The following is a 144,179-nucleotide window of genomic DNA, read 5'->3' on the forward strand; positions in this document are numbered from 1 at the left end:
TGACCACGACTCCGGGGACGCATGTCTAGAATCTTGCGGACCCTGTAGATGGGCGCCCCTTCAACGCGAACGGGGGGGGAAGAGGGGCGAGTGGGAGCGCGAACAGCGGGCTTGACACAAGAGATGTGGAAAACCGGGTGAACACTGCGAAGATAGCGGGGAAGAAGTCGTCGCACCGCAACGGGACTAACGACCTGAGAAATACGGAACGGACCGATGAAGCGCGGGGTCAATTTACGAGAGGCGGTCTTAAGGGGGAGGTTGAGGGTGGAGAGACATACCCTTTGGCCGTGACAATATCTGGGACGCTTGGTACTACGTTTGTTAGCAGCCTTAACAGTCTGGGCCCTAAAATGGCACAGGGCTGATCTGACACCCCTCCAGGTGCGTTCACAGCGTTGGACGAAAGCTTGGGCGGAGGGAACGTTGGAGTGGGCGAGCTGTGACGTGAACAGTGGGGGGTTGGTATCGAAGGCTACACTGAAAGGGGGACAGACCGGTGGCGGACAACGGAAGGGAGTTATGGGCATATTCGGCCCAGGGAAGGTGCTCAGCCCAGGACGCGGGGTTACGGAAGGAGAGACTGCGCAAGATGCGACCAACAGTCTGATTGGCCCGTTCGGCTTGACCGTTAGACTGAGGGTGGAAGCCGGACGAGAGACTGACGGAAGCCCCGATCAAACGACAAAATTCCCTCCAAAATTGAGACGTGAACTGCGGACCCCTGTCCGAAACGATGTCGGAGGGAAGGCCATGAATTCTGAAAACATTTTCGATGATAATTTGCGCCGTCTCCTTGGCGGAGGGGAGCTTAGCGAGGGGAATAAAATGTGCCGCCTTGGAGAAACGATCGATAACCGTGAGAATTACTGTTTTACCTGCCGACGAAGGAAGACCGGTGATGAAGTCTAGGGCAATATGGGACCACGGTCGTGAAGGGATAGGAAGTGGTCTGAGGAGGCCGGCAGGGGGGGAGTTACCGGACTTAGTCTGTGCGCAGACGGAACAAGTCGCCACGAAACGACGCATATCATGTTCTCGAGTGGGCCACCAAAAGCGCTGGCGAATGGAAGCGAGCGTGCCCCGAACACCGGGGTGGCCTGCCAACTTGGCCGAGTGGGCCCACTGAAGGACGGCCAGGCGGGTGGGGGTGGGAACGAAAAGGAGATGTCTGGGACAGTTGCACGGTGAAGGAGTGCTAACGAGCGCTTGTTTAACTTGTCTCTCGATTCCCCAGACCGTCGCCCCGACGACACAACCCTTCGGGAGGATTCCCTCAGAGTCTGCGGGGACCACAGAAGAAAAGAGGCGCGATAGGGCATCAGGCTTGATGTTTTTAGAGCCCGGGCGATAGGAGATCACAAACTCGAATCGAGTAAAAAACAGAGCCCAGCGAGCCTGGCGCGCATTAAGTCGTTTGGCGGAGCGAATGTACTCTAAGATTCTATGGTCCGTCCAAACGATAAACGGAACGGACGCCCCCTCCAACCACTGTCGCCATTCGCCTAGAGCTAGGCGGATGGCGAGCAACTCTCGGTTCCCCACATCGTAATTACGCTCGGACGGTGACAGACGATGAGAGAAGAAAGCGCAAGTGTGGACCTTGTTTTCAGAGGGAGAGCGCTGGGAAAGAATGGCTCCTACGCCTACTTCGGACGCGTCAACCTCGACGATGAACTGTCTAGACAAATCAGGGGTGACAAGGATGGGCGCGGCCGTAAAGCGGCTCTTGAGGAGGTCAAAAGCCCTCTGGGCGGAAGCGGACCATCTAAAGCGCGTCTTGACGGACGTGAGGGCGGTCAGGGGAGAAGCCACCTGACTGAAATTGCGGATAAAGCGTCGATAAAAATTAGCGAAGCCGAGAAAACGCTGCAGCTCGACGCGTGACTTAGGTGCGGGTCAGTCTATAATGGCTTGGACCTTGGCGGAATCCATCCTAATACCCTCAGCAGAAATGACAGAACCAAGAAAAACTACGGAAGGGGCATGGAAGGTGCACTTCTCTGCCTTAACGTAGAGACGATTCTCTAATAAACGTTGAAGGACACGGCAAACATGCAAGACATGAATCTGGAGTGACGGCGAAAAAATCAAAATATCGTCGAGATAAACGAAAACAAAAATGTTCAGCATGTCTCTTAGGACGTCGTTGATGAGCGCCTGAAAGACAGCTGGGGTGTTAACAAGGCCGAATGGAAGGACCCGATATTCAAAGTGCTCTAACGGGGTGTTAAACGCCGTCTTCCACTCGTCCCCCTCCCTAATGTGTACGAGATGGTAAGCGTTACGCAGATTCAACTTGGTAAAAAACTTGGCCCCCTGCAAGATCTCGAAAGCTGAAGACATAAGAGGAAGCGGGTAACGATTCTTAACTGTAATGTCATTCAGCCCTCGATAATCAATGCATGGGCGCAGAGAACCATCCTTCTTCTTAACAAAAAAGAATCCCACCCCGGCGGGATAAGAGGAGGGAACAATGGTACCGGCGTCGAGCGCAGTAGATAAGTAATCTTCAAGAGCTTGACGCTCGGGGACTGACAGCGAGTAAAGTCTTCCGCGGGGAGGAGTGGCTCCCGGAAGAAGCTCGATCTTACAATCATATGAGCGATGCGGAGGGAGAAAAGCGGCCCGGGACCGACAGAAAACCGTCCGCAGATCGTGATAATCCTCCGGCACACCTGTTAAATCACCAGGCTCCTCCTGAGAGAGAGAGACAGAGGAAATGGGGGGAATAGCAGACATTAAACATTTCACATGACAAGAGACATTCCAAGACAGGATGGTATTCTTAGACCAATTAATAGAGGGATTATGTTGAACTAACCAGGTATGGCCTAACACAATAGGAGCAAACGGTGACTGAAAAATAAAAAAAGAAATGGTCTCGCTGTGATTACCAGAGACAGTGAGGGTCAAGGGTAACATCTCACGCAGAATCCCGGGGAGAGAACTACCGTCCAAGGCTAACAGGGCCGTGGGCTCCTTTAAATTAGAAAGGGGGATACAATGCTCTCGAGCCCAAGTCTTGTCCATGAAGCAGCCCTCTGCCCCAGAGTCAATCAAAGCTTTGCAGGTGGCAGAAAAGCCGGTCCAGCAGAGATGGACGGGGAATGTGGAACAGGACCTTGAAGGAGAGGCCAGGGTTGTTGCGCTCACCAGTCACTCTCCCTTCACTGGTGAGCTCTGGCCTTTTACCGGGCAGGATGTGACGAGATGAGTAGCAGCGCCGCAGTAGAGACAGAGGCGGTGGTTGATTCTTCATCCTTGGGAGAATCTCATCCTTGACCTCCGCGCAGAGACCCTCCAGAAAGCGGGCGAGTAACGCCGGCTCGTTCCAGTCGCAGGAGGCAGCAAGAGTCCGAAATTCAATGGAGTAATCCGTGATGGACCGCTTACCCTGACATAGCGAGGACAGGACTCGGGAGGCCTCTTCGCCAAACACGGAGCGGTCAAAAACCCGTATCATCTCCTCCTTAAAGTCCTGATATCGGTTAATACAGTCAGCCTCCGCCTCCCAGATGGTCGTACCCCATTCACGAGCCCGTCCAGAGAGGAGGGATAACACGTATGCGACGCGAGCCCTGCTCAGGGAGTAAGTGGTGGGCTGGAGAGAGAAAACAACATCGCATTGGGTGAGAAACGCACGGCACTCCGTGGGCTCACCAGCATAGCAAGGCGGGTTGTTGATCCTGGGTTCAGGAGGCCCGGAAGCCCTGGAGGCAGCCGGAGGATCGAGGCGAAGAGCATGAATCTGTCCGGTGAGATCGGAGACTTGAGCAGCCAGGGCCTTGATGGCATGTCACGCAGCAGATAACTCCCCCTCGTGTCTGCCTAACATTGCCCCTTGGGGCTCGACAGCTGGCTGAAGAGGATTCAGGATCGCTGGGTCCATTCTGGTCTGAGTCTTCTGTTGTGGAGGTAAGTGAGGACCCAAGAGCGATGTAACAGAAATGTTGTTCTTTAATGAAAAGTTCTTAGCAACACAAAAATGAACACAAAATCTTCTCCTTGAGAGGCAAAGGTTAACACAAACAACCCGCAGAGTGGGCTATGAATAAAGGAAGCTTCTTCTGAGCTCTTAGCGAGTGTCCCTTAGGCAGCAGCCGAGGGTTGCAGTGTTGCGCCGTCAGGCTGTAGACTCCCCTGGGGTAGACAGGGATCGAGGCGAGACCGCGGGGACCAGACTTCTGGCAGCACGGGGCGAACTGAACAGAACACAAATATATCCAGGTAATTAATGGAGAAAAGAACGTAGAGAGGCGGATGCCAATAGGACAGGACTGGACAGCGACAGGTAGACAACGGTTTGTTTCAACGTGTGAAACTCAAGTGAGACTCAGACAATGAAAGCAGCGAAAGCAGGGAAAGAAGTAGAGATCTAATCAGCGGGAAAACGGGAACAGGTGGGAAGGGAATTGACGGAGAATTAAGGGGAGATGAGAAGCAGCTGGAGAACGCGAGGAAGGGGGAGAAGTAACCAGAGAGGGCCAGCAGATGGCGAAAGAGTAGCAGGAAAGAACAAGAACAAAACATATAATGACTGGACAGGACGAGACATGACAGTTCCAGACAAGATCTGCAACGTAAATGTATTAAATCTGAAAATGATCAGTAAAGTCTAGATTAGGTGTCAGGGGGGTGGTGATTTTGCTTTGCCATAGTGCTGATGTGCCATGTCTCCTCAGGACACTCTTTCTTCAGGGAGTGTGATAAGCAGTATGCAGACAGACAAAAGTCAGTTGGAGACATTTTCAAACATGCTATCCCTGCTCCTTGAACAACTGGGTACATTTGCTACTATTCTATTCCTGCTTGAAAATCCATCTTAAGCTGGTAGCTGTTATTTAGAACATGGTAGGAGGTTTCTAGCTGGTCATCAGCTGTTTGGCTAACCACCATGTTCCAAAAACCAGCTTGACCAATTTAAGCTGGTATGGCCGTCTGGGTTTTAGCTGGTCCATGATGGTCTACCAGTTTGGACCAGCTAATTACCAACATAGACCTGAAAAAGTCAGCTACCATGTATCAAAACACAACCACCAGCTTAAGCTGAATTTTCTATTCTATTTTATTCTATTCTATGTTCCAATAGCTTTCTGTTTATGTCAAAAATCATTCCTAGATTTTTTTTTCTCCAATAAATGAATAATCTCACAACTATACTCTTGTTTCCTCCTATACATATGAACATAAGCAAACGTGGTAGTAGAGAACTATGACCGCATCCTGGATGAAACTGCAGCCCGTCTTCATGTTCTCAGAGGTGCTGTGGAGAGCTCATCACTCACCGGAAAAATCCAGAAGCTTCGCAGTGCTGCACACAATCAAGAGAAACAGCTGGAAAATCTTGAACAGAACCTAGAGGAGATTCAAGAGGAAAGAGACAGTCTGAACGACATCATCCAGAACTTGCCCAAAACATGCCCGCAAAGCGGTTACTGAACCAGTAGTGTGACAAGATGAAAAGGAAGTACGTAGTGAGACAATCTGATTAGCTCTGCTTAATTCTATTCAGTGTCTATTCAGAGACATTGAATAAGCTTTAAGGAGTCAGTTACTTCAGAAAATCAAAGTCAATGGAAGCTTGGAATGAGGAATAAAGCTCCTCTACACACCATTGCCAACTCTGTCTGTACACACAAAATTGCACATATAAATGACACATTTTGTGTTTAAATCATTTGCTTTATTTTATTCATTTTGAGATGACTGAATTGGTTTATTTATCAATTTAGGATTTGTCATTATTGGTAAAGTCAAAATGCAGGTGAGGAAATTATCCACTTAATATTCCTTTATTGGAAATCATCAATATTCAAGCATAATGTCACAATGATCATCAGTGGATTTCCATAGATGATCACACTGACATTATACTTGAATATTGATGATTTGTAGACTCTATGGAATTCTATTATTAAGTTTGCATGCATTTGTAATTATATGTAATTTTCCAGTACATTAATGCTAACTAATGGGAGTTCCTGAAAAATGCGGTCCCTTTTGTGGCCACATGGGAGTGCCATTTACACAAATTAATCTTGGTTGTTGTACACAATATCTTGCACATAATATTTGTGTGTGTGCTATGCATGCTGATTTTAAGACTTTGGTCATGCGTGTGTGTTTACATGTGTGTGCATGTTGACATACAACTTACTACTTATTTAGTATCTAACATCTAAAGAATTAAATATTTATTTCTGTGCTTAAAATCAATCTGTTTATAAATTCTAGACACAAAAGGATAAGGCTCTATACTCTAGAAACTCTATACTTTTCATTATTTGGAATAATCATGGATACTTGTTTAACCATTCTAGCTCTTGTTTTCATTCAATGTGTCATAGTTTTCTGTATTGGCTGCTTTGTATGAAGGCTGAGCTTTTGGTTTGTTTACTGTGGTAATTTACCAAGTTCTTATCATATTCAAATATATTATTATTGTCTTCAAAGAATTCCCTAATGAACAGAGGAACGTACACTTCAAATTTGATCTTTTTTTGTATTTTAACACAAAGCGAGCTACGTCAGAAATAGAAAATCATAATTACTAGTTCACACTTCTCACAAATCAAACACATAACTGTCATGCAGTATTTGCATAGACAATGGTCAGTGAGTAGGCTACAGAGCTAAAGATGAGCCAATGATTCTGAATAGAGACTAGACATTTAACACAATATATAGTACTTTCAAATTATTACAAAATGACCACTAAACTAATAAAGGTATCAGAGGGAACAGTGACATTAAACTTGTATGCCTGATGAACCCCACAAAACACAATTATAAATAAACAAACAAGGAGGAGGAAAATAATAATAAATAGCTTATGGACCACTCGATTAAAAACGTTTAGGTTGGCTTGAAAAAGCCTGGTCTGAAAGCATGATAGATAGATAGAGAGAGAGAGAGAGAGAGAGAGAGAGAGAGAGAGAGAGAGAGAGAGAGAGGAATACAGATTAATAGAGACAAAGAAAGATAAATTAGATAGAGAGCCAAATCAAATCTTTTATTGTCACTCAACCATATACAAGTGTAACAGTGGGTGAAAGTCTTGGGTGCAGTTCCAAGCAACATAGCAGTACGACAATTACAATAAACATATTATTTACACATAACATAGTTTACACATCTTGTTACACAACACAAAATACACCTAATAATATACAATATACAGAATAAGCAAAGGCATAAAAGGTGTTGTGTGGCTCATTTGAATTTTTTAGGAGTTTGAACAGTCTTGGCCCATATCTGAACATTCGTCAATGTATGTGAATGTCATCCGCTGTTGGAAAACTGTGAGCAATATTAGAAAAATATAGCACACTTCTGAGGATCAGTCTGAAGGTCTGCGCAAAGTTTGGTGCATGTGTCGATAATTTAGTATATTTAATAAATAGGCTATAGCTGAAAGCAGTAATTGCCGGGGTTCAATCCTTTTAAGAACTTTCAAAGTATGCAAAAAAAGGTATGTATTTATATATGTATATGTCCTTTGTTGCTGAACATGACTTTGATGTCTTGTGTTCAACGATCCTGAAATAGGATTGTGGAGTGGAGGGGGGCGGGGCCGGGTAGGAATATTGCGCGTCTGGTCCCCAATAGGGGGGGATAAAGGCGGCCGGTGACGATGGTTCGGGAGAGAGAGAATTACGGGCATGTCCATCATGTGTGTATTTATGTTTGTGTGTTTTGGTTTTGAGTTTCATTAAATATTATTTATTGACAAGCCGGTTCTCGCCTCCTCCTTGCCCATCCTTTAACTGTGTTACAAGGATAATTGTTATGGTGGTCATTTTTGTTTTACTTTTTAACTGTAGTAAAGCCACAAAGTTTCCAATTTCCAAAAAGGTTTTTGAAATTTGAATATTTATTTTAGGAATTATAGGCTTTTGGATACACTTGGTCAAAACCACATGATAAATGCAACCCCTAAATAACTAAAGTTCAACTTTTCTTTGATAATTTTTTTCCAAGGGAGTCCTAAATGTAGTTCACCAGAGCAGGTAACATTGGATAATACACAATAATTTATACACCATTTATACAGCCATTTTGCTGAAATTGTTTTGGCTGCTGGTGGCCATATTTTTTTAATTGTTCCGAGTCAAATTGTAGAAAATGTTAGCATTTGGCCCCTACAAGAAGCATACCAATTTTCAACTTCATTGATAATACAGTTGCGGAGTTATAAGCCTTTTTAGTTGCAACGCCCCCTATAGGCAAAAATTCCCAATTCGCAATTTTGCATGGAGATTCAAAATGTTTTGTTGTATAAGTGTATCAAGTTTTGTAATATTTGACCTTTTCGTTTGGTGGATAAGCTATTGGTAAAAAATGGATGGCGCATGTCAGGAGGTTTCATTGTAGACACGCAAAAAAATATTTTGAGAATCGGCTTATATATATCGGCTAGGAGGAGTTCGAAAAAGTTGCTTTTTTTTAAAAAATTTGAACAACGGAAACATTTTATAAAATATAATAAAACTAAGATATCAATTTTGTAGGTCTTGGTGCAAGGAATTAGATGAAAAATTAATTTTGAGATTATTCAACTCTGAGTTGTTGGCAAAAACGTAAATGTCCTTGTTATAGAGCCACCTGTGGCCTATTTTCATAAATATTGAGACACCTCATTCTGACACTGTCTACAAATATCTCAAGTTTCATTAAGATTTATGTTATTAGCTGCTGAAATTTTATTAGCTGCTGGCGGCCATGTTTTTTTTTATTTGTCTGACTGATGTTCTAGCCTTTGGCACCAACAAGATGCATAGGGTTACGGAGCGTTATGAGCGTTTTTTTATTGTTGTAGCGCCCCCTATAGGTTTAGGAGTTATGGGCAAAAACGTAAACATGAGCAATATAGCGCCAACTTGAGGCTGATAAGGTCGAAACATTGATACACTGTATGCTGGACTACCTCCCATCAAAATATCAGCTCTCTGCGATTTATGGTTTGGTCTGCACGATCAGTTTTATGGCAGAATGATAATACAAATCCTTACCATTTAAATAGGGTTTCGGCTCTTCGGGCTTGAACCCCTAAAAAGTTTAAACAGTAGATCAGTAGGATAGGCTTTTTCAAGACAACCTAATACATTTGCTGTGCTGCCCTAATCAGGAAATGCAGCCCGCATTACCCCTCTTCACCACACAGTAGCGTTTCGAGCTGCATTCCAGGCGGGCAATGAACGCATCATAGAGAGACCTGCGCCTCTGAAAGCAGCGTGATTCCCTCCTTCCCGCATAACAGACAAGAGCGCGGTCATTCAACGCTGGTGTCTCTCTTCCGTCATTACCACCTCTCAGCCATCCCAACATGCCTTCACATGTCAATATGCAAGGTAAATATCCAACGGAATATCTGTTTCTTCTTCATTTCTGCATTATATGAGTGATGTCCGTTTGTTTTGTGTCTGTGTTCCGTTAGCGTCCGACAGTCCTTCTCTCGTGCTTGTAAGTGCACAAGACTACCTGGATAAAACATCCAAACGGGTGTATAACGGTCGCTATGTCTCATTTTCAGGCGGAAAAGCACTCGGGTTGCTTAAAGCACAGCAGAGGGAGAAGCTGGAGGAAATCAATAAGGTAAAAATAGCAGATTATTATTGTCTCAATCAGGACACGCTGTTTTATACGCGAGGCACAATTATTTCAATGGCCTTGAACAGCCTCCTCAAACCTTCAATGGCAGTTCCTAACACCGTTTCTGTTCATTTTGATTCACTTCAGTTCATCACAAAGACCTCTTAGCTGTTAAAAATAATCTTAGACAGCAGCCGGATTGTTTAGCTCGATTTTACAGCAGCATGACCTAATTTAATTGGACAGCTCGAGCATATTCAGCCGCAGATCATCACAATGCAGACCAGTGCTGTGTCTTTAAAGCTAGTGACCTGCTTAACTTAAAAGCATTATTCCCACATTGTTATGCTACAGACACGCATATAGCTTTTGAGACACAGACCGGTTCAACCCGCAGGTGAAGTGCATTGTGCTTAAATACAGGCGGTGACCTGCTCCATCGGGGTCTTAAATGTTACAAACAAACGCAGACTTTATAGGAAAAACCCATGAGGCTTATTTTCTTGATCGGCGTTATTTCAAAGCAATTATTTAACATCCGCTCTTTTAAACGATAAGAGCTATGTTTCCGCTGTGAGTGTTTTATTAATAAAATACTGGGGGTTTAGAGCACGCAGACAAAACACTGGAAAGAACTATGTCGATAGCGCGTCACACACTCCTGGGAGAGAGATTGTTGTGATGGGTCGTTCATGAACGGTTCCTTCATCTTGAATAAATCCTTTTATATGACTCGGATTGCGAGTAGTCTCAGAGAGTGACTAATTTTGTCACAGCCACGCATGTGCAAAATCTGTGCTCGTGTTTCTTCCATTTGGCGCGGGGACAGCTCTGTACAGGAAACAGAACTGATTAGTTCACCCCTTGAGTCGTTCACAGCCACAAAGTCTCTGTATTGCAAACATAAGTTAATTAATACTTCTTAATGTTCCCAACAAGCAGTTTGAGATGCTTTAGATTAGACCTTAGTCACACTGTGTTTATAGTCACTAATTTTATCTTCTTTATTTCTTGCAATTCATAACTTTGTGAATATTTCTGTCGTGATGTTTTTCCCATCCCATTGAATCTGGTAATAAAGAGTAATGTTTTAAACTTTATATTTTCTGATGAGAAGATAAAATTCATACAGGCTACAAGGAAACCATCTCCATGATGCATCCCTTATTGTATTTATTTATTTCTTCTTATTTTCTTGTTGGGAATAGACCCAAATCAAGCATGCATTATTTATTAACTGAATTTACACTTGGGATAAAATATTGTCAACACATCCTGCATTAAATACATGAAAATAATGAATCATGACAATTTATATGATTTTAAAGAGTCAGTTATTGCCATACTGACATGACATGACTGATCACGATACAAACAACTGCCACACAGTGACTGTGAGCTGTAATGAAAAAATAATGAAAAAAAAAAATACCAGTCATTGTCACTCATGAGCAAGTGCTGAGCCCGGAAGTCAATTGTCAAATGAACGAAAGACTCGTACCAAAAGACCGTCTCGGAAGGTGAACTAATCAATTCCGTTTCAAGATGAACAATATGACTTGAAAAAAGGTTTGTTCATTTTGCTGAATGAGTCTCAATGATCCAAGTCAGTAAAATGATCCGTTCTTTCCATCACTAATGTAACGTATGTGCGTTCATCCAACCTTATGACTACGTTTTTCAAATGTATCAATGAACCTTCTCTTCTGTACAGTTAAATTTTGTTTTCGGCTTATTTGCTGCTCAAACTCCTTGTAGGCTTTGGATTTTCTAGACACCTTTATTTCAGAATGGCCAGAGCAACATTTCAGATGCGATGATTGGCCCTCTGGTTAGTCCAGTTAAGAACGAGTTATTCAGTCACATGAACTTTTTGATGCGCATCTTTTATTCGTAATAAATTCAATAGGAGTTTATTCGATAAATGTGCTTCAATTGTAAGGTGGGTTTCCATCCAAGTATTTTAATGTGCATTTTGAAATTGTGCATAAGAAATCCTGAATGGAAACGCTTGATATGTGAAAAGATGTAAGCTTAAAAAGTAAGCTTAAAATGTTATGTGCTAGGAGGAGGTGGATTTTCTAGAGTTTCACGTTAGTTAAAATGCGCATTAAAGTCACCATGAAATAAAAATTAAAGTTTTCAGAAGGTATAAGCATTTAAAATCAGCAGTCTCTCTCTTCTGGCTCGACAGACCGAGACACAGTCATGAAGACACAGATGGCGTGTGAAACTTTGTCCAATCAAATGCTTTCTAGAACGAGAACACTCCCTCCCCTAGCGTGTCTGGCTGTGTTATAACTGACGCTGGTCATGCCTTTGCAGGGTTCTTCGAAAAGAGCATACAATCCATGTTGTATGAACATACAATCCATGTTGTAGGGCCAATTCCAAACAGATTTTATAATAAGAATCGCTTAAATTAGTTTCAACTTAACATTATCACCTTTCAGCCTTCTGAAGATCTCTAAGGTAATTGTCTGAAATAGGGCATAGGAATGATGACTTCTAAAAAAGACACACTGACGCCAAAGCTGGAGGAAAGGAAACTCGCTGGAGTTTATTTATATTTACAGAGGTTTCTTGGATATATTCCGCTTATGTACGTGTCCTTCATTCTGTATGCTTGGTGTTTTGTGATTTCAAAACGAGGACAAATTAGCTTCTCACTTGTTCAGCTGCTTCATCATGACGAGGCGGCTCCCTCGTGAAGTCCAATTTTTAGAAATTTACTGAGATTTATTCACATCTTGGTGTTTCCATCAAGCAGTTTTTATGTGATATCACAAAATACGCAGACAAGAAAAATTTATGGAAACTAGTGCTGCAACTAACAATTATTTTGATAATCATCTAATCCAACGATTATTTGACTATTGAGTGATTATTGCAACGATTAGGCTAATCATTAGCCCTTAACCCACTATTCAGCTTGTGCCCCGACTTAAAAGGTTGTATTAAACGTGCTTACTAACAATAAAGAGGACAAAATTATCTTTTAAATATACCTCTTAATGACATTCACTGAATTAAAGGGAAAAAATACTTGTTTAATTTAGTAAAAAAAATCACTGCAAAAAATCCTCTTGTCATCAATTGTTTTGTCTTGTTTTCAATTTAAATCTATTTAAAAATACTTTAAACAAGATATGCAATATTTAGACTTGCTTTCAAAGAATATAATTACCGTAATTTCCGGACTATAAGCCGCAACTTTTTTCCCACGCTTTGAACCTCGCGGCTTATACAATGACGCGGCTAATATATGGATTTTGCCCGCTTTCAAATTTTATAAAAAAAAATTTAAATAAACATTCTGTGACGTGCTCAGTTTTTTGGCAGCGTGAAGCTTTCATTAGACCAATGAAATTGCCGAACGGGTTAAGGTCAAAACAACTTTTTTTGTTTACTGTTTAGATTAAATCGAAGGCTCAAACTTCCCATCATTCTGATTACGGTAGTAATTTTGTCACCCTCACCATGGCAAAGACATGGAGAAACGCATATGATGCAGCTTTCAAGTTGAAGGTGATTGATCTGGCTGTTGGAAAAGTAAATAGAGCTGCTGAACGGGAGCTTGGTCTTAACGAGTCGATGATAAGACGTTGGAAACAGCAGCGTGAGGAATTGACTCAGTGCAAAAAGACAACTAAATCTGAGGCTATTCAACTCCGACACCGAAGGAGATGACTTCAGTGGTTTCAGTGCACAGGACGAGGAAGATAGTGACCAATGACTTTATTGGTAGGCTACTGTTTACTGCAAATGTTTTATTACAAGCCGTGTGTGGCAGCGGGGGCGTGGTCAAGCGCCCGTAGGGGAGAGAAAAGCTGTAGGCCTAAGGGCGCTTACATCTGCGCTAAATTAAGTCTAACACCGGTGTCTAATTTCAAGTGCCCTGCTTCACGTGTCCTTCTTGGGAAAACTGTCACACGGGCACCAGTGTGACAGTTTCCAGCAGGGCACTTGACGTTCCAGGTAAGGCTTTTAATGGCCACAACAATGTTTACAATCAATTTTATAAAGTTTCTCAATTCTTCTATGCGCCAACACTAGACTGACGTGTGTCACTTTCTCAGCTCTGTGGCTGCTGCCTTTTTATGCCGCTCTCCCCATGCTTACTGAAATTAGACACCGGTGTTAGACATAATTTAGCTCAGGTGTAAGCGCCCTTACCGCTTTTCTCTCCCGGACGGGCGCTTGACCACGCCCCCGCTGCCACACCGTGTTTCGTTAAAGCCTGAGTAAAGTTCATTTGTTTCAATTTACCGGTAGGCACCTGCGGCTTATAGACAGGTGCGGCTTATTTATGTTCAAAATAATATTTTATTTAAAAATCAGTGGGTGCGGCTTATATTCAGGTGCGCTCAATAGTCCGGAAATTACGGTAACTGAAAGCAAGTCTAAAAGCAAGTCTAAATATCTTCTGTTGCTTCAAGGATTTTTAGATATTTTAAAATATTTAAAATTATACTCAACATTCTCAGATAACACATTTTTCTTTTGCAGTATAGCTCCTAAAGTAAATGTATGATGTTTTAAAGGAGTTTTATATATTTATATTGGAAAACAAGCCAAAACAACAAATCAATGTATTCGATCAAATGTATTTTGTTGCACTATATTATGGGCAAAGACTACCCTCTCTTGTTCGATCCTAGATTTTCTTAATGTTAAAATGCACTCCGCCACACAAATATTATGATTCAGTAAGTCGTGACCAATTTCCTTCATGTTTAGATACACATACAATATATATTTTGATTCAATATGTCGTGAGTCGCACACACGAGGGACAAGCATCCCCGTGCCAGAGTGTGCATCAGGCAGGTTTCGTTTCAATCTCTCCCCCTTAGATCGTGTCACTTCACGCGACTCATAGTAGAGGTGCTGACCACACAGAGAAAAGCCAATTTTGGAATTTGTACTTGTTTACATGACCTGCTTCCTTATTATTAGGAACTTTAATTAAGGATGCATTAAAGATATAATGCCAAGGTGTTTCCTTTAAAGATGTTCTGAAATGCAAGTTTTGCTTAAGAGGAACAGAAGCTCTGGCTCCACATTATTTTGCAACGAGAGTGGTGGTGGTGTTGTGGGCTAAAGCACATAACTGTTATCCCCACGGCCACCACCATTGGACTCCAGGTTGCTCCGGGGGGGATTGTCCCTTTAATAAGTGCACTGTAAGTCGCTTTGGATAAAAGCGTCTGCCAAATACATGTATTTGTAAATGCTTCTATATGCACTTATTTTTTATTTTTGTATAATTCCTTATACTTTGCAATCAATATCACCTTAAGCTGTTTGGAGTGCGTCTGTGAGCTGAATTCTTCCTCTCCTCAGTCAGGCACAAGCTGCGGCGCTCCTCTTATGCACTATCATTATCTGATCTCATGTTACATTAAATAAAATCAAACGTCTATTCGACAACGAACAGTTTTGTAGCCAATCTTTGTATTGTCGACGTTGTTGATGACGTCGACTAATCGTTTCAGCCCTAATGGAAACTCCCTGGTGCCGGTTGTCCGTAATCTCAGACGTGAAACAGGTGTCTGTGATCCGGCATGTATAGCGCTATTATGTGGGGGATAGATGGGGGAGTGGAAATCAGTGGCGGTTCTCTGTCTCTCTCTTTCCCTCCATCATCATCTCCTGTCTCTCTCTGTATGCCGCTCATTTGGATTGATTCACTAGGCTGACAGATTGCTCTGGTCATATCAACACCTAGAAATTAAAACATCAGGTATGGTGTATAATGATATCAGGAGCACTGTCCTGCAATCAATGTAGAGGTGAATCTCATGAAACCTCATCCCATCATCATTTTTGGTTCTTTAAAATCAGCATATAATATAGGAACTATAACATATGCCATGGTGCATTAATTACATTCGAATTTAAATTATTGTATTATATTATCTATCTATCTATCTATCTAGCTATCTATCTATACAGTACTGTGCAAAGGTTTTAGGCACTTGGGAAAATTGTTGCATAGTGAGTCTTCAAAAATAATCACATAAATGGTTTTCATTTATCAATTAAGGTCAAACAAAGTCCAGTAAACCTAAAAAAAAAAAAAAAAAAAGCTAAATCAATATTTGGTGTGACCACCTTTGCCTTCAAAACAGCACCAATCCTCCTAGGTACACCAGTTTTTCTTGGTTGTCGGCAGATAGGACGTTCCAAGCTTTTTGGAGAATTTGCCACAGTTCTTCTATTTCATTTGTCTCAATTGCTTCTGTCTCCTTGTAATCCCAGACTGACTCAATATTCAGTGAGGGGCTCTGTGGGGACCATGCCATCTATTGCAGGGCTCCCTGTTCTTCCATTCTATTTGCAAAATAAATATTTGGGAGTCTAAAATTTATATTTCCTATTGACACTAAATGTTTTTATGAAGCATCTTATTGCACAGTAGTTAGTGTGTGTGTGTGTGTGTATATATATATATATATATATATATATATATATATATATATATATATATATATATATATATAAAAATATTATTAGTGTACTCGAACCCGCAAGGGGGCAGGCACGGCCTGGGTCTGGTAGGCCAATGCGATGGCGTCCACGATCCAGTGGGCAAGCCTCTGTTTGGAGACAGTGTTCCCTTTCCACTGTCCACCAAAGCAGAAAAAGAGCGTCTAAAGCTCTGCGTGCGATCCAAGTAGATGTGCAAAGTACGCACCGGACAAAGCAACGATAAGGCTGGGTCTGCCACCTCCTGGGACAGCGCTTGCAGGCTCACCACCTGATCCCTAAAAGGAGTTGTGGAAACTTGGGCACATAGCCCGGTCGGAGTCTCGGGATCACATCAGAGTCTTCCAGACCGAACTCCAGGCACGTTTCGCTGACAGAACGCTTGCAGGTCCCCGACCCTCTTGATGGAAGTGAGTGCAGTCAGGAGGGCAGTCTTTAATGAGGCAGCCTTTAACTCGACTGACTTTAGAGACTTGAACGGGGTTCTCTGAAGGCCCAGCAGGACCACGGATGGGTCCCATGAGGAAAAGAGGCACGGCCTAGGAGGTTTCAGCCTCCTGGCGCCTCTCATGAATGGGACTTGCACAGTTTTCGAAGACGGGGGAAAAAATCCTACAAAACTGTCAGCAGAATTAAAGACCTCAGAAAACAAGACTCTTTAGAGAAGAACAATAGCCAGAAGGTTATCTAATGCAGGTTTTGTGTCTAGAAGATGTGTTAAAAAGCTATTGCTATCTCAACATTAAAGACAGAATAAAGTGTTAGGTATAGAAAGTTTGATTCAGAGTGGCTCAGCAGAGTTGTCTGGAGTGATGAATCACGATTTGAGTTGCATGGTGATGCTCCAGAGAGGTGTCTTCAAAGATCTGGTGAGAAATGCAAGAGTGAATGCATCTCTACCACAGTGAAGCATGGAGGAAGAGGTGTCCTGGTGTGGGGAGCCTTTTCAGCTGCTGGTACTGGTGAGCTGCTTCACTGTGAAAAGTCAATTAATGCTTTGAGTACCGGAGACTATTGCAGAAAGGGGCAGTTATCCAAATATTTCCACATTTCAAAAGTTGTTTTCTAAGGAGGAACGATCAGATGTTATTTTTCATCAAGACAATGCTCCTGCCCATACTGCAAAGACAACCAAGAAGTGGCTTGAGAACAAGTCCACCAAGTCAAAGTCCACGATTTGAACCCTATAGAGAACATTTGGTCCCATCAACTGTTTGAAGCCATCATTATTGTGTAGAACAACTTTGACTCTTCTTTCTGTAAAAAGTTGTCCCCAAGTTTACCCACAAAGCTTACACATTTAAAGAAATAAAAGGGAAAAACAATCCCATACTAAGTTACTTTATATATTTGTTCAATTCTTGCTAATTTCCTGACCAATTATTTGTGGTTAAGACCATTAAAAGCTTAATGTTTTGTCATTTTGGGCTTGGCCCCTTTTTGCCCATGAGTGTAGTTTATTTTATGCCTTTCACTACATGAAAATATCTCAAACAAATATGTCAACAAAAATAGTGAGCTACATTTCAGGCTGATCAGGAACAGAACAAGCAATAAAACGGAATAGAACCTGTTCTGAACATGTATGTGTAAATGTTTATCTTTTTGTTTGTCTTGGTAATTATCACATTTTAACTTTTTTAAAATATAAAAATTGAAATGTAAAAAAATCTATTCATATTTCTTGAAATGTAATGTATAATAATGATATGAGCTGTCAGTGTTTGAAATAATTTGTACAATTTATAAGTAATAAAATTACATTTACTTTTATTTGTATAACAAGCGCTGGTATTGTCACTTTTAACATTTGACTCTCACAGCTGTACCGGTTAATTTATTAACGAGAGAGGTCTCTGGTTTTTTCTGCACATCTGTGCTATTTTCTTGTTAAAATGTATATTTATTTTTACTTTAACTGACTGTAAAGAACAGATAGTTTTTCAATGGAAGTGGAGTGCAGGATCTCATCTTTGATGGATGCATATTGCACGAAAGGAATGGTCCATTTTAATCAAGCATTTTTCAACTAAAGAAGGTGATTTTTCCAGGTTTTCCAATACTTAAATTTCTAAAAGCTAAATTCTGTATTTCTGGAGTGTGGACTCTGTAAAGTGTAGAAAAAAATTGCAGTAGGGGCAAAATCAAGCAATAGAGAGATTCTGATGTTTGAGGAGTCATTTTGTTTATGATCACATGGACGGAAAATAATTTTTCAAATGATGAAATATCAAGTTTTGCCTCTATATGGTTTGTCAATTTTTTTTTTGTTTGCGATATATCTAAATACGATATATCGTCATATCCCTAGTATATGTGCAAGTTATAATTTTAATTTCATTAAATGTAACGTTTTCTTAAAAAAAAAAAAAGAACTAGTGGTGCACAGATCAGCAAATTTGAGGCAGATCACTGATATTTTAACACTGGTCATCAAATACTGATACAATCAGCAATATCTATTTTAAAAGTGCCCTTTGCCACACTTTTGCAAGTCATACTCTAAGCTGCAGTTATACGTTAATGCCCCACACTGTAAAATGACATTCGATTTACGTTAATTGTGAAATATTAAAATGTATTTGAATTGAAAACAGTTATGAATAGTTCTGTTGTCACTATTAAAGATCATTTTGACACTATGCGAGCATAGATTTTAAGATGAGGATCAGCTGATCTAGATCGGTGGCCGATCGATCAGTGCATCCTAACAAAACAAAAAAACAGTTTTGCTGAAAAACAATGACACACAAAGCAAAACATAAATGATTGGTTTATAATAATTATCATTCCATTCTAATTAACAATAAGACTACTACACATCATTCTTAAATTTTTGACAACCTTATCTATGTTTACCAGCTTGATAAAGTTGGTGATCAGTCTAAATCCACAGAATTTATTCAGTTATCATAACATCACTGAAATCCATGTTTTCTTTTTTTTTTTGGTGAGGTTGGGTGTCATATGACCTGGGCTGCATTAGCCATAAGGATCGTAAGCCAAAGTACAGTAGATCATAGAGACCATTGGCGCTAAAGGGAAGCTTGTGATGCTTATGGAAAACGCAGCCCATGACATGTTTTTGACAAATTTTGTAAGATTAACATGTATATTAAAACACAACCTCATGAATTAGCTTTGATAAAATACAAAATTTGCCCAAAGCATTGAAAAAAATTCTCAGACTAATTTTGCATGTTTGGGGTCTGTCAAGTTCTTGATGCTTAGAAGTTCGGCAGTTATAAATTAACCGATAAGAGCACTGGACGTAAATGTTAGACATTACAGAAAAGAAAATGGTGTGCTTGCAAATAAAGCAAACTCACAGTTTTGACAACCAAAGGAATGTGGACCTGCAGTCGTGATTTAACAGTGGTGGATGAAGGCATTAATGGTCCTTGTTATACAGCATAAATCATTAGGATGATTCAGTCCTTTCTGCGTAGTAATCTTTTATTTTTTTATTTGTGTTGAGCTGTATCATTGCTAAATGACAGCTTATTTTTATTTAAGTCCCTCTTTTAGTGTGTGGGTGTGTGTGTGTGTGTTAAAGAGAGAGGCAGAAACAGGAAGGAGTGCAGCTAACCTGTGAGTTATATTGACATCATGAGTCATAAAATGTTCAAGGTTGCTTGATGTTCCTCAGGCACACATAGAACACACACTGTTTGCTGTACAGCACATTTCTTCACTTAGTCAGCATCCTCACTCAAACCATTATTAACATCCACTCACATACGCACCCACACACACTTTTAAGACCTCAACTGATCTCATATCATATCTCAGAAGGGTCAAGTCAAGTCAATTGTATTTGTATAGCGCCTTTCACAACACACATCGTTTCAAAGCAGCTTTACAGAATATCAGCATTAACAGACGATAAAACTGTAATGTCTATAAAGTCGATTAATCATCATTGTGTAATTTAGATAAAATACGATTTTTAATAGTGTTTAAAAATAATTAAATGATATTTGTATTAATAACCCCAGTGAGCAAGCTGTAGGCGACTGTGGCAAGGAACACAAAACTCCATAAGATGTAGATTAATGGAGAAAAATAACCTTGGGAGAAACCAGACTCACTGTGGGGGCCAGTTCCCCTCTGGCTAACATTATGAATGTAATGTAAATATTAATTATGTATAGGTAAAATCATGGTTTAAAATTATTAAACTAAGTGTTAAGGTGTCAGTGATTAAACATCGATTGTGTTTGAACTGTAAGATTAATGACCAAAGTCTTTGTAGTCCATCTTGATTAATTGCAGAAGTTCACATAGATGCAATTGTCCTTGTTAAGTGGCTGATGAAGGCTTTTGTTGGCAATAGTTAGTCTAAGTATTTCATTTCAAGATCGTAGTCCATAAATAGACAGAGGTGATGCAGGTTGGAGTTGGCATCATTTCATCCTCTGAAGTCCGTCATAATAGATTGAAGTGATGTTTGGCTGGCACCGGCTGCATTTAGTCATCATCATTCTGCGACATGTAGCAGTGGAGTCCAACATTAAGCAGGAATGGTGCTGGATCCAGCCGGTTCTGGTGACCTCAGGATAGGAGTCCCGAGGTTGAGACAGGGAAACAAATAAAAAGATGTAAGTGTAGATGCCATTTAATTTATTGCAGAGTTAGAGATCATGCTCAATGTTTCTGGTTCCGGCAGACCCAACTAAAGCAGCCTAATTGTGGGTTGGAGGATAAATTAGGTGTATGCCTGGCTAAATAGATGAGTCTTTAGTCTGGACTTAAACTGAGAGAGTGTGTCTGCATCTCGAACAGTGTTTGTGAGACTATTCCATAGTTTAGGAGCCAAATATGAAAAGGATCTTCCTCCTTTAGTGGATTTTGATATTCTAGGAACTATTAATAGGCCAGAATTTTGCGATCTTAATGAACGTGTTGGAATATAGCGTGGTAGAAGATCACTTAAGTACTGCGGAGCTAGACCATTCAAAGCTTTGTATGTAGTTAACAGAATTTTAAAATCAATACGGAATTTAACAGGTAGCCAGTGTAACGATGATAAAATGGGGCTAATATGATCATATTTCTTGGTTCTAGTCAGCACTCTGGCTGCTGCATTTTGAACCAATTGAAGTTTATTTATTGATCTTGCTGGACATCCTCCCAGTAATGCATTACAATAATCTAGTCTTGAGGTCATGAACGCATGATTTAGTTTTTCGGCATCAGCAACCGAGAGCATATGCCTTAATTTAGCAATATTTCTTAGGTGGAAGAATGCTGTTCTACAAACATTTGTAATTTGATTTTCAAAGGACAGATTGGTATCAAATATAACACCTAAGTTCTTTGCTGTTGAAGATGATGTAACAGTACATCCATCTAGAGTCAAATTATATTTTAGTGGCTTATTTTTAGAGTTTTTGGTCCAATAATTAGAACCTCTGTTTTGTCAGAATTGAGTAGAAGGAAATTTCTGGCCATCCAATCTTTTATTTCATTGATACACTCTGCTAATTTGGAGAATTGTGAAATCTCATCAGGTTTTGAAGAAATATAAAGTTGTGTATCGTCAGCATAGCAGTGGAAACTTATTCCACGATTCCTGATAATATCTCCCAGGGGAAGCATATACATGGAGAAAAGCAGAGGCCCTAAAACTGATCCCTGTGGCACTCCATATTTTACTTTTGTTTGGTTTGACAATTCCTCATTTACATAGACAAAGTGGTAGCGGTCTGCTAAATATGACCTAAACCATGCTAATGCCACTCCACAAATTCCAACATAATTCTCCAGCCTATTCAAGAGAATGTCGTGATCTATCGTGTCGAATGCAGCACTAAGATCTAAAAGCACTAGAAGAGAAATGCAGCCGCAATCAGATGATAAGAGCAAGTCATTTGTAACTCTGATAAGTGCAGTCTCTGTACTGTGATGAGGCCTAAATCCTGATTGAAATTCTTCATATATACTATTTCTCTGTAGAAATGAACATATTTGGGAGGATACTACCTTTTCTAGTATTTTTGACAAACGGGAGATTTGAAATCGGTCTATAATTAGCAAGTTCTCCAGGATTAAGTTGTGGCTTCTTAATTAGCGGTTTGATAATTGCCATTTTAAAGTTTCTTGGGACATGTCCTAAGCATAGCGAGGAGTTAATGATATTAAGAAGAGGTTCTGATATTACAGGAGATACCTCTTTTAAGAGCTTAGTTGGTATAGGATCTAACAAACAAGTTGTGGCTTTTGATGTTTCGATAAGTTTTGTTAGTTCTTCATGACCTACGATAGCGAAGGATTGAAGTTGCACATGAGGGAAATTATTCGACACTGTTTTCTGAGGTGCTATGACAGATGATTGTATAATTCCAATTTTATTTCTGATTATTTCAATTTTATCTGTAAAGACATTCATGAAGTCATTACTCTTGAGCTGTGACGGAATATCTGGTTCGGTTGAGGCTTTATTCCTAACCAATTTAGCCACAGTACTGAATAAACATCTAGGATTGTTGTGGTTATTTTCTATGAGTTTACTAAAATATGCTGACCTGGCAGCTTTGAGTGCGTGTTTGTAGCTACAGACACTATCCTTCCATGCACCCTGAAATACTTCTAATTTTGTATTTTTCCACATGCGCTCCATTTTCCGAGCTGCTCTCTTGAGAGCATGAGTGTGATCATTGTACCATGGTGCAGGGCTTATTTCTTTAATTTTCTTTAATCGAAGTGGGGCGACAACATCAAGGGTGCTAGAGAAGACTGCATTTAAATGTTTTGTTATTTCATCAAGTTCTTCTGGGCTTTGGGGTTTATTGAGTATATGAGATAGATCTGGAACAGTATTAGTGAAGCTATCTTTAGTGGTCGAAAGAATAGTTCTACCTGAACGATAGCGTGGTGTAGATTGAGTAACATTAGCTGATTGCAGCATGCAAGAGACGAGGTAATGATCCGAGATGTCATCGCTCTGCTGCAGAATTTCTATATTATCAACATCAACTCCATATGAAAGAATTAAATCTAGCGTATTTTCATTATCTATGTGAATGTTGAAGTCACCAACAATTAAGGCTCTATCTACAGTAACTACAAGATCTGATGAAAAATTTGCAAATTCACTAAGGAAATCTGAATAAGGCCCGGGTGATCTATACACTGTAGCAAGGGTAAAGGACGACAGAGATTTTTTATTTATATTTTTATTTGAAGGTGTCACATTAAGCATTATTAGTTCAAAAGACTTGCATTTATATCCTTTCCTCTGAGTAACACCAAAAACTTCACTGTAAATTGTAGCAACACCTCCTCCTCGACCCTTCAGACGAGGCTCATGTTTATAACAATAACCTGGGGGAGTAGATTCATTTAAACTAATATATTCATCCGGTTTAAGCCAGGTTTCAGTCAAACAGAGCGCATCCAATCTATGATCTGTAATCATTTCATTGACAATTAGTGCTTTGGTGGAAAGAGATCTAATGTTTAGTAGCCCTATTTTTATGTGTATTTTTAATTTGTTTGTTTTGTTCAAGTTTGACCTTAATAAAAGTTTTTCTAAATGATATAGTGAGGGTATTGTGTTTCGTAGTTCGTGGAACAGACACGGTCTCTATGAGATATCTAGGTGATACAGTCTCTATGTGTTGTAGTTTATGTGACCTGTGTGATGTCTCAAGACAACTAGCAGACATTTGGATTAACCAGTTTGTCTGCTTCCTGACCTGGGCCCCATTTAGTCAATTAATATCATTATTAAGTCTATGAGCCAAATTACTAGAGAGGAGAGCGGCACCTTCCCTGGAGGGATGGAGTCCGTCTCTCTTTAGCAGGTCAGGTCTACCCCAAAAACTTTTCCAATTGTCTATAAATCCTATTTTATTCTGCAGACACCACTCAGACATCCAGCCATTCAGTGACACTAATCTACTATAAACCTCGTCACCACGACGAGCAGGGAGGGGACCAGAGCATATTACAGTGACATCGTTTTTGCAAATTTGCACACCTCTTTAACATTATCTTTAGTGATCTCCGACTGGCGAAGCCGGACATCGTTAGTGCCGACATGGATAACAATTTTAGAAAATCTACGTTTAGCATTAGCCAGCACTTGTAAATTTGATTTGATGTCAGACGCTCTGGCCCCCGAAATCCAATTAACAATAGTGGCTGGAGTCTCTATTTCCACATTCCTTACAATAGAATCACTGATAACAAGGGCTCTTTCAATATGATTCTCAGTGGGTGTATCACTGAGTGGGGAGAATTTATTGGAAACCCTAACAGGAGCGGGAGATTGGTGTCTCTTTGCTGAACGAGTATGCCGCCGAGACGTCACCCAAATGCCCTGCTGCACGGGCTCTATAGCCGGAACCAAAGTGTGTGTGTTGCTCTCTGTACTGCCCGCATCCGAAACAGTATCTACCGGCTTCTCTTTCTCACTGACCTCTACTAGCGTTCGGATGCGAGTCTCTAACTCATTAACCTTCTCCGTCATCCTGACTAATTCCTTACATTTATCACAAGTGAATCCCTCACTGCTGACGGAGGAGGCTATTTTAAACATGTGACATGCAATGCGTGAACAAATAACATGAGCCGATGCCATGACTTAACGCAAATTGTTCGTTGTTCCTGAGCGGTAAGGGTTTTGAGGTTGATTTGAATCCCTCACAAAATTGTTTGTTGTTTGTGGTGGTTGTTCTTGGTAAGCGGTGCTTTGAGATCAATGCAATAATCTGTGTACCGCAGAGGAGAAAATAAACGGGTGCGCGCTGAAAAAATACACGCAGTTTAATCGCGATAAAATAGAACGCGGATACAGGTGGAATATGCGTGCAGTTGAATCCCGATAAGAGAATAATACGGGAAGACCTGATGCGTGCTTAAAAATGGCAGATGTTTAAGGATAAAAGGCTACAAACACAGACTGTCAGCAGCAACCGGTAAAATACACGCAGATGAAACGGGAGAAAAAGCGGAAGAATCTGAAACGCGGTAAAATGACAAAGGATATAACTATGAACGACGCGGTAAAATGACAAAGGATATAACTATGAACGATGACTATAACGTTGAACGTATGAGAATAAGCAGTGCGAAGCAGGCCACAAACAAACTCTCGTGCAGCGTGCGTGCGTGCTGTGCCGTCAGCAACAGGAAGTCCAATGACGTCAGCCATTGGGTCTCTATAGAGATTGCTAAGACATGTGACCAACTGGGCGGCAACGTCATCAGAACACAAAGAATTATGGGTATGTTTGGCCCGTTTACATGGGCTGGCATCGCATAGCAGGCTAGTGGCATGAAAATAATAAAAAACTTAGCTTGAAAAACAGAATATAATCCTACAAAATGCAGCGGGCTAAAGAAAACATTGTCGAGACGAGAAAATAAAGGGAATCAAAGGACTGGATTCTTACGAGCATAGTGACTGGTCAGGGGAGGTCAACCTGAAAAGGCTGTGTTGTGGTGCTTTTGCAGACAGCCTGAATGTTTGCTTGCGATAATCAGAACTGTCCTATACAGTGGTTCCATTTAGGTTGCGTGGGATTCAGCAGCGCACCAGCCAGAGAAGAGTTATGGCAATGCGATGCTTGCACATGTCTGTGACTTATCACCCACAACCTACCTCATACATTTCCAGTTATCTTTTCTATGGTCTCTTTATAAATGTCTTCATCTAAATGTATTTACATGTTAAATATGTAAAGAAACTGAAATTAAGTTGCTTGTTACTACCATTTAAGTTATGTAATTGTGTATTGCAATACAAACTGATTTTTCACAATTCTTCCTTAATACAGATAAAGGAGGCAGAATTTAATTCAGTCTTTGTGTATTTTATTTACAGAGATGGCTAAAAATCATTACATGTGAGAAGTGACATTACAAAATCTTTTGAGGGGGGAAAAAAAAAACAAAAAACATATTTACATATTAGATGTGAGCATGGTGTATAATTCTAACACGACGGCTTCACAACAATACTTGGACACATATTGGTCAAAGCACAGCACACAACCACAATTTTATCCAGCAAAGTCTTATCCTCCCCCTTACAAGGCACCACATATCCCAGGCCCAGTCAGGATCACACTCCAACATTTCATAGGCAGGTTTGCCTGCAAACACAGTCACCAAATAAATTGCTATGTAGCCTAGATGTACAACATTTAAAACTGATTAACGTTACGCTTTAGTACATTGGTAACTTAAGCTCATTTTCTAGCCATTTCATGCTAGTTAACAGTTAACATTGGCCTAGCGTCAAATCTAATGGTCTGGTTAAATCAAACAAAACACGCTGGTTATTTGCCCACAACATAACATTTACAATTACTCTCTGTAATTTAACTTTGTGAAAATGCTTTGAACACACCATCATGTGTGGTGGAGTGTTATCGAAGGTAATCTTGGGCCTCCTTACTGCTGCTATCCATGCCATTCGTCGCCTTTTTGTCACCTCTGAAACATGGATTGTACTATTATTTTTCCTTGTTGGAAAACGATAAAAGGATTTTCCATTCTTAAGCTTTATGCCACTTCTATCGTGAGAACGACTATTGCAGTTTATAACACAGCAGGTAGACGGCATCTTGAACACTGCGTTCTTCCCTCCATGCAATCAAGTCTGGCGCCTTCTGTTTGTGCCGCGGATTCCCAAAATGCTTTGCGTTCACCACTGGTAATACGTAACGATGACGTCACATTAGCAATCTCTATTAGATAAATCAGAAGTGTTAGCCTGTGAACCTATCCTGTCCATGTTCTAGATAATAGAGCTACACAGAGAGGAGGATTTTGGTTACACATGCTCTCCCTCTCACTGGGTTTCTGCCATGAGGATGAACAACACACCAGAGATAATAGTTAATCTACATCTGTTCCACTTTGAGATCATGCTAACATTTCTTTCTTTCGCTCCCTGTTTTGCAGGAGTTTATGGAAGATCAGAAGTATCAAGATGAGGAGGATTTGGCAGAGAAGCTAGATTCTTTTAAAAGTAAGAAATACAAACAACAAGTGATCGTGATTTAATACAGGATGCTTCCTTTTACTGCAGTGGTGATTGGACACCAACAGACTGCACAGTCTTTATATAAACATGTTTGTGAATTAATAACTCTTATACTGTGAATGCTAAGAGAGCTTTTGTGGGTGTTTGCAAATGTGTAATTTTGTTTGTTTTCCGTATGGGCTTGCAAGAATGTGCTTGACTTACCTCGCCTCGTTGTTGTTGTTGTTTTAGCGCTAAGGGAATTTGGATAATTGCTTCTTGTGGGAGAGGGAAATAACGGTCTGTGTGTGTGGGAACGGATAACTGGAATGTAAACTAACAGTCCTCTGAGCATTTTGGTCACTGTTAAGTATTGTGGTTTTGCTTTTCTCTGAAAAACCTCATGCAAATTTCAGTCACCTGAATCCTTAAGTCATCTATCTACCCCTCTTTCTAATGTTAATATCTTGGTCTGTAGCATTCTATCCTCTAAAGCTAACCCTGTGAAGTTTAAAATCAGCATGAAATCATTAATGGACCTATTCAATTAAAGGGGCAATTCAAATAAAAATTCTGTCATTTATTTACCCTCATTTTGTTCCATATTAGAGGCAGACAGATATACCTGTTTTACTAATTAATTGGTGACAACTTTGCTTTTTTTTTTTTAGCTATTGTTTATCTTTTTTTATTAATATTCCTCCATGTTCCTCTGTAGCCAGCACAAGAATATTTAAAATGGCTTAGTTCTATAGTATAACAGTGGTATACTATGGTATCAATACCACATTATTGATGCTCGATAGATTAAAGCCACATGAGGAAACTGGAAGAACCCTCACGCTCGTTTCAATCCTCTGGGGTCTGAGGGTGTTTTGGGCCCTGGAGAAGTTTTGACATCCTTTGACATTTGTGCTTTTTTCAGTTGCTTAAAAATATATTAATGGCTAAAGTCTGATAACTCTGTATTCAGCACAAACTGGGCTAAAATAATATGCGAGCGACATGTGTGTACATGTTTGTATTTTTGATAAAATAACATTTATGCGTGGTTTTTAAAAAAAAAACTAAATGTATAAGTCATTGAAATAAGGCCATATAACACATACTAAACATTTGTCCACAATACTTTTTAGAACTGGATCTTGTAGCCTAGAGTTTTTGCTACAAAATTATGTGAAAACCATCCTGATCATTCATACAATATAGTAATTTAACTTTTGTTAGACTCTTTTAGTGTTAGAAAGGTCATATGCGAGGAGGCATGAATTATAATGAATATTGATTGTAATTCACACCTGAGGACACAAAAGACCCCTCCTCTGGGCCTATCAATGAGGAATGTGACAGAAAGAGAATGAATGTAAGGAGACTTAATTATCAAAATCAGTTTTAAGTTAAAAGTAATCGAACTATACATTTTCTTTACATAAAGGCTTTACTTAATTTTAGACCTACACTACCGTTTAAAAGAAGTCTCTTCTGCTTACCAAGGCTGCATTTATTTGATCCAAAAAACAGAAAAACATTGTGCGAACTAATTTTACAATTTAAAAGAACAGTTTTCATTTGGAATATATTGTAAAATGCAATTTGTGATCAAAGCTGTATTTGCTGCGTCATTACTGCAGTCTTCAGTGTCACATGATCCTTTATATCCATTATAATATGCTGATTTTCTAATATTTGCATATTTACATCTGAACAGATAGCACAAGCTTTGTAGATGATAATGAGGCAGCATAAACATTATATTTTAACTTATCTAAACATTCATACATAATGTTTTATTAGCAAACAAGTCAAAACAATGACAAATAAAAAAATTTTTTGTTGCAGTATAATGGGGCAAAGACAGCCCTCTAATTTTGCTCATTTCGATCCATCTTTAACTAAAAAAAAACAAACTCTCTCTTCTTAAAGGTGCAGTATGTAAGATTCAGAAACCCTTGTTATTAATGACACCTGTGGCCGTGAAGTGAATTGCAGCCAGCTACCTGCTGCTCGTGCACACACTCCATAGGGACTCGAGCGAATATCTACCAAAACAATGACGTAACGTACAAAGAGACTGAACGTGATCCACTGCCATCATGCTGACAGATGAGATAGCATAGTTATTTTATTACAAACTTTGAGACTAAACTAAACTACTTATCAACTAACATAGCATACTTATACACGCATACAACTACATACTTCTGAACTATACCAGACCGTTGCACTGTTATGTTGCACTATTGTATGTTTTGTATGTCATATGTTGTACTACGATCAAGAAACCAGTGTATTTGCTTAAATTTGTCCTGTATACCTGACTTGTTGAAATTATTTGAGTTACCAAGCAAGGTAGCTTGCAATTCGTTAACGTTAGCAGGCAAGATTAAGTTAGCTAAAATTACAAAGATCAATCCTTATGGCACTATATTTCATATGATTTGCAGTTATGAAACTTACCTGTCCAATAAGAAGAATGCCAATTCAGGGTCTGTTTTGATCCCCAAAACTGAACTACGGTCCCTCCAGGAATCAAATGCCCTGCCTCTTGTTTTCGCTCGACCACAATCACGTTCCCGCTTAGCCAGACAGGATTCAGTAGAAGGCTCTCGGGAGTGCGCATAAACGTCACATCCTTTTGGATTTTAACCGCAAAACCAACCCACTCCCTTAGCATGAAAATCAGTCTACAGGCTTTAATAGGCAACTTAGGAAGTCTGGGAAAGGCTCATTTTCTAAGTTGCATTACAAGCCGTTCACACATTGGCAAAAATAGGTGACTATTACATGAAAATTGTTACATACTGCATAAACATCTAGGATTGCTAAAACACACACTCCCACTTTATATTAGGTATCTTTAACTGCTATGTACTTAAGCATTTGATACGATGTACTTCTGGACATACATGTTGTTGCATTGTACTTACATTTAAAGTACCTGCATGTAATTACATTTGTGTTTAACCTTAAACCCTAACCCAACCTTAAAACCTAACTCTAACCCCTTACCTTACCCCTAATCCTAAACCTACCCGTACCTCAATCTCCGTATCAGCAAAAAATTTTCTTGTGAGAATTTTGCAGAAAAACATGTAATTATACAGTAAAAACATTGTACTGTATGTATTTCAATGTTAGTACATAATAGTCCTGAAACACAAAGTGACCGATATAATATAATTCAATATGTCACAAGTAGGGTTGCAACGGTATGAGATTTTCACGGTATGATAACCATCTCAGAAAATATCACTGTATCACGGTATATGGTATTACACAATTACTATTATTAGTGAAAACAGAAGGGTTATTTAATTTATTTATTTATTTTTGAGCAAACAATTTATTATAATTGAAACTTGAAACTATTTGTTATTGAAGTATGTGTTTCACTTTTAAGAATGATGCGGTGTCCACTCTTGGTACATATGTGTAAAAAAATAAAAGTCTCCCTTTTGAAAATAAATAAATAGAAAAAAAAGAAAACTAACAATTATAATAAATATAATTATAAACATGATAAAAAATATAATGTAACTATAACATGTTATATAACTAAAGCAACTACTAAATGAAAAATAACATCAGCTGTGTGAGCTTTTGAAGTAATGTCGTTAAAATGCTTTAAATCAGGGTTCCTCTCTAGTCAGCCCACAGGCCACATCTGGCCCATGAGAGACAAATCTTTGGCCTGCGCTAAAGTTCTTTTCACACCAAATCTTTGACGATTTTGCAAAATTAGAAAGATCTATACACACAGTGCAGAAAAAATACAAATGTAAAATAATTTCACAATGTTTTTTACAATGTAAAATAATTTCACCCCGAACACTGTTTCTGTTCTACAAACATTTATATCCGTCTCATGCCCGCACCTTCAGCTGTTAGAGATGAATATATTGAATGCTGTTAAAGCATTCATTTACCTAATTTGACATAACTTTCATTATGTTCTTTCCATGGTGTTAATGCATTCTGAGGAGTAGACCTGTACAATCAGTTTTTTTATGCAAGGGAGACTAGTAAAGAGCGCTGTTGCATAAATATAGGTTCAAGGTGAACGTGTCTTGTGTTATTTTATGATTTAATCACTTTCGTCTTTGTTTCTTTAATACAAAGATATATATTAATGAACTGAGATGATCAGAGATAATTTGCAGCATTCTCATAGACGACATTATTCTTGCAAATAGTTTTCAGACAAATGAATCTGAGACAAATAAGAGTGATAATTCTTTCATATGCCTGTTCTATGAGACGGGCTCATGCTGCACGCTCTGAACAAACAGGGAATCAGACACGGGCATTGACAGCTTTTTTTGGCTGTTCTTAAAAATATAGTTTTCAGGCGTGTCTTTATGTCTAACAGCATTTCTTGTCATGTGTCACTGCGAGACATCTTACAGGTTGCCCGCCTGAAATTAACACGCATGAAATACCTGCATTTTGACGAGGAGCTTGCAAACTGGAATCAGCCTCGTCGCATTTGGCAGGTGATAGTTTCACACATACGGCTACTGTTAAATATATTTGGGGACTTCCCAGATCCATGGTTTCTTCATTGGCAATCATCGTCTGTCAATGTGTCACAATCGGCATTGGGATATTTGTGAGATATCTGATTGCATCATCCTATCGCCCAGCCCTATTCTGAAATGACTTTACTTTTTGGCTGATGTCACATTTCACTCACTTTTTCAACCCCCACAAGCCAACCTTTGAGAAAAAACAGAGAATGTGAGCAGAAAGGAAAACAATTTGATTATGGAGCAGTAAAGATAGTGATCCAGTGCCTTGTTTTCTTTGTGTGTGTGTGTGTGTGTGTGTGTGTGTGTGTGTGTGTGTGTGTGTGTGTGTGTGTGTGTGTGTGTGTGTGTGTGTGTGTGTGTGTGTGTGTGTGTGTGTGTGTGTGTGTGTGTGTGTGTGTGTTGCATTTGATGGTTACAGAAATAAATAGGGAAAGTTTGTTCAGAGAGGCTGTGTTAGTGCATTTAGACTGTTGACCTCTCTCACTAACTCAACCCCCTCTCTCTCTCACACACACACACACAGAGAGAGAGAGCTTGGTTGTGAGCAGGCTGTGCTTGTGTTCATAGGGGGCCATTGTAACCCTCTCCTTTCTATCAACCTGCTCTCACGGTGACTCTGTTACACTCTCAATGCGTCCACTCCAATAGAACCCTCATTGTGAGCCACACAAAATGAGAACGGGAGGAAATACTCCAGCCAAAGTAGAAGAATCCAGCCAAATCAAATAGGACAGGGATTCAAATCGGGTAATAGCTGTCCTCATTTACAGATATAGCTAGCAATCCTTTGTGAAGTAGGTTACAGGGATAGTTCACCCAAAAAAGAGAATTCAGTCATTTTACTCAACATCATGTTGTTCCAAATAGGGATGTGCAGAATGACTAATTTCACTGACATTTAAACTGAAATGTTGGCGTCATTTAATCTAAAAAGAAACTTTCAGAAAACAGTAAAAATAAAAATGGTTTGTTACCCATTTAAAATACTTAATCTATTCCAAATCTTACACTAAATTCTGTGGAAAAAGGGGCATTTATCTGTGATGTGCATGTCTGCATTATGATCATTTTACATTAAATATAGAACATGACAAGCATTCATTGAATCAATGTTGGCAAATATAGCCATATTTATAAAAAAGAATTGTATTAACAGGGCAGGACCATCTTTATCAGCAGATGTATGCAAATTAAATTGAGTACATATGCTTAAGATATATTTTTTAATAGCATTTGTATTATTAATTATATTTAAAATGTACAGTGCATCCGGAAAGAATTCACAGCGCTTCACTTTTTCCACATTTTGTTATGTTACAGCCTTATTCCAAAATTGATTAAATTCATTATTTTCCTCAAAATAATAGCCCAAAAATAGGTGTGCCAAGCTTGTAGCATCATACACAAAAATACAGAAATTCTGTAATTGGTGCCAAAGGTGCTTCAACAAAGTATTGAGCATAGGCTGTGAATACTTATGTACATGTGATGTTCTTTAGTTTTTTATTTTTAATAAATTTGTAATGATTTCCAACAAATTACTTTCAAGTTGTCATTATGGTTTGTAGAATTTTTAGGAAAATAATGAATTTAATAAATTTTGTAATAAGGCTGTAACATAACAAAATGTGGAAAAAGTGAAGCGTTGTGAATACTTTCCGGATGCACTGTACAACATTAACATGACACTAATTTAAGCACAGCTTTGTAAAAATATAAATCCAAATGTAAATGTATAAAATCTAACTGTAAATGTATAAAAATATTTAACCATTTAATGGGATAAAATATTAACTAGTAGTTCCAGTGTAGACTAAAGTTGGGATAAGTACTGTTTAGTCGACTAGTCTCGGACATCACTAGTTCCAAATCCATTTGGCTTTCTTCTGTAGAGCACAAGAAGTTAAGCCCCATTCTCTCATACATACACACACACACACACACACACACACACACACACACACACACACACACACAGCGACTTCTAGCCACAAAGCGACATGATCTTATTCTTTTTTCAATTAAATCTGATGACTTCGGGCGTAACGAGCGACAGCGACCTCTGGTGACTAGATTTGGGCATGTCCAGAAACTTGAGTATTCAAACTTTATGCTAAAGAGGAGGGACTTTTTGAAGCGACAACAAATAGGAGTGAAGACAGTGTCAGTGGAGCTCACGTCATCAGTCTCAAGGCAAGGAAGAATTTTCTGTGAGCGATTTCAGAGATTTTTGGTTTTAAATTATTTGTCTGTGATCACATACAGTACATGGATATAATAATAACTTATGCATGGAAAAGGCTATAATAAAAATGTATGCATGGAGAAGTTATTCTTTAGAAATTATTATTATTATAGAAATAATAATATAAAACACTCTTCTGAAGGATGTAAAATTTTATGGGCCTGTATTCTCAAAGAATTTTTCTTACCATTAGGAGTTCTCCAAAAAGTTTCTAGCGAGGAGTTTTTGCTTAAAAGCTAATCATAATAAGAGCTATTTTTACTAAGGAAATCTTAGAGTAAGGCAGCCTTGACCTCATTGCCATGGATTCATTAATGCAATCACAAAAATCACATTTAATGCACACTTTTTTTTTTTTTTTAATCGAACCAAAGCAATTTGTCAGCAAATTCCTCAGACCGATAGCGGGTTATATATATGGATGAATGGATAGATTAAAAAAAATTAGGGCTGGGATAAACTATTATTTTTTAAACGATTAATCTAACGATTCATTTTTTCCAGTTCGATTTCGATTAATCGACTTGTGACAACACCGGTAATACTGGTTTTATCGGGGGTGGGGGTGTATAAAATGTTAAAAAAAAACATTTGCCTGGAGTTTGATTGACTGGCGATCTGATCAATCAATCAATCATAATACGCCATTTTTGTCCGACAAAGTAGTCGAGAGAGAAGATTAACGTCGGTGGATTTGAACTTGAATAATGGATTGTAGGCTACTGTACTGACATCTTTCCGCGGTTAAAACAACAGTCCTTCTGATGAAGGCTACATTCATGTTTAGCCTATTTGATGCTATAAATTAACCAAGGAAAAGATGATCTATTCACGAGCAGCTTTAACTGAGGCAATCTGTCACGACACATTAAAGAGCCACAAAATAGTAGGCCTATTTATGGTTTAATTTTCTTTGAATGACCAAATTTGAAAGTTGAGACTTTATTAAATGTTACCTGCTTGGTCCTGTCTGTCAGCGCGTTGTCAGTGTCCTCTATGTGTTTTTCACGACATTCATAGCTATAAGCACATTATTAATAGCTATAAGCGAAAACTTTAGGTGTCGACAACGTATTATAGCCTACTCCAACATTGAGTGCAAAGTGGGGAGTTGAAAAAAAACTTACGGTGCTCCGTCATCTGCAGCTGCTCCCGGGTGGCACCTCTTCAGGTGCTGGTGAATTGCCGTGGTGCTAGAATGGAAGGCCATCTCCATTTTGCAAAGACGACATGTCACGGAATTGTTTCCTTTTAAATTAAAGAATTCCCATACTTTAGAGGAACGAGTGCATGCCGCCTTGCACTTCTGATAGTCTGAGGAGCCACTTTTTTTTTTTTTTTCCCCAACAAAAAAAATATACAAAGATTTGTACATGTATATACACTTCTCAATCAATAGAAGTTAACAAACATAAGAAAATGAAAAAAATTAAAAATAAAAAATAAAAATAGCCAGGGGTAAAATTACAATAATTTATAGTAACACAAAGCTTCATAGGTCTTTCTTGCTTTTTTGTTCTTAATTTGATCTAATGTATTACCATACTGTTTAATCTCTTTTATAAAGTGTTCAAAGCTTGGCTTATCTGAGGAGCCACTCGTGTTGCTACTAGTCGCCGGCGCCGCCATCTTTGTTTTGGGTCCGACAAATCGACGGGCATATTTTGCGTCGACGTATTTTTTTTGCGTCGACGTCATCGTTGTCCCAGCCCTAAAAAAAATATATATTTATTTTTGGTTGACACAACATCCTGTGTTTGTGCAATGAAACAAGTGTGTCCCCCGTCTAATGTATTAAGCGAGCCCCACGATGGTCATTATTGACCAATGCTTTCTTTTCTCTGTAATGAATGCGCATCCACAGAAAAACAAACAATGTGTGTTCTAGAGAGGGCATATATAGTTTGATAGATTATTCTGCTGACAGATGACAGAAATTCCCAGTTCATCTGCACTACACAGTTTCATTTTACCTATGGCCAGGGACAACTATTAAGTACTTTTTTTCCTTTTTATTTTTTTTTTCCATAATTTCAAGTTTAATTTAATTTTATCAACAAAATAGTGTCTAATCAAATGAATTCTTAAAACTTTTAACAAGTAACAAATTGAATTACTTTTCAACATACCATTGCATTTTTATTTTATTTAGAACAGCACTCTTGCTTGTGATAAATTGCTTTATAATTTATAAATATAATTTATTATTAATAGTATTACTATAGCGAATAATACATTTTATTAAACCATTGTAATATACTGTGTTTCTGTTGCAATTTCTTCAGTTACAGGCACGTTTAACTTTTATTTTGAATCGCGCTATTATTTTGACGTAAGCTTTTATTTTGGCATAGTTTTGACGGAAGCCTCACTTCATCAGATGGATGAACAGTTCGCTACATGGCCCAGTGTGATTGTTATTGAGGAAATACTGTGATTTTAATTGCATAAATATAGTCTACATAAACTACATGCTTCACAGTGTGTTAGTGCCCTATTCTATCATCTGTCATACAACACAAATGATTCTCAATGTTTCTAGTGTATGAGCGGTCTTCTATTTTAAAGCATGCGGCTCGAATGCAGACTAAGATTGCAGCCTTTCGCAGTTTAATAATCACACAAGGATATATTAAATTTTTAATTTGATTAATTATGCATTTCAGTGTAAAAGGAATAAACAAGGAGCTCTCAAATAAGCACGAGCATTTGAAAGCAGTCGTGTGTCAGTCAAGACAGCGTACGGGTACCGAATTAAGTCTGTGCTCGGTGCTGCATAAACACTGGTATCGTTGCATCTTTTTTCATTTTAGTACCGAAGTACCAGTGCTTTTGACAAGACTAATTCAGATGATAAATTTGTCAATGTCAATATCACAATATTTAAAATATTATAAAGTTTTATTTTTTAAATCGTTTCAATTGTGATTCAGCGATTTATTTTTTTATAATTTTTTTAGGTCATAATATTCTCAAACATTGTTTTTAATGTGTATTGATGAGAGCAGGCATGCTTTGGATCATTTGTGAGTTACTCTAAGGATTTAGAAGTCCTCAGTTGTTGTGGTTTTAGGTGCTACTTTGTATTAAAATGCTTCATGAATTACTATTAGATTAAAATTTTACAAGCCCTAAACTTAGGAGTGACACGCCAGTAATTTTAGCAGTTGCTAAATTTCCGGGTTAGTAGCTACTTTTAGCTTTGGGCCCTGATTCCTTGTCAAATTTCTGTAGAATTGTATCTTAGTAGTACCGGAAATATGTCTCCGCTTTAATCCGATTTTCTAAAGATATGGCCAGATGTGCAGTCCACCAGTAACATTAGAGCAACAGCAGTTGGATTGCCCACTAGTGACTTGACAGTACAGAGACCAGTGTTGCCGTGTGTGTGAACGGGGCATTCTTTAGGCAGAATGACAATCTGTCACCATTTTCTTTTATGTTTCATGAAAGGAAGTCCGTTACACAGGTTTGGAACAACATGGTGAACCATCCTTTTAAAACAGAGAAGTGTATAATTAAGTTTCCTCTCTTTTGTTGTTTTCCTTAGAACCGCAGCTGTCATGTAACTGACCTCTACATTCTGCCACTGTCAGAGAGTGTGTGTGTGCACGTGTGTGCGCGTGCGCACTGTTTGTGCATGCTATCAGAGGAAGTCTTTCTAAATGTTTGTCATCATTGTTCTTGTTTGACTATTAAAACCATGTTGCTTATTTTTCCCTCCACAGATAAGTATGCTGAATTTGACCTTAACGATCAGGGAGATATTGGTAAGTGTGAGTGCATGTGTATTAACACTGCGATGCGAGTGTTTTTATGGGGAGACTCAAATTAAATATTTGCATTTTTGCACACTTTTAATTGTTAAAGACATTGAATTTGAAATCCACCCTATATCTTTTCTCATTAAATGTTACTGGTCTTACGTTGCATGATTCACCAGTGCATGTTGTTCTAAAGAAAACACTTTTCAGGACCTTTTTAACAAAATGTAATAACTTTCTTTTCCTCTGATATGAAACTTTTATTGTATGCTGACAAAACCAAGGCCTGCAAGTAGAGAAAATAATGTTAACAAATAAAAAAAGTTTCCACGTTCCGATCAAATCCTCATAGACATTTTCACCCTACATTTATATCCTGTTATTTAAGTACAGTTATTTGTCATGCCAAAAAAGCATATTAAAAAGTGAAACCTCACATTATGGGACGTTAATGCATTGTGAATGCCATTTCATGTTTTCTTTTTAATTCTAGCTGCAGTTCATCTCAGGTGGGATGCTCATTTCACATTTAAAAGCTTGTCCATATTAAATGGTGGAAAATAGTGATATAGGCCCTCATTGCTGATTGTAAATCCAAACATTTGAGATTAGTGTTCCACAGATATGATGGGGTACTTGTAAAAAATGTGTGGGGTGGTGTATGATGGCTGTAGTATATGATTGTACTGTGTCGCAGACAAATACACACTGAGGGTAAAATGTTTCAGTAATGTCTTTGTAAAGTAATATGTTGACTAATGAAAATTATGTGGGACAGTAAACAGTGAAAGTTCTATGTAGCTCTACATGTTTTTTCCTAAACAATGTAGTCATATGAACAACATGAAGGTGAGTAAATACTGACTGAATTTAAATTTCCTTTTAAAGGAAAAAAAAATTGTTACGGCTGTATGTGCACTTCCTTTCTAGACATGATGGGTTTGAAGAGAATGATGGAGAAGCTTGGTGTTCCAAAGACTCATTTGGAGATGAAGAAAATGATCTCAGAGGTGACTGGGGGCTGTAGCGACACCATCAACTACAGGGACTTTGTCAAAATGATGCTTGGCAAGAGATCAGCTGTCCTCAAACTGTAAGTGTGTGTGCACGCGTGCGCATGTTTGAACATATTTCTGTGACGCGTTTAAACACGTTTCTGTGATACTGCATGGAAGTTCTCTTTCCTACTTGTTTTTAATGTTGGCGAATTCTCTGGCTGATTCGTGCTTTGGCTCAGTCTGGCTATTTTTAGAGGTGTGTGTGTGTGTGTGTGTGTGTGTGTGTGTGTGTGTGTGTGTGTGTGTGTGTGTGTGTGTGTGTGTGTTGATGTTATGTAATAAGATTTTCCAGTGATGTTGGGTGCTTCCATCCCCTAATTATGGCTGTCAATGACACAAAAAATTATCTTTTCCAAGTTGGCATGGGTACCACTGAACTCCTCCCTAGTGTTTGTGGAGAGGATAAACAAACCCAAATATATTCAGTTCATGTCAAATTTTATGATTCTTTGAAACCATTTTAAGCACAAGGTTTTCACAATTTTTCATATAAGGCTTTTGAGGAGACTCACAGTTAGGTATTCTCTAGTATGATTTGAAAATGACAGTTCACCGCTTAGTGGTTGGCCAGCCATTGTAGTTATACTGCGTGTATACGGAGTACATGCTGTAAATACCCAGAGTACCTCTTGTGGTGGGGGGCAAAGGCAGAAAATTGGTGAATGTGGGAAGTTTTTCATAGTTTACTGTAAATGGTACAGTTTGAAAAACACAGAGGAAGCATGTCTGTCTCTGCAATGTGCTGAACTTGCCCATACCCCAACCTGGACTATAACCCTTCTGTGGTTTCTAGGGCCCCATTTACACCTTGCATTAACATGCGTTTCATATCCGGATAGTTTCTGGATATTCTTTAACTGCATTGCATTTACAGCTAGCAGTCAAATGTGTCTCTACTGTGATTGGATAGAGATCTGATCTAAAATTTCCTGCACAAAATGGAAAACACTACGGTCATATTACATCATCATGTGGTACTGAAATGAAAATTCTTCTAGTGAATTTTTTTAATTCAAATGATTTCTAACACTTTAAAAGTTGGGGATTTTCCTTCATTTGATATTTTTTGGTGGCTGCCAAAGCTAAATTTCTGATCACCAAAAACAAATTTAATGATTTTTGTCTCTCATTCAGTGCTTGGGTAAATGTGCTTCATCTGAAGTGCACTAGTGAAAACTGGTTTCATATGTAAAAAAAAAAAGAAAAAAAAAAAGGCAAGAACACACAATGCAGCACTTCAACAACATATGACTGTAGCGCAGCCTCATTACATTATTCACTTCTGCTGTAGTTGTGTCCAGATAACGAAACCGCATGTGCATTTATACCTTTGATTGTGGTCAGAATCCATTCCTGACCACCTCCAAATGTTGATTCAGTGATCCGATCACGATCTGTTCACAATGCGTTTTGAGTGCATTTACACCTGTCAATTTATGTGGTCTAGTTTTATATTAGAAAACCGAAAGAATGGGATGTCTTGTGGGGATATAGCAGCTGCATTGGGTTCACAGTTTGGAACGATACGGGGGTTTTCTGAGAGGAGTGTGCGGAGGTGGTGTGCTGAGCAGGGACTTGTCAGGATCAACTTCTGTCCTGCCGGCCAACTTGAAATCAAAAAGAAAAAGGAAGTAGTTAAAACAGATTAACTGATGTTATGTTCTTTATTGTGATCTGCTGAGCTAGATTTTAGACAAAAGCTCAACTTCTTTACATGAAAATTACATTTAAAACAAAGACTTTATAAAGAAATAAAGATTGTAAGTGCTGTGTATTCATTGTAAACAATCAGAGTTACTGCATTGTTAGTGCAATTTATCTTGTTATGAGCTGAAACCACTTTTACAGTTTCCGCTGTAATAAATGTTATTTTTGTTAGTATACTGCTTCTTTATTGACCACTGCAGGTCACACACACCTTCTGGTGAAATCAATAAGAGACCTAACTGCATCTTTAAAAGGGCTGTAGTTATGGTGAACCACATTTTCGTACAGTGATAACATGTCAAAGTGAGAACCAAACTCAGTTTCAGTCCATTGTTGGGCCTCTTCAGAGGGGAAAGGATCACATCCAAAAATGGATTCCCTTTTCAACGCGGATCCCATTTCCTAACCGTCTATGGTCTCATTGATGTTCAAATGACTTCCGCTCATAGGTGTATCTATGACAACCGCTTACTACTTACTATTTATTTATTTATTTTATTTCTTCACAGCAATTGCAGTTACAAACACATACAAATACATACATAAATAAACTATACATAAAGTACATACATAAATAAACTATACAAAAATAAAGTACATACATAAATAAATCATATCCAGTGGGGTCTGCAAAGTCCAGGAAGGCTAATCAACAAGCAGTCCAATGGGCTATATGCATGGAACGTTAATGACAACTTCCGGAATAATATAAGCCAGCTCAAAAACTTCCGGTGAAACGTCACTTGCTGTAGCGGCATATTAAATTTTATGATAGACAGTGTAAATATAGCCTGTAAGGCGATATCAATCTTTTTTTTTTTTTGCACACAGTTATTCACTTGTTTAAATCGATTACAAAAATAAGTGAACGAAATGAAAAAGACGTTTAAATTTCAGCATTTTGAGTGGACTTCAGCTGGGCACTGTTGCGTCCCTCATTGTTCATCCTCAGCTAAATTCAATTCGGCTATTAGTTTTCAAACTTACCCTCCGGCGACCAACAACGTCCCCCATGGTGCTATAACCTTTGTTTCTCCCCTCTTTGCTGGCTCAGTAAGTGACAAGCAGATCTTTGAAGAGTCAGGAATACTTACATCACTAAAATATCATTAAAATATGTGTATTGAAAATAATATGATATATTTTTAAAATAATTGTTTAAGAAATAAAATAATACAAATGCAAACGTGGCAACAACAAAAAATCCCTTGGTGTCCCCTTCAAAAATTGCTCTTGAGAATCGTTATGTTTATTGTCCCCCCAACATTTTGATGAAATTTTCGCCCCTGGGCTTTCTTAAGGATGGATGACTGTGTGCCCTGTAAAGTGTACAGGCCTGCATTTCTTTCTGGGAGATTTCAGATGCCTGCACACGAGGTCAGGGAGACCCAGACTATTGCATATCTGAGAGTGCATGATGAGCGCCTTATTCAGCCGTTTAAAGGAACACAAATTCTTTGACATGGTTATCCCCTAAATATGTTTGGTAACATTAACCAGCTCTATGTAGTTGCATGCCTTCTGTTAAATTACCAGAGCTTTTTGCTTTAAATTGCTGGGTCTAAATGTATGCATCAAGACCAGTGCGCAGTTCTGTTTAGTATTGATACTATTTTACTGTTGTTAGCTACTGCTTTTGTTCAATGATAAAGAATGGATTTACATCTCTACATCATCATACAGGGATCTGTATTTTCCCTCATTTTCAGTTTCATGCTTTCAGTGAATAAACCTACATTTGTTTGTAACTGCCTTTTTAAAGGGCTCCCCAAAGCATTGTGTATTTTATTGTGGCCATTACAAACAGCATTTAAACAATACTATTTTAGGTACTAATGAGATATAACCTCAAACACTCACATAAATAACATTTATAGGAAAATATGTAATTTAATAAATTAATGATGACATGTTCAACTACATAACATAATTTGTATACATTGTATACTAGAATTCTGTTCTATTAGAATATATTTGTGGCAGATGACAATAGTGAGCACATGAAAACTGTTTGAACTTTTTAAAAAAAACTGATTGAAAGTTAACCATGGAAACAGACAAACCAAAAGCATAGGTAGGTAAAAAAGTAATCAACCTTTTGTTTGATTGTTTTTATGACTCTCCCATCTCTGAATATTCTTTGAATAAACCGTTTAATAAATGCTATTCCCATTGTTGTTGTGGGTGGAGCAGTTTCCCTTGGCATTCCTCGGTAAATCTCATTCACACACAGAACTGACATGTCTGGAAGGTCACAGGTCCGGTCACAGGCCCCGTTGTACAAGTTACTCCTGAAAATATACACAACTGAACAGTTAGACAAGCATGTATGTACTGTTTGTTATTATCATAAATTAATGCTTTTCATGTCAAATTCTACTTCAGTGTTGTGTAGCTCTATGCTACAGAGATGTTGTGTGTGTGTGTGTGTGTGTGTGTGTGTGTGTGTGTGTGTGTGTGTGTGTGCTCTCTCTCTGTATGGACATTCAGTTCAATTAGAGGTTCATCTTAAGTCTAATCAAGACTAGTCTAAAAATACAAAGTACAATTTTACATATCCAGTACATATTTTAATTCATGTAGCAGACATACTGCCCGTTACTACAGATTACCTGATCACTTCAGCCAATCTTCTCTCTTTGGCCTAGCTGACAACACCACCATCTCATTTGTTGGACCAGGCTTAAAGCCCGGTCAAGAAATTTGTACAAGAACTTATTTACTTTGTGTAAAAAATGTTTAGCTCATATGGTCATATTTTCAGAAGGAAGGATGCTGCATGGAGCCTTGAAAGTTGATGCGATTTATGTGACATAACCAGGAAGAAGTGAGACAGATAATGTTGAAAACATCACCTGGGTTCTAGGTTTGTGCCACTGTAGCTCAGACCCTGTGCAGCTGTGAGTAGGGGGACAGCTGTTACTCCCTGCTGGCTGTAATGTGAGGTCTGGTAGAGCAAATCTGCAACATGATTGCATAGTGCAAGCCCTGCCACACATGAGCAATGACAGGTCAACAGCTCAATGGGTTTAGAGTCTTTGAGAACAACCTGTAAAAAAAATAAAAATAAATAATTATCAATTGATACTGTATCTCATGTGTTTTGAGATTCAGGTAAATAATTGGATTGAGAGTGGCTGAGATTACTGAAATACATATTTAATAACAGAACTACATGGAGTCACGGTGTAGCTAATTATGCGTTTTAAACATGCTCACGGTGTACAATGTCAAATGCTGGCAACCTACCTGCCTCTACTCTCTGGGAATTTCTACCTGTGTCCACGATGTCTACTACACAATAAACAGAGTGTACTATGTACTGTTGAGTAAAATACTTTTTGAAACACAGTGTAGGCCCTAGTTGGTGCACGGTTCTGTTGGTGCAACAGTAGGCTGTAGGTCCAAATAGCATTACAGTCACTATCTATTTTTCAGCCTATTTTATACTGGCACATGGAATTCCCAGAAAGCAGAACGTATTAACATTATTGAACCTGCTCTCATTCCCCTACACTCAAGTTGTGTGGTCTCTCTTTTTTCCTCATCGACCTGAAGCAGCTTGCCCTCACAGACACCTCTCCTGCCTTATTCTTGTCAGAAACTGAGGCAACGAATTAAGCAAGGACCACATAGCAAGACAAAATGTTATGCTAGTGCCAAGCCAGGTTATGTCAAGGAGAGTAGCGGGAGACAGATCTATATATCTAAATGCTGCCAACTTAGGTTATATTCTGTTTACCAATGCTAACATTAAGCTATCGTTGGTCTTTCATCTTAACAGTAGCTAACTTACGTTCGATAACGTTCGCTAAGTTAGCTGTCCATAGCTAGCTTAAAGAACGAAATAATTTTAGTGTACTTTTGCTAACTTACCTTCGTAGTCATGGATATAGCTGGATATAATACATCCCTTTTCACGTTTGCTTGATGAAGTCTTTGAATTTGAATGAATCAGGCGGTGTAAATCATCATTTGTGTTGACTCGAGGTAGATCCTGCAGAACATCTTCAGGAATGACAGTTGACCGGAAATGCCTGAGCTGGCTTATCTAAACCAGGAAGTAAACGTGCATATAGCCCATTCATAGCACCACTTACAGTTATAAGTTCCAATTTCATTCAGTCACGTGATGTCACAAGATTTGAATATGTCTGCACAGTCTTCAGAGCTTTACAGTTCTTTGAATATCTTATGGAGTCCAAGTATTCATTGACTTCACTCTCAAACAAAGGAAAGAAGGGTGTAGAGCCCCTGAACTTACATTTATGGATGTGATATTTAGCGAGTAGAAATAAAAGATTAATAATGAAATACTTTCCTTCCTTGTCCGTCTTGAGGTCGAACACACCAAAGAAAACATCTTTAAAGCAAAATGAGAAATCCGTAACGAAAAAGGTTTGGATAAATTCAAGGACATCTGACCAGAATTTTTCTGTGTACGAACATTTCCAAAATAAATGGCAAATATCTTCATCTGACCTTTTACAGAAAGAGCATTCAGATTCAATATCTGGTTTATACCGCTTAAGCACACACTTTACTGGGTAGAATCTGTGAATAAATTTAACTTCTCTCACTTTCCGGGTCACGAAAAAATACCAACGCAGAATTAAGGATTACGACGTATTTTGATTTCCGATTTCCATCTATAAACACATCAAGGACAATCGGATAACGAGATTGTTTTTCGTTTTCCGTTTTTTAATATCAAAACAAAAAACGAATAATGGGTTGTTTTCCGTTTTTTGTTTTCCTATTTACTAATGGTAATTGGGAAACGGGCCGTTTTTCGTTTTTGTTTTTTCCTTTCAAAACGAAAATCCGTTGGCCGCCAAGTACACGGACCGACTAGCCACACCAGAACCGTTTAGTCGATTAAGCTTGCACATTCCTACATGGAGGATCCTTGCACATCCAGATTACATGGAGTTACACATTGTCATTGTTATTAAGTATATTTGGTAAGATTGTGAATGTAAACTTATGGTTGCCTTAGACAGTGACAGTTTTTATAAATTGGTGAGTTTTTTTGCTCTGATTCATTCTTTTAAAATGGGGCTGGATGACTTCAAAGGTTAATGATGGTGTCAGAATGAAGATTATTATTAATCTTATCTCGATAATTATGTATTTGCTCTGAAAAGGCTCAAAAGTTAAATAGATTTAAGAACTATCAATCCATCCAAACAGCCATTGCAGCCAAATTGATTAAATATTTTACAGGTATTCAAAAATCTATAAAAAAAATTAAAAAGGCATGTTAACCCAGTTTTTCACTTAATGAACACAAGGGAGAATGAGATTTAATAATTTTCATTGATATGCACTTTTGTGTTTATCATTTATATATACAATGATATGTAGTAGCTTAATAAAAAAATAAAATAAAAAAAATATACCTTTTATTTTTACTCAAACATTTTTGTGAATGTACAAGGCGTGCAAAAACAGGGTTTCCGCGGGGCATTAAAAAGCATTAAATGTTATTCCTACAGGCATTAAACATTTTGAAAAAATTATATTACCAATGTATTTTGAATATAGCCTTCACAATTAATAACTTTGATTTGCTATCGCAAAATATTTACATTGGTGTGATAAACACGCGGATCCAGTTTGGTAATTTCCTCCGGCCGGTGCAAAACTGACGTAGCGCTGGATGTTTGGACCGCGGCGGGATGGGACCTGGAAGAGTTAGAACAGAGAACGTAAATTTAGTAAAGTTGCAAAGAAATGGGTAAGTGCAAATTCCAGCAAAAGTGGCTAGAATACAAAGAATTTAGGACATGGTTGACTACATGGTTTGTCAACATGGAGCCGTATGCAGTCCGACCACAAATCGGCTGTAAAAGGCAATTAACTATCTCAAGTTACTTCGCCGTGTAAAGTAACATCTTCAGCAACTAGTACTACCACCACAACTGCTGCTGAAGTGACTACTGCTTCCTGCGGAGCCACTATCGAAGGAAAATCGATCGAACTTTGACCAGCGTTTGGTTCGAATGCGACGCTGCGTGCAGAGGTGCAGCACCACTCATACGCATCAAATGAAGGCGTTTCTGAGTTGTTCCAGGGAATGTTTCCTGATTCGCAAATAGCCAAAGCATTCACATGTGGAAAGGACAAAACCAGCTACATTTTAAAATGTGGACTTGCCCCATACTTCAAAAATAAACTGAGATCTGCGATTAACAATGCAGGACAATTGTGAACTACTGGCTTCTGTAGCCTCAGCCAGAACCATATACAGGATCTACCTTGATGAAGAGAGGAGGAAGAAAGAGGGTGCCATGCGTGGACTTAAGAGAAAAGCTTTGGAAGATGAGCTGGAAGAACTGAAAAAGAAAAGGGAGGTGTTGATGTAGATGTGCGCCAGCCTTCAGAATGATGTCGCTCAACTAGCTGAGCAGGCCAAAAACAAATCTAACACACTCTTGGCTCAAATGATTACAAAATCTAATACTATGGGGAGATACAAGGACAAATGCAATGAACTGAAAAATGTTGAGTCAGAGTTGGAACTAAAAGTGAGCGAACTAATGCAATGGATTAATTCTCTTATTTACACAAAATTAAAACAGTAATTTATATAGCACTTGAATTTTGCATACATTAATTTCCAGCCTTAAAGTTCAGAGTTTTTCCTTCACTGTCCAGACTGATAGAATTTGGGGTTATAGTTGAAGGAGGTTACATGGATTCGATGGCGGTACAATTTACACAAACCAAAACACGATGGCTTTTTTTCCAGTCATGGACTGATTTTTCAGTATGCCTATAGCATTCAATATCTAGTTGATTGGTACTGTTAAATTAAATTTGACATCTCTGCAAATACATTTTTATATTTTAAGCTGTCTCTTGAGCCATTTCTAATTCAGTTCAGAGTGATACAGTTTATTTCAATTATGTAGATTGTCTCAAATATCCAAGATTATCATCATTGCATCATTGTCTGATTGAATGGTTATAATTGGGACAACAAAAAATGTGTGTGTGTATGTACGTGGTTATTCATGGGTCATGTACAAAAAAAGGCATTCAAAAGCATTAAATTAGATTTGATGATACACTCAAAAAAATGATTCATTGGATGAACTCAATTAAGTTGTGGGCAGGATTTCCATCCAATAAATATATGTAGTCCCAACTCAAACTGAGTACATCCATTCAACAGAATGTAAATCAGTTAGCCTAACTCATTTGTATCAAATAGATGCAAAAGAATATAAACGAGTGAGGCTAACTTATTTTTATCAAATACTTACAACAGTATGTAATTGAGTTAGCCTAACTAACTTTTACCAAATACAGCTGAAATAAAATAATTACATTAACTAAATGAAATTGATTTACATTTGTCCAACTCAAACTTGCATAATTATTGGAAAGGAAATAATTATCATCAATTAAATATATAAATCATTTTTCATTTGATCCATTAACATACACATGAGACAAACCTGTTTTTTAAAAAAAAAATTTATTGAAATACATTTACATTTGAACTTCATTTACTTAGAGTCCCTCCACTCAATGTTTTTCTTCCTGTTGGATGTTTGAGTTTCACCGTGCTGAATGATGTAAAATAGAATGAACTTGACTGATCCCCAGGTGAAATTCAAGTATTATCACAGCTCACGAAACAGAGCTGCGATAATGTGTGAACTTCCCCCGTGGGGATCACTGAAGTGCCATCTGTTCTACATTATTCTACACAGTGAAAATCAAACATGTATGTGCAGAGTTGGAAACATGAAATGCTGTTTTCACACATCAGCTGAAAGTGGGAATTGTCTCCGAACTCAGTGAAAATCCAGTTTTAACGGGCATGCTTACTGGCATGATTTGTGATATCACAACTAATTTGTAATTTAAGTCTGATCCAATATTCAATTAATATTAATGCGATGTAGAAAGTTGAAGCTGTAAAGTGCACATACACTGAACATGGGGGTGTAGGAGACATCTTGTGTCCAGCAGGAAACTTTAGAAGTGTTCATATTCATAAATTCTGGAAATTCTAATGAGGTAGGAATAAATTCCCCTTTTAAGGATTTACATGTGAAAAGTATACTTTTTCTGCGTAAAAAACAAACAAACAACATAAGTGAGAAAATATTGTTCCAAGCAAATTTGCATGCATCCTAATACATGTCTGGAGAGCATATTTCAATAAAAATATCAAGACATTAACTTTTTTACTAGATAAAACACAAGTATATTAACTTGAATGAACAGTATACTGGTAAACAATGAATGCCCAGCTATCCTAAACATCAACAATAAAGACACTATAGCTGGATAGAATGCACTGCAAAAACCAATAGGCTATGGCAAATTCCACACTACTGTACGTTTACAGTAAAAAGAGCCTTGGTGGTTGGTGTGTTGTTGTAGGTGGTAACAAAAACAAGTATTGTGGACCACGGTTAAGACTAGCAAAATAAAAAAATAAACAGCAAGGAAGACATTTTAAAATAACTTAACGTAAATGTCACTTGGAACATAAAAAAATAAAAAAGACTTCTGGCTATTTGCAATCAAAGAAATATACAGTGCCTTGATCTGTTTTTAGATCAATTTCAATCCATCTCGAGTCATGAAGTCAAATAAGTATAAGTGGCACTGAGGTAGAGTCAAGAAATTATGATTGTGAGGTGAAATGGGCAAACTTTATGGGTGTAAACACTTGTCCACTCCCAAGTAATCTCAGTCTTAAACCCTCCATCAAAGGAGATTGTCACATGGTTTTGTCCTATTATGCAAACAGCTTGATTTTCAGCTGTTGTAATTTGGCCACTAACAATCCAAGAAAAATACAGCGCATTGAGCTGTTTTTAGATCAATTTTAATACCTCTCGACAGTCATGAAGTCAAATAAGTAGAGAGGAATGGTACGGAGGAGGTAGAGTCAAGAAATTATGATGGAGGTGAAATGGGCAAATTTTCTGGATGTAAACACTTGTCCAATCCCAAGTAATCTCAGTCTTAAACCCTCCATCAACGGTTTTGTCCTCTTATGCAAACAGCTTGGTTTTCAACTGTTGTATCTTTGCATTCAGCTTGTGCCCATCCAAATTCATTATGATCTTCTGGAAAAACTCGAAGGTGTATTTGAGGTTGTCTGGAAAACTCAGATCAAGGGCATAAATGAGCCCAAAAAGCATTACGAAGCCCATGATGACACTGCCCAAGTTGCTCAGGACTTTGATGCCTTCAATCACAACTCAAACGTCCTCAGGCTCCTGATCCCCATCACTTCGGATCACATAAATCCCCATGACTGTGGTTGCTAGGTCCCTTTCTGCATCCTCGGTCGCCGGTGCCTGAACACCACAAACACAGAAAACACAGCAAGTGTTTAATAAAGATGGACAGAGAAATAAGGGGACATAAAGTGATGCAGGGCTCCACAGGTGATGGCGACAGACACAAAAATACATCTAGAAAAGCATTTGTCCATTATCAACAGCACAACTTCATCCCCCAGGCCAACAGAACTCTAAACAACCTCCCCACTCATAAAAGCGCAGACACACTCACACACCCCCCTAAACTCAAAAACATGTATGATCACTTGTCTACACCAGTACATAAGAACACCTCTGTGGGGCTCTGTCAATATAAATAGTGTGTAATGGGAGAAGAGGGAGTAACAGTTCAACACTACATGACAAACATATTGTGATGAATTTACCAGATATTCTTTGAAGAAGGTGTCTGGATCTTCATTGAGGTAGATGATGAGGCATCTCAGGATACACTCCCTCTTGGTGTTGATGTTGTCACGCTGAAGCAGGGGTGAAAAATGAGACACGATTTAGCCAAATGTGGTTGTTATGGTGACACAGGAAAGGAGCAGGTTGTCTAATTAAGATCAGAGGGTAATTTCAGTCTGAACAGGATGCCTAACCCCTAAATGCCCCCAACAAGCAAGTTGGTAGTTTTCTTGCATGTTTTACATTGGTGTGTGAGTGGATGAACCAAATAAAAAAAAAACATAATATTTGGATGAAAGCACTATACTAGTAGGCCATTTATAAAGTGTTTAAATAAGCAACTATGGACAATAAAACCTTACAATAACCACCCCAATACATGCAAAGGGATGTTAGATGCATTTCGACTAACCGAATCTGTGATAGACAGGACTTCCTTAATCCTCTGCCCCTTCACTCCTCCTTTGCTCTTAAATATCTGCATCAGCTTGTTTGAGAAGTGGTCCAGCTGTGACATGAAGTTTGACTGCAGTGGCTTGGTGGTGATCCTCATAAACTCTGCATTTACCTGAAAAATAAACAAAATGCAGCCATTAAAATGTGTTAATTACCACCATTGTGGCTCTATGGGGAGCTTAGTGTTTGATTTTACATAGTACAGTCTGCATGTGCGGGTGTGATAGAAGAAGAAAACAAAACGAGCACCAGCAGCGTGTTGTGCCGAGTTGTGCATGGCTGTGTGCACCTTGCAGGATGTTCCAATCATTTATCACCATTGATGAACCACAAAGATTATTAAATCATTTTTAAACAGAAGCCTAGTTAGAATAGACCCGTGAGGAACCGTGACATGCACATAATTGTCAGCAGACATGCACAACTCGGCACAAGACTGGTGAATGGCAGGTGAGCAGAGAGAAAATGGTTAAAAATAATCCTCAGTTCAGCTGTAAATGTATAGTGTACAGTGACAAGTGAATAGAGACTGCAGCTCTGCAGCTTCTCAAGATTATACACACACGATTCGATGATCAATCGAGTATAGGCCAGATTTGACAATTCTGATTCGACTATGTAAACCTTTTGCACTAGTAAATACAATTGTGCAGAAAATTTCAACTCATACATACATACATGTACACATTTACTTACTTCACTCTGCTGGAATAAGGCAGGCCATCTGTTTACGAAATCTTCTATCAGGGGCCTCTGCTCCACAATCTCTAGTCGTCTGTGGGAGAAGGTTTTTCCCATTTTTTTCTTTTATCACCACTTCATTGTCACGCTTTTTCAGCTCTGACAATAAAGCAATTCTCTCATTCTCCAAGCTTTCTGTGGTCTCGCCTTTTGGGTGCAGAGGAATATAGTTAACTTCAGCCTTTCTAGGCTTCTTGATGTTGGCTGCAGCTTTGCCTTGACCCTCTCGTTTGTGTTTCAAAGAGTTCAAACGGATTTCGGGATGTCCAAGTCGGCCAAGTTTCGTACGAAAGTTTTGCATTTTATACTTAAGCGACTGTTTCCATCCCCAAAATCCTGTCTTGGATCCCAGCTGCCCCAGACATGGATGGGCCCTTGTCAAAGCTGCTGCTACCTCTTCACACTGGTAGTCTTTTGGATACTTAGTGTATTTCATCATTTCTTGCGCAAGGCCATCAAGGATGACCCCTTTTAGCTTTGGGCCAGGGTTGAAGTATGTTCCATTGGTCTCAAACTCTGTGTTTTTCTGTTGTAGTTCAAATTCAGCTTCATAGGTGAATTTAGGGACTAGCAAAACATTTGGCCAGGAGGCCAATCGTGAGGGCCGAGTTTCTGGGGATGAATGTGGTGTTGATGTGTACAGCGTATCATCACTGCAGGATGAGGCTATTGACGAAACAGGGGTTTCAGGCTCTGAGCAAGTGGTAGCCGAGGTCTCACCAAAAGAGTCTATTGTGTACAAAGTGATGCAGGGCTCCACAGGTGACAAGATAGGATTACAGATTATTTTCAGTGTGCTTTTGTTTTGAATGTCAGACACTGAAGTTAGATTCATGAACTCATTAAAATCAGAATCCATGAATTGAATCCGGAAATCCTCTTTCAATTGAAAGAATGTCTTTATTAGCACATGTAGTTCTTCCACTGATGCCGGAATTCCATAAGGTAGGTGCAGTTTTCTAGAGTCAGACGCGTCACCAAAAATGATCCGAAGGACAGCTGGATTTGCCATTTTGGAACACCTTTAATCTAGAGCAGAAAAAAGGGAAGAGGACAAGAAACAATAAATTAGTTATATTTGTGATTTAAAAAAAAAAAAAACAGAGATTATAAGTCTGGCATCAAGAGCTCATACTATTTTTGTTTAACAATGACACTTACCTTTAACGATGATGAATCTTTTCAACATTACCATACGCAAACCCTGAACCATATATTCCACAAGGGGATAAGGGTCCACCAAGTCATCAAGTTCAATTAGGGCAACCTCTCTAGTGGGTGAGTCAGACAGCTCAAAACCCCCATAATGCTCCCTATACCAAGCGCATACATCTTTCACTAGAAAACACAACTTCTCCTTCAGAACGCACAGCTGAATGATCTTATTAAATTTAGGCAGTCCATCTACAGATTCATGTACAATAAGCATCCCCTCACTGTAATGTATACCACTGCAAGACACATTTTTTGCTATATGAACTTCAGTCACATCTGGGTATCTCTGGTTCAGAGTAGACACTACTCCTTGACTAAGGACATCAACAGGCATGATTGAGACATCTGTGACCTCTAACAGTGATTTCTTGAGACTAGAGGAATGTGTGTGGTAGGCAAGCATAAACTGGTGTTTAATAGCTAGTGAACGAGTTATATTCTTAAAGCAATTCGTATGACGTGCGACCTGCTTGAAGCTATGTTTAGCCTCAAATCTCATAGTCCACAAAGCAAGTAGAGGTCCAAAGCAACAAATCATTTGTGGATAATGCTCTAAATAGTGATGTTTTGGTAGGAGCTTGATGTCTGGAAAGAGTTCAATATAGCGGAGTCTGTGATCATAGATTCTGGCATCAAGATATGCAAGAGTTTTCTCTGTATGAACAGGAGTCACAACCAACTCAACTATGTCCTTAAGATCTATAATTACCTGCCATGCTGGCTCACCTTCTGGCAAAATGTGTCCAATCAATAAGGGAAGAAATCTGAGCAAGGCCCAATTTTCATGTGCATTGCCACCTATAATGTTGCTAGCTTTGAATAAGCGTGGTATTGGATGGGGGCGATTTGGTTTTGTCCCCCCCATTTGTACGGAAATGTCTGGATCAATTTGTTAAGACCATCAAGAGTAAAGTATTTTTTGGAAATCAACAAACTGATACAGCGTGCTAGTTCAACGGGAACAACACCCTCAAAGAGGTCGTGCACAATATCAGGAGGATAGCCAGTGCTTGCATGAAAATGAGAAAGGTGGTCTGTTAAAACGCACTGTTTTTTGACACCACAGCAAATAGTTGTGCAGACTGGACATGAACATCATGGAGGTCTCTGGTTCTGAGTGTGAATGCACCTGATTTGACATCTTTAGTCTGAAAACCTGCATATGGACCCACCAGAAAAACTCTCAACAAATCCACCTATTCCGTGGGCTCCAAGATTGTCAGCGCTTACACACTGAACAGTACCTTTAACAAACTGACCAAGCTGAGAAACAAAGACACCATGCTGTTCTAACGTAACCAAATCTTGCAAGAGAGGCTCTAAAACTTTTTTATAGCCATAGGCCTTCACATCATCCGATTTGCATAAAACAGCCAAATAGATTGAGTTTAGTTTTGAATGGGAACCTGGTGGCAAATTACCTAAAACCCAGTAGACACCACAGAGTTTGTGTTTCTTTCGAGATGTCCCAAGAGGGTTACAAATCTCAAAATCATCCACATAAAGATTTACTGCTATTCTCAAACCTTCATCAGACAGAAAAGGATTTTGTTTATAGTACTCACCATCTCTTATGGTTCTGTACTCTTTTGACCAGATAATAGCTGGTTTTGTTGAGTTTTAAGGTGTTCAAGGACAGCTTGATGAGAGAGCAAATTTTGCAAAGATTGTAATATAGGGATGTATTGAAATGTCCTATTCCTCTGGGCATCTAATATATACTCAATTGGCTCTAAAACCCCAAAATGAGAGATATAGTACTGTGCACGTTTATACGCAGTAGCAAGAGGGCCATCCTTTGCAATAGCTATTCCCAAAGGATTGGATTTGCATAGAGCAGTTGAAACCTCATCCACTACTGATGGAATTTGTAATTTTCAACTTCAACTTGTAATTTATGACTCTGGAATACATCCGAAACAACAGATTTTATGACAGGCAAAGATGCTGTACTTAAAATGTAGTGCAGTTCAGAAAGGACCTCATCAATAACCACCTTTGGAATGTGAACAATATTTTCTAATTTTAATAAAATGCAACCAATTTTCTCATCAATAAAATTTGGCTGGAACAATTCTGCAGCATCATCACAACTTAATGTTTCATTTTCAATATCTGCATCCACAGACTCTGTAGGCTCATCTGCACAATTGATTGATTGACGAAACTGACTTGTACTGATGACATTGGCTTTAAAATCTTTCAGTGAATGTTGGTTATGTTTCCTGTTTTTGTGTGTGTTGAATGTACTATAAACATTACTTTTAAATGTGCATCCTACAAACATACAAGGAACCGTTTCATCATGCCTGAGATGTCCATTTATGTGTTGGAAAAAAGCTCTTTCAGTTGCTAGTTCTCTGCATGAGCACACGTGACACTGGAATGTAGACCCTTCTACTGGGTTTGGACCTTGATGTTTTCCATGACTTTTGTATGTGTGATTTAATAGCTTACTCCATGTATTAAAGGTACAGGGGCAATCGGTGTATGTACATGGATAGCGATAACTGCCCCTTAAGTGCCCATGAACCTGCCTAAAATGTTGCAACAACAAATACCTGCTAGCTAATTGCAAACTGCATTCTTTGCACTGCCACATTCATAATCATAAAAAGGAGAATAAAGACAATTAGCACATATCACATGACAATGATGCAAATCAGTTTGTGCTAGAATTGAGCAAGTAATGTTAGTCTTATACCTACCATTAATAGGAGGTTGCCGCAAACTGCTTTTCAACTTAAACTGCAAAAGATGAGATGCATATATTAGAGGTGTGAGCAATGGAGGAAATACTCAGGCAATGTAACCAAATAAAAGTAATTATTAATTATAGTCAAACATGTTAATACATTGGTTAATATTGTAGGTTGAAGTAGAGCACCTATTAATGTGAATGATTAAGTTTTAACATGCAATACAGATACAGATTTAAATACCGTGACTTTAAAAAAATCTTAAAATTAAATAATTAAATAAATTAACCAAAGCAGTCAACGTGACTAACGTTGAAGTACAAAAGTAGCACTAGCTAACCACCATAAGGTAACGTTAGCCAGCAACTCCCTTCAACTTTGAAGAGTGAAATTAGGCTCGCTTAACTGTTGCACACATTTTGGTCAATATTACTGTATTAACGATAATTGACAGTAAGATACTTTCTAATCAACTAAAACAAATGAATACTTACCAAGTAGTGGATATTCGCCTTTTATGTAGTCTCGTCCACCAAACGTTGCCTTGGCGTTGCACTAAGAGGATGGAGAGATGGGCGAAAAGAGCGCGCTGTCCCGCACATGCGCAAAGGGTGGTCCCGTCTGACACTTTTTTTTGGCGATCCAACGTAAATCAATCTCATAGGTGGAGCTATTAATTTTCAGTTAAACCACTTAAATATATATACATATGATCTTAAATAGATATATTTAAATAAAGCAAATTATATTTAAATGTGTCACCTCTAAGAAGGGCTTGAATCATTTTTTTGAGTGTACCTGCAGAAACCCTGAAAAAAAAATTGGGAATCCAATTGAATATTGCACAATACTGAATTATTACTGTGGACCCAGTCAATTATATGTCATTATTATAGAATACTGAATTATCATAATTCATTTGAGGATTAGAATGTGTTTTATAAAAAAAATTGATATTTCTGTCCCATTCACCTGGAGCTTTTACTTTGAAACTGAAAGTGCTGAGTGAGTGTTGTTTACAATGTTCTGTATCTGGTGAAACACTGTCATCTCCTTCTGTGTTGCCTTTGTAGATTTTTATAATAACTTGTAGCAGTTAATGTTTGGAATGGCGTGAATTCTAGAACATGTAGTTCTTTCCTCTCACAAAGCATGTTAAACGCTATAAAATGCTAAAAACAAGAGCCCATAAGCCCTGCACAGAACAGCGCATCAACTGATTATGCTGCAGTGCACACGTACCATGTTTATCTGTCTTTAATCAAAATTTTTGCAGTTTAATAATCACATATGACAATATCGCCATTTTGGTGGTTATTTTGATTAATTGTGAAGTCCTAAAAGATCATGAAATTAGTCTAATGGAATTTGCCCTTTATGAAACTCAATGACACCCCAAAAAAACACATTGAAATTTGTACAATATTGCTTCATTTTATATCATATCATCAGCAATATCGTCTATAGAGAACTTAAGATAGACGAGCCATTTAAAAAAAAATGACCCTCATATTCTCTTATAGTGGTGGTGAGATTAAACTTGCAAAAAAAATACTATTTATATTTATTTATTGATATATTTTTAAATAAACTTTCTTTTTTTCAGTACTTGTTTTGTTTGTTTTTGGTTTATTGTAGATGCACCGATTGCAATTTTCTTGGCCGATTCCGATTATTTTGCAAGCGTGACCTGCCGATACCGATTTTCTTTCTAAGAGCTATTATTGACCGCATATACAAACAAAATCTACCTTCTTCAATGCAACATTTTATTTTCATAATAAAATAAATTATTAAACATTACAATTTACAGGATCTTCTCTCACTTAAACAACTCTCAAAATAAAGTGCTCTGTGACTGGAAAGAGGTAGAAATAACAATTAACTGCAAATGAGTTGCTTTATAAAACAAATGTCATTTTCCGCTATTTTTATAAATGGACCTTTTTCTCTTTATTACTCGTCTAACAAAACGATTCCAAAGATCTGAAAAACTGAAGTGTCCAATACGCTCAACTTACGTTAGATGTCCAAATATCAGTTGTAAAACGGAGCACTGCTTCGGGATGGCTTGTAACCATACCTGTCAACACTCCCGTTTTTCCCGGGAGTCTCCCGTTTTGTTATTTCTCCCCAAAAAACTCCCGTAATTTGTATGCCCAAACCACGTTATATGAATAATCACATCAATATATTTTTCCAAGGTGGTCCAGTTGCCAGATCTTGAATGAAACGCATCCGACTCACACAATCGACACATCATACACATTAAAAATCATTTATGACCTCAACCTGGCAACCTACAACCCAGTTGTGCTGTTAATATCTGCAGGCAGTAGACGCGAGATGTTAAATCAAGCATCACTGATAGAGGGGAGGAGAAGACTCAGCCGGTGCTCGGTGAAAAAAACAAAATATACATGTACATTTAACAACAGCTGGATGGAAGAATTTAATTTCATATCCCGAAGCCATATCGACAATGCCCACGCTTTTTGCAATTTGTGTCGCACTGATTTAAATATCGGACACGGTGGGAAAAATTGCGTTACTCAGCACATTAAATCACAACGGCACAATTTGTATAGTATATAGCCTGCCTCTGCCATCCAGCACCTCACTTCCCCTCACCCGGATTCGTGTACCCAAATGTTGAAAGATAACAGGCTGCGTGTGTGACATGACACGAGATTAAACAACTCTGGCATCGCGACGCCGGAAAGTACCTCCTCCTCTGTTTGGAGGAAATGTATCCGATTTCTGAACCCTCTGTCCTCAACTATGGAGAACGGCTGGTCATCCAGGGCCATGAATTCCATAATTTTCCTCGTAATTGCGTTGGTCTTTTCGCTGCTCATTCCAAGGGATGATAAGAGAGGCTGCTGACTTGTGGCTGGCTCTGAGCTCTGGCTAGCTTTAGCCGCTTTCACTTTTTAGCTTCTTTTTTAAAATGGGCATTTTCAGCTGGGTGATGGTGTTTTAAATGTCTAATTAGGTTTGTTGTTCCGAAAGTTATTGTGGCGGTTCCCCCACGGTTTACTTTGGCCTTACAATTATAACACATTTCAAACTTTATGTATTCTTCACTCACTGTGAAGATCTTCCACGCCAATTACATGTTTACGTGTGGCTGTGATGTTATTGCCTGCGCCGCTGGCAACAAAACAGACCGGCTTGGAGTCGGAAAGACGTGAGGCTGACCGGCCAGTCACCGGTCCAGGGGAGCATGCGGAAAATCGGCTAATTACGGTCCCTGGCCGGTCGATCGGTGCATCTCTTGTTTATTGGTTTGTTTATCTTGTATTTATGTTGTTGTATTTCCATATTTTGCTCTAATAAAAGACAAGGAAATGAGTAAGGGAAAAGGAAAAAAAAATAGCTGAGTTAATGGCTCAATTTAGTTCTATGATACATAAATGCAAACTATTTCTATAATAGATAAACAATGCCTGAGTATTTAATATACTGTTCTACAATTATTTATAGATTGATGTCATTTAAATATATTATAATAGTTTATATGCTGTACTGTATTTCATTTATTTTATATATGTACATTTTGCATGTAATCGTTATAGTTAATACTCTTATTGTTATTGTTGATGGGTTAATAGTGGTGTTAGTATTGATATTTATATTATTACAGAACAATTTGTCCTCCCTCCCACCCGCCTCCCTTATAAAGTCCAATTCCAAAAACATTCCATTTATACACTTATAATTTATATACTTCATTAACTGTTTGGGTCTGGCGACTGTTCTAATGCGGTCTGTGGGTGCAGTTGGCACGTCTTATCGGCATAGGCATTACCTGTTCGATTTTTGGTTTGCCTGGCCCCTACCTTTGCCACCTCTGCCGGCGGTCCCTTCTCTCATTTTAACGTGACCGTTTCGGAGTGCTATCTGGGTTGGATGTGGTGTCTCTGGCTTGGGAGCTAGCTGGTGCACACCACGGTTCCACTCAAAGATTACAATCTAAAAAGGGCAACCAAACAATGATTTCTGGTCACCTACAGGTTACAACCAGACCAGGTGAGCTTGATTTGGAGGTGCCTATCGTGGTGCCCCAGTATCCTTTGTGGTGGAAGACATAGCGGAGCACAGAGGCTTAACCTTTGGTATGGGATTTGTTTTGCCGGCGACAGTGGAGGAGGTGCCGGGTGATCAGAGTTAGGGTTAGTGTCTGTGTCGGCGGTAGTGGAACGGCTCCCAGACCTAGAGAGTTTCGTATATCGGCAATCATTTTATTGACTGGTCTAAAATTTCATAAAGCTGAGATGATATTATTATTACTGCTACTACTACTATTATTATTGTTATTATTACTAGTATTATACTACTACAACTATTATTATTATTATTATTATTATTATTATTATTATTATAACTATGATTGTTCCATATCTATATCACTCAGTTAAAATCTATATCTTTTTCTCTTTCCACAACATCACCAGAAAAATTTAATTAATAATAATGATTATTATGTGACATTAAATTAACCTATTCCTTAAACGTATCAGTCACAGTACCTGTAGACACTACTATATCTATACATCTATAATTGTGTTTGTTTTTGTGTGTGCAGTATGTCACAAAAGTGAGTAAACCTCACATTTTTGTAAATATTTGATTATATCTTTTCATGTGACAACACTGAAGAAATGACACTTTGCTACAATGTAAAGTAGTGAGTGTACAGCTTGTATAACAGTGTAAATTTGTCTAAACCGCTGGCAACAAAAGTGAGTACACCCCTAAGTGAAAATGTCCAAATTGGGCCCAAAGTGAAAATGTCCAAATTGGGCCCAATTAGCCATCAGCGTAATATCCATAATAAGCATTGCTGCAGAGGTTGGGGTTGGGGGAGGGTCAGCCTGTCAGTGCTCAGACCATACGCCGCACACTGCATCAAATTGGTCTGCATGGCTGTCGTCCCAGAAGGAAGCCTCTTCTAAAGATGATGCACAAGAAAACCTGCAAAACGTTTGCTGAAGACAAGCAGACTAAGGGCATGGATTACTGGAACCATGTCCTGTGGTCTGATGAGACCAAGATAAACTTATTTGGTTCAGATGGTGTCAAGCGTGTGTGGAGGCAACCAGGTGAGGAATACAAAGACAAGTGTGTCTTACCTACAGTCAAGCATGGTGGTGGGAGTGTCATGGTATGGGGCTGCATGAGTGCTGCCAGTACTGGGGAGCTACAGTTAATTGAGGGAACCATGAATGCCAACATGTACTGTGACATACTGAAGCAGCATGATAACGACCCTAAACACACCTCCAAGACAACCACTGCCCAAGAGGCTTAAAGCAGTGCTGACAAATTTTGACACTTTGGGCCCAATTTGGACATTTTCACTTGGGGTATACTCACTTTTGTTGCCGGCGGTTTAGACATTAATGGCTGTGTGTTGAGTTATTTTGAGGGGACTGCAAATTTACACTATTATACAAGCTGTACACACTCTACGTTGTAGCAAAGTGTCATTTCTTCAGTGTTGTCACATTTTTGACAAATATTTACAAAAATGTGAGGGGTGTACTCACTTTTGTGAGATACTGTATGTAGGTGTAGGATGTAGGTAGGCATATAAATATATATAAAACACAATTATAGATGTATAGATATAGTAGTGTCTACAGGTACTGTAGATATATATCATGTGGCAACACAACAATATGTGTGTATATATGTGTATTTGTGTGTGTGTGTCTCATTGGTGTCTTGTATAATCTGCTATGTCTTGTTAATTTGTGTTTTGTTCAATAAAGAAAAAAAGAAAAATACTTGCAAAGCTAATATGGCATTCTTTTTGTTTAAATGTTTCCAATAGCTTGATGGATGTTAAACAACTTTTTTGTCCACTTTAAATCATAGTCCTAAATCTTAAGTGGCAGGTTGTTTTGAATCCATTGTGCACTGTGTGTGTTCAATAATTTGGTTTCAAATTCCTGATGTGTAATTTAGACTTTGTGGTTGAATTTTTTTTTTTACCTTTTGCTGATTTGTGTATCTGTGTGGTTTTTACTGAAGGCCAAATTTTTCTCTCCTCTCTCCCACAGGGTTATGATGTTTGAAGATAAAGCTAATGGGACCAGCTGTAAACCTGATGGGCCGCCACCCAAACGTGACATCACCAGCCTTCCATAGATCAGCTGAGGAGTGGAGATTGATTTGAAAAGACCACCCTGCATTTGCAAATCCGCCCAGTTAACATTAGGGGCTAGGATTAAATAGCCTTACCTGCCATCTGTTGCCAAGACCCTGGGAAAATCTTAGTTCAAAGAAGGACAAAATGGGGGAAAAAGAGAAATGTCAATATAAATACTGTGAAATAGTCAAAGCGCAAAGTAGCTTTTTATAAGTAAACAAATGTATATATTTATATAAAAAGGGTGTTTTTGAATCGTGTTTATAAGCACAAATCTTGTCACCAGTGAAGTTATAGTAACGTTTAGTGTGTAACACTGCAAGTGTACGGAGTATAGTGTACAGGATGACACCATTTTAGGTAGCAAAATAGTAAGACACATTTTTAGAATTAAGATTTTTCTTCAAATTTCTAGTGTGCTTGTAATTTTAAACTATATTTGTGTTTGCTAGTTCAGTCTAATTTGCAATTCATTCAAAACACTTGAAGCATTTTTCAACTTGTACTAACTCTACTCACCGTCTCCTGTAGTGTGACATCATAGATGTGTGTGGGGCTGTTTTGTTTTAAGACTCGGTTAGCGCTCGGCCAGTTGCCATGAAACAGCTTTTGATTTAGGTTGGTGTTCTAACTTATCTGGTGTTTCTAAATGTAGGATTTCCTTTTGTGTTTTTAATATTTCTTTACAGGAAGGTAAGGGAAGGGAGAATGTTGGGATTTGTGGGAGGAAGCGAGTCACAGAGAGAAAATAAAGAATTAGAATATTTTCATTCATCAAATTTGTTTGCTCATTCCGTTTCACCATATTTAACTTTTTTTCCACACTGTCTTCACACTCAACCTGTATGTGTGTTGTGTGGCTTGTCTGAACTGAATGACTGTAATCTTACTGTACTGTAACAGCACATTAACAGTTAAGCACATACATTGTACATATATGCTTTGAATCAGATTTGTCAGGATGTGCTTAATTCTCCTACTTATAATTCATCATGGATAGATGTGTCTTTATGACCAGCTGCATTTAAGATCCCCAGGGATCTTTGGTCACTGTATGGCTATGAAACCACTCTTTCCAAGTGCCTCACTCAGTTTGATGTAGCAGATGTTTGAGTGAAGATTGAGTGAAGCATCTTTGAAAAGGATAATGTATGTGGGGGATTATGCGTGTATGTGCTTGGAATTTATATTCTGAGTTGCATTTTCAGACATTCCAGGAATGTCTTTGTGTGGAGTCCTTGGAAATCTGTTTGGCTTGTTTTAACTCAAGCAAGCTTAAATGTTGTGTGGCTCTACTGAGATTTATGTAGTGCTGTTGTCCTCTTATTCTTTTATTTTCCACTTGCCTCAAGTTTTCTATCTATAAAATCAGTTCCATGTGATGTTTTGTGAAAGGCAAGCCCTATTGCGAAGTAGATTTTTTTTTATTATTTTTTTTTAGTTTGTTTCACCGAGTCTCCTTTCTGACTAGGAGTAAGATGAGGTCATGACAGATCAGTCACCAGAAGAGGCTTTCAGTTGCATTTCAAACTCTATATGCAAACAAAACCACTTTTATTTGTTTCTGTCACATGTGATGTTTTATGTGTTTTATTTTTGTGCCTCTGTTCAATTGTATTTCATTGACTTTTTATTTTACTCTTAAAATAAGTTGCATATGAATCAATGGCTGCACTGTATTGATATTTATTAGAAATTCTTTTTTTTAATGAGTTATTAGTTTTCTCTGTCAGCGTATTAATTAGTGGAGGCATTTTTAAAGTTTAAATTTTTTCCCCCTTTTTTTTTTTTTGCAAATACCAAAGTTAGTAAATATCCTATTGTTACACTTAAACTATTAGTGGGGCTCTTTTCTTGTTTCTGACTTAAAGGTTTATGACTGAAAATAGCTTAATAACCAAAATGTCTTGATGAAAATGGTTTTATCAAGGGATAGAAAATCTCATTATACAAACAATTGAAGTCAATGGAACATCCCCACCAGGATAGTAAAAACAAATGTGTTGATGTGTGCATATGTTTTAGAGAAAACAACAGTGGTCATGAAGTGCACAATAAATGTAAAAACAATAGCAAAAACAAAGTAACAATTTAGAAAACACAACACCAAATCCAGAAAACATTAATGGGACACTTTATAACAGCGAGCAAGGGACCGTCTATCACAAACTGCATTAAAATGTCCAAGTGATTCAATTCAATTGATTTGCATATTCTAACACTTACTGAAACAGCATTTTCTCATTCTAAATGTTGCAGTAGACTGCCAGCGTGATAACTCGCTTTCTACATTTGAAGTCAGCATATCTGGGATCTCAAAAAGCCCCAAATCCATCTGGATTTAACAAGAAACCAAAAATCAAAAACTCATCCGAATGCGTATTACCAACAATTCCTGGATATAAGGTCAGTGTTCCCACAACATATCCCAATATACACAGATGGATCCAAATCTGGACATCAAGTGGCAGCAGCCTTCGCAACAAGTCAACTGTGTCAAGACATATGCAACCCTGTCCAAAGTTCAGTTTTTATTGCAGAGGCAAATACTTTATTACAAGCACTGTAGTTCATTGAGACTGTTCCACAGAAATCCTTTTTAATGATAACTGAATCCAAATAATGTCTGGAAACATTGGAGTCTATAAAAAAACGAAGATTTTAAACAAATTGTCATCTCTGGAATCAAAGAATTTTAGTATTATTTTCTGCTGGTACCTGGCCACTCAGGAATCTCTGGTGATGAACAAGCAGATAGAGCTGCCGAAGAAGCATTATCCTCAGAACCAGTAAAATGCTGCATTCCATTCACAGACCTAATACCAACATTAAACGTATGCACGATAAACAAATGGCAGTCAGAATGGGATCAGTGTTTAAACAACAAATTACGGGAAATAAATCCTGTTGTTGGGACAAGACATGTATTCCCTTTTAAAGAGCACCTATTATGTTTTTTTCAAATGTGCGTAATTTTGTTTTAAAGGTCTGCATCCAAGGTAAAAAATGAAATAAAAAAAAAAACACTTTGCTCATAATTTAAATTGCAACATTTTCTTTTTTCCCAGTGTCAAAAACAACTATTTCAATTATCCATTCTAATGCATTCATTCTAAACTTTCAGAAAGCGTTGGGATCGAGATCACTTGATGATGGATAGGACATGCAAGGCACACACACCAATTTTTACTATCTGGAGAAAGTTCACCAATGTGCCTATCCTGTCAGAACCCACTATCCATTAAACATGTCTTACTGGACTGTAATGCTTCTACACACTTGAGGAACCTTTATTATTCTGTTGACACTTTTGAAAAGGTTTTTAACCAAGTAAATCCAAGTTTAGTTAAGTTTTTTTTAAAAAAATTCATCTTAAACACCTTTTTTTAGTTTTAATCTTAAATAACTGCTCTCGCCATGAATATAGCGAAATAAGCTGACATGGTGTTAAAAAGGAAAGAAAGGAAAAAAGTCAGCATGTCCAATTATGAGTGCAGTGTTCAATTCTTTTAGTGGAAAAAAAATGCTGAATTTTACCAAGATATTCTATTAGATGGCCTATCCTGATTTACTCTAGGAGAGATTTTCCCAGGTTGTGGAATTATACAGTATTAAATTATTTTTGTAAACAATATGTTTTGTTAGTTTATTTTATATAAGTTAGACATTCTCTCCACTGGCAGCCTGCTACAACCTTTGTAATGTAAAAATTACATCTTGATTAATTTTAGTGGTGTTTTTCCTAAAATAATTGAATACTGAATCAATATAATTAGATATACTTGGAAAATCCATCCGTTGGCAGCAACCGGAACAGTTATCTTTTTAAAAAAACATTTAACAACAGCGTTTAAGTTAGAACATGAAAATGTATTGAATGCTTGGATGCCACCAACATTTTTGGGCAGTTTGTTGACTTTAAGATGGACCCATGCACACTAGATGAACCATGAGACCATAGATGAGCATCACCAGGGATGAATTCCGACAAAACAGAGGTACTAATTATTGGACCAAAAAGCTCTAAAAATAAGATGCTAAAATATTATTTGACTCTTGATGGATGTACTGTTACATCATCTTCAACAAAGAAGAACTTGGGTGTTTTATTTGATACCAATCTGTCCTTTGAAAATCAAATTACAAATGTTTGTAGAACAGCATTCTTCCACCTCAGAAATATTGCTAAATTACGACACATGCGCTCTGTTGCTGATGCCGAAAAACTACGTCATGCGTTCATGACCTCAAGACTAGATTTTTGTAATGCATTACTGGGAGGATGTTCAGCAAGATCAATAAATAAACTTCAATTGGTTCAAAATGCAGCAGCCAGAGTACTGACAAGAACCAAGAAATATGATCATATTAGCCCCATTTTATCATCGTTACACTGGCTATCTGTTACATTTTTTTATTAATTAAAAATTTCTGTTAATTACATACAAAGCTTTGAATGGTCTTGCTCTGCAATACTTAAGTGACCTTCTACCATGCTATATTCCATCACGTTCATTACGATCGCAAAATTCTGGCCTATTAATAGTTCCTATAATATCAAAATCCACAAAAGGAGGTAGATCCTTTTCATATTTGGCTCCTAAATTATGGGATAGTCTCCCTAACACTGTTCGAGATGCAGACACACTCTCTCAGTTTAAGTCTAGAATAGAGACTCATTTATTTAGCCAGGCATACACCTAATTCATCCTCCAACCCACAATTAGGCTGCTTTAGTTTAGTCTGCCGGAACTAGAAACGCAGATCATGATCTATAAATATGCAATAAATTCAGTGGCATCTATGCTCATTTTATTTTAGTTGTTTCCCTGTCTCAACCTCGGGACTCCTATTCTGAGGTCACCAGACCCGGCTGGGTACAGCTCCATTCCTGCTACATGTCAGACTCCACTGCTACGTGTCGCTATGTGATGAAGCCAAACATCACTTCAATCTATTACGATGGACTTCAGAGGAGCTGATGCAAACTTCAACCATAAAACATGGGATACTTCATAAGCCATTGCCTTAAACTTGGATTTAGGATAGAAATTGAACTGCGATGCACCTCACTGTTCTCTTCCTACATCACCTCGGTCTATTGATGGACTACACTCTTAAAATGGAATGCATCGACTGTCAATTAATTGCCAACAAACCTCTTCCTCAGCCAACTAACAAGGACAATTGCGTCTATGTGAATTTATGCAGTTAATCCAGGATGGACTTCAAAGACATTAGTCATTAATCTTACAGTTCATACAAAATCTATGTTTAAACACTGACCCTTAACACTTAATTAGTTTAATAATTTTAAACCATGACTTGCACTATACAGAAATAATATTGGCATTATATTCATGATGTTAGACAGAGGGGAACTGGCCCCCACAGTGAACCTGGTTTCTCCCAAGGTTTTTTCTCCATTTAACCATTATTTTATGGAGTTTCGTGTTCCTTGGCACAGTCGCCTTCTGCTTGCTCACTGGGGGTTAATTACAATTATTATTTAATTACTTATTTAAACATGATTCACAATCATATTTTATCAAACTACACAATGATGACTCCGATATTATAGACATTACAGTTTTATTGTCTGTTAATGCCTGATCTTCTGTAAAGCTGCTTTGAAACTATGTGTGTTGTGAAAGGCGCTATACAAATAAAAATTACTTAACAGATCTCCTTCAACAGTTGTGTTCTATTATTTTTGTTTGTCTTGTTTGTTTGAGCCTCTGTCTAAAGACAATGTTCTACAAATATTTCAACAAATTGACAGCATCAAACTGGGAATGGTAAGTTTCTGAAATAGTTCAAATATTTCTGCTGTGACACTTTCTAAACCACTTCACTGTTGTTTTTGTTAACTTTGGGTATTTTGAAATACAGAAGTAAGTTTTGGCTTTACCAGAATGATAAAGAAGTGTTGCCCTTGGTGATCTGTGCACTTCCTTAGACTTCTGCATGACAGATTTAGAAAGAAGTGGCCTTGTTCTCAGCACACAAATTCTTTATACAGAACATGTTTAACGTTATTTTAAAGTTCAGTAAGTAATTATTGCCTCCTCACACTGAAATGGCATGCCCACTTCTGTCTTTTGATCAATATTAGTCTGTTCCTCTCAGTGTGTCACTGATCCATCAAGTCTGAACAACATTCATTTACACAAATTCTGGCAAATTTCACTTTTCAGCCCCTTTTAAACTGTAGGGGAAAGTTTCAAAGAGCTTCATGCTATATAATAATGTATCCTTCAAATTAGAATGATTTGTAAGCATTAGCCTATTGTAAACAACCTAAGGGACAGAGAAGATAACTGAAGATTCAACCATTTGTTTTAATTTTAATGAATCTAACAATTGTGCTTTGTGACCTGTAGTTTTGATAGACCTCTCACTGCGAAGCCAAAGTGACCTTTCCACATTACGTGTGACGTTCATACAGATTTAACCAAAACAGAGAGCACAGGCTAATCAAACATGACTCTGCGTTGACCAGAAGCATAACCGATACATTTATATGGAATCATTATGAATAATACGGGATTCATACTGTACTACTTGAGGTCAGTTGCGACAAATATTTATTGTGTTCGAGTTCTGTCATGATGAACTGTGTCGTCCCCTAGTGGAATACAGCGGTATAGCACATCATTGTTTTCGAATCACTCTCTAATACTACTCTCTAGTATCAAAACAATTCTTGATATGCCAATCACAATCATATTGCCAATCAGGCTTGTTTTCCTCCATTCGTTTGCCTAAGGTGCTATCATATGTCAAATTACTGCTATGCAGAGGTAGATTTGCTTTATTTTCAAATATTTTGTCCTGTACTTTGTAGACTGACAAAAGACAACATGAGGCCTATTGATAATAGTTGCTGTTAAAGCATGATTGTGATGTGCCACAATGAGAAAGCATTTCCACATTGACCTTGTGCAGTGCTTTGTTACAGAAGCAAACATCTGCTTTCATTTGATCTTAGTTTATTCGTGTATCTTATCCAAAGTAACTTGTAGCCTTGAGTTAAACCGACTTCACCGCTGCACTTTATTTATGGCACTAGATCATTTTATTTCTGTATTCTTTTTCCTTCCTTTTTATTATTTTAATACATTTATAAATCAAATGATATATATTTTTTTATTATTACTTTTTATTCTTATTTATTTTTGTTCTTAATTTACTTTTATGTATCTTGTATTTTCTTTATCATCTAAAGCACTTTGAATTGCCACTGTGTATGAAGTGTGCTAAGCTAAAAAACATTTGCCTTGCCTTCCCTAAATACTAACACTCAAGGACACAATGGTGGCATTCTCACAGTAACACCAGTTTCTGGTCACTCGTGAACTCGAGTGCTGATTAGGTGGCTGAGTGGGTAAAGAGTTGATAACTTCGGTGCCTATTGTGTTCAATAATTTGGTTTCAAACCCAAGATTTGTTTTTATTACCTAACCTACACTACTAAAGGTCAGTTGAGGTGGCTGAGTGGGTAAAGCAAAGGGCTGCTTGGTTTTCTATGTGGGTTTGAAGGCCAGAATTGGCTGCAGCCCATATTCTCAAGTTCAGAATATATATCCTCATAAATTGGAAAATGTAATGTTCTGATTAATTTAAATAACAATTCACATTTTGAGATGTAGATCCAAAGTGGCCATATTCCAGTTCTTCCTACTGGTATGTGGGTGTGTGACAATGTGGGTTCAATGCTTCTCAAAACAGTGTCTTCCCTTTAACACAAATGATAAATGGATAGATAGATAGTTTCGAATATTAAACTGTTTATAATGCATTACTTATTAAACTGTTATTTTAAACTGTTACAACGTCAAAATTGTAAAACTGTTGAATCTTCATTACATCGCGCTATCCTAGGAACGTCTTGCCGTTCGTTCGTATTTTTAACGGACTTATTTACAGATGCACCAAATTGTGTGCGTTGATAAAATGTGACCGACTGGAATGGGTTCATGAACTGCTTTTTACAGTTGTCTGTTCAACATATTTTCAGTGACAACATTGTACGAACGGTTTATCTTATCGTATCGTCTGAGAAGTCGGGCACATCCACCAAGTGGAATGATGAATGAAATGTCCAGTCCGGTCTCCGCGTGATTTTGTACATACACATGTCATACTGCAGAACTGAAGTTTTAACTCTTCAATCAAACATTCATCCTGAAAATGCATTTGAGTGTAGCGATCCCCATTCTGCGAGGAGTAAGTCTGTGCTCTTATGTCTGTCAAATGAATGTATAATGTGAGTAGATATATGTAATTGACCCTCACCTGTCTGCCAAATCACAGAATTGACATTATTGACACATTCATTAATTCCCTTCAGTACATCAGACACCTGAAGAACGGGTCCTCGCTGCCATACAGATGGAGAGTGACATGGAAAAGAAATTACAGCTTCTTTCGAGGTAAAGAACATTTTTGCAAGCTGTGGTAAATAAAAAATGTATAGTCTAAGTCTTGTTGATGACATAGCAGACTACTATTCTATCACTGTTAACGTTTTTCTTGCAGATGATGTGAAATCGCCTAGAGCGGTGGTCAACCCAGACATCTCAAAGTAAGACAATTGAGTGTTTAAGTGCTGTGTGTTGAGAAAATCAACAGCTGTCATCTCTATGGTTGTGTAATGATATTTATGATTATGTTCTTGTTTAGAATTCGTAACATTGGCATCATGGCACATATAGATGCAGGAAAGACCACGACGACGGAGAGAATGCTGTACTATTCTGGATACACGCGAGCTCTGGGAGGTGAGACTTTTATGAAGTCATGGATGTGTTTGTACACATTCCCACGTAACCTTTGATTAATCTGTGATTATCTACCTGCAGCATGATGATTTTGTGTTTATGTGTTGAGATGTGGATGATGGAGACACTGTAACTGATTACATGGCCCAGGAGAGGGAGAGAGGGATCACTATCCAGTCAGCTGCTGTAACCTTTGACTGGAAGGATCATAGGATTAACCTCATAGACACACCAGGTACATAGAGGTCATCAAGCATGTTTACACACTTTTTTTTTTTTCAAAATTATAATAATAAAGAATAGTTCCTATTTGTTGTCCCTCTTAAATTGAAATGAGATCTTTGCCCATTATTTTATGGAAACACAGCAGAGTGCAATTAAAGTGTAAAAAACACAAATGTAAAGGTGTATGTAAAATTCTGATCAACTGTATGTATGTGTGTGTATATATATATAAAGCTAAAATTGAGGTTACAGTAAGGCACTTACAATACAAGTGAATGGCCCAGTCCATAAATGTTAAAATGCAAAAGTACAGCGACAAGACATAAACATTGAAAGTGTTAACTTGATTATAGTGTAATTAAATCAGGGATTTATCGGTGTAATGACATTTACCAGATTACAGTGTTTGCTGGCATTATGGCAGCATGACAACAAAGTTGTAATTTTGAGTAAAAATGTACATGGATAAGTCCATTGTAAGTGCCCTACTGTAAGCACAAATTCTTCTTTTTTTTAAATAAACGAGGGACGGTTTGAAATATTTTTGGAGGGAAATCAACATGATGCAACAAATGCTGTTGAATCATCTTAAATTGTATTCAACCCGTAACATTCCTTTAAACAATTTAGTATATTGTCTTTCTTTTCTCAGGTCATGTTGATTTTACTCTGGAGGTGGAGAGAGCTTTACGAGTGTTGGATGGAGCAGTTGCTGTGTTTGATGCCTCTGCTGGCGTAGAGGTCAGCTGGAAATTATTATTAGGGCTGTCGATTTAATGCATTCCATCCATCCATCCATCCATCTTCAACCGCTTATCCGAAGTCGGGTCGCGGGGGCAGCTGCTCCATTTAACGCATTCATTTAGTGCAATTAATTGCCTGAAAATGAACGCATTCAAAAAATGAACACAAAATTCAGTGAAAAGGAATGTTCTTACTACTTTGATACAGTAGGGGGCAGTCAGCCACTTTGTTTTTTTTGTCTAAATGCTTTACTTGTCTATTGTCACAATATGATGTAATGTATCTGAATTATCTGAATTATAAAATCAATTAGGCTTATATATTACATTTAAAATGGTTTTAATTATTCTAAAGAAAAAAGGGGGCCTTTCTCAGTAAATAATGGTATAGAAATGAATTGTGATTAATTTGATTAATCAAATGTATTTAATTCAATTAAACATGTAATTGATTGACAACTCTATAAATTCAGCTTCAGAATGTTTAGAAAGTGTCACAGCAGAAATATTTTAACTATTTCAGAAGCTTATCATTCCCAGTTTGAAGCTGTCAAACTCTACAAATTATTATAAAAAATTGTATTATTAAAAATGTTCTTGTCATAAACAGAATAATTACAGATTGTATTTTTTTGTGTATGATCTGATTTTCAGGCTCAAACCCTGACTGTGTGGCGGCAGGCAGAAAAACATAAAATCCCTTGTGTGTGCTTCCTAAACAAGATGGACAAACCTGCAGCTAGGTAACATTTTCACACTCATTTCTCAGCCTTTCACATAGTTTAGCACATACAGAACATTAACACATTATCTAAGAAGTTTTCAATAGTGACAAGTTTTTTGTCCCAAATTTCACTCTCTTTCCTCCTAGCCTGAGTTACTCTATAGACAGCATAAAGACCAAACTAAAGGCCAACCCTGTTCTCCTTCAGGTATCCTTTGTAACAATTGTAACCAAAACCCTTTTCATTGGGATTTAGGTTATCAGCCCTGATATTTGTTAAAATTTGCAGATCCCTATTGGCTCAGGGAAGGGCTTCACAGGATTGGTGGACTTAATCACCAAGCAGAAAATTATATGGCAGAGGACTTCACTATCAGGTGATGGTCGTGCTTATGAGATCAGAGCCCTCCAGTCCTCAGATGATGTGGAAGTGCTCCAGGCCTTCAATGAGGCCAGAGGAACCCTCATTGAACAGGTTAAGAACAAAACATGGTGTGTCTGATAACAACAGAATATATACTGATACATTTGGTGTCAGTTTGTTATTCGCAAATGGCACAAAAAACTTTACAGAATGTTTACCACCTCTGTCTGTGGTAGAGATTCCGTTGGAACTTGAGTATTCAGATTAATAACAAGTGGGAACTGTTTTAACAGTTAGCAGATCTTGATGATGAGTTTGCTGAGCTGCTGTTGGGAGAGTACAGTGAAAACTTTGATGCAGTTCCTGCAGGGAAAGTAAGAATACACTGGCTGTGTGTACATGTGTTCATGTTTTCTCATTGTTTCTATATTGGTTCTTATACACTTGGCTTTGAATGATACTACTGCATTCAGATTGAGTGTATGTGTGTTCAGTTGCAGGAGGCAGTGAGGAGAGTGACATTAGCTCGTAAGGGAGTGCCTGTATTGTGTGGAAGTTCTCTGAAAAATAAAGGGGTTCAACCTCTGCTGGATGCCATCACTGCATATCTCCCCGCCCCCAATGAGAGGCACCATGACCTTGTGTGAGTGTCAGTTATTCTGCAATAAAGCATTATCATTTGCACGATTATACAATATTTTAGCATTCATTAAAGGTATAGTTCTGAAATGAAAATTTGTTATTTACTTACCCTTATGTGATTCCAAACCCATGTGATTTTCTTTCTTCCATGGAACACAAAAGGAGTTGTTAGGCAGAATGCTAAGGACTGAAAGCCTTAGTCACTTTTCACTTTATTTGCATCTTTTTTTCCAAACAATGAAAGTGAATGGTGATTGTGGCTGTCAGTCTGCCAGACATCTACTTTTGTGTCCCACTGAGGAAAGACAGTCATAGGGGTTTGAAACAACATGATGACAGAATTGTCATTTTTGGGGAAACTATTCCTTTAAGATTGGTATTCAAAAAGATTAACACAGTCATTATGATCTTGGTATCACCCTGCTCTCGGTGTGTTCATGTATGTGTCTGTCCAGGCGCTGGTATAAAGATGATCTGTGTGCACTGGCATTTAAAGTGATCCATGACAAGCAGAGGGGTCCATTGGTGTTTGTTAGAATCTACTCAGGAAGCATGAAGGCGCAGTCAGCTGTGTACAACATCAACAGGAATGGAACGTAGGTTCAACTAAATATTTCAGGAAGTGATTTCGTGACTACAGACTGATCCCTAATATAATAGATCTTCTATACTGAGATAACAACCTCCCAGGTTTTTACCACAGGAGAGAGCCTAGTGGTCAACTAGCATGTTACAACAGTAAGTCACTGTTTGTGGATGCCATACAAATGAATGGGAAGATCTGTAAGACACCTACCTTTCACAAAATTGTCAACATCTTCTCTTCTAAAACAGCAATTTTATTGTAGTAAACTCCACAATTCATAAATTCCAAAAGGGATGTTAAGTGTAAAACACGTTGAAGATTAGCTAGAAGGCAGTCCATTCATTAAGTGATGAGCAGTTTCTTCACATAAGCAGTTAATTCAGCACACTCAAGAATCTCCTCCATAGACCATCCATTAAAAAAAAAACAGCCTCTAGTATCTTCCAAGTGTACCGCCCATAGAATGTCTATGGGACTGCCGTGTCTTGCATTGCTTTGCTAACCTTGTAGGCTCCCCTTGATAGAAGGGCTTGGCTAATATCTCTTTTGGGCTTTTTAATAGGTTGCTATTTTGGATTTTACTTTGGAGTGTTTTAAAGGAATAATCCAGGTTCAAGTTAAGCTCAATCAACAGCATTTGTGGCATAATATTGGTTACTACAAAAACAAATTTCAACTCGTCCCTCTTTTTTGTTAAAAAGCCACAAGACATAAACAATATGTGTCTCAACATGATTTTAGTGTGATAAAATCACTTACTAACCTTTTCTGTGTAAAGTTATAGCCAATTTTACAGATTCATTGCCATGACAATGTTATGCCACCTAACCCTAAAATGACTGTAAAAATGACGATTTAAACAACAGCTCAAATAATACATGAGTTTTATCATAAAAAGTAATGCAAGTGCTTTTATAAAATTGTAAGGTTTACATTTGTGCCTTGTTAAACCCTCCAAAAATTGGTCCCGTTCACTTCCATCTAACTGTAACCTCGATTTTTGTATTTTTTGTTTCTTTTTTTTTTTTTTAAGAAAAAGAGGAATGAGTCAAAATAATTTTTGGTGGTAACCAACATTATTCCACAAATCCTGTATTGAGTCTAACTTGAATTCAACCCGGAATATTCCTTTACGGCCTTTTCACACAAAGTCTGATGTGGCTAAATGACATGAAAAATATTTAGGATTATGGTGTATAAAAATAAAAATAGCAAATCATCAAAGTACAATATTGTGGGCTTGTTCACTAGTTCAGAGATGGATCTTAACTTTTTTTAAATGTCCTGTATTTTTTGTGATGGAAATTCTGACTTGACGTTAATATCATGGTGGTGTCAAACTGTGTACAAAAATAGATGTTACAGTACACACAACCAAATTAAAAAATTATTTGAACAAAGAAAAGGGAAGACACAATAATATGGTGTTGACAAGGAAGTATTTTGACCTGACATTCTTGACTTCAACTAAAAATGTTTGCTTTAAATGTAGAACATTCTTCTGTGTTTTCATTGCTCCAGGGAGAGAATGAGTCGTCTTCTTTTACCTTTTGCCGATCAGCACGTAGAGATCCCTTCCTTGTCAGCAGGAAACATTGCGCTCACGGTGGGACTCAAACAGGTAACGCCACTTTCTCACACAAATTTGGAACATGTGTCTGCCAAAAAAAAAAACCCTGCCAAACATGTTCCACAAGTTGGAAAGACCCAGGACAACGTAACAGCCTCAGAAGGATAGTTCACCCAAAAATGAAAATTCTGTCATCATTTACTCACCCTCATGTATTTCTAACCCATATGATTTCCTACTTTCTACTTTTTTGGAAACATGGTTTGATTCACCAACAGGATTTTCTGTAATTGTGTGTTTTTAGACAGTGACAGGTGACACCATAGTCTCCTCCAAAGCCTCTGCGGCAGCTGCAGTGCGGAGAGCTCATGCGGAAACTGAGAGCGAGAGGGTCTCGCACAGGGAGCGCAACAGTCTGGTGCTTGCTGGGGTGGAAGTCCCTGAGCCTGTCTTCTTCTGTTCTATTGAACCTCCTTCTATGGCCAAACAAGCAGATCTGGAGCATGCGCTCAGCTGCCTGCAGAGGGAAGACCCCAGTCTCAAAGTCAGAACAGACCCTGACTCTGGACAGGTAAAGGAGGAACTGCTAGCACTCATTTGCACAGTGGTTTGAAAACCCCTGTTCTAGATCAAACAAAAACAAAAGCATTGGAAAACCTGTTAATGTAATCTCTCTCTCCTTCTCTTTCTCTCATACACACACACACACATTAATTCGCTCAATCCACAATTCATTCATTTATTCACACATGGACACAAACTCAAACTTGCACAGACAATACTGTGCGGCATGGGGGAGCTGCACATTGAGATTATCCATGACCGTATCAAGAGAGAGTATAACATTGAAACCCAACTAGGACCACTGCAGGTAGCCTACAGAGAGACCATCCTCCAATCTGCATCAGCCACAGGTGAGGCATCAGCCAATCAGTGTCACCAAAGTAATGGTCTTGATATTTTCACAATTAATGCAAACTTTCTCTTCTTCTATGGTAGTTTACAGTAACCTGTAATAGAATCAAATAGATTGTTTATGGTCAAACATTACAGAGAGTGTTACAGTTGTTTCACAATGACTGGTCATCAATTTTGTAAATGTTCTTTTTACTGTTTTTTGGCTCAGGATGGTTATAATGAACTCTGTCCACAGTGAGGACCAGGCATATATATATATATATATTTTTTTTTAAAACAATAAGCATTATGATATGAAACTGAGAATGGAACAGATGTTACAAGTCGTGCCCTGCATCAGAAGTCAAGTGTATCACATGTCAACTGTGCTTAATCAATAGACCTTTTCCACAGACTGTGAGGACATCTTCTGCCACTAAATTTTTCATATTATAATTTTTTTTATATTGAGTGTAAATGTATAACATTATGATTTGTGCTATATTCCCCTGGAATTTGTTGAAAAAAATGAGTTACCATAGCTGTGAGGGGGTTTCTATTAAATGCTGCTGAGAGAGTGGACAGTGAATTTGGCATCTTCTCCACTTAATCCACTGCTCTCTATTTTTTCCTCTTCCGGAAAGTCATTTAAATGTTATTGTGGACTTTGTTTATTGCTCTTGATGCAAATGGGCAACTGAAAATAATATTTACTGTGATCTCCCATTCACCGCTGTTGAAGTTTACCCTGCAATTGAGTGTGAAAAAGGTCTGTCCTGCCGTTCACTTCTAGGTAGTTTGTCTTTGCTGTGCTAAGGATAGGTTTTAGGTATTAGAAATACAAATTCATATATTTCTACACAGCATAAATGATGATGCTTGTTTAAGGTATTTTGCAAGTGCTCTATTTGTTGTGTGATAATTTTTAGACACATTAGATCGTACCCTGGGAGATAAGAGGCATGTTGTTAGTGTGGAGCTTACAGTCCATGCTTGGACGGATTCTGCAACTTCCTGTGACAACAACTTTGAGGAGGAAGTACAAGCCCAGCTCCCTGCTGATGTCAGAGAGGCAGTGGAAAACGGAGTTCAAAGTGCATACCTCCAAGGTAACAGAACTAGTTGCTAGAACTAGTAGTTCACATACTGTATAGATATAAAATGGGTGACCCATCTTCTTGTTCTTCTCTGTGCAGGTCCTGTGTTGGGTTTTCCCATACAGGGAGTACAAACAGTTATCCAGCATGTAGGTTTGGGACCAGGCACTTCTGCAGCCATGGTTTCAGCATGTGTGTCTCGCTGCATGCTCAAGGTACTCAGAAATTTACTATTAATCACTATCTTACAAACATATTCAAATAATGCCACATGTGACTTCACTTTGTTTGTGTGTAGGCTCTGAGGCAGGCAGGAGGGCAGGTGTTGGAGCCAGTGATGGCCCTGGAAGTGACAGTGGGGGAGGAGCATCTAAGTTCTGTGCTAGCAGACCTGGCCCAGCGCCGCGGCATTGTATGCGACATCCAAAGTCGGCAGGAAAACAAGGTTTTGCTGGCTACAGTTCCTTTGGCAGAGATTATGGTGAGTGGTAAAAACATTGCATGGTCCCTTCTAATAAACATGTTTGGGTAGGCCCCTTAATTTCAGTGAAGACAAATCTTAAAAGGAATATTATGGGTTCAATTTAAGTTAAGCTCAATCGACAGCATTTGCTTTACCACAAAAATTGGCCCTACTTTAAAATTCAAAAAAAATAAAATGTGGGTTACAGTGAGGCACTTGCAATGGAAGTAAATGGGGCCAATCTGTAAATGTTAAAATACACACTAGCAACAAGACATTAAGAATATACATGTTAACACGATTTTTGTGTAATTAAATAGCTTTTTATACAGCTCTTTGGAATACTCTATTCTGATTGGTCTGTGGCTCCATCTTATATTTCTCTGTAACAACCGCAAAATAAACCCATTGAGGGTGATACAAGACCTAGTCCTGATCCAGCGTCTCGGCATGGCTACAGACAAAGGTACAGGTACATGGGTAAGGCTACAGCCTCTACCATTAGTCACCAGTGCACCTCTTGAGGCCAGGGGAGTGAGTTTTACACATACTGCACAGCTATCACATACCAGCAGGCTCCCATTAGACTTTTATAAAATAAGTCTCATATTTAGGCTTTTAACCTTTAAACAATTGGCCCTAATTACCTCATTGTAAGTGCCTCACTGTAACCTCAATTTAACTTTATTTTTTAAAGAAGGGACAAGTCGAAATTATATATATATATATATTTTTTTGTAGTAATCAACATTATGCAGAAATACTTTTGATTGAGCTTAACTTGTAAGTTAACCGTAATCTTCAATTAATACTATGGCAGACTTGTGTGCTTCCAACATTTGTGGCAACAGTTTGGTAAGGGCATTTTCAGCTGGAAGTTGTTTGAGGGATCAACTCCCTGTTAATGGCCATGGTTTTGAAATTAAATGGTCTAAAAACACACAACGGTGTGGTGTCTGATATTTTTGCCCATATTGTGTGTCTATATGGTCACTAATAGCAAAATGTTACTGCATTCAATTTATACTGACATATTGATAATTAAAACAAATTACTCTTGCCACATGATTACTATATACTCCACAGCAAAATACTGTATGAACTATGTTGGAGCCACATTTTTAATCCTAGTATTCATCTCAAGGGCTACTCTACTGTTCTACGCACTTTGACCTCTGGAAATGCCACCTTTTCTCTGGAGCTGTCCAGCTATGAGCCCATGAACGCTCAGGACCAGAACACACTGCTCAACAAGATGGCTGGACTGGCTTGAACCTACAACTGTCACCAGCTATTTACAAGTGAAACTGACCATTGTTGTACATACTAACTCTGATTGGATGCAGAATACAAATACTTTAGTCTCTTTGACAAAAGTATTTTGCTCTTTGATTGGAACATATCATGGAAACTAGACTGAACGTGGACATGACACATGCATACCTTGCTCAGTTCCCTTCAGCTAGAGACAAACTTTTTCACGGATGGAAATGCAGACGACAATAAAAAGAGTACAACAAAATGAGACTTTAAATTTAAAATTTATTCACATGAGTATTTGACACATTTGTCTTGTAATAAAACTTAACCTTACAATGGAAATCCAAATTTAACAGTCCGTTTAAAAATAAATAAAAATCAGGTCCTGGATAACTGGCTCAGTGCAACAATAGCAAAACATGATTGCAATTAGGATTAAGATCTGCAATTTTAAAACATTTTTCCTGTTTTTTCCCTTATATTTTCGATTGTGAAAATCCTGAAGTTGATCAGCCCTTGTACTCATGACGACAGTGGCCAGTAAATAGAGGCTCTGCAGCGATGCCTCTCCTAATGGACATAAAAAGTGTGTGGGGGGGGGATATTTAAACTGTCAAATATACAGTATTAAAAAATGTGCTTAGAGTTAAACTGATGCTTACTTAAACATTTTAAGCTGTTATGTGTGTTATTTTAAACAGCTTGTAAATAAATGAACTGAACCATCTCTCATAAGTAATGCACAATATAATTTTTTATATGCTGTATCCGTGATTAATTAGGCAACAAGGTGAGAGTCAGTTGATGAACTATCTGACTTACTTGACCATGCGGCAGCGATGCTGAGACAGGCGGTTGTAGGCATTCCCAAGGTCTGTCACACTCGCATCACTCCATAACCTCTCAGCAACAGCACTGGCTCTGGGCCTGCAATGGCACAATATACACATAAATTATCATAACTATATGTGCAAATCAATTCTAATTGTGGTTTAAATTTTTGGTACACACTCCTAGCTTTAACTTTCATTTTCTTAGATATTACACATTAGGAGATTCACAAGCACAAAGTTAATTAACGTTTTGTGACATAATTAAAATGATAATGCACATTAATAATATCTATGATTTTTGTAAGGTAAAGTTTCAATCATACCAGAGTCTGGGAGTGAGATTGGTGGCATCCACATACTCTCCCCAGAGACAAGCCTCTCCACCAATCACTAGCTTCTTCTGTGAATCTGTGCCTGGAGTCAAAATGTCAATCACAAGTTAAAAAAAATAAATAAATAAAGGGAATGTTCACCCAAAAATGAAAATTCTCTTATTTATTCACCCTCATGCCATGCCTATGTGCATGACTTACTTTCTACTGTAGAACACAAATGAAGATTATTAGAAGAATATCTCAGCTCAGTAGGGCCATACAATGCAAGTGAATGGGAGCCAAAATGTTGATGCTCCGAAAAGCACATAAAGGCATCATAAAAGTAATCCATATGACTCCGGTGTTTTAATCCAAATCTTCAGAATTGATATGATGGTTAAACAAAGTGGAGATTGACGGAGCAGAGATGATAATTTTTTTTATTGATCCATTTCTCACCCACACCTATCATGTCCCTCCGAAGACATTGATTTAACCACTGGAGTCTTATGGATTACTTTTGTGCTGCCATTTTGTAATTTTTGGGTTTCAAAATTCTGGCACTCAATCACTTGCATTCTATGAACCATAAGAGCTGAGAATTTCTTCTATTATGTCTTCATTTGAGTTTAGCAGATGAAAGAAATTCACACATCTGGAATGGCATAAGGGTGAGTAAATGCTAAGAGAATTTTCATTTTTGGGTGAATATTTCCTTTAATGGGAGATCCAATATGTGTCACCAGGCCTCCAATTCATGGTTAAACATTCAATAATTGTAAGCAGTAAGCTCTAGATCTGTTTTAGTTATATGCCAAACAAATATATACAAATACCCATGCACACTTCCTACTATGCCTGAATACAGTGCAGACAAAGCAAACAATTTAAACTAGGTATTTGCTGATTACAGACATAGCTGTTAGTCTGTACAAAGTGATAATGTGGGTTTGCAAGCATGAGAATCCTATGCTATTCATTAAACATAAACTGTTGCCTTTGTTTCAGAGTAGCTGACCCTCGGAAATTCCAAATCTACTGTCCATATTAACCTAGGTTAAAATAAACATGAGAAAAAATGTATTCACCCATTCAAAGACAAAATGTCGTAAAAAAACAATACTAACTTAACTCCACATATAATCAAGCATTGTGAAATAAGTGCTTTTAAACACTGAACTTGATCATTTCTTTTTTTACTCTAAACCTCTAACTTTGTACAAAGAAGAAATGAAACATGTTGAACCTCTGCCCAATTAAATCCATGCATATCTGCAAAAATTACACACACACACCAGTAAAATTCTGGGGGTCGGCTTTGTAAGTGTTCACCCAGTCTTGGCCGTAGTTGATTCGGTTGAGGTACCAGGGTGCGGAGAGCAGAACACTGAAACCGGCTGCAGTTACCCGTGCCATCTCATCCTGGTACTGTGGCCTTGCTTTCCACACTTGGATCTGTGTGTCAGCTTTCAGCTACATGTGTACATATACATGCATGTACATTTGAAGTCAGAAGTTTAGATTCACCTTAGCCAAATACATTTAAACTCAGTTTTACAATTCCTGACATTTAATCTTTGATAAAAAATCCATCTTAGGTCAGAATAATAGTAGATAATAACAGCTTTTATTTCTGTTAAAAGCTTTATTTCTGTAAAATATTTTGTATTTTATTTCTTTCATCACATTCCCAGTAGGTCAGTAGTTTACATGCACTTTGTTTGTATTTGGTAGCATTGCCTATAAATTGTCTAACTTGGACAAATGTTTTGTGTAGCCTTCCACAAGCTTCTCACAATAATTTGCTGGGATTTTGTCCCATTCATCCAGTCAGGTTTGTAGGGTTCCTTGCTCGCACACACTTTTTCAGTTCTGCCCACAAATTTTCTAGCAGATTGAGGTCAGGGTTTTGTGATGGCCACTCCAATACCTTGACTTTGTTGTCCTTGAGCCATTTTGCCACAACTTTGGAGGTATGTTAGGGACCCAAATGCGACCGAGCTTTAACTTCCTGGCTGATATCTTGAGATGTTGCTTCAATATACTCCCAAAATTTTCCTTCCTAATGATGCCATCTATTTTGTGAAGTGCACCAGTCCCTCCTGCAGCACAGCACCCCCACAACATGATGCTGCCATCCCTATGCTTCATGGTTGGGATGGTGTTCTTCGGCCTGCAAGCCTCACCCTTTTTCCTCCAAACATAATGATGGTCATTATGGCCAAACAGTTAAATTTTTGTTTCATTAAACCAGAGGACATTCTCCAGAAAGTAAGATCTTTGTCCACATGTGCACTTGCAAACTGTAATATGTCTTTTTTAATGCCATTTTAGAGCAGTGGCATTTTCCTAGATGAGCAGCCTTTCAGGTTATGTGGATATAGGACTGGTTTTACTGTGGATATAGATACTTGTCTACCTGTTTCCTCCAGTATCTTCACAAGGTCCTTTGCTGTTGTTCTGGGATTGATTTGCACTTCGCACTAAACTACATTCATCTTTAGGATAGAATGCATCTCCTTCCTGTGCGGTATGATGGCTGCGTGGTTCCATGGTGTTTATACTTGCGTACTATTGTTTGTACAGTTGAATGTGGTACCTTCAGGTGTTTGGAAAGTGCTCCCAAGGATGAACCAGACTTGTGGAGGTCCAAAAAAAAAATTCTGATTTGTTTTTATTTTCCCATGATGTCAAGCAAAGAGGCAGAAGTTTGAATTACATTAAAATGCATCCACATTTACACCTCCAATTCAGTACTCCTACTATCAGAAGCTAATTGAATTTTTTCCTAATGGCTTGACATCATTGTTTGAAATTTTTCAAGCTGTTTAAAGGCACAGTTTACTTAGTGTGTGTAAACGTACCCACTGGAATTGTGACGTAGACAATTAAAAGTGTAACAATGTCTATAAACAATTGTTGAAAAATTACTTATGTCATGCACAAAGTAGATGTCCTAAACGACTTGCCAAAACTATATTTAGCTAATATTAAATCTGTTGAGTGGTTGAAGAATAAGTGTATGTAAACTTCTGACATCAACTGTATAACACAAACAACCATACATGCAAAAACCCCAAACACAAAGATTTTTACAAGGCTTTTCATGCTTCGTGTTAGATTTATTTTGTCTAGTTATTCGATTAGTAATGCTAGTGATGCACAAAACATCTGTAACCAAATGGATATAAATATTAATGATTAGTGAATAGTCAATATTAGTGTTTATTTTTAAACATCAGCATCAGTCTGATTACACCAATATATTATCCTTAGCCTCAGATGGGATGCCTACAAATAATTTACTGAATGTCTAATGCATCCTGCGCACAAAAATGGCTAGAGCCAAGTAAAAGAAATTGCCAGTTCCTATCTGACTGGCTGCTACAACTTTCACCTCTAAGGTTGCACAGGTTTTGATCAGTCAGCTGGAAAGTAAAGTTGTGCAAGTTACCAGGCTGAGACAATTGCATGCTTCCAAAGAAAGACTGATCACTGACCACAGTTGTTTTTAAGCTGACAAAATAGTATACATTTCTAATATTTAGCATCTTTTTAGTTATCAGCTGTCATTTAAAAATCACTTGGTTATCAATATTGGTGCAGCCCTAGATAATACACAAAATATCATACCATTTTAAAATTAAAAATATAAAGTCAGCTCTGTGTCAGAAATTGTAATGCATCAGATATTGAATGCAGCCCAGCCTCCCCAGAGAAATACAACCATATAGTGTCATGTTTTCAGAGAAAGTCAGAAGCTCAGTTGACTTTGAATCAGCCATGCATTCGTGTTAACTGAGTGTTTTACTGAGGTATTCCTATGAAAAGCAGCAAGCAGAGTGAAAATTTGATTGTTTTGTAGGATGGAGCAATGTGGAGGAGTGTTCTTGGTCGATAAGTGGACCATGACAAGAACGGAGAGCCCATGTTACTGTCGTTAAAGACCATGTCTTGCAGTGGCATTCTGGATAAATGGGTCATCCCTACCCAAAGCATATGTTTAAGTTATCTCAAACACACATTAATACCATTACACACAAGTGCTTAATCCAATACAACGCAGAAGTCAACTATCTACATCTATGTAAAAGGTATATAACAGGAGATCTTAAAAGGAATTCATTTTAAACCATTAGATTAGAAAAGAGATATAACCGGTTTTAGTGGTGCTAAAATAAACAGTGAAAGTTTGACTTAAGAAACTGACCAGGGAAATTGAGTGGCTCAACTTTGTAGTAGCGCTGCCAGTCCTGTCCATAGTTAATGTAGTCCAGGTACCAAGGGGAGGACAGAATGGTTGTAAATCCTGCCCCAGTTACATTCTGTAGCTCCTCCTCCATATTGTTCGACATCCACACCTCCACAACAGTGTCACCCTTAAGCTGGAACATGCATAAAGCAAATGATGTGCCCTCTGTGCAAATTGAAACTAATAATTTTTTTTCCCTTTTGCTGTTAACTTGTTGAGGGGGAAGCATGCAAGATCTACATGCAAGCGCAATCAATGCAGCTTTTTAGCTGTGCCTTAAGAAAGTTGAGCAAGCGAGCACATTTGTCATGCTATTTGTGACTGAGAGGGTTAAAAGAAAACTAGCTTGTTACTATTTAAGTCACAAAGCATTTGTTTTTATAGTTACTAATCTGCATGCAGTGCTTGGAAAGATTAATATATTACATTAAGAATATGATCTTTATGGCGCCATATTATGGCGGAAAATCAGTGGCAATAATCTGTGTGCATTTTTGACACCTGCACGCGTGATAGATTGAAGCCACGTGAGGAAACAAGTACAACTTGCGCATGCATTTTAAAGCCTTGCGCGCATTTTTGACACTCACGCATGGTAGTTCATTGCTGCGCGAGGAAAATGGTAGAACCTTACACCCTTCCGTTCACAAAATCTTCTGGGCATGCAATACAACCTCTCTTGCGCTAGGAAACGTCTGCCGCACGAGCAAGATCATTCTTCTGCTTCTGCTTTTAATTTTGTCAGTCGTGGGGCGGGCTCTTAGTGTTGTGTGTAACCTAAAATTTCATTGTTTATTCCCCTTTCCCCTAAATTAGTTGTGATTGGCTCCCTTTTATTATGAAGAACCATAACAAATTATAGTTCTTCGTGAGAGACATGGCTTCATCAAGGGACCCTCATTATTACTTTTTTTTTTGTTGCCATTTTTTTTATTTGTTCATTTAATAATGCTGATTTCATACTATATTATGTTTATCTTTGCCAGACACTTTAAAAACAGTAATTTTACAACTAGTTTACTAGCTTGCTATTGCATTGCGATGTTAGGTAGAACTAAACTCCGCAAACTTAACATGTGTAAATATTTGTATGCACAACAACCAAGACATACAATGAACAAGTTTCACAGACGTGACAAACAGAAATGGAATAATGTGTCCCTGAACAAAGGGAGGGGGGTCAAAATCAAAAGTAACAGTAGGTATGTGGTGTGGCCTCCAGCTGCATTAAGTATTGAAATGCATCTCCTCCTCATAGACTGCACCAGATTTGCCAGTTCTTGCTGTGAGATGTTACCCCACATTTCCACCAAGGCACTTGCAAGTTCCTGGACATTTCTGGGGGGAATGGCTCTAGCATTCACCCTCTGATCTAACAGGTCCCAGATGTGCTCAAGGGGATTGAGATCCGGGCTCTTCGCTGGCCATGGCAGAACACTGACATTCCTGTATTGCAGGAAATCGCGCACAGAATGAGCAGTATGGCTGGTGAAATTGTCAAGCTGGAGGGTCATGTCAGGATGAGCCTGCAGGAAGGGTACCACATGAGAGAGGATGATGTCTTTCCTATAATGCACAGCATTGAGATTGCCTGCAACGCCCCAGACCATGACAGACCCTCCACTTCCAAATCGATCCCGCTACAGAGTATTGGTCTCTGTGTAATGCTCATTCCTTCGATGATAAATGATGAAAACGAGTCCAACCATCACCCTAGGTGAGACAAATGAATATATGAATATGACTCGTCAGTGAAGAGCACTTTTTGCCAGTCCTGTCTCATCCAGCGAAGGTGGGTTTGTGCCCATAAGCAATGTTGTTGCTGGTGATTTCTGGTAAGGACCTGCCTTACAACAGGTCTACAAGCCCTTAGTTCAGCGCCTCAGCCTATTGCGGTCTGATCACTGCTGGATAGATTGTGTGTTCCTGATGTAACTCGGGCACAGTTGTTGTTGCATGCTGTACCGGTCTCACAGGTTTGATATTCTGATGTTCTGATCCTGTGCAGGTGTTACATGTGGTCTGCCACTGCGAGGACGATCAGCTGTCCTTCCTGTCTCCCTGTAGTGCGGTCTTAGGCATCTCACAGTTCGAAAATTGCAATGTATTGCCCTGGCCACATCTGCAGTCCTCATGCCTCAGGCATGTTCACTCAGATGAACAGGGACCCTGGGCAGGGACTACGGTGTTTTTCAGAGTCAGTAGACAGGTCTCATTAGTGTCCTAAGTTTTATAACTGTGACCTTAATTGCCTACCATCTGTAAGCTGTTAGTGTCTTAATGACCGTTCCACAGGTGCAGGTTCATTAATTGTTTATTCAACAAGCATGGAAAACATTGTTTAAACCCTTTACAATAAGGATCTGTTAAGTTATTTGGAATTTTGCTAAAATATCTTTAAAATACAGTGTCCTGAAAAGGGGATGTTTATTTTTTGCTGAGTTTACATAGAAGAGTTTCTCTTTTATAAATTGTAGTACTCCAGTAATAAGACTCCAGTAAATGGCAAATCGAGACAGTCGATTCAGCAGGGTGGCTGATCAACAGGGGAGGCGTTTGAAGAGAACATAGACTGCTGGTTATTCAACGCTATATTTTAACATTATTAATTTTGAGTGGTCATCTTGCCACAGATCTTGGAATAATATATTTTCCATGTTATTTTCATGGGAGAAACTGTAAGATTTAAAATAAAAACATTATAAAAAATTTGAATTTGATGCAGTATATTACAGCTATATTACAGTTTAGGCACAATTCAGGCCTCAAAGCATATGGGTGATGTGAGTTGAACCTTGTACAAGGGATGGAAAGCATATAAAACACAATCAACCATGCATAATGACAAGATAGCTGTATCTAGGCTGATAACAAAACAAATTATATCTCTAAAATGTGTTTATTGCATGCTTATATGTAAAAGTAATTACTTTTTTATCTAAAGTGATATACATTATGCAAATTAAAGATTGTTCCCTAATAGCAACTTTGAAATCAGTGGTTTAAAGTCATCAATGTAGACGCAGACACTTTGCAACATCCAGTTAAATAAGGCTTTGATTTATTTTCCTGGGCTCACAACTGTTCAATTAATTATAAAGTGTCTTACAACTGCGATGACAAAAGTCAGATTAAATATAAATAAATGCCAGTTCTTTAAGCTCTACTGTATATAGTAACATCACAAGAATGCAACAGCTAGCTAGTAACCTACCTTTTTTTAATGTGTCTTCCAAAGATACACAGTATTTTCATTCATTAAATCAGCCCTGAAATTAGCAACAAATAAAGTAATAATGACTAACATGCAGAGGGTACCTTGATGAAGCCATGTCTCTCACAAATCACAGGCCAGTTTATGGTTCTTTGTAGTAACAGGGAGCCAATCACATCTGACTTCCGGGAAAAGATAATAACCAATGATATTTGAGGTTCCAAACAAAACAGCAAGAGCCTGCCCCACAACTGACAAAATTAAAAGTTGTTTGCGTGAGCAAAGCAGAAGAATGACCTTACTCGCACGGCATGTTCTCGCACACGAAAGGTTTTATTGCATGCACAGGGGATTTTGTCTGCACAAGGGTTTAAAATGAGCATGCGGGTTCTTCCCGTTTCCTCGCATGTCTTTAATCTATTGTGCATGCGAGCATCAATAATGCGCGCAGATTATTGGCACTGAATAGCCGTCGTACAATATAAGCCTGTTCACCTAGATGAGTAGAGATGTGTCTTACCTTCACCCCATTGTCAAATACTTCTTGCCACACCATGTAGCCTTTCTTGGTAGCAGTCACAATATCAAGTAACCTGTTTGTCAAACATAAATAGTGTAATTTTTATTTTGTTAATGAAGTTTAAAACCGAATACAATTTCATAGCATTAGGGGAAATAAATGGGTAAATAAATTAACTTGCAATATAATTATTCCCATATTTTGTGTATAGAATATTGCTCTTATCCAAGTGCATCGATTTAAGTAGGGTAACATACTGTATATAGATAAACTTTTAGCATGTATAGGATGGTCATCCAACATATTATCAAAGGAAATAAATAGAAACATTTGCTAATTTTGTTGTCATAGCACAAAATTAAAGATTATGAAAAGGGTCCATCTTACCCCAATACTTGTCACTTCAAAATAATAACATATTTTTTTTACTCAAAATCAAAATACTTTACCATGTCCACATATTCCCCATTAACAAACAGAAATAAAAACTTTTAATATCCAACAGAATAGAATGCCACAGATCACTATTTTCCAATGACGAAACATTAGATCATATAATCTCAAAAATGTTCGGATGGAATAAATCTCACAAATGTTGGTATTCAGATGAAATATCAAGATTAAGAGGAGCACAGACATTCAATAAGGGTATTGAGATGAGACTTAGTGCCATCTATGGTCAAGAGTAAAAGTTAAAGTTGGGGCAATTTACCCCGGGCAGTGTCTTCCCCCACATCTACATCTCTTCCTCTGGGTCCTTCATACTTCAGAATTCCTGACAGTATTAGAAATCTCACCTCTGAATGTAGAAGGACTCCAGTTTGCTGTAGTCTGTCCCAAAGCCCTGCTGCTTCATAAACTTCTGAATATCAGGATTGGACTTCCTATAAGAACATTAAGGGGAATGTAAGCATGGTCTTAATGGCAGAAATAGTAAGAGTAGTATTCTATTCCGAAAATGAGGGTTGGGTACAAAAAATATCGTAATGCTTCTGGTGTGCTGACTCAAATGCATTATGCAATTGAAAGTAGAGCTCAAATTCAATCAGGAAAAAATCTATCAAAAATTGTTTATTTATTAAGAGGCTCCAATGGAGTTAAAAAAAAACAAACATGCAAAAAATAAATTGGGATTACCCCTTTAGCACTAATGAAGGTGTAATCCCGTAAACGTTTTATACTAGACACTTTGTCACTTTGCATGTTTTTTTGGCCATGAAACATTCATAAAAAGCAAGCTATGTTGTTTGTGCTATAGTTTTCATTCTCCATAATAACTCAATCCATTATGACTTGGCTTAACTGTTTTATGTCACAATTTATTGCGCAATATAAGGTACAATAATTTCCATTTGGGTTAATATTCAGGAAAACTATATAGGTTAATGATAGCAGATGAAAGTGATTTAGGGAAGAAGCTTCTCACATTCTTACCAGCAACTGAAGTCGACCTCATCTCCCCCGAGATGAATGTAGGCATCAGGAAAGACAGTGCTGATCTCTTTGAAGAACTGGGCCATGAACTCATAAGTGGAGTTCAAGATGGGGTTCACTGGCCCAAATGTTCCAGATGGGGTGGAGCCAGAATAACAGGGAGTTAGCAGATCCTTTTGGCCTGGAGGCGAAAGAGACTGAACATTAACTTGTCATATTAATCAGTAACAGCTGAATAAAATGTGAACAAATGGCCATAACGTTATTATCAGTATTACATGAAAAGCTCAAATAAAGATAACAGCTCACTGTTGACACCAACAAAACATGGCCGAAAAAACATAATGATCATTATAAATATATATATACTGCATCTATCTCTATTAACAGATCATTAATGTCCACCAACTGACCATTGCCCCATGACTGTGTGTGTCCTGGGGTGTCAAACTCAGGGATGACCCGGATCCCCCTCATGCGAGCAAACTCAATGACCATCTTCACATCAGCTGGAGAGTACACATGTGTGAATGGGTGGTAGGCTCCCTGTCATTCACAAAACAAATAGGGAGACTGGAATACATACACAAACAAAAGTAATTCCAGCCAGTTTTTGGGTAATGACAGTGGCAGTTGGGCTCTATGGCCAAAGTACATTAACATTCAAGCTAGGGCTGCACGATTTGGGGAAAATGTCATATTGCGATTATTGAGGCTAATATTGCGATATGCGATTGCGATATAATAAACAAATAGTAACATGAGTCAACTTGCTTGGTTATCAAAGACAATGCACAAATAGATTACTGATAATGCTGAAATGTGTATTTCTCAACTCAAACATACAAACTAGCAACAAAAACCACTATAAATGAACAGTGTTTTCAAATTAAAATTATATTTTACTAAATTAAATAATAACATCTTTGCATTACTGCAAACTTGTTCTTTTCTCAATATTACACCCAAATAAAATAGAACAATAAATAAGAACATACAAATTTTCATGAAATTAAGATTGTACAAACAAACAGGGACATTTAATCAGGATGTAACATGTACTTTCTATAAACTCTTTTGAAAAGGAAACTGGATATAAAAGTGTGGTTCACTCAAACTACTAAAACCGTTGTTGTTTTTTTAAATGACAACTGGTATTTCCAAATCCTCTTTCTAAAAAGTTGTCAACTTATCGCTGGTATCTCTTGTCCAGTGTGTGGATAATTTTCTGAAATCTCACGTTTCTACTTTTCACTGTGCTGTTTCAGGTGCTGATATAAAATTGTCGTGTTGCCACGTGATGTAGAAACTTTAATTTTGCACAGTACCTCTCTCTGCTCAGTGTAGGTTATCTTAAAGCCAAAATATTGCCATATAACCAGGGTTTTCCCTGGCTTAAAATGAGGCGGAAGTGGTACCATACTGATCAAAAAAGTGACGTTAAAAACACGTAAATGTTGGCTTTGCATTAATACACTCCTAATGACCTGGCAAATGAATAATCGTGTTCATTTTGTGAGCCGTTTTTATATTTAATCATAGTCTTAATCCTATGTCAAATGTCCTTTTTAGTTTTTATCATATTTAGTCAACCTTATCCTATTTATATTTATTATTTTTGTCATTTTGTTTGACAAAGTCTGGGCATTTTTTATGTACTTTTAGTCAATGAAAACGGTTGACATTTTAGTCATATTTTAGTAACATTTAGTCATATTGATATTTTAGTCACTGAACACTGTAAACATTTTAGCCGTAAGACTATTATTGATAAGCATTTGTCAATCTAGTCTATCCAAAACACACACACATATATATATATATTTTTCACACAAGATTGATCTTATCTTATGATGATCTCATGATGATGACGTTGCGAGCTGCAGACAGCGGTGGTGAGAGACGAGTGTCTCCGTGTTAGAGTGCGCATCAGCCGGTGGAATTTTAAATCTCTCCCGCTCAGATTGGGTCTCTTCCGCTGACTGGTTGAAGCAGCTCTGACCGCACAGAGAATGACAGTTTTGGAGTTTGTTTTTATTTACATGACACGCTCCTGTATTATTTGAAGCTTAATTAAGGATGAAATAAATATATATCGCTAAGCTGCGATCTGTGCTTCTATCAGACACTCGAGCTGCAGCGCTCCTCTCGTCTCGCGTTTCATCATTATAGACAGGTCATCTTTTTATTAGCTGTGTAGAAAATGGGCTGTCACGTCCACACATGCACTTATTTATTTAATAAAATCGCAGCATTTTGCCTTCATATAATCGCACAGGCTGACATCGCGATTGCGATATGATTAATCGTGCAGCACTAATTCAAGCTAATGCTTTTGCTAACAGCAGCATTTACTACAGAAGTATGTTGCTGTACATTTTTACACCTGATCACAGCATTCCACTTACCATTTGCTTCCAGGGCAGCAAATACAATAAACAAAAGTACATGAGAAAGGAAACTATTATTGAGAGCAGACATTTCTCATGGCTTATCTTGATTTAAACCTGTTAATAAACCTGGAATTTACTGCAGTGTGATTATGGCTTGAAACATCAGCTTGTGTTAATTTAAGTGGTGCTGGCCACCACCCCTAGTATTACAGCTGAATCCACAGTCAACAAAGCAGTCAACATCCTGATTGTCACATCTGAAAACTAATTAATGAAATGTAAAACTGTAAGAAAGTCAAGCCAAAAATCTTTCATTTCCAGGTGCATCCCATGCTCACCTTCTGACTTAACTCGGGGAAGGTACGGCTGATATAGGGAAAAGACGGATCGTCCACAATGTGCCAGTGGAATACGTTAAACTTGTTCATCGCCATAGCTTCCTGTGAAAATTAGACATTTCATTACCAAACACTGTGGAACAAAACCATTAACATCTAACAAATAATGGGTCAAATAATTTTTTAACGGTCAACCAAGATTAGCAAGATTAAGCCAATATGATGCATTACAATTTTTGAGTTCTCTCAACAATTTAATAATTGTCCTCACTCAATAGTCTGTCAATTTGAATGTTTGTTAACTAAATGCAAATAAAACTACCAATTTCTTTTTCAGCCAACTATTCATTCACAATACGAAAACTTTCATTTTGAAACCATTTCAATCTTACATATGGTTTTAAATTCCTTTTAAATGAAGATAACTGCAATCTTTGCCTATTTACCACACAATAATTAACAAATAGTTGCAACAAAACAACACTAACAGCATAAATAAAGTACGCCAACAACAACAAAAATAACCCTATAACACTAACTGCATAATTTATTCATGTTGCAATGCATGCTGGTAACTCACAAACCAGCAACATTGTTCAATATGAAATTGTAAAAATAACTAATCTAAACTATTTAACTAATAACAAAAATAACTCTGTTAGGCTAGCTGTGACAACATTTGGGGGAATATTGTTGGTCTAACATTTTATGTAGGTGCAATGTAATGCATTTGATGATTTGTAGTATCTGTGGCTCAAAACCCTCCATTATCTGGATAAAAAGTCATTTCATTTTTTTACAGTGTGGGTTAGATTTGGTTTATATGCAAGGTAAATTTACCTTACTTAAACATACAGATGATGTCACTGATAGGGACATCTTTCCCTAATTACATAACTACATATAATCCTAAAGGGATTATCACCACTGTTTACGGTCCAAAAAGCTTTTTAGACAAACCTTGTGATGAGCATCATCCTGTCTAATGATTACTATCATGTGTGAACAACTTGACTTTCCAGTTTCACAAATAACATTTCTTCCTTGAGCTATTTTAAAGGGCATGAGGATATTGTCCTCCATTTGAGGAAAGTGAGCACTAATGAAAAATGTGCATAGTCACCAATCATCTATATATATATATATATATATATATATATATATATATAGGAATCTATTTTGCATAATATAATTACTTATGTCAAGCCAGTCAAAATCACAGAATTTCATCTTACCAAATTGGCCAAAATGACTTTGAGTGGCAGATAGTGGCGAGATGAGTCCAGGAGGACTCCTCGGTGGGCAAACCGTGGGAAATCTGAGATGACTGTCTTATTGATGTTGCTCTGGCAAGATGACAAAAATTAACTTAAGTATACCCAAAAATACTGTTTGATTAAACAGTCTTAATCAATTACATCACTGCAATAAAGGTTTATTTGAACTTACAACTCCATAGTGATCCTCATAGAGCAGCTGACTGAATGTTTCCAGTCCTTAGAAAAAAATTTAAATTATGAGGAAGTTTGACATAAGAGAAAGCATCCATTGAGATATGGTCTAACATATTACATAATGGGATAAAGATAGATGTACAATGATAATTATTTTACTAATCTTTAAACCTAAAGCCCAGATTAGACTATGTGGCTAAATTACTTCTATTGATGTTTTTTTGCTTTCTATCTGGACTTCATTCTGGCTTGTAGCATGCATACTTGAGAAATCATAATCCACAAAAAAATAGCATTTACATAATTAAAGACCAAAAATGGAACACTCAGTTTTAAAACAATGCTAAATCAGCTTATAAATCTTTACTTATAGTGAATAAGTAAAATGATAATAACATCAGACTGGAATTCAAGTCACTAACTTTTATGAATGTGTTGTGACCTACTTATATTAAACATATTATCTTTCAACGATTAACCTTCCTTTCACCTAAGCAGACCAGCAGTGGCAACAATATGAACAAAATACCTCTTTCAGTTTTGAACACCAGTCTTAAACAATTTTAACAAAGAAAAAAGAAATGACTAAAAACAAAAGATTTAGGATTTCTCTATTTGACCTTTTAGGTAAAAGCTAATCAATACAGCCATGAATAAGCAGTTTCCAGGAATCTCCCTCAGTAGAAAGAGTTATTTCTATTTTAACATAGACCAACACTGCAAACACTTGTTTGGAATTCAGGTTATCTAATTGAAACACCAAGTTTGATGAAATATTACAAAGTACTAATACCAATGGTATATAATACCATTCACATTTCTTGGAAATTGGTACAACATATTCCTGCAAAAGGAAAATAGAAATGTCACCTGTTTACTACTAGGTTATTTGCTGTCCAACTCCATTGTGGAGTTGTGCTTACCTCGCAAAGCTCCCCATACATTAGGAGCTTTCAGTAAAGCAGAAGGTTGATCAACTGTCAGCTCATCTACACAAAAAAAAGCAGAAATGTACAGTTTAAAGAACAAAATACGATAACCAGATTACGCCTCCGGGCGGCAGATGTCTCTTATTGGATTAGCGATCGTTAAAAATAGATTACATGCAATGATGTTCCGGCGCAGAAGGTTTCAGGGACGGAAAAGAAGGGAACTCACATGACTCGTTGGTTTTTATACTCGGGAAACCGTCGCATTCTGGATCAGCTGATGTGATCTGAACTCGAAGCTCTTCAATATCTGAAAACAAAGCTTTCTTGTGGCTTTTCTCTTGCTTCTTTACGTCGCCAAACATGTACTCAAAATACCTGTAAAACAAATTGTTAATTCATGACTGAATTAAATCAACTGAAACTTGGAACTACACAAAAGTGATAATGTACTTCCTGTTTGCTCCAACATTTGCGTCTCGCACGATACAATACCAACCAAATACAAATAAACTGTAGTTATGTTACATACCTGCGAAATGCATTCTGGAGTAGACTGCAGCTCGTTCCGGCGGTGGACTCCTTAGCGTGGACGATTTGAAAGCTGAAAGGGCTGAGTTTAAAAGAGACGGCAGACGACTGAAATTTCTGCGGTAGCGGCCAGAGCGAGATTTTATCGAGCTCATTCGGTTGTGCGCCAAAGTCACCGAACAGCCATCCATGGCAAACGGCGACCGCCAAAAACAGCGGGGCAAATTTTAGCAGAGAGCTCATAGTGTTCTGTGTAGTGCGTTCAGCTAACTTCTGTTTCTAGTGTAAGAGCAGAATGGATGTTATACGCTCATTAGGGGGCGGCGTTTACCTTTAAGCTATCAAGTCATGGGACCTACAAACCGATTTTACAGTCTCTAATCTACACCAACCTCACAGAGCCTGTTAAGGTCCAAGTGAATTGCACAGATTATTATTAACAAAAATCTCTTGATTTACACCGAGAAATCCGTACGATCTTCAGAATCAGTTCATCGTTTTAGAACAGACTAACTGGCAAAACAGGGAAGTGAATGATATATTAACAAAAGCAGCAAAGGCAATTAAATAAACTAATATATACTTCTTTCAGTTTTTAACACACGTTTTAAATAGAACAGAGCATAATTGGATGAAAAACAAAAATAGCAATACCCGTTGTTTCCAAAACAATTGGAAAATTCTCTATTCAATACAAGGTGTTAGATAAAGGATTATCAATGTAGTCATGAATACAGAAAAGGAGGTTTATGATAAAGCAAAAGTAAACATTGAGTTTCCAGGAATTTCCCACTGTAGAAATATTGCATGCCATTTAAAGCACAAACTGTTTGCCATTTTTGGTAAAGGCCTACTTTTAAAGAGTTAAAAGCTCACTAAAAATGGAAAAGTCGACATTTACTCACCCTCATGTCATTGCAAACTAATTTTCTGCTGTGAAACACAAAAGATGTGCGGCATAATGTTAGGGAGATTAGGGTTATCCCTAAACCTCAGTCCATTCACTTGGAAAAAAGATGCAGGTAAAGTAAATAATGACCGAGGTTGACGTTCAACATAACACCTTACAAGAAAAGAAGTGCGAGTCAATGATGACATCATTTTTAGTTGTCCAAAAAAAATAAATGTTTGTTTTAACCCTTCTATTGCATTCAGAATATGCAAACACCTTTTGCATTTGGTGGATTTTAAGATTATAAGACATTGATAACCCAATGGTTTTCTTCTAAAACCATATTGTAACTCATATTTTACTTCTTAAATGTTCATATATACACTCACCTAAAGGATTATTAGGAACACCATACTAATACTGTGTTTGACCCCCTTTCGCCTTCAGAACTGCCTTAATTCTACGTGGCATTGATTCAACAAGGTGCTGAAAGCATTCTTTAGAAATGTTGGCCCATATTGATAGGATAGCATCTTGCAGTTGATGGAGATTTGTGGGATGCACATCCAGAGCACGAAGCTCCCGTTCCACCACATCATTCAAGCTTTGTGACATGGTGCATTATCCTGCTGGAAGTAGCCATCAGAGGATGGGTACATGGTGGCCATAAAGGGATGGACATGGTCAGAAACAATGCTCAGGTAGGCCGTGGCATTTAAAGGATGCCCAATTGGCACTAAGGGGCTTAAAGTGTGCCAAGAAAACATCCCCCACACCATTACACCACCACCACCAGCCTGCACAGTGGTAACAAGGCATGATGGATCCATGTTCTCATTCTGTTTACGCCAAATTCTGACTCTACCATCTGAATGTCTCAACAGAAATCGAGACTCATCAGACCAGGCAACATTTTTCCAGTCTTCACCTGTCCAATTTTGGTGAGCTCTTGCAAATTGTGGCCTCTTTTTCCTATTTGTAGTGGAGATGAGTGGTACCCTTCTGCTGTTGTAGCCCATCCGCCTCAAGGTTGTGTGTGTTGTGGCTTCACAAATGCTTTGCTGCATACCTCGGTTGTAATGAGTGGTTATTTCAGGCAAAGTTGCTCTTCTATCAGCTTGAATCAGTCGGCCCATTCTCCTCTGACCTCTAGCATCAACAAGGCATTTTCGCCCACAGGACTGCCGCATACTGGATGTTTTTCCCTTTTCACACCATTCTTTGTAAACCCTAGAAATGGTTGTGTGTGAAAATCCCAGTAACTGAGCAGATTGTGAAATACTCAGACCGGCCCATCTGGCACCAACAACCATGAATTGCTCAAAATTGCTTAAATCACCTTTCTTTCCCATTCTGACATTCAGTTTGGAGTTCAGGAGATTGTCTTGACCAGGACCACACCCCTAAATGCATTGAAGCAACTGCCATGTGATTGGTTGATTAGATAATTGCATTAATGAGAAATTGAACAGGTGTTCCTAATAATCCTTTAGGTGAGTGTATATATATACATACATACATGGTTGATGTGAACACTAAATGAAGCTTCTGACCTGTGTCTGCATGATTTTATGCACTGCTGCCACACGATTGGCTGATTAGATACTAGGACAACATGGATGATTGTTGGTGCCTGATGGGCTGGTTTGAGTATTTCTGTAACTGCTCCTGAGATTTTCACACACAACAGTCTCTAGAATTTACTCAAAAACAAAAAACATCCAGTGAGCAGCAGTTCTGTGGATGGAAATTGATGAGAGAGTTCAACAGTGAATGGCCAGCCTGGTTCGAACTGACAAAGTCTATGATAACTTAGATAACTGCTCTGAAAAATTGTGGTGAGAAGTATATCTCAGAATGCTATTCTGAGATGTGGGTTGGTAATCAATTATTATTTAGCTCTCTTATTTAACTGACCCGAAAGCAATAGGAGGGTTACTAAAAATCAACCCCTGGCTAGGACAAAAGTGCCTGTATTTAAAGAATAGTCTTTTAAAGTTTATTTTTATTTGTTATTACTTATGTGTAAAATATACAAAGTATGGGCATATTTATTACTTGCAGTACTTGTAGCTCTTATTGTGTTTGTCAGTATTTACATTTGTCATGTACAGTATAAGACATACAGTATTTTGAACATCTTAGACCCTCACTTTGATTACTACAGTTTATGTAGACTACATATTAATACAAATGAATGAATGCTTAACATTTTGTTGGCATGTTTGGAGTGTGTGTATCCATAAATTGCCACCCAATATTTTATTAATACTGACATTTTAATAAATAATAATACCCAATACTATTTTAAATGTAGAAGTTTGAGGAGGGCCTTTTTCTGCTTCAGCATGGCAATGTCCCTGTGCATTCCATACATTTCCTGAGTCTGACGTGGAAGAAATTCACTGGTCTGAAAACAAGCCCAATGCTGAACCCCAATGGACACCTTTGGGATGAATTGGAACATTGCAAGCCAGGCCTTATATCAGTGCCTGACATTACTAATGCTCTTGTGTCTGAATAGGAACAAATCCCTGCAGGCATGTTCCAACATATAGGTAAGCCTACTCAGCCTTTAAGCCTATTAATTCCAATGCTATTGAAATTAAATGCTCAACAAGACACAAGAGCATCAGTGAGGTCACTATGTTGGGTGAAGGGACTCCCACAGGTGTCCAAGTGGATGAGGTCTGGGCTTTGCAGGCCAATCTATTGCTTCCATTCCAGACTGACAATATTTTATGGACCTCTCTTTGTGCTAAGGGGCATTGTCATTCTGGAAAAGAAGTGCCCTTCCCCACTGTTGCAAGGATGTATATTCCATGGGGGATAAGAGGGAGGTAAACCCCCAATAATCAAAATAATATTTTTACCATGATCCATGGAAACATGAGGCTGTGAGGGAAATACTTAGTCTCTTCAATGGTATGCATTGACTGTATAAAGCTGTGTAAGGTCCTAGATCGCATAAAATTGTGTGGAAGTTTTTTGTGTGTGTTTGTGTTTTGTTTTTTTATCAGCTGAATGATCAACACCGATGTAAACAATAGTACTACCCATTGAGACTGTAAGTCTGTTCCTCACAGCCTCTAAAAATCTTTGTGTTCAACAGATGAAAAAGTCATTCACATCTTGGATGGCATTATGGCGATACGATCATTTTTATTTTTGGGTGAACTATTCCTTTAAGGAAATAGCGCCTTATGTTCAGGAGGGGGCGATGTTGTTCCGTAAATTAATTTTCAATGGCAGTGTAGCTCATATGGCTCTGCCTCATACTAAAGGAGAGCAAACTTTGTGCTGGACTCTAAATGCAATTGACTAGATTATTTACATTTGAATGAACCACTACATTGCCACTACATGAGAACTTTAACTTTTAGGCATTTTAGACTTTGTCCGCAGCTAATTCCGTGATGTTAAGCAGAATGTTATAGTCAGTCACCATTCACTTTCATTTGCAAATTTTTCGAATACTATTTAAGTGAATGGTGACTGGAGCGGTCATTCTGCCTAATATATGCAGTAGCCTACTACTTTACTACCTACTAAAAGGGCGTTATATGTAAGTTATATGCCAGCAATTCATTTTTATTTGTAATTACTATAATACACACAAACCCATGGTGATATTCTTAATGTGATTTGATAAAATCCCATTATTATTTCATTAATGAGCGTCACCGACGCATCCTTGTTAAGAAAACCCGAATTTCTGCATATCCAGATGGTATCCAGGTAAAATTTTGATAGTCTGGACCAAAATGAAATCTGATTTTTCCGAATCTGATTTTAACCACATAGGGAGTGGTTTTAAATACGATTGAAATCTGATTTTTCAGATGCGTCTCAGTCCGGACGCTCTGATTTCAAAAGGTATTTTGCGTCACTCTTAACGCGACACACAACGATGACGTCAAAAATCGTTGACTGCAGCACGGAACATCACAATATTTACCAGTCTCCTCCGTCGAGGAGTTTTTTCTTGTGCGACGGAGGAGTCCTGCACCGCGGCTGGTCAGGGCGCTTATTTGGAGAGCGAGATGATGCACCTCCATTTCCCGCATCTGTTTTTGAAAGCATCGTCACGTGGGTACGCCTACGTCGTTACCAAAGCAACCCATGCAGATATGTTGGTTATGTCTGAAGAGGCCAATCTGATTTGATCACTTGCCATTAATGGTGCGGACGGTCTGCCTGAAAAGATATGATTTGAGAAAAAAATCTGCAAAAATATGCCTGCAGTCTGAACATAGCCTCCTATCTCTTTGCAAGCCAGTTCATCAATCTCCTCCCACCTTCTCCCTAAGGAACAGTAGCTCCGCCTCTCTTTCTTTCTTCCCTTAAAGCAGTTACACCCCTCAACTGCTTGCGAGTCAGACCTTCATGAACAACAGCTACAGAACTGTAAGCTGCATGTTGATACGAAGCAGCGTATTCTCTGAACCCATATTGCTTCCTATGTGACTCTGCAAAAATTTACCAGACAGTATCAGTAAGCGCATTGCTTATGTTAAAATCTTCTGGATTCAAATTTCCCTTCCTTTGTTTTATTTTGTGGTTTATCCACGCGACATCGGACGCTGCTGCGAGAGCGTCCTGCGCCGCAAGTTTGTGGCTCTTGTCCCCGTCGCGGTGTGGCAGGTTTGAGGGCAATAGCAGACAGAACTGAAGTCCTCTTTGCTACTGAACAGGTAACATATTTATTGTATATACTTAAATCAGTTATATGTACATTCTCTAGTCATGTGCTGAAACATGTCTTCCATTACATGACAAAGTTGTCTTTCGGTGTGGGGGGGTTGTTTGTTTATATACACTTATTTATTAGCCAGTCTTCAAAGGCTTGTCGATTAGACCATGTATGTTTTCGACTTTTTACAAGTGATCTGTCAATGGCATTGTAAAATAAGTTTATGTAGCACAATTTCATACACAATGGTAATTCAAAGTGCTTTACATGGAAATTAGAAATGGAAGGAAAAAATAAAGATACGTTAGTGGCTATTTTAAAATAAGTTAAGAAATACAAACTAGAATAATAACAAATTGCAGCAGTGTCCATCTTTGAATGCACTGGTAAAGAGATGTTTTTTTATTTTTATTTTTTATCTGAATTTGCACCTATGACAATCTCTAATAAGGTTATAGATCTGTCATCAATCAAAATTGATATCAAATTATGTCTGTTGACAGACTCAAATTATATTTGACAAGCAGTTGTTTATATAGCCCACTACTTGGTTATTTATAATGTATTATATATAGACTGTAATTTCGCTCTTTATTGTTTCGTTGTAAATTATCAAATGATTATGGTGCTTTATTTAAACAGTTATTCACAATACATTGCTATTTTACAAAGCTGCGTTGCAAAGTAATTAATAGGCAATGTCAGCACAGGGTTCCTGTTTTTTGTACTTCACAGCTGTGGCCAATGTAAATGAATTAGGTGTGATACATCGCCATTGCTTGTGTGTCCTTAATGTGTTTAGAACTACATTTTGCGTCAGAACAGCATTAGCGGAAACACAATTAAATTCTCCCAGGAGGGATGCTGACAGCCGGCAGGGACCAGTGGACGTGCATCGGTTACATGGAAATTCAGACGGATTGGATTTGAATGTGCACCATACAGGTGACCAGATGGCAGCCGGTGACATTGAGACACTTGGTGTTGACTTTGTGTCTGGTGCTCAACCCTTTGTTCGTTTCCACATTAAATTGCGGCCAGGGGTGTTTACTTCCAAAAGTTTTTTTCCTCCCGGTTCCCCACCCCCCACTCATCCTTATCCGTCCGCCTTTGAACACCTGGTAATGATTAGACTCCCTTGCAAATGTTCACATTCCAGTCGACTAGACATCAGAGAGGCTTCCACTGGGTTTTATGTTGTGTTTGCAGAATTACATCATCTTTCTCTGCCTTTTTTATTGAGGTTTGGCACGCTCTTCATGGATTTTGCTGATATTGATCATGTCACTGTTCAAAACTATGCCGGTGATCTCTTGCAGTAAACAACTGTGATGCTGTTCAAAGCCCTGCAGCATGCCAGTTTCTACTTGGCTCAACATGTCCTCATAAAATCTTTCACGTTATACTTGGAGTGTGAATTTTAATCATCTGGTTGTCACACATTACCTGTAATAAAGCTTACATTTGGTGAATGGTTATATCATTTGTGATATCTATTTAATTTGTCAACAGAACTTATGTGTTTGTCAGCTTTAACAAATATGTATTTGTGTATGCATGCCTGCTATTTTGATTTAGATTTTTCTCTTTCTTTGCAGGATTCAATGAAAATGTCTGTCTGCGTCCACGAGAACCGCAAGTCTCGTGCCAGCACGGGCTCTATGAACATCTTCCTGTTTCACAAGTCCTCGTATGCTGACAGCGTGCTAATGCACCTGAATGCTCTCCGTCAGCAGAGGCTCTTCACTGATGTTCTGCTCCATGCAGGCAACCGCTCTTTCCCATGCCACAGGGCTGTTCTGGCTGCCTGCAGCCGCTATTTTGAGGCCATGTTCAGCGGAGGGCTGAGAGAAAGTCAGGACAGTGAAGTGGACTTCCGGGACTCAATTCATCCTGAGGTATTGTTGCAGTGATCATGAAGATATTTACATGATTGATTGAAGAGAGCTGCATTAAACCTCAAAAAGTAGCTCTGTAGGCTTATTGCCAAATAACCTGGCTTATTTTCTTAAACAAAAGTTACAGAAGTATAGTATCCAAGAACATTATTGTTTTTCCTTGTTAATTAGGCTAATCTTTGTGTTTACTTCACATTCACAAGGTCTTGGAGCTCCTTCTGGACTATGCCTACTCATCAAGAGTGATAATAAATGAGGAGAATGCAGAGTCTCTGCTTGAGGCTGGTGACATGCTGGAGTTTCAGGACATCCGAGATGCCTGTGCAGAGTTCCTGGAGAAAAACCTCCACCCATCCAACTGCCTGGGTATGCTGCTGCTCTCGGATGCCCACCAGTGCACCCAGCTGTTTCAGCTGTCCTGGAGCATGTGCCTCAGCAATTTTCCTGCTATCTGCAAGACAGAAGAGTTTCTGCAGCTGCCCAAGGACATGCTGGTCCAACTGCTGGCACATGAGGAGCTTGAAACAGAGGACGAGTGTCTGGTCTACGAGTCAGCGCTCAACTGGGTGAACTATGATCTTGAGAGAAGGCACTGTCACCTTCCAGAGCTGCTACGTACTGTGCGTCTGGCTCTCCTGCCTGCCATCTTTCTCATGGAGAACGTCTCCACAGAGGAGCTCATCATTGCACAAGCCAAAAGCAAAGAGCTGGTGGATGAGGCCATCCGATGTAAATTGCGCATCTTGCAAAATGATGGCATCGTCAACAGTCCTTGTGCCCGGCCTCGCAAGACCAGTCATGCCCTGTTCCTGCTTGGTGGCCCCACATTTATGTGCGACAAGCTCTACCTGGTGGACCAGAAGGCCAAAGAGATCATTCCAAAGGCAGACATACCCAGTCCACGCAAGGAGTTCAGTGCCTGCGCAATTGGCTGCAAAGTGTACGTGACAGGGGGACGGGGCTCAGAGAACGGCGTGTCTAAGGATGTTTGGGTTTATGATACATTACAAGAAGAATGGTCCAAAGCAGCTCCAATGCTGATAGCACGTTTTGGGCATGGATCAGCTGAGTTACGCCACTGCTTGTATGTTGTTGGGGGTCACACAGCTGCCACTGGCTGTCTGCCTGCTTCACCATCTGTGTCCTTGAAGCAGGTAGAGCAGTTTGACCCTGCTGATAACAAGTGGAGCATGGTAGCACCACTGCGAGAGGGTGTAAGCAATGCAGCTGTTGTCAGCGTAAAGCTCAAGTTGTTTGCCTTTGGAGGAACAAGTGTGGCCCATGACAAGCTACCCAAAGTTCAGTGCTACGATCCTGCTGAAAATCATTGGACAGTCCCAGCTTCCTGCCCACAACCGTGGCGCTATACTGCAGCTGCTGTTCTCGGAAACCAGATCTTTGTAATGGGGGGAGACACAGAATTCTCTGCTTGCTCTGCCTACAAATTCAGCAGTGACTCTTATCAGTGGACCAAGGTAGGAGATGTTACAGCAAAACAAATGAGTTGCCAGGCGGTGGCATCTGGTAATAAACTGTATGTGGTGGGTGGCTACTTCGGTACACAGCGCTGTAAAACACTTGACTGCTATGACCCCACATTGGATGCTTGGAACAGCATAACTACAGTACCTTATTCCTTAATCCCCACTGCCTTTGTCAGCACCTGGAAACACCTCCCAGCCTGATGCGTGTCTGTACTCACCTGTGAGACCCCACTGTTCCTAAGCGGTAGGTCAGACTTTCTCTATTGGAACACTTGTATTTTTTTAAAATTAAATTATAGATTGTACATGGACTGGAGAGCATTCTATGTCTCCGGTTCAGTCTCAGCTCTATTTTATGGACACCATTATGTACATTCACACTGAAAATCTAATTTCTCATGCTTTATCTACAATAGGTTATGAGCACAGTTAGAGGCAGTTGTGTTGTAGGAACTGAAAATGCATTTTGAGAGAATTCATCCAAGGGAATTTGAGAAGCAGTGTTTTATTAGATGCATCAATCCCCTGTTAGTTAAGGTAATTAACCTGTTTAGATGAGTTGCTAGTTGTCTGTTTCTCTGAATTCATTTTTTTACTCTGAGAGAAATTCCAACTTTGCGGTTAGCATCCATATTGCCCCCTAACACATTGGAAACAGTCTTGCAATTTTACATGGATCCTTGTTTGCTTGTATGCACACTGATTTTAGATAGATGCATAAGAATCTTATTAAAATAACTTGCAAATTAAGGATTGACCAGGCAATTAGATTTTCCTCTATGAATATCAACCAGGTCAGCTATGCACAATCAGATCTATCAATTCCTTATCAAGTCTTTTCTCTATCTTAGTTTTCCTGGTTTTAGCACTTTGAGGAGAATCTTAGTTTTCCTGGTTTTAGCACTTTGAGGAGACTCTTATGTTGTGAAGATGGGTTCAAAATTCACACTAATCTCAACGTTTCACTTGAATCAATAACATTGTGCTCTCAAAGCTAGTTTCATAATGAGTTGCTACAGATGTGAGGTCTCCTGAGGCCAGCTCAACAAAGATGGTTGTGCAGAGTCCAGAAAAATGCTGGCTATTAAGCTTTGAGCCTTGCCCAGTCTCCAAGAAAACAGACTTGGGTCACAGCAGAACTGCAATGGAAAAGGGCATCAGCCTTTCCAGTATCTTCCTCTCAGCAGTTATGTGGCAAGTGATGCATGTGTGTGTGTGTGTGTGTGTCTGTCTGGTTCTGGCTGAAAGGGAGGCTGTGCTGTATCTGATCAGTCTCCAGACTTGGAGAGAGAAAAAAGATACAGCGAGAGTGGCATCCTTGCTTCAGAGAGTTCAGAGCCTTGGTCTTAGAGCTGGAGATTCACACTCGCAAGAGGAAGCCTACTCCTGAATTTCAATATGTGCATGGACATATGCAAATTTTCACATGTAAAATTTAGATCCAAAGTAAGATGGTGTGTTTTTGCATGTTTGTATGTGTTTTGAGCTGTGGCTTGTGGTAGGGCTGAATGAGTTATGGCGGTGCCATGGAGGGGCGTTCCATAGAGGGTAACTGAAGCAGATTAGAAGACTTTTATTGTTCCGGAGGGGGGAATTTGTCTAAGGGTGGAGAAAGGATGGATGAGGGGTTGGGCAAATGAGGAAGGGAGAGAAGGAGAGAAACATTGTGGTTGGAGTATAATTGGATGAACAGTGTGTTGACAATTTGCATCATTGTAGCAGGAAGTCTGATCAACATTTCAGTACCAGCTGTGATGGGCTAATCTGGTTTGGTGGAATGGAGAACAGTCAATTACTGATGATTAAAGTGCAAATGAGACCAATAGTAAGGTATGGTATGCTCAAATAAAGAAACACAAACAAGATTAATATATTTTTTTTTAATTATTTAAACACTCCGCATAAAACTATGCTGTTGATTCAGATTATGTTTGGAAACTTTTGGCTGGGCGCAGTATGTATTGCATTTAATAAATGTAAATGTCTTCACTCTTGATTTTTAAAGAGTCTTAACCAAAAATTAGAACAACATTTTATCTTAGGGGCAAAAGAACACAACATGCAACTTATTGTAACCATTTAAATTGGAGAAATGGGTGGGAGATTTGATGTTATTTTCCTATTCTCTTCTGAATTAGCACTAAGTTAAAGTACAACTGAACAATGGAGAGATTTATCACTACCTGGTAGAATGATATTAATATTTTATACACTCATTTCTCATCTCCCTTCATGGCAGGTTATCTGACTGGAGAAAGTATTAGATAAATAAAAACTGATAGGAAGAACCAAATCTGACTGGAAGCATAGGCGGAAGTCGGGGGGGTCAGGACCCCCCCTATCTGAGGGTTGCTCAGATACAAAAAATAATTGTTTAAGAAATGAAATAATACAAATGCAAACGGGGCAACAACAAAAAAAACGTTTTACACATTTTGAGTCCCCCCTCCCTTGCCTCACAGTGCTTTGGTCCACTGCCTCCGCCCCTTTTACCTCACCACCGACACACACACATTCCGGTGGCGGGAGAGAAGAACAAAGTTTTTGAGTAGTTGTGGAACTCCAGTAAGTCAATGTTATTTTATTCACTTTAAACATTGGATGAAGTGATTATTTTCTCTTTAATATAGATGATGCTGAGTCATTAATAAATCATGTCCAAAAACAAATATATATTAACAAATATATTATAACGTTTAACGTTACCCTTGTTTAATACAGTCTATATGTTTACCTAGCTTGTTTAATACAGTAGTATATCTCCACTCACACACACACCCATAGAGTGTACGCATACACTACGTGATGTAAAGTTAGTCTTGTAGATTAGACTAGTCCGGGTGCGCATTTAGATTTTTAACGCTTTCACTGTGATTTAGTCTGTTTATATCATTTAATATAGTTAATCTAATATAATATCACACAAAGAATGCAGTTTTTCTCCAGACATCAGCATGATAACAAATGTGATTTTGATTTAATACAAGTTTAATAAACAAGAAGTTGATATTAAGTGATGTACATTTTAGACACCATATTGCTTGTTTTAGCTCCATGCTACACTAATAATAGTAGTAAGGCTTTCCTCGGTGTACACGTATCCTTGCAAGTACAATTTTGTCTGTATTATTGGTGTCCCCTTCAAAAATTGCTCTTGAGAATTGTTATGTTTATTGTCCCCCCCAACACTTTGATGACATTTTCTCCCCTGACTGGATGTAGTAAAATCCAGGACAGCACCCTACACAACTTGAATCCTCCTCCCTGAAAAGCAAAAATCGAGCATGTCCTATACACACATTTAGTTCCTGACTGCCTTGCATTGAGCATTTAGCTTCGGTTAAAATCTTGGTGACCTTGTGCGTGTGTGTCTGTGTGGAATGCCGCCCACCTTGATGGGGCAGTTAATTTCAAAGTGGTGGTCCTTCTTTTGTTCACAGAGCCATTCCTATGCTTTTTAAAAGACCATGAAGTGTTCTAAACAAGCCAACAATGAGGAGTCTCACTGCTGGCCAGAGGAGTAGGAGGACAGAGAAGACCGAGATGAGGGGATAGGGGGAGGAGGGAGGGTAAACAAAGATTTTCAGTATAGCTTGTTCTCTCCTAGCGGCTGTCTTTTCTCACACTCAAACTCCTGCTATCGCTTCTCCCATGGGAATGCATTTGGATACAGAAATCCTTCCTTTCCTACATACACAGTCAGTCAGGCACACTGCTCTTTTTATCAATTATGTTTTCCTCTCTCTGAAAACGTTTTGGTGTTCTTGAACTCTGAAAAGGTTCAGTGATGTTCTTCAAAGATGTACTGCATTACACTAAAATAACACTTGTTCTGGAATAACAAACATCTGCACACTTTTGTATGCTCAATGGACCCTTTCATCACAGCGTGATGCATTTCCGTCCTAATTTAGCAGTGTAAATGTAAAAAAATATTCAATGTGCATTTATATCACTTTTTGTGATTACCCTGACATTAATGTAAAAAAAAAAAAAAAAAAAATTTGACATCTTAATTTCTTAATCCATTTTTTGGGATATTTTTTTCTGTTGCTGTTAGATCAAATGGGGATTCAAAAATAATTGCTGTGCTTTCTCACCTCCTATATACAGGTCCTTCTCAAAAAATTAGCATATTGTGATAAAGGTCATTATTTTCCATAATGTAATGATAAAAATTAAACTTTCATATATTTTAGATTCATTGCACACCAACTGAAATATTTCAGGTCTTTTATTGTTTTAATACTGATGATTTTGGCATACAGCTCATGAAAACTCAAAATTCCTATCTCAAAAAATTAGCATATCATGAAAAGGGTCTCTAAACGAGCTATTAACCTAATCATCTGAATCAACTAATTAACTAAACACCTGCAAAAGATTCCTGAGGCTTTTAAAAACTCCCAGCCTGTTTCATTACTCAAAACCGCAATCATGGGTAAGACTGCCGACCTGACTGCTGTCCAGAAGGCCATCATTGACACCCTCAAGCAAGAGGGTAAGACACAGAAAGAAATTTCTGAACAAATAGGCTGTTCCCAGAGTGCTGTATCAAGGCACCTCAGTGGGAAGTCTGTGGGAAGGAAAAAGTGTGGCAAAAAACACTGCACAACGAGAAGAGGTGACCGGACCCTGAGGAAGATTGTGGAGAAGGACCGATTCCAGACCTTGGGGGACCTGCGGAAGCAGTGGACTGAGTCTGGAGTAGAAACATCCAGAGCCACCATGCACAGGCGTGTGCAGGAAATGGGCTACAGGTGCCGCATTCCCCAGGTCAAGCCACTTTTGAACCAGAAACAGCGGCAGAAGCGCCTGACCTGGGCTACAGAGAAGCAGCACTGGACTGTTGCTCAGTGGTCCAAAGTACTTTTTCCGGATGAAAGCAAATTTTGCATGTCATTCGGAAATCAAGGTGCCAGAGTCTGGACGAAGACTGGGGAGAAGGAAATGCCAAAATGCCTGAAGTCCAGTGTCAAGTACCCACAGTCAGTGATGGTCTGGGGTGCCATGTCAGCTGCTGGTGTTGGTCCACTGTGTTTTATCAAGGGCAGGGTCAATGCAGCTAGCTATCAGGAGATTTTGGAGCACTTCATGCTTCCATCTGCTGAAAAGCTTTATGGAGATGAAGATTTCATTTTTCAGCACGACCTGGCACCTGCTCACAGTGCCAAAACCACTGGTAGATGGTTTACTGACCATGGTATTACTGTGCTCAATTGGCCTGCCAACTCTCCTGACCTGAACCCCATAGAGAATCTGTGGGATATTGTAAAGAGAAAGTTGAGGGACGCAAGACCCAACACTCTGGATGAGCTTAAGGCCGCTATCGAAGCATCCTGGGCCTCCATAACACCTCAGCAGTGCCACAGGCTGATTGCCTCCATGCCACGCCGCATTGAAGCAGTCATTTCTGCAAAAGGATTCCCGACCAAGTATTGAGTGCATAACTGAACATAATTATTTGAAGGTTGACTTTTTTTGTATTAAAAACACTTCTTTTATTGGTCAGATGAAATATGCTAATTTTTTGAGATAGGAATTTTGGGTTTTCATGAGCTGTATGCCAAAATCATCAGTATTAAAACAATAAAAGACCTGAAATATTTCAGTTGGTGTGCAATGAATCTAAGATATATGAAAGTTAAATTTTTATCATTACATTATGGAAAATAATGACCTTTATCACAATATGCTAATTTTTTGAGAAGGACCTGTATGTCTACCCCTCTATAGTTTACTTCTGTGTTCCCAACCTGAATATGTAAAAAGGGTACATTGTTTGGTCTCAAAGATGAACAACAGCACAGTCCAAGATGTGGGAGTCCTTTATCAAACTGTACACTTCTGTTAAGGTTCTTCTTCCTTGTTATTTTTTTTTAGAAATACTGTACCTACAAAACGTGAGTGAGAGAGAGAGCTGCACATATGCGTGTATGTTAATGCCTAGCTTGTGTGGGAGTGGAGAGAGGTCATTAGTCTAAGTTGTGTTCATTCACTCTCAGCTCCATGCTGCTTTAGACAGACTGCCATGGTTCAGCGAACATTTTGTTTTCAAAATCAGGTCTGAATAATCTACACCCAACTACCTCCTCGATGGATGGATGGATGGATTTAGTTTTGCTCCCTTTCAGTCTTCTGGGCTTCTGTTTGAGTGGGTTTTAATCTGCAAACAATTCCTCCATAACTGCAAGGATCTGTTGCCCTTTACAGTCATTTGTATGAACTGATTGCACAATTTACTGGAAGGCAGTGGGAGTTTGGTAAAGGAAAAGAGCGAATGAATGGGGGCATAAACTTGATTTGGATGCTCAGGGGGACTTCTGTTCTCAAATCACCTCCTCCACTTTATTTTTCTCCTTTAATTCAAACTAGAGGCTCCAAGGGAGAGCACGAGGGGAAGATATGACTTCAGAAATGATAGCATGCATTTCTGGAGCTTAAGGCTGTAAATGGCTGTAGAGTCAAAGCTAAACCGAAAAAAACCCTCTATCTATGATGACATTTGATAGAAACACGATCCCGAGAAAGCTTTGCTGCATTTAGTTGTACATTACATGTGCTCTAGTTTCCTAAGGGCTTCCAAGATAATTCTTTTGCCATTGCTGTTGTTGTTAGACCTTCAGTGATTTGACAATGCAGGAAGGCACACCTCGTTGCATAACAAATTAATGTATTCAATCTATAAATAAGATATTATATTTCATATTTTTGTTACATATTTATTTATTGTTAAATTGCATAATTTCTGTTTACAAGTATTTACATTGATTTGTTGAACACGTGCAAAAACCGGTACTGTCTCTTTAACAAAAAAGCGCATTTCTGTTAACAATGCATTTAAATGAGTGCATGTTAACTAGAGAGGACTCAAATGGCTTTACCTAATCTGTGCAATGCATGATTAGAATTAATGTTTTTTTTTTTCTGGAGGGGAGATGTTTTTGATCAACAACTGATTGTAAAGAACAGAAAGGGTGTTAAAAGAGACTGTATTCAATGACAAATGGTTTGTGTGGATCTGGTCTTGGACACAAATTACATGGAACAACTTTTACTCTCAACACACAGTGATAGGATCTTGCTGCTGAAAACTTAAATCTAAACTATACAATTACTGCTGAGTGAATTGTAAACATTTACCAAATATGTTCACTTTAGTCGCATGGTGTGAAATTTGTTTACAAATCTCATTCCTCTCATTGAAGTAGAGGGTTGCACATTGAGTGAAAGATCAATCTTGGGATTTAAGAATTGATACCGAAATCATTCAAATGAAGATCAAAACAATATTTTTACCCACCCCTATGTGAATATCTTTGGCCTATATCTGCCTATTGAACAGGTGTGAGGGTCTGGCCTTTAATCTCCCTTGTTTTTCCTCGAGGGAAAGGTAAAGTACAGACGTTTTGTGAATGTTATTGTTCTAGGGATTAAGTTGAGATGTAATTTAGCTTGAAAAACAGCATATTTTGAAAATAACCTTGGTGTCAGTGATTTTAATTGATCCTCTTGACTTTTATTGTCTTCTCTCTCCACAGATTTTCTTGTATCCCTTTTGTTGTTATTGTCTACTGGATTCCAACTGTGAAGAAATACACAAACCCATCTGTGCAATTTTATGAAGAGCTAAATGTGTGTGATGTCCAGTCGTAAATTGTTTTTGTTTTCTGCTGCAAGTGCACCAAAATGTTTGTACTTCCAACATTTCAAGTATATTGTGATGTCATATCTGTATTTTGTGGAGTATCAGAACTTGGGCTTCATCTTGAAAACCAAAAGAACTGCAATGCGTCCTACAAGACCAGTCTGCTTCCAGTCTATTTCCATCATGACCAGCATAACCATCAACTTTGTCCCCCACATTTGTGTATTTTGACTTTTTTTTTTTTTTTTACAATGATGATGCCATGCAAGCTAACTTGGACTCTTTTGCCTGTTTACATTTATATACTGCTTGAAGGATGAGTGGAAGCTTTTGATTTGGAGATCAGCAAGAGACGAAATGCATGATTGGAGATGTTACATCTCAACAACACACTATCATACCCTCAACCCCTCCAATATAAACTCTAAACAAACAGTTTGAGCATGCCCTCTGATGACAAGAAACAACCCACAAACACTGTCCTTGCATTAATACTTTCTATGGACTGATTGACTCTTGCAAGAGACTCGTTGAGTTGTGCGAGACACTTCTGCTTTGCTGTTTTTGCCTGTACTAATATAAGCACATGCAGTCACAGTAAACGTGAATGACAGAAGGAGAGAGAAATGAGGTGAGAGTCATTTCGTCACCCTGGGAGGGAAAGCAGTCGCTATGGAAATGACAACAGGAAAAACCTGAACTGTAAATTTAAAAAAGAAAAGGTGCAAGGAACTGGTTGTCTTAAAATATTACAGTGGCTATTAATAGTCTTAATTTATGATGTTTTTAAGGCCTTTTTATTTTATTTGATTCACTGTGTTTTAACAATATTCTTTTTATTTATTGTTTTTTTTTTCTGCTTACATGTTTGTAAGTTTAAAAGTTGACAGGTTTTTGTTCTGTGCATGGCCCAAAATGCTCTGTTCCTGCTGCTCTTTTGCACATTTTCGGGAGGTAATTTTGACTGAGTAGGTGGAAATTGTAGTGGTCAGTGAACGCTTGAACCTCTTGCTCATCTGAGGGTCATAGGTCATTGATGGGATAAGAATGGGCTGAATGATGTCAATGATTACCCTGGGTGGGATGGGGGAGTTGTGAAGGGGTTTTGAGAATTCGGACAGCTTGTTGGACTGGATGAAATTTAAAAATGGAATATTTCTGTTTTCTGTTTATAGTGCCACAATGTTTACAGTTTTCAAGAAAGTTAACCAACAAATAACTTACAGCCATCTCTTCATATTAAGTTGGGCAAAGATAATGTATTTCAATACTGAAGTTTCACATTTTAGCTTTAAACTTAACTTCTGGTCTACTTTAACAATTAGCGCTCGATCAGGCATCATTCCACATTGTTCTCATGATCTACTGACTTGCATCAAATAAGGTTGACTTCAAATATCTTTGTTTCAACTGCTAATAGCCATACTACAATGTTGGCATAAGTTGTTGTCCCTGACTAGTGGTTTTGACCAGTGCTCATTGACCTAATGCCAAACTCAGTCCAGCATGCACCCTTTCTAACCCTGCTCTGCGTCCATCACTTTGTCAGTGCTGGAACACAGTGTGTTATAAGGAACCTGTAGAGCTGAGGAATGTGACAATCACAGCTGCTCCCCAAACAGCTGGAACTGTCACCAGCATGTCGTAATTCTGACTGTCCCTTACAGTTCAGTGTAGAGCGGAAGATGCTTCGCAGCTAGAGGAAAGTTTTCTACAGAGCTTGGTTTTGTTGCAGTCTCCACCTGTTACTGCTTGCAACTATGCTAGCTGTAAATATGCTATTTCATGAGGTGCACTTCATGAAATCATTGTCTTACTCAGTATTTTTTACTTATTTTCCAGTTTAAAAACATCCTTTTAAATTGATTGGTTTACTTGAAGCAAAATGACAAAGATATTAAGTGTTGTTTGGAGAAATGTAACCAAATTTATTGAGGGTTATCCTTAAAACAATGGGAAAATATGCCAATGGGGTAAGAACGATAACCTTGTTTTTGCTTTAAATTGGCTGTATTCCTCTTACCCTTTTGGCAAATTGTTTGTTCTTGCTTTAAGTACAAAGCTCAATACATTTAGTTAGTTTTCTCTAAAAACAAGACTTATGAACCTTATGTTCACTTCTCAAGTACATTTTTACAGAATTGCAGAGTTAGAAAATGCTGTGAGTTCAATATTATTGGTAGATTTAATATTGACCACAATGGTGTTTACTATTATTAAGCTAAATCCCAAAGGTCTCAAAATAGCTACTTCTAAAAAGCGATGTCTACATTAGGGCAAAGAACATGGTGCTTTCATGTCAGTGCCAAACTAACTGTAGAGATGATCCGTCTGTTTTAATAATAATTTCAGAGCATCACCGTTATAATTGCAGACAAATCAAAGGTTTTGGTTTAGGTTCATAATCACCACTGGCAATTTGTGATGCGATAGCTGTTGTGACAACACTTTTGTTCATACTGATTGCAAAACAAACCATATAGCTTTACATTTAATGGACATTAGGAATATACTGTTCTATGTTGTTCCATTGCATTGCGATATAGCAGGTCAGTGTAACAGCAAGTTTGCCGTCTAAAGGAAAGCTCTGTCTGCACACAGTGAGAGAGAGAATAAAAGTAGCGAGGGGTTCACATTCCTTCTACAAAACCCTCCCAGAAAAGCTGTTTCAGGAAATTCATGCTTACCGTGTTCCCTTTGGCCTTTAGGGGCTAACACACCCTCCATATTTTTTGCCTCAATTTGGAATGCCCAATTCACAAAGTCCTCAATCCGGGTGGTGGAGGAGGACGAACCTCAGTTGCCTCCGCGTCTGAGACCGTCAATCCATGCATCTTGGCACGTGGCTTGTTGCGCGTGTTACTGTGGAGACATGGCGCATGTGGAGGCTTCAACCTATTCTCTGTGGCATCCATGCACAACTCGCCATGTGCCCCACCAAGAGTGACACATCATTATGTTCATACACCACATTATGGTGACCGTGAGGAAGTTACCCCATGTGACTCTACCCTTCCTAGCAACTGGGCCCATTTGTTTTTTAGGAGACTTGGCTTGAGTCACTCAGCACACCCTGGATTCAAACTCACGACTCCAGGGGTGGTAGTCAGAATCTTTACTCGCTTAGCTACCCAGGCCCCCACACACCCTCCATCTTTGACCCCTCTGCACCCCCAAAAATACCTTTTCACAAAACTCTGAACACACTGACCTCCAGCCAATAAGAGGATGCCGTTCTGCCCCTTGCACAGTTGCCACAGCAATGGTCAACAATCATTGCTCCCCTCTTCCATTTGAACTAGTTATAGTCAAGTGTTTTGATTTTCTCTCTCTCTCTCTCTCTCTCTCTCTCTCTCTCTCTCTCTCTCTCTCTCTCTTCTTTGCCCTTCTTCCCTCCTTCCTTTTTCTCCCTCACTCCTCCTGCTCAAGTGAAAGATTGATTCAGAGGTGATTCTTAGGTTTGTGTGCATTGCGAACTCTTAAATGGTGTATGCCTTCACAAACAGACACATTGCTTAAACACTGTCAATGTTGGGCTGTACTGTCGTTTTTGTGGATGTCATTTTTTTCAATTTCTATATTTGTCGTATTATATTATTGTATTGTTATTTGATCTCAACCACAGCGGTTAACATTATTTTGTACAAGTGATTTTTTTTCACAATGTGAAATTCATGGCTAAATAAAGATAAGAGGTTTTCCTCTTGATAGGTATAAAACATTTATGCATTATTCAGGTTTCTCAGTTTTCCAATTTTTTATTGTTATAGTCATGAAACCGGTCAAAAAAATGACCTGGTCCTATTTTACTTTAAAAGGAATTTTTTACTCTCAATTCTCATTTTCTGCAATGGGAAGAATTTATTTTTGATTTATTTTTATTATTATTTAAATTGTCAAGTATTTGTATATCATAGTAGTACTCCCTTTTGGTACTGCCTTTCATTAGGACTGATTTTCAATCTGAATTTTAGGACTGAATACATTTTAAAATCAATGTACAACATCTTTTTTTAGTGTAATGCAGCTTCGGTAATGACAATAATCATCAAAAATGTGAATAGTAAATGAAAATGTTAGAAAATTAGGGGTAAGATGTGCTTAAATGTCCTCAATGTCATAATGCAAAATGTAGGTTGCAAATACTACAAGTGAAACATTTGTACATTTATGGTATTGAAAATTAGGGTGTAAAAAGTGTCATGCAAATATTGTCACACTGCAAAAAAATTGTCCTAAACTAGGCTTTATTTTATTTTTTAATTGGGTTTAATTATGAACAGTACATTTTCTAGACAGGTTTTTTGAGAATCCAGTACATACTTTCAAATCCAATGGTGAAGTATGTTTTTCTGTCTTTTAAACATGAATAGCTTTTAACTCCAGCATGGCTTATTTGGACGACAAGCACATTAAAACATTTCTCACATATCTGGGTAGCTTTATATGGCAGGCAGCACTTGCCTAAAGAAAATATTAAATGTCATTAAGGGCCCCTATAAATGTACAAAAAAGGCTGAGATCATCCTTGTTTCTACAAGACACAGGAAGCAGCACATAAATGTGACCCATAAGATACTTTCTCTTTTATTTCAGTGTTGCCGTGACAACCCTGACCATTATCTGCAAACTCTGGGTGCTGATGTGAAACATGAAAATTTAAAAAGATGTCCTCCTACACCACAGAGCTCTTGTACTTATTGTGTTTTAATTTTCCTTGAAGGTCCTCCTGTGTTCTTGACCTCTTCCTTTAATTCTTCTTTATATTTAAAATTACCATTAGTCTATTTTAGCTGCTCTAAACAGTTTGTATCCTGTCTACCCTAACCACCAACCATCAAGATTACACACATACTTACATAGCAACACACCATGTTGCAAAGCTGTTCTTGCTGAGGACAGAAGTGTTTACATTCCTGTGATAAAGCAGCTCCCTTTCAGTAAGTTAAAGAAAGACATGTTTTACAGTCTCCTGACATACCCAAGCACACTTGGGCAAAATGATAAGGATGAGCATAATCACACCCTGAGAAGTCATGAAATTCACACTGCACAGGCTTATAAATCCCAAGTAATTACAATATATCTTAATGAAGTTCCATCATCTTTCCTGTCCCAATATACTATAAGGACTGTGTAATGATGAGCTAGTATAGTCTGTTTAACATTTCTGAACAGTTTAAATTCCTATTACATACAAGTAGGCATTCAGATAGATTCAAACAAAAATGATATACACTGATCAGCCACAACATTAAAACCACCTGCCTAATATTGTGTAGGTCCCCCTCGTGCCACCAAAACAGTGCCAACCCGCATCTCAAAATAGAATTCATAGATGATAATCTTCTCACCACAATTGTACAGAGCGGTTATATCTATGAGTTACTAACTAAAGTTCTAACCAGTCTGGCCATTCTCTGTTGACCTCTCTCATCAACAAGGCATTTCCATCCACAGAAATGCCCCTCAATGGATGTTCTTTGCTTCTGGCACCATTTGGAGTAAATTCTAGAAAGTGTTGTGTGTGAAAATCCCAGAAGATCAGCAGTTACAGAAATACTCAAACCAGCCTGTCTGGCACCAACAATCATGTCATGCGATTATTTAATCAGCCAATCGCATGGCAGCAGTGCATAAAGGCATGCAGATATGGGTCAGGTGCTCCAGTTAATGTTCACATCAAACATCAGAATGGGGAAAAAAATGTATCTCAGTGATTTGGAACGTGGCATGATTGTTGGTGCCAGATGGGCTGGTTTGAATATTTCTGTATCTGCTGATCTCCTGGGACACAACAATCTCTACAAATTTCTCAGAATGGTGCCAAAAACAAAAAAACATCCAGTGAGCAGCAGTTCTGTGGATGGAAATGGCTTGTTGATGGTCAAAAGAGAATGGCCAGACTCAGATAACCACTCTTTACAATTGTGATGAGAAGAAAAGAATCTCAGAATGCTATTCTGAGATGCGGGTTGGTGCTGTTTTGGCAGCACAAGGGGGACCCACACAATATTAGGCAGGTGGTTTTAATGTTGTAGCTGATCAGTGTGACAATGTGATATGATGTCCCTCCTATCTTGTTGCCAGGCAACATGTCTGTCAGTTGCACATGCTCTGTGTTTTTTCTAGCATAGTAAGCCTCCCTGGACTGTCACACTGTCTTTTGACCTATAATAAGTCACTGTTTGTGAAATCTGATCCAGTCACCAACCAGGTGCAGAGCTTCTTGCTACTCAGCCAATCACAAGCAATGCTAAATTAAAAGGAAACTAAAACAGCCTAATAATGTCATAAATTGTCTCTCATGGCATTCTTTAATAACAAGCACTCAAAGCACATTTCACCTTTTTCTATCGTTTTATGGGTTGACGGTTTACATTAAACCTACTGAACCTTCAGACATTTTTAACAAACCATGTGACATTTACATATTCTGTAATAACTTAATAGTATCGTAATAACCTTTTGTTACTTAATGGCAACTGAGGTTTTCATGACCTTTGGAGCTGTAATGTAACTTCTTAACCCCTCTTAATTTGAAGTTTATCTCCATAAATTAAATCTTGAAAATATCCTGAATTAACTCCTCTTTGCTCTTCTACATCTCTGTAACACGCATGATATCATGTGTCATGTGGAGTGGTGGTGTTGTAGTGGTCTAAGCACATAACAGGTAATCAGAAGGTCGCTGGTTCGATCCCCACAGCCACCACCATTGTGTGCTTGAGCAAGGCCATTAACTCCAGGTTGCTCCAGGGGGATTGTCCCTGTAATAAGGGCTCTGTAAGTCACTTTGGATAAAAGCGTCTGCCAAATGCATAAATGTAAATGTAAATGTAAAATATCATGTATTAATATGCCAAAAATTTACCTTTTGTCCCTTGAGTGTTAAATTGTTAAAGGGATTGTTCACCCAAAAGAACAGTGCATCCAGAAAGTATTCACAGTGCTTTTTCCACATTTTGTTATGTTACAGCCTTAATCCAAAATTATTAAATAAATTATTTTCCTCAAAATTCTACAAACAATACCCCATAATGACAACATGAAAGTAGTTTGTTTGAAATCTTTGCAAATGTATTAAAAATAAAAAACGAAAAATATCACAATAGTACTTAAGTATTCACAGCCTTTGCTCAATACTATATTGAAGCACCTTTGGCACCAATTACAGCCTCAAGTCTTTTTGTGTCTGATGCTACAAGCTTGGCACACCTAGTTTTGGGCAGTTTCTCCCATTCTTCTTTGCAGGACCTCTCAAGCTCCATCAGGTTGGATGAGGAGCGTCGGTGCACAGCCATTTTCAGATCTCTCCAGAGATGTTCAATCGGGTTCAAGTCTGGGCTCTGGCTGGGCCACTCAAGGACATTCACAGAGTTGTCCAATAGCCACTCCGTTGTTATCTTGGCCGTGTACTGAGGGTCGTTGTCCTATTGGAAGATGAACCTTCGCCCCAGTCTGAGGTCCAGAGCAGGTTTTCATCAAGGATGTCTCTGTATATTGCTGCATTCATCTTTCCCTCGACCCTTCCCCAGATCTGTGCCTCGATACAATCCTGTCTCGGAAGTCTACAGACAATTCCTTGGACTTCATGGCTTGGTTTGTGCTCTGACATGCACTGTTAACTGTGGGACCTTATACAGACAGGTGTGTGCCTTTCCAAATCATGTCCAATCAACTGACTTTACCATAGTTGGACTCCAATCAAGTTGTAGAAACATCTCAAGGATGATCAGTGGAAACATGATGCACCTGAGCTCAATTTTGAGTGTCATGGCAAAGGTTGTGAATACTTATGTACATATTTTTATTTTTTTATTTGTAATAAATCTGCAAAGATTTCAAACAAACTTCTTTCACGTTGTCATTATGGAGTATTGTTTGTAGAATTTTTAGGAACATATTGAATTGAATCAATTTTGGAATAAGGCTGTAACATAACAAAATGTGGAAAAAGTGAAGCGCTGTGAATACTTTACGGATGCACTGTATATATTCTTCTTCACAAAAAGATATATTTAGCAGAATGTCCATGCTGCTTTTTTCCATAGAACAAAAGTAGAGAGCAACCAGTATCCGTCAAGCTCCAGAAAGGACAAAAAAAAAACCACCATAAATATATCATTAAAGACTCATGTACTACACTACATGTCGTCTGAAGCCAGATGACAGCTTTGTGTGAGGAACAGACCACAACTTGTCATTCGTCACTGAAAATCTATAGCTCTCACATCTTATTCATGTAGATTTAAATCTGATATAGCAGGTTTCACACAAGAACCAAATAAGTTTGTACACAGTTTTTTCCTCTCCCTTCTTATATGGTGTTGCAAGTAAAGTTCTTGTATCTATCAGGATATTCAGAAAATAAGAACTTACATTTTTGTCTGTTTCTCACAACGAGCTGTTCTACGAATGCAGCACACACCTGGAATGAAATAATTGTATTGTATTGTTTGTCCTTTTAAGAGGTTGACAACCACTGTTCTATTTATTCTATGTGTTCCACAGAAGAAGAAAATGAAAGACACGAGTAGATGCTAACATAGTTTTCATTTTTGGGTGAACTATCCATTTAAAATTCAATACCAAAATCAAAACTCACTATTATGTGACGTATTGCGTTTGTAAGGCATGTTTTCAGTTTAATTCATAGGGTTAAAAGCAGTAAATATTTCCAAATGATCAACATAAACTCTTAGACCACACACAAAAACATACATACACATATAATGGCCCCTCATGACCCCCTATATCTGTTAACAAACTCCAGGAAGGTTAACAGGGGCCCATTAGCTGTTTGTGATCAGCACCACCTGTAACTCATTAGAAAAGAAGGGGAAGAGAGGGAAGAGAAAGTGACCATGTAAACAGAGCGATGGATGGAGAGAGAAGGCAGCAGAGGAGGGGTTGGTCTCATGGGGCTTGTGATTTAGACCACACACAAAAGCCTGAAACTATCCCAGCCTGTTCCCTCTCTCCTTCTCCTCCAGAGCCTGGCTGCATTCCTTCACTCAGGGCTCTTTGGATCAGTATTATTGGGCTTGGTAGAGCTGAACGTCCTCTCAGCTTTTTAATTTGTTTTATTTTGCACATCTCTTTATCATTTGGTTAAGATTACCTAGCAACCCCTGTCATTATGAATTTGAAACAAACACAGTTTTGATTGTCTGAAAGTTTTTAAAGGTGCAATCAGTCAATTTTTGCTTGTGTCAGTTTGAACTTACAGTGACACCAAGTGGTGTGGATGCAGCATCTTTCAAAATCAATAGTTTTCAGTTACAGATGTCATTGTAGAAATTAATTATCCACAATCAGCCATGATTAATTTAATCCAAGAGTGAAAGTGTCCAATAACAAGACGGTTACTGAGATTAAGTGAGTAGTATTCAGCTGGTCATTTGATTCTAAAAGGGCAGATCCCATGAGGGTGCCCCTGCCCCATGTATTATAAAACAGCTTTTATAAGGTTACTGATATGACAAGAGTCCTCACCTGGTCATGATTATGTTTCAAAATTACAATTAATTTCTTTAGGAGTAAATCTTACTGAGTACACCTTTAAGTAGGATAGAGTGGTGTAGATATAATGTTATTCAGATATAATTTTACATTATACAGTATTTATTCAATATCTATTAATATATATATATTCAATATTATACAATTGTATTATATATATTTCTAATATTACATTAGTTATATACAGCCACGTATTTTGTCTGTTTTTACTCTGCTGAGTAAAACTGTTTCAAAAGAAGCCAAAGCAGGATTGCCAAGCAACCCACAAGCTGACAGCCTGCCTGGAATACCACAAACAGACAAGACAATAATAGAAAATAAACTCTTGGAATGCTGCTTGTACAATCAGATTAGAGGATTGAAGAATTTCTAAATTTGTGAAAAATCCTGCATTGCTTTCTGTACCTAGCTAACACAGTTTTTCTGGAATTTTTCTCTTTGTATGTGCACACACCCAAACACGCACTCTCTTCCTCTACAGTATCTTTATATACTCAGATGTAACAATATTTTCCTCATCATTTTTAGACACTTTTGTTATTACAGCCATCTTTCAACCTCAACTACGCACTGGAAACTGCTCATTACAAATATCAAAATGCTGTTTATTAACAACAGCACCTGCATGATAAAGGTACTCTCTGAGACTTTGATAGTGATAAAAGACGGTAAAATGTTGCATCAACGTCATTATTTTGTACTTAGGTACAGTTAGCTATTCATCAACTCTGAGTACACAGCCAGACCCAAAACCACAGCAACACACAGATTTGATGCTGTCTTTCAGGGAACGAAGACATTAAGTATTAAATCTTTTTAGTCGAGGGGGATAGGGGGGTTAGTGCAATCTCTCTAAATCTGTCTTCTCACATTAATCCAAGAGCTGTTGAAGAGGTTGGGAAATGTCATTCACAATGTTTCTCTAGACTGTCATAACAGTAAACCTCATTTAAAACAACAGACTTGAAATATTTGCTTCACTGATCAAGGTATTTAAAGGATATCTGATGGACAACAAGTGAGTCTCCACTCCAGCTAGAAACTGAAATAAAGACATTTTGAAATTTATCAATTTTATTGCCCTTAAAGGTGAGAATGCTCATGCTTTATCTGGCGTGAGCGGCTTCACTCTTATCAGACTCTGCCATTTTCCTTAAGACGCTGGTCTTTAACGACCTGGAAAAGTAATTACTGAGGGAGGGATGTCATCAACTTCAGCCTGCCCTGACTCAGACATATATTGACTGTTTGCTCTTTTGCTTTGATTAATTTAACATTAAATACTTGCCTGCCTAATGCTTAGTTAAGAAAAAGGACTGTGTACATTACACAAAGTAATCTGTTAAAACTGTAAATGAATGAGTTGTATGTGCCAAAGTCATTGATTGTATCTGCTTTTTTAAAGTTTTCATCAAAACCTTTCCTTTTCCCTCACATCAGTTCTCTTTTAGAGTGTGATATTTAGTGTTGAAGAATTAAAAAAATAGATCCTCCACTTGCAGCAATGATGCCTTAGGCATTCTAGCAGTCAGTTTTGTAATATACTCATGTGAAGTTTCATTCAATGCAATCTGTAAAACTTCCCAAAGATAGCATTGGTTTGTAGGACACTTTTCATGGACCTAATGATCAGACTCTTATAACAAAGACTCAACACCTCAAATGTAGACTCATCCATCCATAATACTAATTTCTCATAATTTGCCATCCAATCTAGGTTATTTTGCCCATTCTACTATTTTCTCCTTATTTGCCAGTGTCAAATGTGACTTTTTCTTTGAAACTCTTTCTAAAAGAACAGCATCCATGAGTCTTCATCTCACTGTTGTAGAAGACACTGGTGTTTGGCATGTACTGGTCATAGAAGCTGCCAGTTTTTCGATCTGCGAGGAGTCTGTTTCTGCAAAGAATAGCCTTAGTCACTAAAAAGAACAATAGAATGACGAATTTCTAGAGAAATTCAAAATTTGACTTGGTTTGTGTAAAGTGACTGGCAAGAAATGCATATGTGCTCAATACTTCAGCAAAAGGAAAAAGACATTAAAATGTCCAAACTATATTCATTAGTGCAACCATTTTCAACTGTTCTAACAAAAAAACTAAAACATTTCTTGATTACCAAATTAGCACATTAGAATAATTTCCTAAGATTTAGGTTGCACAGTACATTCTTAGTAGACTGGAATAATGTCTGCTGAAAATTAGGCTTTGCAATCCAGAGTACAAATGTAATAAAAATAAAAATGTAAAACAGTAATTTCAAACTTTAATGATAATCTGCAATTACTAATATTTTTAAGGCATCCTTTTTGAACAGAAGCATCAATTTCTTTAAAAACTAAAATGTCTCAGTGATTTCAAATATTTGAATGGTATATATATATAAATATACAGTACTGTGCAAAAGTTTTAGGCACATAAGATGTTTCACAAAAGCATGTGTCTTAAGATGGTTATTTATATCTGCTACTTTAGTGTGTCAATAGGAAATATAAACTCCCAAAGATTACTTTGCAAATAGAAAATATTAGAATAGAAGAACAGGGAGCCCTGCAACAGATATCATGGCCCCCACAAAGCGCCCCACTAAACATCATGTCAGTCTGGTATTACATGAAGAGACAGAAGCAATTGAAACAGCTTAAATAGATAGAAGAAATGTAGTGGATTCTCCAAGAAGCTTCTAACATCCTATCTGCCAACAACCAAGAAAAACGGTGTCCAGGTGTACCTAGGAGAATTGGTGCCATTTTAAAAGCAAAGGTGGCCACACCAAATATTGATTTAGCTTTTTTATGTTTACTGGACATTTGTCATTATTTTTGAAGACATCCTCACTATGCATTACACAAGCGCCTAAAACTTTTGCACAGTACTATATGTCTCTAAAAACATTTATTGGCTATTTAGTCTATATTATGACATTTAAATATTTATTTTTATGAAAGGTCAAATTTCTCACCTTTATGTTCCTATAACGTCTAGGTTAGTAGATCCTCCGTTCCCTGATGGAGGGAATGAGACATTGTGTCGAAGAAGCGACACTAGGGGTCTCTCTTGAGTGCCTTTTGCATCTCTGATCTATGAGAAAAGGCCAATGAGCAATTGGCAGACAGAATTTGCATGTCCCGCCCCCGGACATAAGGGAGGGGAAATGCATTTCATTCAGGATTTTTCTGAGGAGCCGAAAATGGTTCTGCCACAACAGTGAATCGGTTCAGCGACGTGGCCGGGAGGACATAACGTCTCGTTCTCTCCATCAGGGAATGGAGGATCTACTAACCTAGACGTTATAGGAACATAAAGGTGAGAAATTTGACCTTTCATAAAAATAAATATTTAAATGTCAAAATATACATCCGTAACCTAGACGTTCCCCGTCTGTCGCTCACTTCGACATTGTGTCGAAGAAGCGAAACTAGGGGTCCAATTTAAATCCCGCCATGCACTGATCCGTGTACGTGTACTGCTGACACAGGAGCGGGCAGGTAATTTACGTGCCAAAGCGACCAGCTGTCCCTTCCCCCACGCCTGGTTCTTTACCCCCGACAAGGAAAAAACCCTGCGGAGACCACACCTGCCAAGACTGGGGGAGGTAAAGAGTGGTGAAATTCATCACATGGGCTTTTAGGTCACATGTGGAGAATGGCACGGTGGTAGATCCTACCTCATTGGGAGGGAGGAGTTGCTACAAACACGCCGACCGGGGGTCCGTGAGGACTGCCCAAGGGAGACACGGATCTGCTCGCAAGGGGACCGTACTGTGGAAAATACACACAGGGGGATAAGTTCACATAGGGGCCCGTCCTGTGGAGCACCTATTCCAGTACAGAGTAGATTGAGTACCCGTATTGGATTCAGTCGGCGAATTCCTCCGCTGAATTCGCGGACCAGAGGGCTAGGGAGGAGTCATCCAGGAAGCTGAGTTAGTGGGTGTTAGTGCTGAAGTAGTCTCATATGCATCAACCCCAGTGTCGTGACCGCCGTGAAGGATGCCATATGCCCCAGGAGCTTTTGGAAATGTTTTAAAGGGACTGCTGTGTCTGGCCTGAAAGTGGCGAAGCATTTCAGCATTGACTGCGCATGCTCATTGGTGAGGAGCGCTGACATTGAGACTGAGTCAAACTCCATGCCGAGAAAAGAGATGCTCTGAACCGGAGCAAACTTGCTCTTTTCCCAGTTGACCTGAAGCCCTAAACGGGGGGCGTACGCTTCCTGCGGGGCACTCGACGCAGGGGCTGAGAGCTGGGGCTGGGTTGAGGCGGAGCTGCATGTTTCTTAGCCGCAGGAAGACACTCTCGGCGAGCAGACGGGGCGTGGCCCGTGGCGGCAGGTCTGCGGCGGGGCAGGATGTGTGAGATGGCCTCCGTCTGCTTTTTCACCACGGAGAACTGCTGGGCGAAGCGTGTCTTGTCCACTTCACGCATCTCGACCAGGTTCAGCCACAGATGTCATTCCTGAACCACAAGAGTGGCCATCGCCTGCCCAAGTGACCGCGTTGTGACCTTCGTGGCCCTGAGGGCGAGGTCAGTCACTGAGCGCAGTTCCTGCAGCACGTCGGGATCAGGACTACCAGGGGGCACGTCGGGATCAGGGGGGTGCATGGCTGTGAGCGGCGCACTGACCCGAGGAACCAATCGTCAAGCCGAGAAGGCTGTGGGGAGGACGAAGGGTTTCAGTCCAGCCCCACGCTGGCGGCGGCCCGGACAAGCATGTCGGACAACTGGGATGCAGCGGCGAGCTCATCCAGCTCGGGGGGCTCAAGAGTATGGGCAGGCTGGCCATGAGACGAGCCGCTGTTGCCTCGAGCCCGGACGGAAGTCAACGAGCGTGCCGAGGGGCGGATGGTTCGCAGGGGCATACCCGGCTGAATCGAGCCTGCTGCCATCCACAACGCCTCCATCGCCAGCTGGGTCATCCTCAATCCTGTGGGAAGAAGGAACGATTCCTGGGGCGGCTGGAGTGGCGTTCCTTCTGTTGAAGGAAAGCCGCGACCGCAACGTTGCCATGGTCATGTTCTCGCAGTGAGAACATGAGCCATCCACAAACGCTGCCTCAGTGTGATCGCAGCCCAGACATACGAGACAGAAGCAGAGAGTACTCTACCGCATCCAGGAACTACACAGGGGTGGAAAGGCATCTATATAAAAACCTGAAAGGACATTCAATGCCAGCTGTGTTATTGCTCTTTTTGCGAAATAACTCTTTTAGAGAAAATCAACTCTTTTAGTTGCGCTGTCGAAGCACCCAGGGGCAAACTGCGAAGGGAGAAAGCCGCTGATATGCGCCGTAGATCCAACAGCAATGGCTCAGAGATGAGAGGAACAGTGTGTGACTCGCAGCTAGCTGCATACACAACCATCGGCTCCGAAGAAAATTTATGAATGAAACAGATGCATTTCCCCCTTTATACCCGTATATATACATGCTAATTCTGTGGGACATGCTAATTCTGTCTGCCAATTTCTCATTGGCCTTTTCTAATAGATCAGAGATGCAAAAGGCACTCAAGAGAGACCCCTAGTGTCGCTTCTTCGACACAACGTCGAAGTGAGCGACAGACAGGGAATAGTATGCACATAAGACATATTTACAATTAACACCCAGTTAGCAAATGTGTATGTATGTCCCTGGATAGGTATGTCTGCGTGTGGTAAAGACCAAATGAACAAGTCTGCAACTGCAATACCTGAAAATACAACACCCCTAGATAAAATCACTGATAAGAGACAGTGTCTTTAATCATAAGGGGACCCATCAAGATAAATCTGTCCATGACGAATGAAGGTAGAGTAGCCACAGCTAACAATGTAGTGTAAAAGCACACACATACCCAAAAGCAGCCTCTGTGGCACCAGTTTGTTTTGTTAATTGGCTGGAACACAAGAGGCTTTGGATTCTTCACTGGGACTGCGGTCTGATGTTTGGGGGCCGCCTTCCCTTTCATCAGTTAAATGAGCTGCTCCCTAATTAGACAGCATGCGAGCAGATGGAGTGTGTGTGCAAGTGTTGGGTGTGGGAGGAGGAAGCCCGTAGAGTTTGTAATTTGAAAAGCGTCATAGGAAATTCAGTAGCGGTTTGGAAATGTAACATATTTTTAAACAATTCTGCATATCCTTATGAACCTTGTAGCACCTGTTTACAGCTGGAGATCTTTTCTTATGTTCAGTCCTGTTGGTCGGTGTATGTATGTGAGTTTGTGTGTATGACCGCATGAGCTTTGCCTGTATCTCCCATGGTGGCTTATTAACTGTAGGCTACAGAGACAGTCTGCCAAGATTCTCCAGTGGACCTTTCTTTCTTGTCTCGCTCTTTTTCCCTTCTCTCTTTCATTTTTATTCTCTTTCAGGGGCTCAGTATCTCTTTCTCCCCCTTTCTCTATCATCCTCATTTCCTTTTGCCTGCCTGGTCTGGCTGTGTCTGTCAGCATAAGGTCCAAAACGCTTTTTCAACTCCAGCAAGCCTGCCTAGTTGTAAAATAGATTAATTTTAGGGTGAGGTGTAAGCAGGAACACACAGTAATACACAAATATCAACAGAATAGCGGTACTGAACAGATATAAAATTTGCTTGATTTTTCATCCAATATCACACACATACAAATGGACAAAGGTGTATGGCAAAGAGAAAATCATAATTAGCACTCACTCAAACAATCATGCCTACTGCAATAGATGCATGCATGTATAGTATGCACACGCAAATACACATACACAAGCTGGGCACATTTCCACACCTATGGACTGAAGCCAGAGTTAAGATGAAAGCATATGTTTTCTAACATCACACCACATTATTGTCAGGTTTGATTTCCCCTTTAAGATCCAGATAACTGCAGAAAATTTTATCTGTTAAAGATTAAATCTGGGTATGTTTACATTTCTATGTAAATGTCTTGGTGGCGGAAGACATGTGTCGATTTACTGAAATATATTTCCACCAGGCAAAGAATAGCACTTAAAGCTGAAACGTTCTAGAAAGCAAACAGATTCCAGAAAACTCCCCCCTTCTTCCACTGGTTGTGGAAAGAGATAGTCCCACTTCAAATTCACACCATTGGTTGAGCAATGTTGCTGTGTCAAGCTGAACGGATCGCTCAAGCAAACAGATGTTTTGATAGTGCCACAGAGCAACGGTGTAATACTTTTAGGTGAAATCAACATACAAATTGCTTACATTTAGTTGTCTACACATATTAAGCTGATATACAAGAAATATGTTTACATTGAAAATTTTACACACAACATCTTTACAGATCTCAAGGTTAGAAGTTTACTGACATGCCTTAAGAAATAAATGGACAGCTTCACAAGAACAACACTTCACTTAACTTTGGATGACTGTCTTGTCATGCACCTGGTCCCGATTTGTAGCTGTGCTTCAGATGGACTTATTTGTTTAGTAAACACAAGACTTACAGTATTTAATAAGAGTTAACGATGATGTACGTTACACAAACAAATGTCTGGTTGGTGAGTCATTGGTAAGCTTCATTTGAGATGAACAACAAGTACACACATTGCAATCTGACACTACGTCTGGACCGCCAGGACACTATGTAAACAAGCCACACTTTTGAAAAACATTTAAACATTGAAGGGCCACACTATGGACAAATAAACAAACTAGTTACCGAGAAACAAGGCAATGTTAATACTTTTTCTTCGTGCAAGGTTAGCCATATCCACTTGTCAGGTTTCAAAACATATTTTCAGTTAATTTCTATTTACACATTTGGTCCAGTTGGTCACCAATTATTGACATGCAAGACAATATAACAGCTTTTGGCAAAATGTATATCTCTTGGCACTCTTGGCTAGATGAATGAATTGATACAAACTGTAAACAGGGCATGGTCAAGTTGGGTAATTGTACGTTTATGTATAATTATAATTGGCAGAAAACAATTACTCCACAGACAGTTTTATCCTAATCTTAGGCTTGTGTTCTGATTTTAGATTAGCAATCATTCTGATGTAGGCTACTCCTTCTGAGGCACTTATTGAAAGTGTGTTTGGTCAGTATATTTGGAAGAGTGTAGGGGCAAAACAAGTTTGGTAGAATTCATGATGGGGCGTCATATGGAGGTACGTGGCAAAAAATGGTAACACTTTACAATAAGGTCCTTTTTGTTAACATTAGTAAACGTAATAAGGATGTTTTACAACAAAATATAAATATTGGTTAATGTTAATTCATAAAAATGTAGTTGTTGTTTGTTGTTAGTTCATAATACTGTAAAGCAGTTCAATGGAAAGGAGGACGAGAACCGGCTTGGCAATGTAAATAAATAATAGAGTAATTGGTAAACTGAAACAAAAGACAAAACACACACACGACAGACATGTCCGTAAACTATCTCTCTCTCGTCGCACCACCGTCTGCCATCGCTGCCATCTTAACCTGATAAGGGACCAGGTGTGAATAACCACAACCCTGCCCCGCCCTCCGCCCTCCGCCCTCCGCCCTGCCACATTCCTCCCTTGTTCACCACAAACACATTGACTTATGTTAATGTATACAATATAAAACGTACATGTTGACATTAACATTAACCAAGATTATTGAATACTGTAAAAGTATTGTTCATGTTTAATGTTGCATCTCTCACCGTTATCAGCACCAGTATTATGATGGCTGGGATTGTGAAAAAATGTATGAACTTTAAAACTGACACTGATTATTCTGTACCAATAGACAACTGAAATCAGCTGCAAAAGTTAATTAATCAATGCGTTCTTAAGGATGAAAAAGAGGCCATACCCTTCAAATTATGAAAACTTACATTTCCTTTTATGATTCAATGAAAATATGGTTTAATCTGAGCATTAAATAATTAAGATTCTACACATTTAATCTTTCTGGGAGGAATCCTTCAAGAGAAAGCATTTAGGGAGTGACGGGGGAAGCTTTTCACAAGCAATACACTACGCTTGAACATTCTCTGCTAAAAGCTTATATTTTTGAGACTAATTCCTTTTAAATTGCAAGTAGACTCCAATTCCTCACTGTCAAATTGCAGTTTTGTTGTTGTTGTTGTTGTCGTCATCATTTCTAAGTACAGCACCCTGCTACTGATATAATGAATGGGGGGTTTCTTATAGATGTAATGTAATTTATTATGTTTGTTTACTTATCCAGACTAATGGGAATCCATCACAGAAACGACACAGGCCTGACATCAATGTTTGAGTGATGAGAGTGTCGCTGTGAGCGCTCTCCCACACCTCTCTTCCTCTCATTCACTCTTCACACACACAAAAACACCATATGTGCTTCTCCTCTTTTGTATTTTATGAAGATTATAGTGTAAACAGTAACTTTTCTGTTATTTGCTTTTATGTTTATGAACCGTTTATCTGCTAGCCAGTGTTAATGACTTTAGCTTTGAACTACTAATGTCAAAATGATATATGGTGTTTGAGTGTGAGCAGAGAGTACTGTGTCTTTATGTGTGTGTATTATCACAAACATTTTTATAAACAGCAGGTATCGATGTACTGAATAGAATGGGATGGAAACATTATGTCACACAAATATGAGTTTGCAATTCTATATTTTATGATTTATTAAACTACCTTTATTTATTTATGAATTATTTAATATTTATTTTCCCGAAGTGATCTGAGTGGAAAAACAGACATTGAATTGTCACAGAGCAAATTAAATCCATTTCCTCCATCAAATGGTCCATTCACAGCTGGGGCAGAAGAACTAAAAGGAGCTTTTGTCTCTGACTAGAAAAACAAGTCCTCTCTGAACCTGGAGGTACCTGCTGTTCATACAAATACATTATAATGACAATGTCAATATTAATATTAATTAACCTAACTTATAAGGGTGTTTTCAGTTTAGTGGAGTTCTAAACAATATTTTGGGAGGAGTACACTTTTCACCAATAGAGTATATAAAGGCTTGCATACCTATCTCCAATTGGACCGGCATTCATCCTACACCCCATCTCAACCTTTATTTTATATATTTTTTACATTGACTTAGTTTACATTCACATCCATTTACATGATCTCTTTATGTAGTCCAGGGAGGAATCTTGGAGCATGAGTCAAATCCTGCACCTGCCCTCAATTGCGGACAGCAAGCCACACCTGTTTAACCATTTACAATTGCCTCAACACACAAACTTGAGAAAATTCTATTCAGTAAGTCAGTTTATGTGCACAATCTCATACCAGTAATGCTTAATAAGTTGACAATATGTAAGGTCCGATAAAAGCATGCTCTTTTATCAGGGAAAGGCCTTAAAAGGTTTGTAACACTTAGAAGGTAAGGTGGAAGCTGGGACTGGCTTGACAAACACATTGACATTTAATTACACTTTGCAGTGTATAAAGAAACAAAAACACGCACTGCTTTTCAGCAAGCTATGTCAAATCACAAAGACATTCAAAGACGCGGACAAGCTTCATACATCTCTCCCCCGTCTGCCGTTGTCTTATTCTTAAATATTCCCACCTCCCATCGCTGGAACGCAAGGCCTGTGTGGCGCTCAGGTTGAAGCCCAGGCGCTGGCTCTGCCGTGCTCACCACATGGTTTAATCAATATCTGATTGACAACGTAGATTTTTCCTCATTACACTGATTTTGCTTAGCAGTTAAACATCTTTACAATTTTTTTGTTAATATATTTAAAATGCATATGTTTCACCGTCTTTTCATATCTCCTTACTCAGGCCCCTGGTCCACTGGCTGATGTGGCCCCTCAGGAGACCCTTTCACCTCCACTGGTCATTGATGGATCCCTGGCATATGCTGTCCAGTCCCTCTTGTATTTAGACATTGTAGGGGTTGTCTTCAAAATCTGGTGGACTGAGAGGGGTATGGTCCAGAGGAGTGTTGTTGGGTTCCTGCTGCTATTTTGGACATCAGAATAATCTTCCCTTTTTTGTCATCCAAGCCCCTGTCCACAGAATCATTCTTGGTCTTCCATGGTTGCCACTGCACACCCCTCATTCTCCTGGGCAGAGATGAGTTTCATTTCCTAGTCACATTACTGCAAGAAGACATGTATCAGCCTGCCTTGTTGCTTCACCTCAGTAGAAAGTCCATCTGTCTCACACCATGATCTCATGGAGATATTCTCTAAGGCTAAGGCCACCTGTCGTCCCTGGGATTGCTCAATTGATCTCCTGGCTGGGGTCTCTCCTCCACAGAACCGTATCTATCCGCTGAACTTGGCTGAGATTCAGGCTATGGAGGAGTATATCCAGGTCGCTTTAGATCAAGGATTTATCTGACCTTCCACTTTTCCTGAATCAGCTAGATGCTTTTTTGTCCAAAAGAAGGATGGTGGATTACGACCATGCATTGATTATAGGGCCCTTAATGCAATCACTGTCAAGTATCAATGTCCTCTCCCTCTTGTTCCTGCAGCCATTGAGCCTCTCCAGGCTCAAATTTCTACACCAAGTTAGACCTCAGAGAGGAAAACGAGTGGAAAACAGCTTTCAGTACCACCACTGGTCACTATGTGTATAGGGTGATGCTGTATGCCCTGGCAAATGCACCATTAGTCTTTCAATCATTTGCCAATGAGATATTTAGAGACATGCTGGGAAGGCAGGTAGTGGTGTCATTGATGATATACTCATTAATTCTGCCACCCAGATGGAACAAATCAAGCTGGTTCATAAAGTACTCAAACGACTCTTAGCCAATCAACAATATGTCAAAGCTGGGAAGTTACTTTTTCATCAGTCCAACATCTCTTCCCTTGGATATGTGGTCAGTCCTGAAGGTGTTGAAATAAAGGAACAGAAGGTAGAGTTTGTCATATCCTGATCAGAACCCAAGACGGTCAAGGAATTACAAAGGTTCCTGGGGTTTGCTAACTTTTATTGATGCTTTATCCAGAGTTTCAGTACAGTGGCAGCTCCACTCACTTCTCTCCTTAAGGGTAACGCCTCAAAAACTGGCTTGGGGAGAGGATGCTTCCACTGCTTTTCAGCACCTCAGGGAACGTTTCACAGTACTCATGCATCCAGATCCTTCCAAGTTATTTGTAGTGGAGGTAGATGCATCGGAGTCAGGTGTTGAAGCCATCTTGTCACAAAGACAGGGTAACACTCCTAAACTGTTTCCATATGCTTACTTCTCTAGGAAATTAGCCTCTGCCCAGGGAAATTACGACATAGGAGACCGAGAACTTCTAGCAATTAAACTTACCCTGAAGGAGTGGAGGCATTGGTTGGAGGGAGCCCAATAGCCATTCTTGGTGTTGATAGATCATTGCAATCTGAAATATATCCAGACAGTAAAGCGTCTAAACCCTAGGCAAGCAAGATGGGCCCTTTTATTTTCCCATTTTAATTTCTCTCTGTCATATCATCCAGGGTCCAAGAAAATAAAGGCTGATACCCTGTCCAGAATCCATGACTGTGTTAAGTCAACAGTAAAGCAAGGAACAATCATTGACACATCTTTTATGGTTCCAGTCATCTGGGATGTGGAGGACATCTGTCATGCCTGTGAGCAAAAAGCTATCCCCATCGCTTGTCCTCCAGACTGCACATATGTGCCCACAAGAAGGAGGGATGGGTTGTTGACTTGGACACATACATCTCTGGCCACTTGCCATATTACTCACACCTAACAGTTGCTTGCAGAGAAGTACTGGTAGCCCACACTATGCCAAGATGTTGCAAGGGATGTCCACTCTTGATCAAGCTGTGCTACTCCCAAGACTCCTCGTTGTGCTCCAGCAGGAAAGCTTTACTCACTGCCAATACCTCAACACCCTTGGTCCCATTTGTTGACTGATTTTGTCACTGACCTTCCTCCGTCAAATGGCTACACCACCATCTTAGTGGTTTTTGATAGATTCTCAAAATACTGTTGCTGTATACCTCTGATAGCTCTTCCTACTGCTTTACAGGTTGCCATGGCTCTGTTCGAACAGGTGTTTCGACACTATGGCCTGCCCGAATACATTGTTTCTGACCATGGGGCCCAATTCACTTCCAGGGTATGGAAGGAATGTTTGGAGGGGTTGGGAGTAACAGTGAGCCTTCTATCTGGCTGTCACCCACAGGCCAATGGACAAGTAGAACATGTCAATCAAGAGCTTGGAAGATTCCTCCGCAGCTACTGTCAACATCAACAGGGTGAGTTGGCTCATTTCCTTCCCTGGCAAGAATATGCCCAGAATTTTCTTCACAACTCATCTACAGGACTGACTCCTTTCCAGTGTGTCTGGATTTTAACCACCATTTCTCCCTTGCAATCCCAGCCAAAATGAGTTCCCTACAGTTGATGACCTGATACAATCAGGTGTGGAACATAGCTCATACTTGGCTTCAGAGGGCTATTTGCCACCAAAAAGAACATGCAGATCAATACCAAAATATGGAGTTCCAACCTGGTGATTGAGTCTGGCTCTCCACAAAGAACTTCAAACTCTGCTAGCCCTGTCGAAAGCTTCCCCCACAATTCATTGGTCCCTTCAAGATCCTGACCAGAATCAATGAATACAAGCTTGCACTGCCTCATCATTATCATATTTCACCCTCTTTTCATATCTCCTTACTCAGGCCCCTGGTTCCTGGTCCATTGGCTAATGTGGCCCCTCAGGAGACCCCTGCAACTCCACTGGAGACTGATGGATCCTCAGCATACGCTGTCCAGTCCCTCTTGGATTCCAGACGCTGGAGGGGTCATCTTCAGTATCTGCTGGACTGAAAGGGGTATGGTCCAGAGGAGCATTGTTGAGCTCCTGCTGCTAATATTCTGGCCCCATTCTGATTTGTGAGTTCCATCTACGCCACCCAGATCGGCCTGTCCATGTCTGAGGGGTAGACCCCCAAGTCGGTGCTCAGTGGCAGCTGAGGGGTGGGGTACTCTAACAACCTCATTGGTCACTGCTCCAATAAGATCATCCACACCTGCTTACTAATCATGGACTCATTCCCTTGTTGGCCTTAACTCTGCACCATCTTGATTTACTCTACGTCGATTGGTTCCTATGTTTTGCACACCTGTGTGTGAGTCATATTTTGTAAATAAGATCCTTTTGTTGAAATCAGTCTTTGGGTAACATTGTTACTGAATAGTTGCTTATCCTTAGTTTATCAGCCTATGCTGCATTTTGTGTTGAGAAATAATAGTACTTACCTGCACCTACCTCCAGCCCATTGATGAGTCATTACAAAGAATGTTCTTCATTATATGTAAGGTTAGATTTGTTTCAGCCAAATTAACATGGTTTTAGTCTCTGTGTCTTTCCATAGTCTCTGATTTAATGGTTGTTCAATGATGTTGTTTGTTTGAAACTCTGTGACTTCATTTATAGAGGATGAGGGAATTGATGGAAGCTTTTATAAGGGTCGGACAGCAGACCAAAAACCAAGACTCACCACAAGCACCAAAGCAATCTTTATATCTTGTCCTAGTCCCCTCAACAATCTTGATGAAGCAGTTTCTGACCTCCAAACACACACACACACACACACACACAGGCACGCAAGCAAGCATGCATGTACGCACACGCGCGCGCGCACACATGCACGCACGCAGACTATCTTTTACCAGACCATTACCAGACACGAGGCCCATTTTTCTCAGATAAGGTTCTTTTTTTGAGGAATTTCTCCTGATCAGGGCCTGTCTCCTCCCATGATGCTGTCTGCTAGGAAGTAGCTTTATCACTTAGCTAGAAGCATCTCATCCTCCATATCCATACAGCCAAATTACTCAGATGCCTGAGACGGCTGCTGATAGTGAAATCAGCTGAGGAAAGTCTCAGTATCTGTGTCCATGACTGCCTTTATCTTTTTGTACCTGTTTTTCTTAAATGCTTCTGATTGTAATTTTAGAATGTGATACATTCTCTATAATAAAATTAGTCCATGCTGCTTGTGTGTCACATTCTAAGTGTTCTGAAGGAATGCAAATGCTTTTGGTGGTCAAGCTTTTCACCAAAATCTATGCATTCAGAAGACTTGGATTATGATGCACAAGACAGGTTGACTACTTTTATGATACATTGGGTCCTATTTTAAGACTCACAGGGAGTGAATTACAATCAACTGCGATTGTATTAAAAAGTAGAACATGGCATTGATAAAATGTTCATAAAGATTTTTGTTCCACATAAGAAAGAAATTTATACAGGTTTGGAACGACATGAATATGTAAATTATGACTGAAGTTTTGTTTTTATATTTGTACATTTGTTTTGCCATATATTTGCAGCTGATCTGTGTACAAAACCAAAATATGTAAAAATAACATACATAAAGGTACAACAACATAAATCTCTCTCATTCTCTTTCTCACTTCCTCTGTGTCTGGTCTCATCCTAATGGGAATTCAGGTTTCAGGCAGGTTATCCAACGATCAAGTATTTATATTAATATTTTCTGTATCCATTGGAGAATCACATGTGTTAGTACTCAAGCAAGACAAGCAAGTCTAATATGCAAATCTCCAAATGCTCTCTCTCATTGTCTGTCAGATATTTATGAGATAAAGTGTAAAAGTTTGATGTTTGGTTTTAAGTGAAACCTGTTGCATAATAGTAATTCTATTAATAAGTCTAATTTATAAAGCAGAATTCATTATTATTTATTAACCTGAAACAGTTGTGGGAACATGTTCCTATCCCTCTGACAATTACAAATTAACCATCTAACAGAAGCGTTATTCACCTCTATCTCAACTGTTTACATTCCCACCTTCCTTGTGCTAATAAAAGAGAATAAATCAACAAAAATATTGATTTAGTTCGTAAACTATTAAAAACGATGTGTATTAAGGGATTGCATTCTATCCAAATGTCTCTCTCTCTCTCATATATTCTTTCTCTCTCTCTTTTATTTTTTTTTTCCCAAAAGACATGTTATAACCTGATGTTTGCCAGGTCCAGAAATTGCAGGAAAGAGAAATTGTGGGTCAGGATTCCTCCTACATGATGAAGTGCAGTCAGTCAGTCACATGCCAAGTTCAGGAGTTTACGTTGAGATAATTTTGTCAGATTAAAAGGATAGTTCACCCAAAAATGATATAATAATCATTTACTCACCCTCATGCAATTCCAAACCTGTATAAACTTCTTCTGCAGAACACAAAAGAAGATATTTTGAAGCATGTTGGTAACCAAATAGTTTTGGGTTCCCGTCGACTTCCATTGTATTTTTTTTCTCTATACTATGGAAGTGATTGGGAACCAAAACTGTTTGGTTACCAGCATGCTTCAAAATATAATATTTTGTGTTCAGCAGAAGAAAGTCAGTCATACAGGTTTGGACGTTAAAAATGTTGGTTCATGTGTGTTCTTGTTGTTGATGGCTGTGGCATTTATATTGTGATTATACACAAATTGTTCTTGTGTTATAAATATATGTATCAAGGGATGACACAGAGACCTCTTGTTCTGAGAAAGACACTGAGCCAGAGTTGCCAGGAGATGTTCCACACTTATAAACACTTGTAAATTCCTTCCTCTCTGTAAGTACTGTGTGAAATACTTTTATGTATTTTTTTGTAAATGTGAGGTTTTTTGTAACTAAACTCAGCATTTAATGTAACAGACACATGGTACTATATCTTGTCTCCTTGGTACTTAAGCTTTATTTTCTGAAAATGTTTAGGATGTACAAAACTTGTAGACACAAACAGAGTGACCCAATACTTTCCTCTATGTGAGTACTGTGTGAGTGTGTGTGTGTGTGTGTGTTATTACTATCAATACCAGAAAAACAGCTTGTAAATCATACATACCACATTTTTTTACATTTATATATTTAAGCGTTGGATAGGTTTAGGGGATAGAAAATACAGTTTGTACAGTATAAAAATCATTATGGAAATTCCCCATAAAACATGGAAAACCAACATTGTGTGTGTGTGTGTGTGCGCGCGTGTGTGCGCGCACGTGTGTGTCTGTGTGTGTGGACCCCCGAAAGTAGCAGTGGCCACCCCCTGGCCATCCCAAATATAAAACTCTAGTTCCGCCACTGATGCACAGCCAATGTGTTCATATTTACACTAACACACATATTTACCCACTCACTCCTGTCCCCCTTTTTCCTCTTTAAATCACTAACATGTGTTCTGGCCCCAGGCCAGACATTTAAAGGCACCCAGACAAACCAGCTTCAAAGGTTCATCATCGACCGCAGACTGGAAACTTTTAGCCCAGCACCCTGTGATGTGACAACAGCTGATGCATAAACCCTTACATACTGAAGACCTTCAGACAAGACTGTTTGAACTCTCTGAATCATGATAAAATAGATTCATACTGTTGGTCAGATGCTGCCTGTCATAGACTCTGCTGACACTTCACGTGCTTAAAGCCATCTTAATTCAGGAACATTACCACACGACTGGGTTTAATTCTACTCCAGGAAACTGGTCCTTTGTGAATTAGTGGACATTATATGCTTTTATATGCATTAATTCCCATACACCATTGCTAATAAAAACAATCAATACATGCTTAAAAAGCTTATAAACATGCTTGTCCATATGTAAATATACGTATCCCGTTCCCAGATTCATTTTATTTGCATATGTGTACATAGATCATTCATTGAAAAAATAATTATTGCATCAATGCGTCCTGTGTGAACAGTGCCTAGGAGCTGTTCAATCCCTGCAGTATTGGATCTTTATGGAAGTCTTAATTTTGGAGTACCTGAGATTGGTGTGTTTGTGAGTCCATGTGCACATTTAAATGTTTATGCATTTTTGATTGGGGTTTTGTGGATAGAGCACCTAAACTAAATTAATTGTAAAGGATCAGTGGACTGGTGGAGTCTGGGATAAGTTGAGGTTGCTGTTTAGAAGAAGTAGATGTTTAGAAGATTGCCTGATGGTCTGGAGTGATCACATTAGTCCAAGAGGGGGCAGATATGGGCTTTTCCACTGCACAGTACAACTCGACTCAACTCGACTCTGCTTGCTTTTTTGGGGGTTTTCACTGTGGATAGTTCCTATTACCTTTTTGTAGTACCACCTCAGTCGAGGTTCCAAGCGAGCCGAGCCGATACTAAATGTGACGTCAAAATCCTGCAGAACACTGATTGTTCAGGGAGAATCGTCACTACCAGCGTCACTGGATTTCCAACACGTGACATCAACCCGCTAGTTTTAAAGTTAGCAACATCGATAACAGTATCATTTGTTCACGCAACTTTAGAATTGTGAAAAAAGAAATGGCTGTGTGCAAAAACAAGCCATGGTCAATAAATGAGGCTCAGATGGTCAACTCGTTAGCGATGAGCGAAACAAAAAAGTCTCTCAGTAAGTGTCTCAGCTGTTGGCCGCACACGGCTACCACCGGACCTACAAACAGTGTAGGGAAAAGTTAATTTTTTTTAAAGTGACTACAGAACCATCAAGGAATAATGGAAGTGGTTCGACTAAATGGACACTATCTAAACCGGCAAGCAATGGGAGGGAGAGTGCCCTGGATCCACGATGGAGGATGGTATGTTTTGTTATGTTAACTCTACATTCTGCTTGAAAGCTTCACTTTATTTAGTTGACCAGCTACTGGAAGCTTGTTTCTAAAACAACCAGGCCAATTTAACTGTTACACTTGTGTAAAATCACTATGCAACAACTGCTTTATGAAGCACAATGAGCTAGCAGCTAACAGCTAGCAGTTGTGTTATTGTTTTGGTCAGTTTGTGTCGTGTTTAAGATGATGTCATGGCAGTAGAGGCGGCGCAACTACTGTATGACAATCATTCTATAATCCCACCCACGTTGAGGGGCACTAAACTGCAGTGGAAATGCAAGCTCAGAAAAGTAAATTGAGTAGAATTGAGGCGAGTTGAACTGTAACGTGCAGTGGAAAAGTGCCTTTAGTAATTTGGGGGGGCACTGCTGGGAAAAGGGGGTTAAGGGTGGGGTGCGTGCATTAAGGCCTCTCTGTTAAAAGTTGTCCTTTTGGGCAGAGCTGGACATGAATGACAAGAGCCCTCTGCCATTATGCTGCAAATAGGAAATATTAGAGGGCACATTTAACCCATATTTATTTTATTCTATGGAGCCGTTTGCTGATCCACACTGTCAGCTACATATTAGCTCCCTGCTCACACACACATAAAATAAACTGCTCTTCGTTTTGTGACTGTACCCAAACTTTTTCCCCACAGATCAGTTTATTATTCAATCTATTCAAGGGATGAAGCACAATCCAAAACCACCACCAACATCAATCAACTCAACATCAATAAGTAGTTTCCACCCATAGTTCTGAAAACTAAGAGCTTCCTATCTTGACGTGAATTAATGAAGAAACAGAATCTAAGTATACCCTCCTCTGAACCATCAAAAAATTTCAAGATGTGAATAAGTGTATCCGATTTTAAATATTGGATTTAAAATTGTATGTACTTTTAGGAACCTAGTCTCATAGAATGAACATTACTATATTAACTTCATTAACTACATTTTATTATTAACTACATTTTTACTTGCCACATTTTATATTTTGCTGCAGTTTCCTGGTGAAGAGAACACTAGAGGCGCTACAATGTATTCACTTTTACACAAATCGAGAGTATAATGGCTGATTATAACTTTAGAAACAATTATTTTTCACTCTCTTACACTGCTATAAAAGGAAACACTTTTACTCCAACACATCATTTGAAAAAACTATACATTTTATCACTTGCACTGCAGTCTCATCTACATATACACACATATTCCAATGTGATTAGCTTGCATGGTAGCTCACTTAAGTGTTGGAGTGTTGGACTTTGGATTCGTAAATCTGTGGTTCAAAACCAAGCACACTAGATAACTAGATAATTTTTCTCATAAAATGTTCTTTTTATGTCGTGTTTGCTTTTACAACAATCAGTTAGGTAGGGTAAGGATGGCTGTTTGTTTGCCTCACATTTACAACACTATCTGTTAGGTTTAGGTATTGGTTTAGGGTAAGGATATCTATTTTTTTCCCCTCTCATTTTATTTTAAATCACTATTGGTTAGGTTTAGAGGGGTACGTTTTACTCATTAAAGTCTCCAACTAATATTTTAAAACCCCTTAAAACCCCTGTCTGATTAAGACACCGTTTCACTCACTTTTGGTGCCCCCCTCTGGACATTTCACGCAAAATGTGTAATAAAGCATGTAATTTTGTTTTGCAAAAATTTGCTGTGGTTACATTATGTTCATAAGATCAGGCTGATTTTTACATGATAAAAGTACAATACCAGACGGTTATTCAACATAATGAACCTACGTAAACAAAACAAAACAAAAAAGACAATAATCGTATCACTGGATGCAGAAAAGGCATTTGATAAAGTCAGTTGGTACTTCCTTCATACAACACTTAAAAAGTTTGTTTTCTGAAACTCTTTTATTCACTGGATTAAAACATTATATAATACACCACTAGCATCTGTTATAACGAATGGCATAATATCATCATCATTCTGGCTTCAGTGAGGGACTTGACAAGGGTGCCCCTTATCACCATTACTCTTCGCTCTATTTATAGAACATCTAGCCGCTGGAATAAGACAGAATGTTAAATTTTTGGAGTTTGATCACACAACACCAATCATAAAATTTCATTATACTCAGATGACATATTACTTTTTGTACAAAATCCTAAAATATCACTTACAGAAATAATTAAATTCATCAATGAATATTCTACCATATCAGACTACTCCATAAACTGGACCAAATCAACAATTTTACCATTGAATATGAAACCACATGACACGAACAATGACACACCATTCACAATAAATAATATTACACACTTAGGAATAAACATATCCCAGAAACTTACTGACTTGTTTAACCTCAATTTAACCTCAATTTCACTCCACTTTACAGAATTAATACAGAAATGTAACTTAGGAAAATAACATTATTACTATTACCTACAAATTAGGAATTCTATTAAAAAATTAGTAACTCAGTTTAGACACTTAAAAAACTATACACTTTAATATCGTCTATAGATACTAATACAGCAGCACCAGTTAAACAATGGGATAAAGATCTCAATATCAACACCGACGACGAATTCTTGAAAACAGTTTGCAGAAATACTTTTGTCTTATGTACAAACACAAATATCCAGTTAATTCAGTATAAAATTGTCCACAGAACACACATAACACAGCGTACATTTTTTAAAATGGGACTAGTAACTTCTGACAGATGTACTAACTGCAATTTAAACACACCAGACACTTACCTTCATGCACTCTGGTTATGCCCACCTGTTCATCAGTTCTGTACAGATGTCATTAATAAGCTATCTTGAAAATTACAATCCCTGCACTCCCATTACTATGCCTTTTAGGTGACACATCTCAAATAAACCCCCCTCTTGAACACTCAACTCTTCTGCTCATATCTCTAGCTATCGCCAACAAAACAATATTACTCAATTGGAAAACTAAAAACTAAATATCAATTACACAATGGCTACATCTATTAAGGGACCGTATTATTAAAGACAAACACACATCAGAAATTACGAATCAATTATACAAATGTAATATTATTAAAAATTTAATTATAATATAATTAAAACTAGCGGGTGAGTTGATGCCTCAATTCAGTTCTAAAGTACATAAAATACAAACTATTTATATAACAGATCAATAATGCCTGACTATTATATAATATACTGCTCTACATTTATTTGTAGATTGATGTCATTTATATATATATATATATATATATATATATATATATATATATATATATATATATATATATATATATATTAATGTTCTATATGCTATACTTCATTTAATAAATTTTTTATATATGTAAAATTGGCATATTATTGTTATTGTTATTGCTATTAATGTTACTGTTAATGGTGGTAGAAGTGATGGTGGTATTGATATTTATATTATTACAGAAAATGTGTCCGTTCCCTTATAAAATCGAATTACAAAAACATTATAAATAAACTCTTATAATTTATATGCTTTATTAGCTGTCTGGGTCTGGCGGCTGTTCTAGTGCAGTTGGTGGGTGTGATTGGCACATCTTGTCGGCATGGGCATTATCGGTTCAGTTTTTGGTTTACCTGGCCCCTCCCTTTCCCACGTCTGCCAGCAGCCCCTTCTCTCATTTAACGGGACTGTTTTGCAGTGCTGTCTAGGTTGGATGTGGTGTCTCTGGCTGGGGAGCTAACTGGTGCACATCACAGTTGCAGCCACAGATTACAGGCCAAAAAAGGGCAACCATACAATGATCCGTCAGGTCACAACCAGACCAGGTGAGCTTTGTTTGGAGGTGCCTGTTGTGGTGCACCATCATCCTCTGTAGAGGAAGACACAGCAGACCACAGAGGCTTAACCGCTGGTAGGGGGGTAGGGGTTTGCCGGCGGCAGGTGGATCGGTGGTGGGATTGGCGTCTGTGTCGTGGGGGTCTGTTGGTTGTACTCGCCGGTGGTAGTGGAGCGGCTCCCAGACCTAGAGAGTTGTGTAAATTGGCAAACACTTTATTGACTGATCTAAAATTTCATAAAGCTGAGATGATATTATTATTATTACTGCTACTACTACTACTACTACTATTATTATAACTACTGCTACAAATGCTACTACTATTACTACTACTATTGTTGTTGGTATTATTTTTATTACTACTACTGCTACTACTACTACTATTATTAATATTATTATTATTACTGCTGCTACTACTACTATTATTATTATAATTATTATTACTATTATTATGACTACTACAGCTATTACTATTATAACTATGATTGTTTCAAATTGTCTTGATATCACTCAATGAGTTTTTATCCATAATATTTGCTTCTCTCTCTCTCTCCACATCACCAGAAAAATGTAATTAATGATAATGACTACTATTATACCATGCTAAATTTACCTATTGCTTAAACGTATTAATGTACCTGTATACACTACTATACTACTATATCTATACATCAATATATTTTGTTGTTCCTTTTTATTTTAATATGTGTGTGTGTGTATATATATATATATATATATTTATATATATTTATATATAAGTGCTTGGTTATGTGTCCAAAAACAAAAAGTAAACAAAAAAAACTCACCCCATTCGACCTGGTCCAGACTAAGCCAGGCTTCATGCTAACGTCCTGTTCCGGGATTGGG

The 144,179-nt window shown here is 38.5% G+C and overlaps 4 protein-coding genes across 6 annotated transcripts; 3 read left to right on the forward strand and 1 right to left on the reverse strand.

The window, feature by feature from the left end:
- The first annotated feature begins 9,199 nt into the window (after window positions 1-9,199).
- On the forward strand, window positions 9,200-63,177 carry LOC127643173 (allograft inflammatory factor 1-like). Its single transcript, XM_052125770.1, has 6 exons — window positions 9,200-9,353; window positions 9,536-9,597; window positions 27,004-27,070; window positions 37,567-37,608; window positions 38,533-38,695; window positions 61,272-63,177. The coding sequence occupies exons 1-6, from the start codon at window positions 9,329-9,331 to the stop codon at window positions 61,357-61,359; spliced, it is 447 nt and encodes a 148-aa protein (XP_051981730.1). The 5' UTR covers window positions 9,200-9,328; the 3' UTR covers window positions 61,360-63,177.
- Window positions 63,178-69,318: 6,141 nt separating this feature from the next.
- Window positions 69,319-78,798, forward strand: gfm2 (GTP dependent ribosome recycling factor mitochondrial 2). The gene is made up of 19 exons (XM_052120005.1): window positions 69,319-69,589; window positions 69,714-69,795; window positions 69,902-69,947; window positions 70,046-70,143; window positions 70,253-70,378; window positions 71,021-71,109; window positions 71,766-71,854; window positions 71,983-72,043; window positions 72,125-72,310; window positions 72,493-72,573; window positions 72,694-72,842; window positions 73,297-73,437; window positions 74,949-75,048; window positions 75,302-75,568; window positions 75,773-75,911; window positions 76,824-77,003; window positions 77,091-77,206; window positions 77,290-77,472; window positions 78,599-78,798. The coding sequence occupies exons 1-19, from the start codon at window positions 69,554-69,556 to the stop codon at window positions 78,725-78,727; spliced, it is 2,298 nt and encodes a 765-aa protein (XP_051975965.1). The 5' UTR covers window positions 69,319-69,553; the 3' UTR covers window positions 78,728-78,798.
- A 187-nt stretch (window positions 78,799-78,985) lies between these two features.
- On the reverse strand, window positions 78,986-95,246 carry hexb (hexosaminidase B (beta polypeptide)). Of its 2 annotated transcripts, none has more exons than XM_052120016.1 (14): window positions 94,928-95,246; window positions 94,625-94,773; window positions 94,390-94,455; window positions 93,462-93,508; window positions 93,248-93,358; window positions 92,013-92,114; window positions 89,695-89,827; window positions 89,282-89,462; window positions 88,645-88,731; window positions 87,848-87,920; window positions 81,157-81,334; window positions 79,871-79,961; window positions 79,537-79,641; window positions 78,986-79,284 (listed from the first exon to the last, which is right to left on the reverse strand). In XM_052120016.1, exons 1-14 carry the CDS (start codon window positions 95,167-95,169, stop codon window positions 79,224-79,226), a joined length of 1,626 nt encoding a protein of 541 aa, XP_051975976.1. In that variant the 5' UTR covers window positions 95,170-95,246; the 3' UTR covers window positions 78,986-79,223. The 2 variants fall into 2 exon arrangements, with proteins under 2 accessions (XP_051975976.1, XP_051975985.1); XM_052120025.1 differs by lacking the exon at window positions 81,157-81,334 and adding an exon at window positions 84,072-84,246.
- A 4,953-nt stretch (window positions 95,247-100,199) lies between these two features.
- On the forward strand, window positions 100,200-114,916 carry LOC127642940 (ectoderm-neural cortex protein 1). 2 transcript variants are annotated; one of them, XM_052125404.1, is made up of 4 exons: window positions 100,200-100,512; window positions 102,110-102,409; window positions 102,613-104,137; window positions 111,435-114,916. In XM_052125404.1, the coding sequence occupies exons 2-3, from the start codon at window positions 102,116-102,118 to the stop codon at window positions 104,092-104,094; spliced, it is 1,776 nt and encodes a 591-aa protein (XP_051981364.1). In that variant the 5' UTR covers window positions 100,200-100,512; window positions 102,110-102,115; the 3' UTR covers window positions 104,095-104,137; window positions 111,435-114,916. The 2 variants fall into 2 exon arrangements, with proteins under 2 accessions (XP_051981364.1, XP_051981365.1); XM_052125405.1 differs by lacking the exon at window positions 100,200-100,512 and adding an exon at window positions 101,756-101,812.
- The last annotated feature ends 29,263 nt before the right edge of the window (window positions 114,917-144,179 follow it).

This window comes from Xyrauchen texanus, chromosome 4 (genome assembly GCF_025860055.1).
Source record: "Xyrauchen texanus isolate HMW12.3.18 chromosome 4, RBS_HiC_50CHRs, whole genome shotgun sequence".
Classification (NCBI taxonomy): Eukaryota; Metazoa; Chordata; class Actinopteri; order Cypriniformes; family Catostomidae; genus Xyrauchen; species Xyrauchen texanus.

Coding starts and splice junctions, on each gene's coding strand:
- gfm2 (XM_052120005.1), top strand. CDS start 69,554: ATGCATTTGAGTGTAGCGATCCCCATTCTGCGAGGA. Junction 72,843..73,296: donor GAGAGGCACCATGACCTTGT/GTGAGTGTCAGT, acceptor GTGTCTGTCCAG/GCGCTGGTATAAAGATGATC. Junction 73,438..74,948: donor AACATCAACAGGAATGGAAC/GTAGGTTCAACT, acceptor TCATTGCTCCAG/GGAGAGAATGAGTCGTCTTC.
- LOC127643173 (XM_052125770.1), top strand. CDS start 9,329: ATGCCTTCACATGTCAATATGCAAG. Junction 9,598..27,003: donor AGCTGGAGGAAATCAATAAG/GTAAAAATAGCA, acceptor CCTGTTTTGCAG/GAGTTTATGGAAGATCAGAA. Junction 37,609..38,532: donor TAACGATCAGGGAGATATTG/GTAAGTGTGAGT, acceptor CTTCCTTTCTAG/ACATGATGGGTTTGAAGAGA.
- hexb (XM_052120016.1), bottom strand. CDS start 95,169: ATGAGCTCTCTGCTAAAATTTGCCCCGCTGTTTTTGGCGGTCGCCGTT. Junction 93,509..94,389: donor TGTATGGGGAGCTTTGCGAG/GTAAGCACAACT, acceptor TTTTTTTCTAAG/GACTGGAAACATTCAGTCAG. Junction 88,732..89,281: donor GAGGTCGACTTCAGTTGCTG/GTAAGAATGTGA, acceptor ATGTTCTTATAG/GAAGTCCAATCCTGATATTC.
- LOC127642940 (XM_052125405.1), top strand. CDS start 101,771: ATGGATTTTGCTGATATTGATCATGTCACTGTTCAAAACTAT. Junction 101,813..102,109: donor ATGTCACTGTTCAAAACTAT/GCCGGTGATCTC, acceptor CTTTCTTTGCAG/GATTCAATGAAAATGTCTGT. Junction 102,410..102,612: donor GGGACTCAATTCATCCTGAG/GTATTGTTGCAG, acceptor CACATTCACAAG/GTCTTGGAGCTCCTTCTGGA.